Raw genomic sequence first — 104655 nt, 5'->3', positions numbered from 1 at the left:
TCCGAGCTCTCTGCCGACCACTCTGACTCATGGGAACGAACACTGAGACCCGAAGAGTGCGGGATGATGAGGAATCAGGAGACATCTGATGTCCCTCCCCGCGGTGGGGCACACGTGAGAGAACGCTCGGCGACTTGACCTGGTCCTCAGGAAGAGCCGGCGTGGGGCACGCTGGCTGTGGAAAGCAAATCACATCCACAGTGCATCTGAGTATTTGTAAAATTTATTGACATGGTTGCCCACAAGGACTGCATTCAAAGAATCACATGAAACGCGTGTATGTGGAGAGAAAGTGTGTGGCACCGAGTGACTCACTGCTGCCCAAGTCCCAGAGCTCCTGCTGGAGGGGACAGAGGACGCTCTGCATCAGCTACAGGAACCTTATCCCAGCTCCAAACTGGACGCCATCACAGATCCTAAAAAAAAAAAGTTTTTTGTTTTTTTTTTGTTGTTTTTTTTAAGGCAGAAAATCAACACTGTGGTCCGCTCTGCTCACCCTGCCATTTGCACAATTCCAGAAACGTGCACGTCTCAGAAACAATGCCTGGGCGGCCCTGCCTCTCGGGAGGCCCAGGCTCTTCCTGCCAGCCTCTCGCCTCTTTTCCCCCCTCCTGGCTACCCGGCTTCACCAGAGGTCCCCAGGCACTGCCTCCTCTGCTGGTTTGAAAACCAGCCTTTGGAGGATGGAAAAGGGAACAAAACGGAGACACGAATCCCCCTCCCCTGCTCCCCCCTCTACTCCTCTCTGTTTCCTCCCCAGTCCTGACCCAACCGGCAACTAGACAAGAGAAGGACCTGGGAGAGAAATATTCATGAAAACAAAACTCCTGGGGCGGGAAGAAAAGCCTCGTGTTTATTTCTGAAGCTACCAGAGAAGAGGCCCCTTTTGCACAGCGCAGAGCAGAGAGGTGATCAGAGACGTGGCCGTGGAAGGGCCCCTGGCAAAACACAGGACACAGGGAGGACCAGGAGGGGGCGGGGAGGATGGCAGAACCCACAGCCCCGAAGGGTGTAACCTGACTGCCTCTTTAGAACCTGCTCCTTTCCCAGGAAAGGAAAGATGCAAAGAGGGCACGTGGGTTGCAACATCTGGTACCCGCTGACGCTGTGCAGGTTACATTCAGTGTGCTGCTCTTTCACCAGCTGACAGATCACTGAGCCCATTTTTTTTTTTTTTTTTTTTTTTATTTGAGCCCATTTTCAGATGAGCAAACGGGCTGGGCAGTGAGGAGATGGCTGCGGTCACGGCAGGAGCCTCAGAGCAGAACTCTGGACCCAAACGCAAGCGCGTCCGCAGGCCCCGCTGCAGGCCTTGCTGTTTCCATGACGTCCTGGTTCAAGCCCCGGCCGCACGCAGGGTGAGAATCACCGGCCGCAGCCCAGGAAGCTGTATTCCTGAGACTCCACAGTGATGCTGGTGCGCTGCCAGGCCGAGAACCGCTCCCCCTGCAGCCCGCACTGTGGAGGATGGACTCCCGTGCTGCCCACCTGCTGGCTGTGCTCAGGGGCAGAACCAGTACTGTACTCGGGACAGAGGGCCTAACCCCGGGACCTGAACACCAGGAAGCATGAGCTTCCAGGGAAAAAACGTTCCGAATCCCAACCAGCAGCTGATGGAGTGTTTGCGGAACACAGCAGTTTTGCAAGTTCTGGAGAGTTTCCAGAAAAACTGGACAATGAGAACAGCCCCCTCATTCAGAGGAAAGCTAACGTTTCTATTGTCACAACACTTGTGCCGTCACCCAATCTCAGAACTTACAGCACCTGAAAACTGGCAGAAAGTTTTTCTTTTTCAGCGTGGGAATGAAATATCTGATTAATTAAGGGACTCAAGAGAGAGACTCTTAACTGTTGTCCCTGACCTTCTGCAGGGTCAAGGGCGCTCACTAATCAACCATATCAGCAGAAGTCACCTGACCAGAAGGGACAGCTAGTCCCCGTGTGACCCTGGGTAAACCTCACCACCGTCCTTAAAAGGCAAAGATCCACAGTCAGAACCATGACTGTGCTTGGACAACTTCGTTCCGCTCAGATCTAAACGAGGTGTTTTTACCTTTTATATCATTAGGTCCTTAAAAGTGGTCCCTGCCTGCATTCGCTGTTTAGAAAAATGTCTGAAAATAGGCTTGATCAAAATCAAAGTAAGTCAAGCCCCGGGTTTACACGATTCAGAAACAAGCAGGCATTCCGATAAAGGCTCGTCCACTCCAACTGTAAACAGGTTAAACAACTTTACAAGCACAGGTTTATGTTCAGAGACCACATAAACGTGTCACAGGAAAAATACCCACCACAAACATCCAAAACAGTGTCGCAGATGCCAGGTGCACGGAGACAGCCTCACCAAACGCCCATCTTCCTGTTCTGTGTCCCCTGTGCCTATATGCTTACAATCCAGTAGGCGCCTCAGAAAAGGCCCCGAGTCTCGAGCCTCCCCCTCCCACCGGCAGTCTCAGGGTGGCCCAGCTGCGCCACTCCAGCACCACCCAGAGGCTCCCTGCCTGCACCCAGCCCGCCTCGGACTCAGCACCAAGGGCTCGTGATGAAGGCCACATCAGGGTCCCCCAGCGTCAGGCGCCCATCCTCCCCCAGCTGGCCCCCAGGAACGCCAGGCGCCGGTCTATCATGGGGAATTCAGCAGGGAGCAGGCCGACGAGGGCCAGAACTCAGGGACCCTGGCATGTGCCCTAAGGGAAAAGGCCAGAGAGGCTGGAAGGCAGAGACGGGTGGGGGACAAGAGTGACCGGAACTCAGGCCCCGCCTGCATCACGGGCCGCCCCGCGCCTCACTTCTGCTCCTGCGCAAGGGTAGACGCTGGCGCCCACAGGCGTTCCATGTGTGCACACCTTGGCTCCAGCTGCTCTGTAGCCTGGAGCTATCACCTCCCCCGGGAAGCCCTCCACGACTCCCTGCCTGGTCTTTCTCTGTTACTAACTGTGCTCTGCCCTCTCCGCCAGCTGCCTCAGTCACCAGCGCATTTCCAGGGACCACACTCGGTAAGACACAGAGCATTCGCCGTGGGAGCGCAGAGACAACGGTGTCGCACATCACCTCTGGTATAAAACTTGCCAAATATTTCAAAGCGGTTTCCATTTCTGTAAAGGTCTGAAACCCTAATTACAAAGCGACTGCACTCACTGGGCAGGGCACCTATGGATGACTGACACACACGTAACACCCCATCCTGCTAGCTGCTTAATTTTAGAAATGAAGATTAAACCCTGGCAAGATCACTCAAACGTCACGAAATTCCAATTTTGATGACAAAACTTCAAACAGAGCCATACGCTGAGTGACGGCGAGCCCCCCTACTCAGGGACACTGCACATGAGAAGCATCTGCTGCAACCACCATGACCCCAAAACAGAGCAGCCTGGGGGGCAGAGGAGCGTCCTTATGTTCCGGTCTTTAAATATCACCTGCACAGCATGCTTCCTCCTTTCAGAACCCACATTTGAAATGAATGGCTGACACATATTTTTCAAATTTAACCTGAAGAGAGAGAGCAGAGTGGAGTGGTGAACGTACCCACTCCACCCCCTGCAGAGATTCGGGAAGGCAAGTAGTCGAAGCCGGGCTCCCAAGAGCAGCACCCGGATTCCGGGAGCACAGCGACACCCAGTGGCCTCCGATGATGCTGCAGCCACAGGACGGCAGCGCCTTCCAGTCTGAAGGACCGGAGGGCCCAGAGCCAGCAGGGCTTGCCCAGGTCACACAGCCAGGGACGGACAGGGCAGGGGCTGGCCGTGCAGCCCACTCCAGACCCACAAGCACATTACAGTTTGAGAAGCGCAGGCCTAGATGGCTCTATCTGACCTCATCCCGGTGTTGGTGCAGGCTCATCTCCTGCACCTCTGCCGCTCCCTGCAAGGACTCAATTAGCACCTGGTTGTTACGCCAGGGAGCCCCACGCCCATGCCTGTGGTGGGAACAAGGTTTTGCAGAAAGCAACCCACAACATTAGCTTCATTTCCTGAAGCTACGATGTCATCTAATGCACAAAGCTTGCTCTAGGGAAGGTGCACAGTTCCCCACATTTCACTATCCCTGAAATCAGGCCACATCATCCCATCTACGGCATGTCTCAAACATAGCCAGCCAGGTGGCGCGCACAGTGCCACTGCGGATGGCGGGGGACACACACACGGTTTGCTTCCTTTGTGAACAGCTGGCCAGGGCGAGTGCACCAGTAGCAGCAACAACACGAGAAATAACCAGCTTTGCTGACAACACGCTGGGTACTGCTCTACGAGCTGCGTGTGTGTTAATTCATTCAGTCCTCAAACCTGCAAAGTAATCACTACCGTTAGCACCCATTCTACAGTTGTGAAAACGGAGACCCAGAGAGGTTAAGTAACTCACCCCGGGCCACACAGCCACGGGGCGGCCAGGCTGCGCTCTGAGCCTGTGCAGCTGGGCTCCAGTGCACACTCAGCCTGAGCAACTAGACCTTTCTCAGCTTTTGCTCTGTGCCAAGAACAGGCAAGGCGTGGAGGGGAATTAACAGTCGTCAGAGCAGCAGACCCGTAAGGGCACGGGGAGGAAGGGCTCCAACATCACAGGGCGGCACAGCGGCCCCGCGCCGAGCCAGCCTTCCAGGGAGAGTGGAGGAGGGCAGACTCTCCTGAAGTGATGGCCACAGAGGATCTGGATGACAGACACTGATGTGCACCTAAGAACAAAGCTTTGTTAAAAGCTTCCTAATGCGGCTTCCCTTCAAAACACCATCACCCACCACGCTGAAGCAGAAGACAGGGAGAGTAAGACTGGTACAGTACTTCCTTAAACGAGGACAAACTACAACTTCACGCTGGAAGCCCGGCTATGACTCAGCATCACAGCTGAATGTAGACAGAACACCGAGAAGAACAAAATACAGCCTAGAGTCCTGAAATGTACAGAAACACTAGGTGACCAGCAGAATGTCCGTGTCCCCCAATCCTCACAGGCTGAAGCACTAAACGCCCACCCCCCAGCCCTGCCATGTGACAGTATTTGGAGGTGGGGCCTTGAGGAGGTAACTAAGTCACCTTAGATGAGGCAACTTAATTAAGATGGGGTCCTTGGTGGAACTGGTGTCCTTGTAAGAAGAGACACCAGAGAGCCTGCTCTCTGCCCCCTTCAGGTGAGAGCCCAGTGAGGAGGCGCCGTCTGCAAGCCGGGAAGAGGGTCCTTGAGCTGGAACCGAACCTGCCGGCACCCCGGTCCTGGAATCTGCAGCCTCCAGACGGTGAGAGATACAAGTCTGCTGTTTAAGCCCCCAGTCCATGGTATTATTTACATACTATCATGACAATACTTCTGGACTTCTTGAAATTTCTACAATGCATACCCAATACTTTAAGAAACAGAATTAATTTCTGTAGCTGTAATCAGCCTTATACCATATTCATCCATGAATATTCAGCAGATCTTGTTCAGTAAAATGACCGGTGGAGAAGGGCCAGAAGGCAGGTCCTCTGCGGCCCGAGCAGAGCTGCGCCCACTCAGCCTCCAGGCTCCCGGCCTGCAAAGTCCCCACTGGCAACACCTCATTCTGCTCAGCGCAGGACCCAAAATGGCGGCCACCACCTCCAGCCAGGCCGCCAGAGGAGCTCCCTCTACCTGATGACAAGTGCAAACAGCATAAGGTGGGGGGATGGGAACACATCACACAGCCTTTCCTCCAAACTGTAATGGAGAACCCCATGGACAAAAATCCCTGTTTTCATTCTTTTGCTAACTATTCAATTTCTCCTGAAGTCTTGAATTGTAAAGGCCGCTGGTGAAGTGATTAACTATGTCCACAACAAAGTGACAAGACAGTGCCGTGTACCTGTGGAGAGAACCTCCCAGCACCTACCTGTCCCCGCCCTGCACGCCCATGGGGACGCAGTAGTTCAGCTCCAGCCGCGCGATGTTGCCCAGCCTGAGCACGATCCCGGCGCCGTAAGACCAGCGGATGCACTCAGCCAGCTTTCGAATGTGAGCTCTGGGGCCCTCCCCTGAAGAGAGAGAAGAGGAGGTGTGACCAATAGCACGTGGTCCCCCACACACGTTGTCCTTGGACAGCCCTGGCTCTCCCCCTCTGTGTGACCTCTGGTCATCTTTTAAGCCAGGCCTAGATACTTGAGGACAATGCATGAAGTGAGATTAGGCCCAAACTCAAGACAGGGCTGGGGACCGTACTTCCTCACCGTCCCAGAAGAACACAGGTCCTCTCAATTCTCTGGGCCTGGCACGTTCTGTTCCCTTTGCCTAGAATGGCATTTGCCCACCGCTGACCGCCCAGGAAGCCCTACTCCAAGCCTTGGTTTCCAGACACCTCCCCAAGCCGGGGACATCTGTGTGCCTCGCCCAGCCCTGAGCTCCTAGGGGAGAGACCAGGTCTCACTCAGCTCTGTGGCCGTAATGACTGGCACAGAGTCACTGCTCAAGAAATGTTTGCTAAACAGATAGGCTTCTCTTTGCAAGGCAGCATTCGATGATGATTCGTTATGCGTGTTCCAGCCATTCGACCAACAGCTTCACTCTGGGCACTGCATAAGGTGTTGCAGGTGTCTCAGGCAGGCACAGTGCCTACTCTTAGAGACGATGCAATCTAAATGCGACACAGACACCCACTTGTGTCCTGTGTTTTAAACATAAGGTCAGCTGTGCCGAATGGTTGCTAAATAGTCCAAGTTTTACCATAGTTGAGGTTGCAGAGGTTTCCTGCGTTGAGGAAGAAGTGAGTTCTGAAGAGCTCTCCGAAGCCGCCCTGGCCCGGTCGGAAAGGTAACGGGGTGTACAGGTGCAGGCCACCAGCCCAGTACGCTTCTCCGCCCAGGTAGTCTCCTAGTCAAGGAAGGAGTGCGGATCAAAACAAGGTCACAGGTTCAAAACCACGCTGACGTCCCACCACGTACACGAGCGAGGTGTGTGCTGTGAACACAACACACTCAGTGCCCGAGCTCTGTGACAAGCTGCCCTTATAACTCCTGACGTTGTCGGCCTTTCTTAAATAATCTTTCTTCTTCTCCTGATTTGCTTCAACTGGAGAAAAAAAAAAAAAAAGCTAATGTGTAATTTAGGAAAGAATGAAGCCAGTAATTTACCATATCTGTAAAATGCTTGGAATAAAACAAGTAAACTCATGGAAATCACTTTTTCCACAACTGCAGATGACCAGATCACTGTCACTCGGCAAATGAAATGCATTATTTTGCAAAAATTTCAAGACCACAATATAGAGAGACAATGAAGAAAATGTCTCTGCAGTTTCTGGAAGTGGCCGGACAAAGGTATGCAGTGTCTGCTCCCTGCTGCACAAGGACGCTGTCTCAGCTCAACATCTTCAGAGAAGAGGCTCGTTTTTAAAGGTTCATGACCACTTGGGTTTTTTTTTTTTTTTTTTGGTTACTTTTGCCAAAATTCAAGACTATCCACTGAGAGTATACATTTGCGTTATTTCTAAAAAAGTCCCTACCATTTCATTTTACTATAAAGAGCCACAACATTAAACAAACAACAAAAAACCCTGAAATGTTTATACTTTGTTACAAAATACTAGTTGTAAAGTGCCTTAGTCCCCTTTAATAAAAAATGACAGACCATGAAAAAGAAAAATATGGCTGTCTCCAAGATTAACCTCAAGGAATGAACTGCTTATTCACTTAAAGGCTCCGGCATCTCCTCAACCGCTATTAATACTGAAGTTCTAGAGGCAACAAAGAACGGACTGAAAAGCAGGAGGTCAGCTGGGTTTGCTTCTCGTTTCCCAGCAAGTGTTCCTCTCTTTTCTTAAATAACCTATTTTATTCTCATCATAAAAGTAATATACTCATTGTACAGAATGTGATAAATATATGGAAGTAGAAAAAAAGGAAATTCTCCTTTAATTTCTACCATTAAGAGATAACCAGCTAACACCTGGTGTTCTTTCATCCAGTGAATTATAATGAATAATTAAATAAGAAAACAAAATGTAAGTCATTTTATATTTATACATTGCAGTCCTGATATTTTTTTTTAGTTTACTATATTATAAGCACTTTCCTTTAATACTTTATATTCTTTGAAAATGTGATTTTGATGCCTGAATAATCACATATATGTAACATAATATAATGATCTACCCCTTGAATACCGTCATGTTGGTGTTGAATTTCTTGATAGTGGACATTAACCCGTGATGGACTTCCTTGCACACACAGGTATTTTAAACCATCTTGAAGTATAATATACACATAGAAAAGTATATACTTCCTAAGTGTACAGCACAGTGAATTTCCAGGCACAGAACACACCATATAATGAGCACCCAGACCAAGAAACAGACAAGTGCAGTCCCCAGGGAAGGCCCTGTTCTCCTTTCTAATCACTACCCACCACCCACGCCAAGTACAGCACTACCTGTCTACCTGTTCACCCAACAGTATAGGTCACTTTACCCAGTCTCTAAACTCTGCACAGATGGAATCATACAGTATGCATCCTCTGGATCTGGGTTTTTTTTTTTTTTTTTTTTGGCATGTTTCTGAGGCCTGTTCATGCCACCCAGCCAGTGGCTCTAACTTGCTCATCCTTATTGCTGTATAATATTCCACAGTGTGAAGACACCACTGTTTAGTTGCCTATTCTACTGTTGATGGGCATTTGGGCTTCCAGTTTTCAGTCTGGTTCTATCATCAACAGTCCTTGTATATATATATGTTTTAGGCTCTTGATAAATATTGTCAAATTTTTTCATGAAAAGTTACAGCAATTTACATTCTTGCTCATATAATCTTACCAATAGCCTTTTAATAGGTAATTAAATGAAATACCACTGTGTTTTAATTTTCAGGAAAATGGAAGACTCCAAAACTTTCATCTAGTCACTAAATAATACTTGTTATAGTGAAAAAGAAATTATGTTACTTTTCAAAAAAAAAGACACACTAATAAAGTACTCTAGGGGCTTCCCTGGTGGCACAGTGGTTGAGAGTCCGCCTGCCGATGCAGGGGACACGGGTTCGTGCCCCGGTCATGGAGGATCCCACATGCCATGGAGCGGCTGAGCCCGTGAGCCATGGCCGCTGAGCCTGCGCGTCCGGAGCCTGTGCTCCGCAACGGGAGAGGCCACAACAGTGAGAGGCCCGCGTACTGCAAAAAAAAATATATATATATATAATAATAATAATAACATAAAGTGGAAACAACAAAGATGTTAAAAAAAGTTAAGAAAATCAGGATAGAATATTTTATAATGTCATAACATGAATCTACTTAAATGATGTTTTTGTAGTTTTTAATAACACGTGGAGATCCTCTGATACAATGTCAAGTACTGGAGAGAGTTCCAGAAACCGGAATTCTCACACATTGCTGGACAGAGTATGATTGAGACAAGCTTTCTTGAGGCAATATAAAACCTTAAGGGTATTCAAGGATACTCAAAATCCTTTGAGGGCTTTCCTGGTGGCGCAGTGGTTGGGAGTCTGCCTGCCGATGCAGGGGACGCGGGTTCGTGCCCCGGTCCGGGAGGATCCCACATGCCGCAGAGCGGCTGGGCCCGTGGGCCATGGCCGCTGGGCCTGCGCGTCCGGAGCCTGTGCTCCGCAACGGGAGAGGCCACAGCAGTGAGAGGCCCGCATACTGAAAAAAGAAGAAAAAAAAAAAATCCTTTGACCTAGCAATTCTACACCTAGAACTTTATATTATAAAGTAAAACTTATAGATGAGCACAAAGATTCAGTTAGGTTATTCACTGATACACTGTTATATAAATGTAAGAAAGAAGAAAACAGACTAAGTGTCTAAAACTTGGGATTTGGTTTAAAAAGATCGCAGTAAGGCAAGAAGATGAAATATGTAGCCATTAAAAATGATAAGGCTTTTATCTTTCTGATTCATTGCTGGTGGGAATGCAAAATGTTAGCTATTTTGGAAGACAGCCTGGCAGTTTCTTACAAAGCTAAACATAGTTTTACCATACAATCCAGCAATTACACTCCTTGGTATTTACCCAAATGAGCTGAAACCTTATGTCCAGATAAAAAACTGCACATAGATGTTTATATCAGCTTTACTCATAATTGCAAAAAATTGGATGTCCTGCAAGTAAGATGTCCTTCAATAGGTGAATGGATAAACACCCTGTGGTACAGCCATACAATGGAATATTATTTGGTGATAAAAAGATATAAGCAATCAAGCTATAAAAAGACACGGAGGACTCAATCACTATATTGTACACCTGAAACTAATATAATATTGTAAATCAACTACACTTTAATTAAAAAATATATATATACATAAACAAAAATTTAAGAAGTACACTGACCAAAAAATAAAAAGACATGGAGGAAACTTAAGTGCATATTATTTAGTCAAAAAGGCCAGTCTGGGCTTCCCTGGTGGTGCAGTGGTTGAGAGCCCGCCTGCCGATGCAGGGGACACAGGTTTGTGCCCCGGTCCGGGAAGATCCCACATGCCGCGGAGCGGCTGGGCCCGTGAGCCATGGCCACTGGGCCTGCGCATCCGGAGCCCATGCTCCGCAATGGGAGAGGCCACAACAGTGAGAGGCCCGCTTACCGCAAAAAAAAAAAAAAAAAAAAAGGCCAGTCTGAAAAGGGTACATACTGTATGATTCCAAGAATATGACTTGAAAAGCAAACTATGGAGATAGTAAAGGTCAGTGGTTGCCAGTAACTGAGGGGGAGGAAGGGAGGCAGGAATGAATAGGTGGAGCCTGGTGAATTTTTAGGGTGGTGAAACCATTCTATGAAATACCGTAATAGTAGATACATGCTATTATGCAACTGTCAAAACCCACGAAACTTTACAACACAAAGAGTGAACCCCAACGTGAACTATGGAATTTAGTTAGTAGTAACACATCAGTGTTGGCTCATCGATTGTGACAAGTGTCCCACACGTACGCGAGATGTTAATAATAAAGGATGCTACGGGCACGTATGGTGAACTCTGTACTTTGTGTCCAATTTTTCTGCTAACCTAAAAGTGCTCTCAAAAATAAAGTCCACTACACAGGGAATACAGTCAATATTTTATGAATCACTATGTTGTACACCTGAAATTTATATAATATTATAAATTGACTATACCTCAATAAATAAACAAACAAGCTTAATGTAAACTTGTGGAAAATTTGGAAAGTGCAGAAATGCATTTTAAAAGGCTTATTAAAATTATTCATAATTCCCATCACCCAGATAAAACCATAATTAATGTTTAGCTGTATTTTCCCTAAGTCTTTTAAAAAAATGCATGTTTATTGTTTACTGTAATATTAAAGTTATTATATATATATATATTTAAAAAAACTTTAATAAAGTGCATTAGTTTAAAAAAATTATAGTTTGTCTGTAAGATGAAATAAGCCTCCATTCAAAATGATAACGTACTTATTCCTATAAAAATCTGTTCATATACTGTTACTGAGGGGTGGTAGGAGAAACAGGTTAGAACAGTTATGTAAACAACACACGTGTGCATGGATGTGCATGTTTAAACAACAAAATGCTCACATACGTCATCTCTGGTCAATGGGATCACAAGGGACTGTCGTGTATCTTCTGCTTAGCTATCTTTTCTCACTTTCTACAGTTTCCTCAACAAACACCTTTCTGTGCCTGCTGTGTGGTGGATGCTGTGTTAGGTACCAGTTCCACTGGTGAAATATGATTATCTATTATTGCGGTGATTTAAACAAATACATGCGCTCAAAAATGAGAAGTAACCATAATTTCGAGTTTTTCAAGTTGGTGTGCTGTGGGGAACGACAGACCTTCACTCTGTGGCCCAACGCTGTGCATGTTGAACCCTCGCACACTTGTGGGTCCCCCGAGGTAAAACCTGGAAGAGGATGCAGACGTCAGAGTAAAGCCGTTGGAGAAAGTCTCCATCGCACAACAAAAGTGCAAAAGGTGCACACTTGCTACTGGGTCGTCCACATCTCCACGTGGTGGAACATTTCAGGATTAGGAACACGCACAGGAGGATGGTAAATTTCCTAAAGACCCAAGCTTGTAATCTAACCTAAGACTATACATCTAAACAAACACATCAAACTTTTGGGGACACAGGTGAGATACAAGGCACAAATAAAGACACTTGGGTGGACTGTCTGTTATAAAGGAATTATCTGAAGCCTATGAGAATTCATCACGCAGCACCTTTTCAAAACAGCCTCCTACATGCTCACAATAATTAAGTTAATTAAGTTTTCAAAAAAAAGCAGGATACAAATTATATAATACTATGATCTGAATTTTACAAATAGAGGAAAATAATACTAGAAGGAAACAGACCAAAATAGAATTATTGTTATCTTAAATTTTTTTGTATTATTACAGTGATTTTTAATTAGAAAAAAAGTATATGTTAAAATTTTTTTTAATGAATTCCTTGTGTTCCTTAATGGACTGGGTTAACATACTCTTTTAAACTATATCTGAGTAAAATGAAAACAATGAATTAAAAAAATATTAAAGGGACTTCCCTGGTGGCGCAGTGGTTAAGAATCCGCCTGCCAATGCAGGGGACACGGGTTTGATCCCTGGTCCAGGAAGATCCCACATGCCACGGAGCAACTAAGCCCACGCGCCACAACTACTGAGCCTGCGCTCTAGAGCCCGCGTGCCACAGCTAATGAGCCCGCGAGCCACAACTACTGAGCCCACATGCCTAGAGCTCGTGTTCCGCAACAAGAGAAGCCACTGCAATGAGAAGCCCGTGCACCACAATAAAGAGTAGCCCCCGCTCGCCACAACTAGAGAAAAGTCCACGCACAGCAATGAAGACCCAACGCAGCCAAAAAAAAAATCAGAAATCCCATCTACTTGCTATAAAATCTAACAGCTTCTTAGAACTCGGTTTTAGATCACGGTAATTATTAATTTTTTTTATTAGTTTCTGCTTTATAACAAAGTGAATCAGTTATACATATACATCTGTTCCCACATCCCTTCCCTCTTGCGTCTCCCTCCTTCCCACCCTCCCTATCCCACCCCTCCAGGCGGTCACAAAGCACCGAGCTGATCTCCCTGTGCTATGCGGCCGCTTCCCACTATCTATCTACCTTACGTTTGGTACTGTATATATGTCCATGCCTCTCTTTCGCTTTGTCACAGCTTACCCTTCCCCCTCCCCATATCCTCAAGTCCATTCTCAAGTAGGTCTGTGTCTTTATTCCTGTTTTACCCCTAGGTTCTTCATGACATTTTTTTTTCTTAAATTCCATATATATGTATTAGCATACGGTATTTGTCTTTCTCTTTCTGACTTACTTCACTCTGTATGACAGACTCCAGGTCTATCCACCTCATTACAAATAGCTCAGTTTCGTTTCTTTTTATGGCTGAGTAATATTGCATTGTATATATGTGCCACATCTTCTTTATCCATTCATCCGATGATGAACACTTAGGTTGTTTCCATCTCCGGGCTATTGTGAATAGAGCTGCAATGAACATTTTGGTACATGTCTCTTTTTGAACTATGGTTTTCTCAGGGTACATGCCTAGTAGTGGGATTGCTGGGTCATATGGTAGTTCTATTTTTAGTTTTTTAAGGAACCTCCATACTGTTCTCCATAGTGGCTGTACCAATTCACATTCCCACCAGCAGTGCAAGAGTGTTCCCTTTTCTCCACACCCTCTCCAGCATTTATTGTTTCTAGATTTCTTGATGATGGCCATTCTGACTGGTGTGAGATGATATCTCATTGTGGTTTTGATTTGCATTTCTCTAATGATTAATGATGTTGAGCATTCTTTCATGTGTTTGTTGGCAGTCTGTATATCTTCTTTGGAGAAATGCCTATTTAAGTCTTCTGCCCATTTTTGGATTGGGTTGTTTGTTTTTTTGCTATTGAGCTGCATGAGCTGCTTATAAATTTTGGAGATTAATCCTTTGTCAGATCACGGTAATTATTAAATAATGAATTAAAATGACCAGAGAAGCTGTGTATGGTCTTTCCAACATGGCTGTCATGGAAGCCACACCAGCAGACGCCCCCAGCCTCTCACTGACCTGCGGTGCCACAAACGTCCCACGTCTCAGCACAAAGGGAACAGGGCACTGTTTTTCTCATTGTCCCGCTGGATAAAAGCCTTTATGAATTTATTCATTTGAACTTGAGTTTAAAAGTCTATAAATGTGTCTTTACTATCTGGGATTTCTAAGCAAAGCCTTTCTGAATACCTCATTAACATTAATTACAGAAACAAAGAGCAAGGTCCCTTTATTATTTTTTTAAATGATAAATCACACACATTCTTCTGAAAGAATTAAAATGATCCAGGAAACACAAAAAGCGACAAGGCTCTTCTCCTCCCTACTGTCCACCGTGTTCGAATCTCCAGAAGTGACTACTGTCACTGGTTTGGTGGTTGACTTCCAGACCCCTGGTGCTACCTGCAAACACACATGTGCACACAGAAGCTTTGCCCCTGATCAGAGAGCAAGCAACTCAACATACTTCCATGCAAATTTTAACTTAGGGACACCTATCTCATCCTTTTTAATGATTACACAGTCCCTTTAGAATGGTTGTGTTTGAATTTAATCATTTCCCTACGGGTAGTTTTAGAATATTTGCTGTTCTCAATAATGCCCCCGATGGACACCCTTGTACATGAATCTTTGTACTCTTATGAATGTTTTCCTGTACATTAGATTCACGGAGGTGAAACTGTTAAGTCTCAGAGTTTAGAAATTAAAATTTTTTCTACTCCCAAACTGCCATCCAAAAAGGCTGAACTAGGTTAAGCTAAAACAACAGTTTAACTAATGCAAGATTAAAGAAAGAGTTCCTTGACCCCAAGACAATTGTGAGTATTTCTACTAATAGCAACTAATAATAGCAACAAATACAACTTCATTCTCTGCTGGCAGGAGCAGAAGCTACTCCTAAAAAAGCAGGTTTTCGGAAAAGCAGGCTCCAGCAATATTCTTTGTGAGCCTTAAAAACATTCATATTTTTTTTGAGACAGTAATATCACATTGAGGAATCTGTCCTCAGAAAATAAAACGAACAAAAATTATTTACAAAGTTGTATTCTTCACAGTGCTACGTATATGCAAATAACAAAATATTAAAACGCTGCTTACGAAAAATTTCCCATGACTCGGTGAATGATTTACTCTATCATTTTTAAAAAGCAGGGAGGACACACAATTGTATGCAAAATACAGTATCTCAACACTTTAATACAGATGTGTACATGAATTTATATGGATACAAGCTCACACAAATACACACCCGCAAAAATACTGGCTAACAGGAAATACAGCTGACTCCTGAACAACGTGGGTTTGATCACATGGGCCCACCTACAGGTGGATACCCTGCAACAGCAGACGCTACAGCACTACACCGCCAGTGGCTGGCTGGCTCTGGCTGTGCAGGGAGCGTGGATACGGAGGGCCGACTACAAGTGTCACTGGGATTAGCCCTCAGGTTGTTCAAGAGTCGACCGTGGTCCCAAATGTTAATTCTGCTCATCAATGAGCAGGATTCTGTCACTTCCTTAAATGTTTCTCTGTTTTTATATTTCTGTAACATGTATGAACTGTATTCTTTCACACTCAAAGAGAATACAAAATTGTTAGTATAATAAAGTACCTCTCTGCCCCAAAAGCGAAAAATATTAAGTATGAGGTATACTGGATATTTTGAAATTAGCTTAAACATAAAAACTAAATTAAAATTTGAAATATTTGCTTTCCTAAATAGTTAAACTTCTCTAAAATATCTTCTAATAAACCAAGCAGAAAGATCCAAAGGAAACCATGTGCAAACCACCCATTCATTTATTATTACTTACCTATCAGCAATACTTGACGGTTTATCACCAATGGGTACCAACATTCCACCCCAGAGAGATGCTGAAAAAACCTGTTGAAATATAAACAAACAACCGTTTTCTTCCACTGTTTCTTTCCTTCCAACGAGCATTAGCAGACAGAAAACACCCTGAGATCTGGTCGTGCCCAGTGCCTGCAGCATGCAGAGCTCTGGGTCGGGGCACAGGGCTGCGGAAGGGGAACATCTGGCTCCTGCAGGGGAAGAGCGACAGCTCGAAGTGTTTTGTGGATACTTTTATAACCGGCAACTTCAAATTTCGAATAAAGACACACTATACATAAGCCCAAACCCTAAGCACGGCCTGGATTCCGTTCTGACACAGGGCAGCTCCCTCCTCTCCGAGAAGCCAAGCCCAGTGGGACAAGCCATGGCCTGAAGGGGGAGACCAGGGCCCTGGACAAGGGATTCTGCATCCACCCAGGCCTCTTTGGCTCGGCCTCAAAACCTAAGAGGACTGAGGGCACACGGCATCTCAGGAGAAGGAAGGTAGTGGGTGCAAGGCTGCTACATTTAAGAAATGCAAAGAGACATACGTCCAATCCAACCCTCGGGGACAGAGCCCTGCCTCTAACAGGTCAGGGGCAGTGACCTAACCCTAGGTCAGGGATCCAATCTTCACACCCACGTAATCCATGCACAGAACTGACCCAGGGATGCCTTAAACCACAGCGGGGCTCTCTGGGCTCCCAACCCCAGACCTCCGCTGTGGCCCCCACCTACCCACCTCTCCTGAGCATCCCCACGCCTCTGCCCACCTTGTCCTCTCTCAGACGAGCAAAGTCCCATGTCCTTCAAAGCTGCTCAGATGTCTCTTTTTTAGAAGCTTCCGTAGGAAGGATTACAGACGAAAGCCGGGACAGAGTGGGCAGAGCAGGCCAAACGAACACTCTATTCTGAGAAATTCAAGTCTTTGTTCAACAGCGCGACAGATGCTGCGGAACAAAGCGAGGCGCCAGAGCCCCGCGCGCTCTCGAGCAGCCCCCCTCGCGACGAGGAGCTCCCGGCGCTCCCGGCACTGCCCTCCTCCCTCGCCTAAGGGTCCCAACCTAAGGAGGGGCAACAAGGAGAACTGATCCCCCACCTGAGACAAGCCCACCGGGCCTCGTGTCTCACTGACCTCGGTGACCACGAGGGCCCGAGGCCCCCAGTCACCCCCAGCACCTAGACCTCTCCAGCTGCTCCCTCTAGCACCAGCCCCCCAAGTCTTCAGTGCCAGCAGGACCTCCGAACCGGCCCCCTCGTCCTCTCCTGCCCTCCCTCCCCTCCTCACCCAGCTGAAATTCCACGGTCGGTCACTAGGACTCACCGACTTGTCTTCAGCTCAGCTGGCAGCCCTGGGCCTGGTCAGCCCGCCCTGCCCCCTCAGCTGTGTCTGGGCGACCGGCTGTTGGGGAGACGCCACCGAGGGTGGAGGGCTCACCTTAAGTCGCTCTAAGTGCTACGGGCCTCATCAAAGACGCCTCCCCTGGCCCTCTAAGATAAGGCAGCACCCCCCTGGCGGCATTCTGTCCCTTAACTCTGCTGGATCGTTCTTCACGTCACCTGTGTGGTGAACCCCTGCCAAACTGTATATAAATCTATTTGCTTGTAGGTCTTCCTTCACTAGCATGTAAGAACAGGAACTGTGTTTTTTACTGAGGTATTAGTGCCCCGACACTGCCTGGGAGCCAGTATATGTGGGAAGGAGGGAGGGGTGGTGCTGCATGGATGGGGAGAGAGGAGGCTGAGAAAGAGAAACCAAGGCGTGGAAGGAGAAGCCGTCATTATGGAGTCAACAGTGGCTGACAGCGTGCCATGGGGGGAGCACAGAGGGGACCAGAAAGAGCTCGCTGAACTGAGCGAGAAGCCCCTGGCAGCCTCCAGAAGAGCAGTGGCAGGGGAAAGGCAGGAACCAAATCTGAAGTGCACTGAGTCCAGGACTGACCGGCAGCAGCGATAAATGATGCTAAAACGAGACGCACGTCCCACTTCATTAAAACTCACTCCTGGCCCCCAGGGTCTAAGGAGGCAGTGGGGATGTGGAGAGCTGTCCCTCAGTCGCCCGGGCGCTGGGAAACTGGAGAATAAGCATATGGCGTCTCCCAGCCTGGGGCTCCACTGCCTCACTCAGAATCCAGTCACTTACTCCTAAGGTCCTGAGGGAATCAGGAGGAACTAAACCAAACTGGGTAACACAGAAATTCCTGGAGGCACCCAGAGCCCTGACAACCTAGCAAAACGAGGTGAAGACACAGAATTTCTCTGGAAGTAACATCAGGAGGCAAAGAAAGCGGCAGCCCTGTCCTCCAGACACATTTGCTTGACGGCCCTGAGCTGGTAAGTGGGGAAGGGGCTCTTTTACGTAAAATGACTGACAGATGGGTTTTAAAGGGACTGCTCATCACTTCTCCCCAGGGTAGCTTCAAGTCTGGCTAAACTGAAAAGATCAAGCGCTTGACTTTCAAGCATCAGGTGTTCTGACTTCCTCTTTAGTGTTTTAGATATTCGGGAACTGAGATCTTCTAATAAGATTCCAAAAACAAGAGATAAAAACACAGGTGACAATATTCTGGCGAGATACTCACTGAATCAAGTATGAGTTGCTTATTCAATTGAAGCTCAAAATCTTCTTTTATGAAGCTCACATCCCCTCCGGTGTAGCCTGCCAGCTCCTGTGGGTGAGGGTCCTCAGGTCAAAGGGAGCCAACAGACCTGTTACAGAGGGTTCTAAACAGCGTCACCGCCCTTAAGTCTGCTGTTTTGTATGTTCAGAAAGGCAACACACCACTTCTGTCTCCTAGAAGCTACGTCCTAGTTGCTCTGGATGGTACCAGGGGCCTGACAGAGCTACACAGCCACCAAACACATTGAGTAACCGCAGAGAATGTCATTCCTTATGTGTGAGAGTAAAACACTGGCGACATCACATTTCATTACAGAGCTTGCTAAGGATGATATGGCTTGTTTGGCCTAATCAGTGTTTGCGGGGAAAAAAAGATCAGCCCACCTTTTACAATTTGGCACATTTCCTATGAAAATCTGATTTCTAGTTGCTCCTCTGACACTGAGATCAGGCAAACAGAGCGTCGGAGCCCCGCTTCTCCCCAAGGTCACCTGCCGGGCCCTGCCGGCATGTGAGTCACAACCCCTGCCTTGGGTGTTCTTCAAGGGTCACCAGGGAAATCACTCCCATCAAATCACAGCTTTCCTACTGGCCTAGTAAGTGACACCATCAAAGAGACCGGAACCTTATCCTGACTCTGCGCTCTGTGAAGGCAAAACCTGAGCTACAGGGAGCAAACCCAGGGCTGGGAACCCCGAGGGGGACGGACACCCTTGCAAGCCATTCTAGAAGGACTTTCACAATGAGAGGAAAATGTCAGTATTAAAAACGTGACTACCCTTGCATGATGCCCTATCCCACCACGGTCACGGAGCCTGCAGAGGTCACGGGGGAAGGAATACTACCTGGTTAACCTTCAGCAAAGCACCTCTTCTCGGTAAGATGGAAGGGTTCCGAGAGTCAATGACCATCGCGTGCTGAAAGAAATGAGGGGCGTCTGCACTTCAAACAGGCCTCTGACACAACACCAGACACTCACTGGGCACGAACTGTATGCCAGGCACTGTGCTAAGCGTTCCATAACTCTTCTGCCACTTAATCTTTACGGAAACCCCATGTTACATGTGAGGGACCTGGGAGAGTCGGGGAAACAAGTCACATCCACTGGGTGGGCCATTCCGACCCCATCGCCAGCCTTGTTCTCAGGGAGCTCGACACGCTGACCAGTCAACTCAGCCAGCTCCTGACTACAATGCCACGGTCAGCTCTTACGCACGCCACTGCCCGTTACCTCTGATGTTACTTAGAAAAAATGACATGAGGTTGTGTCCAGAAATTCAAAGTGACCAGGAGGCACCATTTTAGCCACCCAAACTGTGATGCTTCTCAATCCCTCCCGATGGAGGCAAAGGCTATTCTCCCAACTTAAGGCACGGGTGCATCAAAGTATCTACACATCTGCCCTTACCGAGAGAGATGACTTCAGCGAGTGCCCGCTCTCTTTTCGGACGGCAAAAGACACTGTCCTGGCAAGGCAGCCCAGCTCTCGCCACACGCCCTCCCACTTGACACTGTGGCTGGTCTTCCAAATGGGAAACTGCAGGCAAACATGGGAAACCGTCAGCCTTCTGTGCTGTGCGGACAGGGGGCCGTCCCAAATCAGGTCCTGGGATGAGGAATCACTAAGTGGATGGACTAAAAGCTAAGACACAATGTTTTTAATGATGGATGGGCGATAGGAAGAGACGAAGGGAAGCTGAGGCAGGAGGGAGGAGGGGAGAAAGCCGTGGCCGCAATCAAAGGGAAAAACGGCACGAGGGGTAGGGCTGTGCTCTGGGTGAGGACACAGGGTCGCTCGTCTGAAAGCTGCATACAGCTTTGTAACTGACTGCTTTCTTTTCCAGTCTAAGACCATCGGACACACACCCCGCCGGCTGTCTGCAGCCAGGAAGGGTGACCCAGATGACCCACATCAGCCCCTGTAGAAGAGCCAGGAGACAAGGTTACACTTGAGTGAAGAGCTTCCTCCCTGCGGCCAGAGAGGCCTGAGCCAAGTGAACGCTGGGGTCCGGGCAAGCGGGACCTGCCTCTTGGCCTGACCCTCTTCCCTCGAAGCCAAGCCGGCCTGTCTTAGATTTCCGTCTTAGAGAAATGCCCAGGTTGGTTTTGAACAGCGAAGGACGTAGTTTGGTGGCCTTGGGAAGGATAACAGTGATGCAACCATTACAAGGGAGCCAGGTCACGTCACAGTCCCCAGAGCGAGTCCCACGCTGGGCGTTCTCGTGGCACTCAGGCCCAGACAGCCCACGTGGCTTCCAGGGTGACAACGTGGGGCCACTACCTCAGCACGATTCCTTGTGAAGCTGCCACGAGGCACCAGGCCGGGCCCTGGGGAGGCAGATGGTGGGAGGGCAGGCCTTCCCAGCCACCTTTTCTGCACTGAGGGCCCCAAGATTCAGCTACTTTCCCAATGCCTGTGGGAGGGGGGAGAGCTGACCTAAAGCCTTCCTCCCTCCCTTATAAGGCGGCTCTTAACAGGAGAAACACTACTGCTCAGAGGAGACACATTTGTGTCTCTGGATTCCCGGCAGGACGAGGCAGGGCCCAGATGACGCCGCTGGGCTTACGTAGTGAGCACCTACTTGGTGCAGACCCCGAGGACACACATGAGGAGGATGCAGTCCTCTCCTCCGCAGCTTCTGCTCTCAACGGCAGGGCTGCAGCTGCAGGAGCTCCAGCCCTTGTGTCCCTTTGCCTGCCCTCCCTCGCGGCCTATTCCAACACTCTGACGTCCTGCATCTCTATCCCATGTGGACAAACAAGGTGTTTCTACTCTCCTGAGGATCTGCTCTTTCAAAAAGGCTTAAAAGAAAGAGATAAAAGGGGACTCGGGAGAGAAAGGTGGGGAAAAACCTCCCACCCTGCTGGTAGCCTCCGCGTCCTGCGGGAGGGCAGGGCTGGAGAGAAGAGTGTCTGCCAGGGTGTCAGCTGCCGCATCCCCAGCACTGGGCAGGAGGGTCTGAGGGCAACTCCCTGCACATGGAGAAGGGCGGCCACACCGAGGTGAGAATGGACGTGCGTCTCCATGCTGAGCTGCGCCCTCCTGGCTACCTCGGAGCACTCAGAGTTTTCATGACTTTGGGCTGCAAGGGTAAGAAGCATGAGTGGCTGATGCCTCTCGAGTGCCCACAGGGGGCTGAGCACACAGCAGGAGGCAAGCCTGGGCAGGGACTTGGGACTCTCAGACCACAGTCACGGGGCAGGGGTGACGAGGGGCGTGCTGAGACAGCTTCCTGGGCCCCATTCCTGGTGATGCTCACTCAGCAGGTCACTCGGGACCATGAATTTGCAGGTGAGCCCGAGGCTGCTGGTCTGAAGACTTGGGGAACTACTTTTATACGGGATTGTGTCTCAAGGTCTTTCCTTGTTAACTAAAGCCTAGAACAGGACGGGAGGAATGATGAGCTAGAAAGGAAGGAAAAAAAGAGCAGCGTTCATCGTAAAGCCAAAAAAGGGTCAAACGATAGTAATTCCATGCGTTGCATCCTGCTAGACGTCAACTAACTGTAAACCAATGATGAAAGCTTCCAGAAACCTGAAGTAACTTTCACTGGTTGTCAGGTTTCGATCTTAGCAGGTACAAGGATGGACAAACAGATGGTGTCCCAGGAAGTCAGGAGCAGGGAAGAAACCTGACCAGGTCAAAGGAGCTGCCACCATGGAGATTAGCCACTCTCTGGCCCTGGCACGTGCACTTGGCTAGTGAAGAGGTGCCCGGCCGGCAGGGCAGAGAACAGAGGGCGACCCCAACAGCAGTGCCTGAGGCTCCGAGCACCAGACCACACAGTGGCTGTGTGTGCCTGGCCCCGCTCACGCTTGCCGTCTTTGGGAATCAGTCAATCAACAGACTCTTTGGTCCCACTCAAGTGTCCGAAGGGAAGGACTGAAAAGCTACTTACACTGTACTCGGCTGATATTCCTCTGTCCGTCTCCCGGAGTGAGCTCCAAGGGAACTGTCCCGTAACTTTGTATAAGTTTACAGAGAAACTAGGAGACAATGGGACAGAGCTTTAAAAGCTGAAACAGTGATTATAACTTGTACACATTTAAATCAACAGATTTAAAAATAGACTTCAGGGGTTCATCTTCATGAGGAAATCTACGGGCTTGTTGTAACACTGTAGAAGGATAAGCTGATTCTGCAAAGTTTCTTTTCACAATCAAGCCACCTATTTTAACTTTTAAACAAGGCCACTGAACTCAGTGATCTGTTTGGCTTCCTACTTTCTTTCGAAGTTTCCAGGCTGTGGTTTGAAGAAGGACAGGCCATACGAAGTTTCTTTTGTTCCATAGGAAAACTGAAAAGTCACCTTTTCTGCACGGCCTAGAAGATTAGGGAGTTTGAGGCCAAGTACCTAGGAGGAAAAAAAAATAGCAGGGGTTTAAATAGAAGGAATGATAACGGTTTAGAAAGACTGTGTGAGCTAAGGGACTCACTCAAAAACAGAACAAAACTGTAGATACGGGTCTGCCTTTCATTTGTGATTGCTCTTCTGCCTTCAAGCTTGCCTCTGCTGAGTGCACACAACAGGTGAATTCAAGAAGGCTAAACCTGCTGACTGAAGCTCAGAGAAGTCAACTCTACGGGTTTGGAGTTTAGGGGAATTTCAATAGGAAACTCTTAATATGAACATGTGATATCCCCACATCATTCCCAAACAATCCACATTTACAACAAAGCATGTTATAATCAATTCTAAGATGAATGAGAACCACGGGACAGTTTACAAACAAAGGTTGAGGGGCGTGAAAGAGTTCCAGAACTACCACCAGTCATGTTTTCAAAGCTCCCAATTGAAAGTTCCACTGTTAGGAAGGGAAAAACCTGTATCTCACCATGCTGCCTTCATTGTTCCCGACCATGGTGTTGTAACTGCCCGTCAATCTCCTTAATTCAGTTACTTCAAAGGTAACGTCTAACCCGTTGGGAAGCGCATTGTCACCTAATAAGTGAAAAAGATGAAGACAGCTCGAGTACGCAGCTTTATGTTTGGTCCCACTGCTGTAAATGACAAAACGCTTGGGTTTAAAGCCCAAGAACATGCGCACACAAAATCCCATCACACCTCGACGCCAAAAACCTGGGTCTGGTTTCCGTGGTGGAAGATATCAAAAACGGACTTTGCTGCAAGGAATAAGCAGCAGCAGCGTTACTTAAACAAACGTTATTTACATTATTTGCCAGACGTACTTGTTCCCCTACTAGTGAGGTCCTTGAGAATACCTGGGGCCTCAATTCAGCTGACATTAAAACGTGGAATTCTTGTGACAAGAGGGGCCCTAGGAACCCTGGCGGAGAAGCAACAAGTCGACACAGATGGAGGAGGTGGATCTTTCTGTCCTTCCTCAAGCCGGGGGTGTGGTGCCTGAGCTCAGTGCAGCTACCCCTTAGCCGCTGTGGGCCCTGGGGGGCAGGGGAGCAGGGCTGAGCGCTGCAGGAGCCTGGGCGCCCCTCAGAAAGGCCGGAGCTGACCCTGCGACCCTGGCTGGACGCCAGCCACATCTGGGAGCTGTCAGACTCACAGACGCCCAGGCACTGGCTCCCAAACACTCAGATTCAGCTGGTCTAGGGTGGAGCCCTGGCACCACTTTTTTTTTTAATTAGCAGACTTTACTGTTTAGAGCGGGTTTGGGCTTATAGAAAAACTGAGCATAAAGTTCTCACCCCCTCACACACATCTCCCCTCTCATTCAGTCTGCAGTAGTGTGGTGCGTTTGTTACAACTGATGAACTAACAGTGAGACGTTACTATGAACTAAAGTGTGATCTGCACTAAGCTTCATTCTTGGCGTTGTACATTCTAGGTGTCTGACAAATGGATGGCGTCCATTCTTTTTTAAAAGCTCCTGGGTAATTCTAAAGGCAGCCAGGGCGGAGAACCACTGACAGAAGTGGACCAGCTGACCACATACACGTCACATTTGCGACAGACAGGAGAGCGCTGAAACTAAATGCCACCCACAAGACTTGCCACCAAGCAAGCCCTCCGGAGCAGCGGCAAGGGCCACTCTGTCATGCATTTGTTCAACCAGGGGCAAGTCGCTTAAACCTCTCTGAGCCTGTTTCCTTAGCTGAAAAATGTTTTTTTCTAAAAGAATAACCATGACACTTCACCAGGTTTTTGTAAGGCCCCGACTGGGTCGTGTGCAGAAACCCTCCCCGCGGAGCCCAGCACAGACACTTCTGTTATTACCACTGCGACTCCGAGGGGGCAGAGACAGCCGGCGGTCTCCCAGCACCCCTTCTCGCTGCGTACCAGTCCAGCAGGTCTCATGCTTCAGCACTCATCAGTCACCTGCAGGGCCCACCGTGCCAGACGGCTTCAGTGGGATGTGCCTTTCTGCCAGGTCCCCAGGAGGGCAGAGCTGCTGGCTGGGGGCGCACTTTGAGAACCACGGTTCTCATCGTAACTGAATCCTCACGTCTTGGCTGGGTCTGTGGCCACACAGACTTGACTTCCCAGCCTGCCCTATAGCTCCATGTGGCCGTGGGATGAGAGGGGAGAACCGTGTACAACCCCTGGGACAGGCACTCATGGAGAGTGGTGTGCCCTTTCACCCTTCCTTCCTTCTTCCTGAGGCTGGAACGGTGCTCAGCCATCGCAGGGACCAGGGGACCCTAGAGACGGTGAAGTGACAAGCGCCAGAAGAAAACCACACCAGCCCCAGGTCGTGACCTCAGGGAGCAGAGCTATGACGACACCAGCCCCAGATGGTGGTCTCCCATCTGTCATGCAAAGAGATCTCCTTTGCCTAAGCCACTGGTATTTGGTGTCTCTGTTAGTCACCGATGAATCTATAGTCCAGATAATAGAAATCCGTTTCATTCATATAGTATTTTATATTTTTGCAAGCACTTTCATATACTGTTTCATTTTTATCTGCTCAAAACTATCTTCCACTCAATCCTGAAGAGTTCACTTGTTCCTTGATTCATTCCAAATATGTATTTTTCAACAGACATCTAGACACTCAACTCAGAATGAAGCCCGCAGCCACATAGCAAGTCCTTCACGATCCAGTCTCCTGATCATTTTCCTGCCTTATCTTTCATCACTCTCCTTCCCCACATCTGCATTCTGGCTCTACGGAGCCCTGTGGTCCATCCAATGACCCTTTCTCTCTCTGGCCACTGGGCCTATTAAACACTCTCTCTCTCCCTGGAACATTCCTCATCAGTCCTGCTCCCCAAACGAACTCACACACATCTTTTAGGTCTGAGCTTATGTATCACCCCTTCCGGGAAATCTCTGATCCGTCTTTCCCTCCGCCCCACCAGGAGAGGCAAAGTTTCCTCCTCCAGCACCCCCCGCTTACAGCACGAATTATCAGCTGAACTGTCCTCACTTCTCTGTCTGCCCCCGACGCTCTCCCACTTGACCAGAAGCTCCTTCAGAAGGAGACTATGCCTTGTCTGCTACTGTCTCCCCCCGTGGCAGGGACTCATTAACGAAAGAATAAACACTGACCAAGTGGACAGAACTGCCCAATATCACACGGCAAACGAGCAAACGAACCAAAACCGAAAGTGAAATCCGACTCCTACCGCCCTCCTCTTTTTAACACACATTTGGTGGAGTCTGCTAAGAGCCCATCCAGACACCTGCTGGGGTGGGCTATCCAGAAAAGCCTGGCTCTCCCCTTCTCGGAAGGAGATCCTTCTCGGAGCCCTGGTACCATCCAGGGGCTCAGACAACAGCATCTTCAAAGTCACCCATCCTCCCTCGGCCTGACGTAAAGATCCAGTTACTTCCTTGAGGCCACAGGTGCTCTCTGCCTGGACACAAGGTGTCTGTGATCCTGGAGGACGGAGGGAATCAAAGAGAAACTGCACCATAATATGCACCTTGACATGTATCGATCAAGACATCCACCTGTCTAAATATTCCCAGACGAAGCAGTTTCTCACGGGCTTCGTGAGATTTCCTCATTACCTATAAGAGAGAAGAAAATAATAATAAAAATAGAGACTGTATTCCTCTAAGATACAGGACTGTAAATGGTGGCTGTAGCATTTAGGCCGGGGGCTCAGCATGTGGTATGAAGTATTGATCCCTGAGAAGAGAGCCCCACTAAGACCAGACAAGTGAGCCGCTACTTGAGTAAAAAGATTCCTTAGTAAAAAGTTACTTTAAGCTTAAAAAAAAAAAAAAATACAGTTTTTTAAAGTGGGAATGGCCGAACACTGCTGAAAGGTCAAGTAAAACGGGGACTGGAAGAAGGCAGCTGGACGTGGCCTCAGGAGGCTGCTGGCGACTCTGCCCAGGCAGGGAGATGTGGTGCCGAGGGCAGAAGGACAGAAGGAAGCCACGGAGGAGAAGACGACAGTGCAACCCAGGAAAGACGCCAATGGATAAACAGAGTAGAGGCCCGAGGAGACGGCGAGGGTGGGGAACTACCAAGAGCCCGCACGCCCGGTCGCTGAGGGCCCTCAAGGGGAAGCTCGCTGAGCGCTAACGGGGTGCGGGAAGGGTCGGCACCCACTGCCACCAACTCTACGGCAGCGCTGGGACAGCTGTGAGGAACACGGAGAGGGGCCAGCCGTGGACGGGAGGACAGACACCTCTTCTCCAGGATAAGGGCGAAGGCAAACGCACGTCAGTATGTGGGAGGCTTCTGGGAACTGAGGGGGCTCAGTCCCCTTCAGCATAGGCGGCAAGGTCATCCGCGGAGGCTGGGGCGGGGTACTCAGTGTGTGAGCACACAGAGCTTCATGGGATCTTCAGAAGGGAATGGACAAGAAGGCCAAGCAGAGGGAATACTTGCCTCGATAAGGTTTTTAGCCTTAAAAACATCTCCAATTTCACACATGATGATGTCATCTTTAGTCCTTCCAAGCCCATCAAAATGAACGTGCTGGACGACCACCTAGACGTGACAAGGGGACGCAGATTATTGAGTACCAGACAGGGCAAGAGATCAGGCATTGAGGCTAAAGACAAATGTCTGAAATTAGTTTCAAAGATTTTTTTTTTAATTTAATGAGCCACGCTTCTTAATTCCTCACCTTTTCAAAAAACTGGTCACTTGAACTGACTAGGTCTTTACTTCCTGTGAACGAGATCAACCAGGTCTCTGCAGCCAGGTGACCAAGGACCAGGTCAGTCTTAAACCCAGGCAGGGTACAGAGGTCCCCTACACATTCTTCCCCAAATGTTCCCCAAGCACTGGCCTCTGGATGACGCTGTGACCTGGTTTAGTAACGGCATGTATTTTGCCAGAGATCTTGTGTGCATTTCAATATAGCCTGATAAATGCTGGCTCAGAGCCCCTCACCTGTCTATAAATGCTCACTTCATTCATTCATTCAATAAAAATGCACTGATTACCTATGAACCAAGTATCATTCTGAACACTGAGAATATAGCAGCGAGCAAAACATAAAAATTCCTGCCTCTATGGAGATTATATTCTAAAGGGCAGAGAAATAGGCAACATATACGGTACAGTAGATGGTAGTGAGCAACAGAGACAAACCAAGCAGGGATAATGGGGAGTGGTAGGGAAACGTATGACTTACAGGTGATCAGAATACTATACTAAGATCTTAATCAAAGAATTAATGGGGGCTTCCCTGGTGGCGCAGTGGTTGAGAGTCTGCCTGATAATGCAGGGGACGCGGGTTCGAGCCCTGGTCTGGAGGATCCCACATGCCGCGGAGCAGCTAGGACCGTGAGCCACAAGTACTGAGCCTGCGCGTCTGGAGCCTATGCTCTGCAACAAGGGAGGCCGCGATAGTGAGAGGCCTGCGCACCGCGATGAAGAGTGGCCCCCGCTTGCCACAACTAGAGAAAGCCCTCACACAGAAACGAAGACCCAACACAGCAAAAATAAATAAATTAATAAACTCCTATCCCCAACATCTAAAAAAAAAAAAAAAAAAAGAATTAATGAAAAATGTGCTTACATTTCTCCCACTGTATTTAATTTCAAAGGCAACAAAGTTTAGAAAAACTTTTATTCAAAACCCAAGGTCTCTTTTCTGGGAGCAGGGAACAAAGAATAAACTTAAGCATAATTAGAGTTTCTCTTTGAAATACTTTTGGGTTTTTTTTTTTTGTAACATAAATTCAAAAATGTGTTTGTTTACACTGGCCACGTAAATAATCACCAAGGAAAAACTATTCCTCTAAAACCAGAAACTATTTCTCCAAGTGTCCAGTCTTTCTGAAATGTAGTTGGCTGCAAACTCTCCTTTGATAAAGGTGTCGACACAGGTTAATCCCTTTATGTTTCCCCAGCGGCTTGTGGAAGCGAGTGTTTCTAGTAACAACTCTATCCAGCCCTCAACAGGATACTCACATCTTTGTTCTCAAGAATCTCCTGTTTAGCTTCAGGTTCAACTTCAACAAATTCAGCTTCTTCTCCTAATCCTCCAAAATCAGGTCCACTGGCTGGAAGAGGCTCCAAACTCTGAAAGGGAGGGAGAAACCACAGATAAATGAACTTATATTAAAAAACAAAAGCTTGGGACTTCCCTGGTGGCACAGTGGTTAAGAATCTGCCTGCCAATGCAGGGGACACGGGTTCGAGCCCTGGTCTGGGAAGATCCCACATGCCGCGGAGCAACTAAGCCTGTGCGCCACCACTACTGAGCCTGCACTCTAGAGCCCGCGAGCCACAACTACTGAGCCCGTGTGCCACAACTACTGAAGCCTGCACTCTAGAGCCCGTGCTCCGCAACAAGAGAAGCCACCGCAATGAGAAGCCCGCGCACCGCAACCAAGAGTAGCCCCCGCTCGCCTCAACTAGAGAAATCCCGTGCGCAGCAATGAAGACCCAACACAGCCAAATAAAAAATAAATTAATTAATTAAAAAAAAAGCTTTTAGTTTTGTCTTTAGATGGTGCCCCAGAAAACTCAGGACCGCGGTCCCCTCTGGGGCTGAAGGCAGCAGGGTGGGGGGCACACGGGCAGCATAAGCGGCTGTCGACGCACAGGTGTTAGGCTGGCACTGAGCCCTCGCTGTCCAGAGTATTGTTAATTCATAAAGCAAAGACGAAAATTCATCAGCGAAAGGGTCAGGCACACACCTACAATGGCTGCACCATGAACCGAGGACTATACTGCACCTAGTTCTGTACACCTGAGGCCCATTTGAAGACCCAAAAAAAAAAAATTTTTTTTTTGCTTTCCCGTTATAGAAAGTATCCTAATTTTTAAAATCAAAACTGGATACATTCTAGGATAATTACATTAACCAGCCAAATTAGTAAAAAATATGTTTCTGGACTCTGATAATTCGTTTTGGTCCAGAAAGTCTCACACACTAAGGGGAACTGCATATGCTCATAAAACGGGCCAGCCAGAAAGCAGTCCCTTTCTTCAGTCTAAACTGACATTGTCTCAAAAGCATTCTAGCATCTTCTGAATAAGGATTCTATAATAATAATTATGGAGACATGATAATATAATAGTATGTATAATAATGAACACGTAACATTGTGTATTTATTACATATATACAGGGATTCCCAGACACTCGTGGAAATGGATTCAGAAGGTCTAGTGTGGCACCAGGTGATGGTATAAACAGGCAACTCTGGGGAAAACTATGGGAAGCAGTATCTGGCTGCTTCCTCACCCCACCAGTTCTCTACAGATAAGCACATCTGAAGGGCACAGGAGCGTCTGACATCTGCAGAATGTGGAGCAGTGGGGACTCCGGGCCCCTCTCACCTTCTCCCTGGAATGTTCACAGCCTCTTGTCAGCACATCCTCCATCATGCCACTGGTCCTCTGGAAAGGTAATGACCTGACAGCGCCATGTCCTCTCTCCCATCCTTGCCCTAAAAGACTCTGATAGTCCTCAAAGGTGCTCTCGGGGGCAAATGCAACTAGATTCCTTAGCAGGGCACATGAGGAACTCCACCATGCGGCCCCCACCTGCTACTCCAGATTAAATCCCCACCACCCCCGACCCTCACCTTTGTGTCTGTGCACACCTGGTTCTCTCAGCCCAGGTTAACTACCTGCCTCCCCGGAAAGAGCTGAAAGAACCACCTTCAGTGCCGTCTCCTCTGGGAGCTGCCCCTGGCTTCTTCAGGGAGAATCAGTCCCGCCTTCACAAGACACCTCTTGGAGAAAATTTATGACCTTTACAGGTACTGTTTTTTTCTTATTTTTATCTGCCCTGCTATATCAGAAATACTCAAATATTTACGGAATGGGTGAGTGAATGATTTTTTTCTTTTGTTCTCACATTTCATAAACATCTGAGCGCCTACTGTCCCCTAAAGAGCAGGGAACGTAGCCGTGAATAAGACAGAACCAGTCCTTCCCTCAGTGGCTGAAGTGGATTATTTACATAAATAAAAAGGGAAGATAACGCTGGGCAAAGAAACAATTTATTTCACATAATTATCCTCTCGTTTTTGTTGTGTAAATATTTTTAAAATGAGATCATTACTATATTTCTCAAAAATATGAACAAATTAAAATAGTAACTTTTTAATGCAACATTTCATGAATATGCTTTCTGTATTTAAGTTTATGTAGTGCAAAAAAGTATATTATAGATTCGTAGATTGTCTATGCAGAGCATATACTATGGTTAGGAATATACGCACATATTCATTTTTCTTAATCTGAATGCTTGACAAATAGACTTTGAGCATAAAGTCTATGCTAAAAAATTTCCATTATGGTTCCTAAAACCTCAAAAGCATGAAACACACCTCACCAAAGACATGCTAGACCCATTTGTATTCTTAAATCTGAAATTTAGTCTTTAATTCAAAAGGTGATGTCTTTACAATTTCACAACTGCACTAAAGCTCGATGTCCTAAATTAACTGTTTCACTACTAGAGATTCATTCATTCACCAAATATCCACCCACTATGTGATAAGCGCTTACAAGGTCCTCACCCTCACAGAATTTACATTCCAGTGTCTGGGTAAGCATTTAGTGAAATGAAATAAAATAAATATTTGGATCTAGCCTCTAACCTTTAAGCAGATCAGTCTACTAGTGAGTCGACAAATTTTATCAAACGCCACGTGCCAGGCACTAGGCAAGCCAGTGCTAACTGAAGAAACAGGACATGAAATAAATTTAATGAGTTATGAACAGCATCTTTAAAGTGATATAGACTAGAATCAGATAGAAAATACAAGAAAAAATAATAGGTATCAAGGCTAAATACTGTTTCCAAAAACTTTTGTTTCACATATGCATGAAGGTACTAGGTAGCAAATATGGGATGTTTTCTTACTGTGAGTCCTGACCAAAATTCAAACAACACTGGCTAGTGAAATGTAAAGGCCAAATTAAAGAACTGAAATTATTTCTTGTCAATACATTAATCAAAGGAGCAGCAGTTTTAGTGTCAAAGGAGCTTAATAAAAGCAGAGACTTTTTCCTGTATTCCTATACTCCTAGCACCTATAACAGTGCCAGGCACAGAGCTGACCATTGGTAAATATTAGCTGAACAAACGAATGAATGCTTACTCTGCCAAGATGCTACAAGGGATGCAAGGCAAGTAAGATGCAGCTCCTACCGTCATCTAGAAACTTAGACTTTAAAAGTATAAGTCAAAAATGCAGAGCTAAAACAGGGCACCAGAGTAGAAATGTCAAGGAGGTTGGCAACACATCCAAAATGAGGAAATGAGGAGAGATAAGGAGGTTTATGTAGGAAGTGACTTGAACTGAGTTCTACAAGATGGGACTATTTTGCCAGCTGAAGATGGGAGTGGGGGTGAGTGATGAGAGAGGGAGCTCCGTCCAAAGTGTGTCGGAAGAGGAACGGTGTTTCATTTGCAGGAAGTATCTGGAAATGGAAGTTAAGTCCATTCCCGCACACCAGGCTGAGAAGTCTGTGCTAAACTCTTTTGGGAAACTCCTGAAAACTTCGCAGCAGGGCAACTGAAACAATCCACGTTGTAGAAGAGAAGTTGTGTTGAGGGCTGGGACTCAGGAGGTCTGAGTTTTAGAACATTCTGAGACTCTATCGGTGTGACCTTGGACAAATAGTCACTCTCTGGGTCTCAGTTAAGATTACAATAAAAAGCAGTTGGGCAGCCTGGGTGCCGCGCTAAGCACCCAAGCAAGTGCTTTACGTGTATTGTGTCTTTCAATTCTCCTAACAGCTCGGTGAGTGAGTACTATCACTGCCTCCACTTTAAAAGGAGGAACTAAAGCTCAGCGAGGTTCTGTCTTTGCACGGTAACCAAGAGACACGAGGACTCCTAGCTGGGTCTGGGTTGGAAGACACTACTTCGTGCTCTAAGAGTCTAGCAAGACCCCAGGAGCGCCTGGGCGGGAGAGTTCGGAAAAGGTGACGGGTAAGGAACTAAGACGCCCGAAACCGCTGAAGATAGAAAGAACTTATTCCTCCGCTGTAGGACATCACGGAAAGCCCGAGAGTCCTTTCCGGGCCACTGCCTCGCTAAGTGACCTTGGGCAAGTCACGCCCCTCCTCTGAGTATCCGTTTTCTGCTCGGAAGCCTGCGGTACCCGCTGGCGGCATCTCTGCGGCCTCCTCCACCCGGCCCACGGCGGCCCAGCGCTGGGGCGCTACAGGCGGAGATCCCCGGCCCCGTTCCGCACCGGCCTCGGGGCCCCTACAGTCCCCTCACCAGGGAACCCCGGGCGCAGCCGCGAGGGCGTCCCCCGCGGCGCCCACCCAGAGGTCACGCAGCCCGTGGGTCGCTGGGCCTCTTACCCTGGCGTGCACTGTCCCCATGGCTCCTCTTCTGGCCGCCGCGTCCCAGAGCTGCCCTGGCCCGACGAAGGTTCGGCGGGTGAGGCAGAGGGCGAGTCCCCGGTGGCGGAGCTACCGGTTGGTGCAACACCCACAAGACCCCGGACGCGGCTGACTGGGGGCGGCCATCATGTCCCGCCTTCGCCCCGCCTCCTGGCTCACGGTTCCTCCGCTCATTGGTCCTTAAGAATCTATGACCCGGATGTTCCCGCCTACGTCGGGAAACTCTGCGACCTGGAGACCGCCAGAGCGCCGAGCGTTCTGCGGCTCCCGGGAAGCTACTGGCGCGTGGTGGGGGGTTTGCGTGAGGGTCCCGCTGGGAGTGCCGGAGCTGCCCTGGGTGAGACCAGACCAGCTGGTGGGCGCGCCGGGACTTCACTCACGTGTCTCCCTTTTTTTTTTTTTTTTTTTTTTTTTTTTTACGTGTCTCCCTTAACCCTCCTGGCACCTCGGCCCAATGGTGCAGTGCTTGTCCCCATGCTCTGGCCGAGGCTCGCCACACCCGGCTGCAACAGTGGCCTCACCCGGCGTCTGGAGCCGCACAAATCCGGATTAGCGCCCTGCTCCTCTCCTGATGGCCTCACGGAGCTTTCAAGTCACTGAACCCCCACAGGGTTCAGCCTCCTCATTGGCAAAATGAAGTGTGACGGTCTTATCTGCTTCGCAAGGATGGATTACAAGGCTCGCATGAGAGTGTTATTAACGCCTGGCACAAGGCAGGGCACTTAGTGAGCAGCGAATAAATGACCATTATTCTTTCAACTGCAGTAAATGTCCGTGCATGTCATCGGGGGTTCGCATGGGGGCCACGCACATCGGAGAACAGGACAGCCCTGGGGCTTCATTTGGGTGGTGGAAACAGCTTTCCCCCGCTCAGAAGACAATATATAATAAGTAATAGTCACGTGGCGATAAATGCGGTGAGAGAAACAAGTAAGAGACAAAATGAGAGAAGGATTTTCAGTATCATGTGCACGAATGTTTCCACCCCTTCCCAGAGACCCTGACACTTTTCTGTTTGAGTAGCAGCACCCACGTCCTCCAGAATCCCTGGGGTAAAAAGTCCACATTCCCCTTCTTGCCTCCCAGGCCCTTCTCCTTCCCACACTGCATCCCTTGCCAGTTGACCTATCCATCTGTCTTCCCAGCTGGGCTGTCAGTCCCCAGAGGTGGGGACCAGTCTGTCTGGTTCCCTCCACGAGCCGAGTGCTGGCGTGATGCAGGGACCTGGTGAATATTTGCTGAATTACTGCTCCCCTGCCGTAGGCTAGGGCAAACAGACACACACTGCTTATTAAAATTGCACATTCCTGGGCCTCAGCCCTGACCTACTGAACCAACCTCTGGAAAGCAGAACCTGGAGATCTGAATTTTTTTTTAAGTGTGCCAGGTAATTCTTTTGACAACTAGGTTTAAGAACCCCTCATTTTGGGCTTCCTTGGTGGCGCAGTGGTTGGGAGTCTGCCTGCTGATGCAGGGGACGTGGGTTCGGGCCCTGGTCTGGGAGGATCCCACATGCCGTGGAGTGGCTAAGCCTGTGAGCCACAGCTACTGAGCCTGTGCGTCTGGAGCCTGTGCTCCGCAACAGGAGAGGCCGCAACAGTGAGAGGCCAGCGCACCGCGATGAAGAGTGGCCCCCGCTCAACACAACTAGAGAAAGCCCTCGCACAGAAACAAAGACCCAACACAGCCAAAAATAAAATAAATAAATTTATTTAAAAAAAAGAACCCCTCATTTTAAAAAACTCTTTAGGGCTTCCCTGGTGGTGCAGTGGTTGAGAGTCCGCCTGCCAATGCAGGGGACGCGGGTTCGTGCCCCGGTCCAGGAAGAATCCACATGCCGCTGAGCCTGCGCGTCCGGAGCCTGTGCTCCACAACGGGAGAGTCTACAACAGTGAAAGGCCCGCGTACCGCAAAAAAAAAAAAAAAAAAAACTCTTTATGTCCATGTCTGACTTCATCACTAGTTTATAACGTCTTTGAAGACATGGGGCCGCTAACCTGCTTATAAGGAACTTGGCCAGAAATGGGTGGAAGAGGAGCTCAGCAGGAGGGGGAGGCAGAGGCGGCAGCAGGGCATCCGCGGGAGATGGGGGCAAGGATGTAGGGCCGTGATACAGGCAGGCAAGACGGCCTCGAACGTAAGGGGGAAAGGTGTGCAGGGCCAGGCCTGCGGGGAGAGACGTCTGGGCCTGGGCGTGTGTTCAAGAGGCTGCAAGCTGATGAAAGAACTGGGCTGTAAGTTAGCTGTTGACCCCAGGCAAGTCACACCCATTTTAAGGGTCACTTTTCTCCACTATAAAATAATGAGATTGCTAAGGACCCTGCCAGTTGTACAAAAGATTTTTTTTTTTAAATTGGCTTGTATTTCCCACTAGGAAGTAATAGGTCCTGGGCTTTTGCAGGCTTTTAAGTCATTTTGGATCATCACTTGCCAGGGAATCACAACCAGATTAGCTCCCGTTTAGTGGTTATGACGCTGGCTTTATGGACAGACCCGCTGGCTGGGGTTCAGCCGTGATTCTACCACTGCTAAGCTGTGTGGCTGTAAGCGGGGCCCCTACCTCTCTGGGTCAGTTTCCTCTTTTGTAAAGTGAGGGTAGTAATGGCATCCACCTCACAGGACCACTTTGAGGATTCAGTGAATTAATAGATGTAAAGCTGTGCCTGGCCCAGGGAGAGTGCCCCCCCACAAGGATTAGCTGTCCCTATACCCATGTGCCAGGCCAGGTGCCAAGTGCTTTTCATAAATGGTCTTATTTAACCATCACAGTAAGGTAGGCTTTTGTAGAAGATGAAACTTAGGGCCAGAGAGACTAAGTGACTTACCCTAAATCCAGGTGGGACCCAAACAAAGGAGAATGTGACATGGTCCCACCTCTGGCTCTTAACCACCTCTGAATGATGCCCACGTGTCCCAGGGTCTTGGGGGGATGGGGGGCGTGGGGGTGGAGTAGATGGTGGCTCAGAAGCCTCCCGACCCTGGATTCCCCTCTTCTGGCAATTTTTAAAGGGGGGGTGGGGTGGGTGGGGCATACATAACAGGCTGCAGCCACCAGGTGTCTGAGTGGGAGAAGCTCAAAACACTGCCCACTTGTTACCCAGCAAGACTCCGAGTGCCCAGGGCTCAATGCCCATAGGCCCGGCCAACCTGCCTCTGGCCACCAAAGTGGGGCTTCATGGGTCTCACTGACCCTCAGCTCAAACTCAAAAGGCTGTTTGAGGTGTGAAAACTTGGACAGAGATCTCTAAAGATAATCTATGAGACCAAACAAATTTTAAGCACAAGTCATAGAGGCTGGACACTTATTCAAAAATTCATTCTCCTGGTTCCCTGAAGCTCAGTTTTCTCATCTGTAAAATGGGGATAGTAGTTCTTAAAGCATAAAGTGAGGATTTAATGAAATAAAGCATGGGACCTGGCACACTGTAAACACTGAATAAACTAAATATTTCTTCCTGCATTTCCTTGTTATTCTCTTAAATAAGCCTCCTCTCAAAGATAAGCCATGACTTTGCCCTGCATATTACAACAAGAGTCCTGAGCCAAATATAACATTTGAGAGGCCTATTGTGTACAAGGGCCAGGGTGGCAGAGGACACGTCAGGAACACAAAAACACAGCTCTACCCTCTCTGACGGTCACAATGTACATTCACTTTTTTTTTGGCCTTGCTGCACAGCATGCGGGGTCTTAGTTCCAACACCCAGGGGCACACCCCATGCTGTGCCCCCTGCAGTGGAAGCTCGGAGTCCTAACCACTGGACTGCCAGGGAATTCCTTGTACATTAACATTTTAAACGCTCTCAGAAATCCTGCAGTACATACACTTGTTTTGCTTTCTTTAACTCAGTATTTCCTGGGTTATTCTGTCTTAAAGACTTTTTGGGTTTTGAGGTTTTCTGTGGCTTTCAGTGGCACTGTTCACCAGAATTTCTGCTGTTCCTCTTTTGGGCAAAAGGTAAACTTGCATTTCCATGCCCCCATCCATGTGACTTGCTTTGGTCCACTAGCTATAGGCAGAAGGGAGAGGTGTCACTCTGGATGGAGACCTTTAAGCACCGTGTTCCTCCCCCACCATCCACTCCGACCCTCGAGGGCCTGGGACAGGCTCAGCCTGGGTCAGCCAAGTTCGATAGGCATGTAGTCTGAGGAGTGAACCTTTTGGGAGTCTAGGAGTCTTTGCTAAACACAGCATAACCCCGTCTATCCTAACTGATAAAATCCCTAGCGCCATCTGCAAGGACACAACGTTCCAGAAAATTTGGTTTATGAAGTGCTGATCTGGTCCCATCACTCAGAGAAATGAAGATTAGTGACTACACTGGTTCCCTGGATAAAGTCAAACCCCAAATCTCAGAGGCCACGAAGAAGGGATGCTGGGTCTTCACAGATCGCCGCAGAGGTCACCCCTACTCTTAGTTTGGGGCACTCTGTGGTGTGGACTCCCTGGGGCTGCAGCCTTGGCCTCCTTATTCCTTTTCCAGAGGGTGGGCACCCTGAGTGAGGGGCTCGCCTCCATCCCCCATGTCCCCAGCGCCTGCTACCTGAGGAGTGAAGGTGAGCCGGTGAGAGGAAAGAGCATGGGCCTCTGGGCACTGGCATGAGGCAGAGGCCCGGGGTGAGCAGGCAGGTGCCGGAGGACCAGGCTCCGAGCTGCCGGGGGGCACCGAGGGAGGGATGCGCAGGAGGAAGGCGGCTTCTCCGTGTGGGGAAGTGGGGGTGACTTGACCGGGTTTGAGCCTAAGGATGGCTTGAGGCGGGGTGCAGGCCACGGGAGCCCGCCGGGAAGTCGTGGTAGCAGCCCAGGGCAGGGGCAGGCTGGAGGAGAGGGTGGGGGGACTCAGTGCCTCTCACTGCCGTGGCCTCTCCCACTGCGGAGCACAGGCTCCAGACACGCAGGCTCAGCGGCCATGGCTCACGGGCCAGCCGCTCCACGGCATGTGGGATCTTCCCGGACCGGGGCATGAACCCGCATCCCCCGCATCGGCAGGCGGACTCTCAACCACTGTGCCACCAGGGAAGCCCACATATTAATTTTTAACAGGACTGGGCTCATGCTTTGCACCAAGTTCTGCTGTTTACCAGATAGACCGTTGCTCCCTGGCATTAAAGAGACTGCACACTGATGATTCCCCAGGGCGTAAATGGACCATAAATAGAGGGAGGCTTTTATTTAACAAGGTGAGAGGAACTTGAGGATGTTTTGCATGCTGATGAGAAACCAGCCGTGCTGGAGAGGTGAGGGCCTTGGTCGGGGGTTGGTGAGAATGTGGGACGAGTGACTTCTGGGAGTACAAAGAGGAGGAGATGGGGTAGCACTTAAGGCACAGGTGGGAGAGCAGCCTTGGCTGTTTCTAAGAAAGTAATACACTTCCTTGTCTCACTGTCCAGTTTTTAAAAATTATAAAACACATGCTCATCATAAGAAGGTTGAATAATTACAAAAAGTAGCAAGAAAATAAGTCCCATGTAATCCCATCTTAACATATTTCTTTCCTTATAATGATCACAGAACTGGTGTATAGAATACTATCTACATGGAAATATCCTGGCTACTATAAAACACTGCTGAAGTGTGGTTGTATCTGCTTTGACCTACGCTGTGGTTCTGACGGAAAAGGCCACTGGGAACCCTGACAGCCGGACTCGGGGAAGGTATGAGGGCGCGTCACCAGGAGTCCAGGCGGGTGTCAGGCAGGCGTCACCTCCCCCACTCCAGGCCAGCTCAGCATAGGAGGCAGTGCTTTGTTCTGGGGCCCAGGTGGCCGGGGGAGCCCACCACTCACAGCCTTGCCTCACTCAGGGAGGGAGCGCTACCAGCACGGGAGCCCCTAGAAACTCGAGGAGCTCAGCTCTGCACCGCGTGACGACCCCGTGTTTTCACAAGCAGCCGCTGCCTTCTAGGTGCTCACGATCACATCAAAGCTCACACAGGCTTTGCCCCCAGAACCACACTCTCCTCTAAAGTGTACGTCCTCGCAGTGGAGTGCTGGGTTTGACCTTGCTCGTTCTTCAACTCCAGGACACATACACAGTGTGGGTGAGAGTTGCAACTTTTGGGGCCAACATTTAGGATTTTGAGCTTACCATTGTTTCTTTTCTTTTTGTTATACTCAAATGCATAAATAAGAAAAACAGACACACACATTTCACCTCGGGTCATATTGCACTGTGCTTGCCAACAAATTACCACCCTGGAGAGAAGGTGGGTGCCTGCCTCTTGCTCATCTCCATTAGGGCTCTGCAAGTGGAGAGGCCAGGTAAGGACCTGGGGGTGCCAGGGTGACCATCTTGTGCACTGGATTTTTTTTCTTTTTTTTTCTGGCCATGCCGCACGGCATGCAGGATCTTAATTCCCCAACCAGGGATCGAACCTGCACCCCCTGCAGTGGAAGCGTGGAGTCTTAACCACTGGACCGCCAGGGAAGTCCCTGAACTGGATTTTTTTTTAAAGGCTTCTTCTACTAATATCTCACTGATTCCCATAATACATAATTCAACAGGAAATACGAAGATTCCCTTATAATTAATATAAAACTATCAAATATTTAGAGTAGGTCAAAAAGATGTACCAGAATGTAAATAAGTTACCAGCTTTTAATGCCCCCCTAACCAGGGGTGTCCTCGGAGGATGGCACCTCCCTCGCCCCACAGTAACTGCTTCCTGTACGGAAAGATGGGACCGTACTCCTTTCTTCCTTCCAACCCCCAAGACTGCACAGAGGGCAGCCCAGCCCCCAGCCACAGGGTTCCCTCTACCCACCCCACACCCCCTCCAAACACCAGTCATTCTAGGACCCTCCACCAGGACAGCTGAGCGGGCAGCAAGTCCTCTTGCGGGTGGTCGGCCTCCTCCACGTGGCCACTACCGTCATTTCCCAGAGTAAACCGGATCCCTCCGCTCCCTACTTGAAACACTTCCGTGTCTGCTAATAGCAAAAACAACCATGGGCTCCTCTCCCGAGTGCCCACCACGTGGCCAGGACTGTGCTAGGGGCTCCCTGAAGCCTCGCAGAAACCTACTGAGGAGAGGAGGGTTACCCCCATGGAACAGGTGAGGAAGCCGGGGCCCACGATCTTCAGGATAAGATCCCATCCTGGTAACCGACACCAGGCCCTTCTTCCTCCGAGTTAGTTTTCAGAATTCAGAAAGCAGCAGCAGCATCCGGGCCACGTTAAAGACGCAGATTGCCGGGTTCCATCTGGAGAGACGGTGATTCAGCAAGTCTGAGGTCAGACGGGAATCTGCATTAACAGGCACCTCATCCCACCCTCCACCCCCCAACACACACACACTCTGAGGGGCCCTGCCTGGCGCTGCCTCTCTTTCCGTACTCCACCCCCTCCCTGTGCTACCAGCACCCAGAGCTACTTCCTTTAGGAAAACCAATGCTACCTGACCCTCCCTGACCTGCACCTGTCCCTCTGCCCTGCCCCAGCTCCATCGGCCGGCTCTCTCCCCCTCTGCTGTCAAAGTTAAGCCCAGTGGACGCGCTTCCCCGCCCCCTCCCTGGGCTTCACTGCTTCCTGTGCAGCTAAGTCTTGGTTATTAGCTTTCAGCAGGTGCTCTGAGACCTCTGATTTGCTCAGCTGCCTCCCCTAAGACAGGAACTCCTGCACCAGAGGGTAAGCTCCTTGCCACCTATCCGGGGCCCGACGACGTTTCTAGAATGGCACATGAGGCCTGAGCAGATGAGAGGGTGACTGTCGGACTCACAGCCCCACAGCCAAATCATCTGCGTGGAAGCGGGGAGTGCCGCGGTCCGCGCGCGCGGGTTGGAAGAAGAATTTCCAGACACGAAGTATCTTGTAATACAGTGAGTTTATTGAGAATAAACAGCAGAGTTAGTGAGGGGCGCTGCAAATACAGTGGGCCCACTTCCTGACAGACCAGGGGGAGCCGACCCCCTCTGTGGGCTAGTGGCCAACTTTTATAGCCTGAAGACAAAGAAAAATCCTGCCGGCAGGATGGCATTAGGTGATTGGTCAGGGTGCTTCGAGGTTGCTACATGGTGAATATTTTACCTACTATGGAGTCCGGTTTAGACTAGGAGAGCCCTAGTCTAGTCTAGACTATGGCTGTCCGGTTTAGATTAGGAGAGCCCATGGCAACAGTTGCTATGGGGGCTTGGTTAATTCCAGAATTTTTGTCCCGTGTCCTTGATGTAGGGCTCCACATTTCCCACTCTTTTTATATATGGGCCAAATCTTTGGCCCCTTAACACCCCGCTCATGACTGACTATCTGCCTATCCCCATCTCGGGCCATAGGAACCCAGGTCATTGGGGAAAGGGGCGATGACCGTTCCTAGCTTCTTCCTGCTGGACAGGGGCGTCGTGGGGCCCTGGGTCCCAATGCCCGCTCTCTGTCAGGGTGTATTTATGGAGGGAGATGAGAGCCCGTGGAATGATAAGGCAGCTTGTTCCGACGTAGTCGATGTGCCAGCTGGCTGGTACCCTTGTTGTTGCACGATCTGGAATTGAATCTTTTGAACCTGTCGGGAAATGAACTTAGATAATGCGTTAATAATGCAGGGGCCAAACAACAAGGGCTATCAGGATTAATGGTCCCAGCAAGGGCAATAGCCATGTCCATATCTGGATCCCCAGAGAGGAGAGGAGGCTGGAAAGCCAGCTGGGGCCCTGTCCTGCTCTCTCTTTTAAATCTTCTATTAATTTGATGTTTTCCTTTAGAATCTGGAGGTCTTCTTCAGCCTGGCCGGAGGTATTAATATAGAAGCAGCCTGTCTCATTTAGTAGGGCACAGACACTCCCACCTCAGCTGTTATAACATTAAGGGCCCTCCTATTTTGTAAAACCACCTTGGCCAGAGAGCCTAGGGCTGACTGCTGTTCCGCAGTGGCTGCTACCGTAGCCTTCCAAGGTTCCTGGACCTTGATGGTGAGGTGGCGAACGCTCCTCTCTAAGGGGTATGCCTGCAAACCAGGAGAGCCCTCTAAAGACACTATGCACTATTTCGGGGCAATCAAAAATTGGGTTATCATAAGCATGTCCCCCCCGCAATCAGCGGTTCGTTTTTTTTCTCTCCAGGACAGGTCTTAAGGCCTCCTGGAGGAAGGACCCAAGGTTGGGAATGTCTCCTAAGGAAGCTAAATCCTTTGCAGTCATAATGGTTGCCTTGGGACCATAGCAATAATTGTGCAGGAGCCCCTCCAAAGTGTGGGAAGATCCAGATTGACCCCGTTACCACACAGAAATGAAAATCCGGTGCCCCTCAAGGATACCCCCATTGTGGGTCCCCAGAGCCAGGCCCTGACCTTTTGGGAGTTTTCCTCTGGAAACAGACTGGGGTCCTACGGCCTGGGATTATACTGGGAAGGCCAAACTCCGAGGAAGTAATCATCTATACATAAAGGGGAGAATCTGGGCTCTGACTGATTATGAGTGTCACAGGGTCATTGGCATAACAAATTTCTGAATATTAGCTGAATTATATTTTGGAGGAGAGTCTTGTCGGGAGGTTAAACTAAGTAAGTGTCCGGTGGTCACACCGATCCCCACATATTTAGTTCCCAGGGCCGAGCTATTTATGGGGATATGTTCTTCATTAATATATTTCTTAGTTGCATTTTTCCTTGAATTTCCCCAACATAAAGTGAAATTACCTTCATGTACATCATATTCATCCTCCTCGGACTAGGGATCCCACTCCAGGCTAGTGTGATTAAAATTGAGGGTGTAGTTACAAAGAGAGTCATTTAGCCAGCCCCAAATGGGTCCCCATCCATCCAGGTTGGAGACAGTCCTTTAAATTATGTCTTTTCCAGTATGCATAATCCCCTGATTGTAGGTCGTGGGGCATCTGATCTTCATCCGAAAATAGATTACTGAGATAAGCTTTAGAAACGAACTTAAGAGTGTCCTTTAATAATTCAATTAAACTTTTTAGCAATATAACACGACAGCAAGGAACTAACTGGGAAGTGAGTCTTGGTAACACAGACCTTAATGAACAAAACTAGAATTTAATATTCAGTGAAATGTAATTTTTTTTTGCATTGTGAGGGAATTAACTCTGCAGCCAGGGGAGGCTTTATCCCATCAAATAAAAAAATGAGCTTTGTCAGGGAGCTGGAAAAAGCCAAGCAGCCGTCTTGGGTTTTCCACAGCCCTGACTGTTTGACTGACAGCTATTGTTAACCCATTTTAAATTCCCTGATTTAGGAGTAGACTGTCGTCATGTTTTAAGGACATCAGGATGGCAAAAGTCTGGCAATGAGGGGTTAATTTTTGTAGAAGCAGAATGAACTTTATCTATGCGTGCCATGATCTTCATAGATCATTGTGAAATAATATTTATTTACTTTACTAAAGTAACAAAAGATTTTAAAAGTAAATACAAATCACTTAAAGGCAAAGGAATTTACATAGTTTGTTATTAAAAGCATTCCAAGAAAACTTTGTTTTCTTAACAGAGAGAGAACCAAATTTCATCCTGGTCTCAATAAACTTTTTTATTTTTAAGTTTAATATCATATAGGCTTTTTGCTTGCAGCAATTTTCATAAGGAGTCTCAGACTGAACTTTTAAAAGCCCTCTCAGGGCTAGGAAAGTCACACCAAGGGCTTGTCACAGATTTCGCTTACCAGATCTAGGTGAATTCCTCCCTTTTCAAGGTTCCCAAAATACCTTGAGATTTCTGTACCTGTTGGTGAGGTTGCCTTCCTAATTTATCTGATAAAGCTGCTGGGAACCTAAGAGTTTCCCATCTCTGGAGTGAGCAGACAGAGGAAAAATGTAAATGTTTCAAGTTTGCTTACAAAGGTATAATTTACCAAATTACTGTAAGTCAGAATTAGTTTGAGGGGAAGGTTTTCCTTACACCTGGAAAACACAGATTCAAACCAGTAATTTTTCAGATAGAACCCATAAAATTATAACCGTATTTACCAGTTCATTCAGTCCTTTGTAATCCTTTTTGTTAACAGCTTTATGAAGCCATCAGGTTTTTCATTAGAATTCTTCAATTTCTTACCTAGTTATCATTATAGTCTGAAAGTCAGAAACTTGTATTTATCCAAAAGTCCTTTTTATAAATCTTCTTGAAGAGGAAGCATTTTTGCAAAGGCATTAGAGTGAAACTGTAAGTGTCTATAATGACAAAAGACTTAAGAAGGCGGGCTTCCCTGGTGGCTCAGTGGTTCAGAGTCCGCCTGCCGATGCAGAGGACATGGGTTCGTGCCCCGGTCCGGGAAGATCCCACATGCCGCGGAGCGGCTGGGCCCGTGAGCCATGGCCGCTGGGCCTGGGTGTCCGGAGCCTGTGCTCCGCAACGGGAGAGGCCACGGCGGTGAGAGGCCCGCGTACCGCAAAAAAAAAAAAAAAAAAAGACTTAAGAAGGCATGTTAAGAAGGCGCATTTAAAATCTGATTACAGTAAAATTAACAAAGTAACTTGGTTACTGTTATGACAGATGACAACACGTAAGGAAGCAATAGTTCTTTACTTAGCTAAGGTAACAATAAAAGATTTCAAAGGCAAATACAGATCACTTAAGAGGTAAAGAAATTTAAAATCTGTTATCAAAGGCAGTTCAACATTTTAAGAAAACTTGTCCTCTTAACAGAAAGAAAAGCCAAATTCAAGTTTTGCACCAGCTTACTTTTAAAATTCATTTACTTAATTAAATTTATTCTAAACTTAGTCAATCCTGACCACGCATAAAACTCAGGCTTCCCTGGTGGCGCAGTGGTTGGGAGTCCGCCTGCCGATGCAGGGGACACGGGTTCGTGTCCCGGTCCGGGAAGATCCCACATGCCGTGGAGCGGCTGGGCCCGTGAGCCATGGCTGCTGAGCCTGCGCGTCTGGAGCCTGTGCTCCGCAACGGGAGAGGCCACAGCAGTGAGAGGCCTGCGTACCGCAAAACAAAAACAAAAACAAAAAACTCTTTCCTCAGGGTCCACTTTTCACAAAACTTTTTATCACTTTCTGTATCCATCACTTTATTTTCCCATTCAGAAGTAGTCAACTCGGGCTTCCCTGGTGGCGCAGTGGTTGAGAGTCCGCCTGCCGATGCAGGGGACACGGGTTCGTGCCCCGGTCTGGGAAGATCCCACATGCCGCGGAGCGGCTGGGCCCGTGAGCCATGGCCGCTGGGCCTGTGCGTCCGGAGCCTGTGCTCCGCAGCGGGAGAGGCCACAGCAGTGAGAGGCCCACATAACGCAAAAAAAAAAAAAAGAAGTAGTCAACTCTAAATTAGACCTACTTCCTTTTTTCTTAATAAAATGTAATTCCATTCCTCACACCTTCTTTACTGAAAACATACATCCTACTTTCCTTAAGCAACCATGAACTGTCCTTCATAGCAGCACTCTGTAGATTGGTAAACATAAATCTAAGTAATGATTCCTTGAAAAATATGCTTCTTACAGAAAGTATCTCAGTGAGCACCACACATTTATTAGTAGTTCTAAACCTTTTGTTTCTCTGTAAAAGGAAGCCAGTGTTCAGTAATTAATGTTTCAGTATCTTATTTTATTTGGAAATGGACTAGTTATTTAATAAAATTCCATCCTTTAATTTAATTTAGCACAACTCTAAATGTTTTAAATTGTCAAATATCTGGAGAGATTATTCTTAAGTAGACATTCCTAAAACATAATTATTCCTAAAAAGTTCACTCAAAGCTCTTATCTCATTTGTATTTTCTTTTTTTTTAATTAATTAATTTTTATTTATTTATTTGGCTGCATTGGGTCTTCATTGCTGCACGTGGGCTTTCTCTAGTTGCGCCGAGCGGGGGCTACTCTTCATTGCAGTGCACGGGCTTCTCATTGCAGTGGCTTCTCTTGTTGCAGAGCACGGGCTCCAGGTGTGCGGGCTGCAGTAGTTGTGGCACGTGGGCTCCGTAGTTGTGGCTTGCAGGCTCTAGAGCACAGGCTCGGTAGTTGTGATGCACGGGCTTAGCTGCTCCGTGGCATGCGGCATCTTCCCGGACCAGGGCTCGAACCCGTGTCCCCTGCACTGGCAGGCTGATTCTTAACCACTGCACCACCAGGGAAGCCCTTTCTTGTATTTAGAATTATTTGATTTGTAAGCACTTACTTTTCTTTTAAGCCAATTAAATAGAGCTCATTTACAAATTAATCTCAGCAATGTTATCCAAGGACACAGACATATACCGAGACATACACATATATCCAGACAGTCAGAGATCTCATAGGTTCCACTTGAGGTTTAAAATGTCTCTTTGCCTCTTTTTGTTTTCTTGGCTTGAAGTTCTACTAATTAACCCAAGGCTGAAGTCTCAGGCAAAGTGGGCTGCGTTTGTAGCTCAAGGACATTGTAAGAGTTAACTTCAAGCTTTGTCCTAGGCATATTTTTGTTCTCTCAGGGTCAGAATTCTGAAAAAGGTATTTCAACAAGCTAGCTTCCTCTAATTGCATATGCATAAAGAACTGGTTTTGCAGTTTCAAAAAATTTTTATCTTAACCAATTTTCTCTGGACTCTAAAGAATATTGTGGCCATCCTGACTGAAGGAACGTAACTTGTTTTGAATTTGGGAAATGTCAGACACGGGAAAGGGAACATGGACTCTAATAGTGCCCATGTCTCCATTTGCCACTTCCCTTAAGGGAAGTATATTAGAATCCGTTTCCTGGCGTTGGGCAGTCCTGGATCTTGTGTGGGGAGGGGAGGGGGGCTTTCACCCTGATAAGGGGGTACCTACTGGGGAGCTGTGCTGAGGTGGGTGCAGGGGCTGAAGCAATGAGGGTTCATGGGGTGGGGGACAGGAGAGGTCGAGTGGAGGGTCGCCTAGGAGATCTGCTGGAGAGGGAGGCAGAGGGGGTCGGGGGGATAAGGCGGCAACAGAAAGACACATGCGGCATGAGTCCCTCGGGTCCAGATTCTGACTACGGGCCATAAAGGTCTGGACGTAAGGAACCTCTGAGTCCTTTCCTTGTTTCCGCCAAAAGAGATGAAGTTGGAGGATCGTTTTAGAATTTAGTGTGCCATTGACAGGCCATTGTTCTCGGTCCCCCAGTTTATACTGGGTCCAAGCCATGTTACGAAAGAAAATGAGCCTCTTCTTTTTGAGATTTTCAGGGTCAAATTTTCCCAGTTCCTGAGGATACAGCCGAGGGGTGAGTCCGAGGGAGGCTCCCGAGACGTCGCAAAACCCATTCTTAGCCTGTACGCCACAGAATGGGCATACTGAGAGTCACCGGCTGACAGAGAGGCGTCCCCTTTGTCCCAGTGATCTCTCCGTGCGACTAAGGCACAAAATGGGCCAACCGTCCCAACAATCGTGTCCGACCGTGAGAGGTGACCCCTGAGCGTGCGACTGAGGCACCATGCGACTCAGGCAGGGAAAGAAAGAAAAGAGAGAGAGGTTCCCGGGACCCACCAGGTGGCTCACCGCTTGGCGATGCCCTGAAACGTGGAAGGCACTCCGGGGACGGCTCAGAGGCAACGCCTAGGCTCCTGTAAGTCAATCCGGACCGAGAAAAAGGTGAAAGTAACAGAGAAGACAGGCTGAGGAATCGGCCTCGTAGTCCTGCCGGGCAGGTGGCGGCCAAGGGGAGGGGGCTCCGTGATTTGCTTGAACCAATACGTGCCTCAGGGTTCACGGAAGTTGTCTTGCTGGGGGCAGATGCTCTAACAGCCTGGTCTGTTCCGTGACCCCCTTATCCTTTCACGGAGTCTTCAAGCGGCAGGTGCCCTAATGGCTTTTAAATGCCTGACCCGTGCCCGCACGATAACAATCGGCCTAGTCCTCAGCCGGAAGGAAGACAGAGGGATCCTCACCCGTCTGGGCGGCAGTTACTGGGGCGAAGTGAGCCGTGGAGCCTTCGGAACACACCAGGGTGTGGCCCTGGCCAGAGTTCCTCCGTTGCTTCCACGGCAGCTTGCCTGTTCACAGAGAGTCTGTCTCAAGGAATGAGGAGAGGAGGTGGGGGAGGAGATCCCCCCAGGAGATATCCCCGTACAGGCCACCAAAATGTCGTGGTCCGCACGTGGGTTGGAAGAAGAATTTCCAGACACGAAGAAGTATCTTGGAAAAGAGTGAGTTTACTGAGAATAAAGCGCAGAGTTAGTGAGGGGCGCTGCGAATACAGCGGGCCCACTTCTTGACAGACCAGGCAGAGCCGACCCCCTTTGTGGGCTAGTGGCCAACTTTTATAGCCTGAAGACAAAGAAAATTCCTGCTGGCAGGATGGCATCAGGCGATTGGTCAGGGTGCTACAAGGTTGCTACATGGTGAATATTTTACCTACTGTGCAGTCGCGGGGCTGTCCGGTTTATATTAGGAGAGCCCATGGCAACAGTTGCTATGGCGGCTTGGTTAATTCAAGAGTTTTTGTCCTGTGTCCTTGATGTAGGGCTCCACAGGGAGCATATGCATCATCACTCGAGAACAAATCCGGGAGGTCGCCCACCACAGCCACTGGATGTCGCTGGGCATGTCTGGAAACCACGTCACCAGTCTGCAGGAATAAAACAGAGAGACACCCACGTCGTATGAGCAGGAAGACAAACCAAAACAAAAAGAACAAAACCAAACCCTAACCAAAGGCAGACATCTTACAACGATACCATCGTCCAGGTAAACTGCCAGGGTCACTTCTAACCCCGCTGTGATAAATTCCCAAAGACAAGCCAACCTAAAAGCCCAAAGGAAAATTAGGCCATTTTTTGATTTGGGAACGCTCAAGGGACTTACGTGGAAATAAAAGGAAAAGACCTTGGTTTTCCAGGATCCTCCTCCTCTGTGGCAACATGGCCACCGATGCAGAGCATCTTGCGGTTGAGAACCACCCCCTGCGCCCAGGTCTCCTGGGCTTGGCCACGTGCGAGCGCAGCAGACGGAGCCGCCCAGGGAGGCCTGACCACTGCCCTCCAGACTCCCTGCACCCAGGACATGAAAAGGACCCCACATCTCGGGCTTTGGGAAATGCCAGAGCAGCCCTCAACCCAGGGCAAGGCTGTGCGGGAACGGGTGGCTGATTTGGCAGGGTGGAGAAGGGCTCTGGGGAGGATGCCCAAACCTGGAGAACTGAGCTGGATTTTGAAGGACGGTTGGGACTTTAAAAGATGGACTGAGGGACATGTTGACTAACTCGCTAAAAAGAAAATAAACACCAAAGTAAATCAGAAGAAAACTGAGGGAAAACAAATGCCCAGGAATCCAGCAGGCATCCCAGCGTTGGCCTCAGATCCCTCCAACACACCAGGAATAAAATCCCAAAATAGAAGTGCAGACCTACAAGAAGTGACAAACCTGTAACAGCAACGAGAAAGGAGGAGGGGTGGGCAGGGGCTTGCCAACGAGGCACCTTTCCAGGGTGTTCCACGCTGGCCGTGAACTCCACCCCGATGTTTAAGGAGCCAGGCCCCAGGCCGAGGGCCTTCCACAGCTTCTCCCACTTAATCCTCTCCCCACTTCCATGAGGATGCCACAAAGCCACGTGACGCGCTCACCTCTGGACCACAGCAATCATAGACTCCACGGGCAGCGTGCAGGGCAGCACCATATAGGACATGACCTTAATTGGTAAGAAGTTGCACATCTTGCTTATGTACCCATCTTGGTTTCTAATTGCTTCCCTCAGGGCTGAAAAATACAATTCGGAGGTCTGTCTCTCACCAGTGTAAAAAAACCAAATCATCTTCCCCGGGGGACACTTGGAATTTCTGTGAAATGTACAAATCCTGGCAGCCCAAGAATCAGAAGCGTCCACAAATGAGATCAGGTGGGGAATGTGCCCAAGTAGCCCTTGGATCGACTACAGGGTATAGGGTCCCTTTTAAAGACTCTCTTTTAAACTGACTATTTTTGGAGGCATACACAAACTACTCAAAGTGACCCTGGCCCCAGTTTTATGAGCTCTTCTTTGCACCTGCAGCTGGATTCCATCTCTTCTGCCTGGAACCCCCTAGCCTTGTATTTCCCCTTTGCAATGACCTTGCGGATGCCTCAAATCACATGAATCTGAGCAGCTTCTGGTTAGTGCAACTCCTGGGGTGTTAGTGCCTCAGGGGCAAGAAACGGCATCCCATTCGTCTTTGATTTATTGTATTCTATTCTGGCCACATCCTGCGGTGTGTGGGATCTCAGTTCCCCAACCAGGGATTGAACCCTAACCCCCTGCATTGGAAGCTCGGAGTCTTAACCACTGGACCCCCAGGGAAATCCCTGTCCCGTTCATCTTTTTTTTTTTTTTTTTGTGGTACAACGGGCTTCTCACTGTTGTGGCCTCTCCCGTTGCGGAGCACAGGCTCCGGACGCGCAGGCTCAGCGGCCATGGCTCACGGGCCCAGCCGCTCCGCGGTATGTGGGATCTTCCCGGACCGGGGCACGAACCCGTGTCCCCTGCATCGGCAGGCGGACTCTCAACCACTGCGCCACCAGGGAAGCCCCCGTTCATCTTTGAATTTCCCCAAATGCCCAGCTGGAAGCTGGACGGTGCATTCATCTATCCATTAAAAAATCGATAACATGATAAAATAACCAGATTCAGTGAAGGTTCAAAACTGTGATTTTGCGGGGAGGGAGAAATTAGGAGGGGCTTCTCGAGAGAGAAAAGGCTTTGAGATGGGAGGACAGGCAGAGAACGGCATTCTCAAAGAACAGGCCACCCCGGGGGTCCCCCCAATATCCAGCGTGCCTGGACTTCAGGAGCAGAGAGCACAGCCAGTTAACACAAAACTCAGCTGGAGGGTGTTTTCCTCTGGCCAGGACCCCATGGGAAGGGAGGCTGGGCAAGGACCCAGGAGGATGGGAGGCCCGTGCTGGGCGGTGCGGGTCCCCACGGGCCTGCCCTGGTCGCTCCGCCCCATCTCCTCCCACGCGGCGGCATGACCTTCCTCTACGACACACAGGGAAGCCACCCTTTCTGCCTCATAAAGGGTCACAGAGAGTCTCTGCCGTCCCGCCCCCAGAGCCGGCACCTATGGTGAGCTTGGGCGACAGGGTCTCCAGGATGCTCTCGTCCGAGGGCAGGATGCTGAGGTGCGGCTGATCCAGCAGCTTGTCTTCCTCAGGCCTCGCCTCCCGGGCGGCCATGCCCGGGGAAGACTGCAGGCTCCCGTGCTCCCAGGGGGCCTCGAGGACTTCCGACTCTGCTGAGGATGCACTCAGGCACAGAGGGAGCCTGTCACAGATGTCTGAGAAGGGCACAGAAACAAACCCGTCAGGCAATTTCGGGCAGCGGGGTCAGTCCTCACCCACACACACCTGCCCACAAAATTAGAGGGAAGCCGCAGGCCTGTTATTAGTACAAGGCGGAGATGAACGAGGGCAGGCAGTCCTAGCAGGGAGAAAGGAGGGCGGGGCTTTGACGCCGGATGGATGTGACGAGGGCGCCTGGCTCCATCACTCACCAGCTGTGTGGGCTCTGGAGCCACGTGTGGATTCTTGATGTTCAAAGCTAAGGGTTATAACTAATTTATAGTAACGGAACCACTGGTTAAGCCAGCGGTCCAGGCCCTGCAGCAGCCATTCAACTGCTACCATTGTCATCATCTCTGCTTTTCAGCTGAGGAATCAGAAGCACAGAGAAGTTAAGAGATTTGTCCAAAGCCACACAGCCAATACGTGGCACAGCGAGAATCGAATCGAGATATGATGTCAAAGATGGCACCCTTCCATCACACGGCCTCGAAAGAAGCATTAGGTCAGGGGGTTTGTGCAGGCCCTGCCCTAGGTGCCGGGGCTCAGGAGCCGATACCAGTGGGTGGTTCCTGCTCGCACACTGGGTGGAGGCAGCGGGACAGGTAGTTTCGGATGCCCACGCCTGCCTCGGCTCACCTCTTGCTTCCAACCTCAGATTAAAAGACCAGGGGCTGGACCTCCCTGGTGGTGCAGTGGTTAAGAATCTGCCTGCCAAGGCAGGGGACACGGGTTCGAGCCCTGGTCTGGGAAGATCCCACATGCCGCGGAGCAACGAAGCCTGTGCGCCACAACTACTGAGCCTGAGCTCTGGAGTCCGTGAGCCACAACTACTGAGCAAGCGTGCTGCAACTACTGAAGCCTGGGCACCTAGAGCCCGTGTTCTGCAACAAGAGAAGCCACCGCAGTGAGAAGCCCGCGCACCGCAACAAAGCGTAGCCCCCGCTCGCCACAAGTAGAGAAAGCCCGCGTGCAGCAACGAAGACCCAACACAGCCAAAAATAAATGAATAAATAAATAAATTTAAAAAAAAAATAAAAGAGGATGCAAGAAGAAGAATTCACAAAAGACCAGGGGCTGCCCCTGGATGCCCACACCTTGCTCCCAAGTTACAGCTCCCAGTTATGCTCCCCTGGATCTTTCCGGCCTCTTTTAGACACATAGCTCACACCCTGGGACTTACTTTCCCTTAGGCATGTCTGTTCCCAGAGGACACCTGGCCCAGCCCCACACGTCCTCTGCAGGACCCTGAGGAGGCCAGCCTGGCCGAGGGAGGACCTCTCTTAGATCATTAAACCCAAACCCAGCACCGATGCTGCAAGCACCCAGCTGCATGCCAGTCTTTAGAATTACTAAGAATCACCTGGCGTCATTTAATCCAAATGTCTTTTGCTAGAGATGTGGAAACGGAGGCCCAGAGAGGGGAGGTGGCTTGCCCAAAGTCACCTCGTAACTTCCACAGGGTCCATCACTGTTATTTATTCCCAGGTTGCTCCCAAATTGCATCCCCAGTCCAGACTGCTTTCCAGAACCTCGGACTCTGACATCACTGTGCTCCTTGCACAACCACCCAAATATGCCCCCGGGGCACCGCACACGGGGCCTGAGCTTCCCTGCAGAACCCTCGCCCTCCTGAGGGCCCGAACACTGAGCAGAGCCCCTCTCCCCCAGTGCCAGCTGCAGAAGCCAGAGGCCAGGACTTCATCCCTAAGTCTTCCTCCTCCCGAATCTCTGGATGGTTGCCTCCAAGTCCTGTTCCCTCAGGCCCCTTCCACCTCCCTTGCTGCCGTGACCCCGGCCAAGCCCACGGCGGCCTCCTTGACCTCCTGGATGCTGCCCTCACCCTCTCTGCACTGCGGCCGGTGGGGGGGGCCTTCCAAAGCTCCCTCTGACCGCCCTCACTCCCACTTCGGCAGCCCTCCATGGCTCCCTATTGCTGTGGGATGCAGACCCTTTCACCACGTCCATGAGGCCCAACCTTGTCCCTCCACTTTTCATTTGCTGCCATTCCTGCCCCTCTCCTTTCTGTCCATCTCTCTGGGCGCCCCACCTCCGCCACGCCAGTTACACACGCCTTCTTTGCACCTCATGCTTATGTCCCCCATGCCTAGAATGCTCCTATTCACCCTCAAAGTGTCAACATGGATTCACATCCTCCTGAAGCCCTGCTTTCCCCTGCCTTGCAGATCCCCTGGCTCCCTGTGTGATCCTACAGCATCCTGTATCTTCCTGCCTCGGCACTGAGCACGCCGTCAGCCTTCTCTTTACACATCTGTCCCCAACCATGTTGCAGCGAAAGTAGAAATGAAGTTTTCCCTCTCCTGAGAACAAGGAAAATAAAGGGAACAATGAACAGGCTAGAGAAAGAGAAGAATCATAACCTGGCCTTGAAAGAGTTTATCACTCCTAGTTTTTGTTTTTTAACTGTTACTAATCTGTAGTTTCTATAACTAGATCTGTACTTCACAAAGCTAACCTATTACTCTGTAACATTACGTGAATTACATCCTGCACTCCCTTGTAGCAAATCACCCCTTGCAGCATTTGTATTTCAGAAAAAAGGTCACAGGCCGATAACCCAGAGACAAACTGACCCAATTACCGGGCTGCCTGACATGATGCCAGATGAGACTGTTTTGAAATAATGCAGGAAGAAGAAGAGTGCAAGACCTTCACTACTTTGATCCTTATCATAGACCCGGGACTGCGAGCCTCACATATACAATCTTCTCTGATTCCCAAAGGAGGGGGAGACAGTTCCTGAGGCACTAGCCTGCTGTGTCTTCCCTTCTGCCTGGCAGAAAAATAAAGCCATCTCTCTCTTCCTCCAAAATCTCTTGTCTCCGTATTTCCGTTCATCCTCGGTGCACAGAGAAGCTGAGATTTCGGCAAGAAAATGCGGGCCCGTCCGGGATCTGCTCGCGGGCAGGCAGCCCCGCAGGGCCCCTAGGCTTGATCGAAAGCTCGGAGATCTCTCTCCACACCAGCCTCCTTCGGGAAAGTGGAGGGCTGGAGGATTTCTCTGAGGCCAGATCACCAGGGACTCCCTGCCGCAGGGCTGTGCCCCGATCACACCCGGCCTGCCTTGCCTACTCGGCGCTGGAACTCTGAGGCTGCGGCGGAGAACGGGGGAGAGGCTGACCTAGCAGCAGCCAAGGCTCCTTTTGCCTTGAGGACACCTTCTCTTCTCTTGCCCACACCGGCCTGGACTTCCACTCCGAGAAAACACTGAATACTGGAGGATCAGAAAGAGGGCGCAACGCACCTGTCAGCACCTACGGTGAGCCTCCTGGAGTGCGCTCCCTGACCTTTGACTGTCCCCTTACAGGAACTTCGGTTCCAATCTGGGGATTTCCCTGCAAATGGAAATCCTGATGTGGAATTCTCCCTGCAAAGGGAGATTCTGATGTAAGGTGCCACTTTGGGGCAACGGTTCAGGTCGAGTGGGACTCAGAAGTCACGTCTGGGCGGGTCTCCGCCATATGTTTCTCCTTTTTCTTTTTGAGCATCCATTTGCTCTTTCCTTTTATGTTTTATGTTTTATGTGTGACTTCCAGCTGATGAGGTGAAGGTTTATGTTTTGATTTGAGCGTGCTAACACCTAACTTCTGTTACCAACTGCTCGAGCTAAAATGGGAAGCACTTCCTCCCTGGGAACCCTTAGGGAAAATTTTAAATGACTGGTGGACCTATAGCTATGATCCAATGACAAAGAAATGGGTCTCCTACGATTAGATCTTTATTGCCACAGGATGGGAAAAATGGACTGAGGTTCCCTTATGCTCAGGACTTTATGTCCCTTTTATTATAATCCCGCTCTAGGTGGCTCCATAATCAAAAGCCTGAGGAATCAGAAAAAAAAACAAACAAAAAACAATCCACTCTCTTGACATTCTAAATGATCCTCTTCTAACTTCTCCCAGCTCTCAGGTGCCGGGGGGGAACCAAGCTTTCCCCACTCCTGCAAGTTCCCTCACTTCTTCAGATTCTTCTGACCAAACTAAGACCCCACCTCCCCAGAGGGACAATCCCTGCTGGGACATTTTATCAGCCAGTCTGCCCCTGTTATCAGAGCCAATTTGAGCACTATCTGGTTTAAATTTTAGCTATGAAACCATGACCACAGAAAGAGAAAGATGATTTTTGACAGTATGGCCACAATATTCTTTAGACTCTGGAGAAAATTGGTTAAAATAAAACTTTTCTTGAAATTGCAAAACAAGTTCTTTTTGCATGTGCAATTAGAAAAAGCTAGCTTGTTAAAATACTTTTCTTCAAAATTCTGACCCTGAGAGAACAAAAATATGCCTAGGACAAAGCTTGAAGTTAACTCGTATCATGTCCTTGAGCTACAAACAAAGCCCACTTTGCCTGAGACTTCAGCCTTGGGTTAATTAGTAGAACTTCAGGCCAAGAAAAAAAAAAAGAGGCAAAGAGACATTTTAAATCTCAAGTGGAAATTATGAGATCTGTCTGTTATCTGTGTATGTCTCAGTATGTGTTTTTGTCTTTGCATAACATTGCTGAGGTTAATTTGTAAATGTGCTCTATTTAATTGGATTAAAAGAAAAGTAAGCGCTTACAAATCAAACAATTCTAAATACAAGAAAGGGCTTCCCTGGTGGTGCAGTGGTTAAGAATCCGCCTGCCAGTGCAGGGGACACAGGTTCAACCCCTGGTCCGGGAAGATCCCACATGCCGTGGAGCAACTAAGCCCAAGCACCCCAACTACTGAGTCTGCGCTCTAGAGCCTGCAAGCCACAACTACTGAAGCCTGCGTGCCTAGAGCCCGTGCTCCGCAACAAGAGAAGCCACCGCAATGAGAAGCCCATGCACCACAACGAAGAGTAGTCCCCGCTCGACCCAACTAGAGAAAGCCCACACACAGCAACGAAGACCCAACGCAGCCAAAAATAAATAAATAAATAGATAGATAAATACAAGAAAAATTGATTTCAGGTTTACGTGACCTGGGAAATATTCAATATCAAACTAACACCTGGTATTAATGTTTGTTTGTTTGATATTTGCCTTCAAAATCTTTCATTGTTACTTTGGCTAAGTGCACAAACTATTGTTTCACGGTGACTATGATCTTACCTGACTGAGTGTTCTAAACCCTTTTGATTTTTTGGATACAACTTCCCAAATCTCATATGCTCATTTATAGTGTTTTCTTGACTTCTTGGACCTTTGCATATGAATCAAATGTTTTTCTATCACAGGCACAATCCTATGCTAGTTTTAAAAATCAATCCAATTGTTGGGTTTGTGGCCAATTACCTATGTCTAGTACTTCTGGGTTACCTGAGTGGGTTTCTCCACTCCAAGGCTCTAATTGGTTGACTCTTAGGAAATTTATCTTAAAAGGAAAATTATTGTCATGTTCAAGGCCACTATTGATATGACTAGATGAGATTCCCCTCACCTGACCAATTAATAATACCTGCTCTGACCCTGACCATAAATATGAATTTTCCTCTATTACTCAAAGTTCAGTCAGAACAACAAGCAAAATTTCAGCCAACGAATAAAACCTCCCACAATTATGCGATGGATTTATGTAATTAACACCAGGCTATGGTAATTTAAGGTTAAAGGCTACTCTATGCTGGGAACAGTTAAATCATACTAAGGATAATCAGTCTAGTAACACTAGGAAACTGGGCTGAGTACCTTATGGACAATGCCAATAGACAATTTCCCTGAACAACAGGGATTGGTACAGAACAGACTAAGGCAGATCACCTGGGATATACTGGGCTGCACCTAATGGAAGTTCTTGGCTTAATTCTTACGTATGACTTTGTTAATACTGCCAGCTATGTTATTTGTATTTTGCCTATTTCAAAAAAAGTATTGTTTCTTACGTTACCAAATGTGTGACTGAGCCTCCGATAAAATGATGATATATATAGTTCCATATGAGATCAATGATTGCAATAGTCTAACTCTAGATATGAGAAGAAACAACAAGAGGGAATATTGTCCTGGACCATAAGAGACTAGGAAGACAGGTGGTCCAGAGACTTTTGGATACTAGTAAAGGTCTAGTCCAGTAATTGCACATGGAGTGGCCTATCAGCAAAATCTTCGCCAGACCTGGGAATGAGCGTTCCTAGCACCATGGGACAAAATGGTCATGAAATGCCCCAAACCATGGTTGAAATTATGACCATAAAGGGGCCCCGCTGACTGAAAACTGACACTTGCCATCTACTTCTACAAGGATTAAATCATGAGCTGTTGCTGTAGCTGGTGACCTTCAACACCCCCAGCAAGGAGCTCAGGGTGGAGATCTGAAATGAGGCCCTCGGTGCTCTGGGAAAAACTGACAGGACAGGCCTTCAGAGAGTTAAATACTTTCAGGAGAAGATTTTACAACCCCATTTCTTGAATCGTCTCATACCTAGAGAAACACTGACATCATGAACGGTGACACTATGGTGTGATTTTAGCCAAGTCCTTTTATTGCTAAGAACTTGAGTTCTCTGAGCTGTGTCAGATCTGGGATGCCACCAGCCATTCTCAAAACAACGTCTGCTGACGCTGGTAACTGCAACCTTACTTCTTAAAGGTGTCCTCTTGTAACTACTACACTTTTACACGATAAAACTGCTTTAGGTCATATGTTAACAAAAAGAGAAAACACACATGTAGTGACCAATAGCTCCTGTTATTTATATATTAATACCACATCAAAGGTTAAAACCTACTTTGATGAAACTAAATAACCAGCTACCTGGCTACAAGTCTCCCCGAAATGCCAGGCCTAGACTGGGTTTCAGGCTTATTGTGCTAAAAAGAAATGAGATCTATTTTGTCTATTAACGTTTAGGTCGTCACACCTCCAAATACTTCTAATGGGGTCTGTTACACCTACATCAATCACACTGGGCTAATAGGACATAAAATTATATATATGACCACAGCAAATGGCTCTATTCCTTTAAACAGGGTAACCCAAGCACTGACTCTGTCTACATCAGGATCAAAATTACTACCAAACACATGGCTCTTAATCTTGCTTGGGCCCCTGGCTACAATAATTCTTTTTTTTTAAAATTGATGGCAGATTATTATCTTTTAAAATTTATTTATTTTTGGCTGCATTGGGTCTTTGTTGCTGCGCGCGGGCTTTCTCTAGTTGTGGTGAGCAGGGGCTACTCTTCGTTGTGGTGCGCAGGCTTCTCATTGCAGTGGCTTCTCTTGTTGCGGAGCACAGGCTCTAGGTGCACGGGCTTCAGTAGTTGTGGCTCGTGGGCTCTAGAGGGATCTTCCCAGAGCAGGGCTCGAACCCGTGTCCCCTGCATTGGCAGGCAGATTCTTAACCCCTGAGACACCAGGGAAGCCCTACAATAATTCTTTTACTAATCTTTGGCTTCTTTTTTTAAACTACTTGTTAAATTCTGTCTCTTCCAGATTACAATAGGTTCACATCAAGATAATGATGATGCAAAGATTCCAGCCATTTCTCAGAACAGATCCTGCCAAAACAACATAAGTCATGCTGGGGCCCTTAATAAGACAGGGCAAGAGCTCCATGACCCCAACTAGGTAGGGTCTACGAGCCCCTTGCCAACCTGAAGAAGCTACAGAAGACAGACCGTCGTCCCTCATCCTCCCAATAAAGATTTCTTGGGGTTCACATCTCTCGGGGAATTTGAAATAGGAGATAGATGGGCCCCTGGGCCGAACAGCTGGTGTTTGTCAAGTGGAGCAAAACGGAAGTTTTTTCCTCAGCCAGACAAGAATACGCCTGTTTCCCTTCCTACATTGTTATGGAGGGAATGAACTAGCAGTGGGGAATTTGTTGCAGCACAGAAATGAAGTTTTCCCTCTCCTGAGAACAAGGAAAATAAAGGTAACAGTGAGCAGGCTAGAGAAGAAACATAACCTGGCTTGAAACAGTTAAATCACTCCTAGTTTGTTGTTTTTTCTTTTTTAACTGTTACTAATCTGTAGTTTCTGTAAATCTGTACTTCACAAAGCTAACCCATTACTCTGTAACATTACGTGAATTACGTCCTGTACTCCCTTGTAGCAAATCACCCCTTGCAGCATTTGCATTTCAGAAAAAAGGTCACAGGCCGATAACCCAGAGACAAACGAACCCAGTTACCGGGCTGCCTGACATGACGCCAGCTGTGGCTATTTTGAAATAAAGCAGGAAGAAGAAGAATGCAAGACCTTCACTACTTTGATCCTTATCATATACCCCGGACTGCGAGCCCCACATATAAAATCTTCTCCGATTCCCAAAGCAGGGGAGACACAGTTCTTGAGGCCCTAGGCTGCCGTGTCTTCCCTTCTGCCTGGCAGAAAAACAAAGCAATCTCTGTCTTCCTCCAAAATCTCTGTCTCCGTATTTCTGTTCAGCATTGGTGCACAGGGAAGCCGATATTTTGGCAACAACCACGAGACTAAGCTCCAGGAGGGCAGGGGCCACATCCGTCTGTCTGCTGTGGAGTGGTCAATTGCTTGGCACCTAGACGGTACGCAGTAAACATTTTCTGAGTAGATAAATACATGTATGTCCCGTGAACCACACCATCTCCTTGGTCTTGGACAAAGACTAATTCAGAGGATTAATGCATGAACCAACCGTTAGTATCGAAGAAAAATAGCCGCAAACATATTTGGTTCCACTCTAACATTTCCAGAACCCAAGTCCCCCAGCTTGGACAAGCCAGGATGAGTCAAAGGCAGGAACCTTCCCCAGAACACAGCTGGGCTAGTGGGCGTGGCCCACACCCGCCTCGAGGGAGCGGGAGCTATTCTGATTCCTGTCACCTGCAGCCCAGAAACTGTTTATCTTCCTTCTTTATCAAACTAAAGGTTCACAATTGTTCAAGCAGAAAAGAAAAACAAAGGAACTGCCTTCAGCACACAGATAGGTGACACTGCAGAGGGAGAGCTAGCCCTGGGGCTGTGACATCCAGGTTCAGGTCCCAGCTCTGCTCCCCAGTGAGTGGAGTGCGGACCTGGGCTGCCTCTCCAAGCCTCTGTTTCCCCATCTGTAAAATGGGGCAAATATTTCCTATCTCGCGGGACTAATGAGAGGGCCGAGCGAGACGGTGGGTGAAGGTGCTGAGCGCTGAGTGATGGAGCCAAGACTGTTGACCAAGACTATGAACAGAAAGCTTGTTAAAGGGGCACTTCAGTTGCCCTACCATACATACCATTCTCTTCCAAGAACCTAACCGTGTCTAAATATCCTTGAAAGCATAGCTCCTCAAGCACCTGTGAACAAATCAAGTAAATTAAGTCACTAAGCACCATTCCTTTCAACATCACCTGAAGACGGCAGACCCAAAGCCAAGAATCCTCCAAGCTCCAAGCCGCTGCCATGTGCCCAGCGCAGCTGCTGCGGGGTGGGACAGGGCTCTGCTTTCCTGCAGGACTCAGCTCGAATGACACCTCCTCCGTGCAGCCCTTGCTGGCACCCCAGCATGACGGGTGCTGGTTCCTCTGGTCTCCCTGGGTCCCTGGACGCGCCTCCACCCTAACAAATACCAGGGCCTGATCTACTTGTCGTGGGACAGTAAGAGCTGCCTCCTTTGCTCCTCGGTGTACAAACCACACGGGCAAACCAATCCTGCTGTCCAGCCTTCCCTCTCCCCGCAAGCACATGCTGTCGTATACGTTGCATGGCACGGCCTTCCTTCTCCCCAGAGAACTGGCACTGTGCAGATTCTACCCACTTTCTTACTATTTTAGGTGTCGCTACAACAACAATCAAAAAAAGATGAGGGGCTTCCCTGGTGGCGCAGTGGTTGAGAGTCCGCCTGCCGATGAAGGGGACGCGGGTTCGTGCCCTGGTCCGGGAGGATCCCACATGCCGCGGAGCGGCTGGGCCCGTGAGCCATGGCCACTGAGCCTGCGTGTCCGGAGCCTGTGCTCCGCAACGGGAGAGGCCACAGCAGTGAGAGGCACGTGTACCGCAAAAAAAAAAAAAAAAAAAAAAAGAAAAAGATTAAACTGGGAATTCCCCAGTGGTCTAGTGGATAGGACTCCAAGCTTTCACTGCCAAGGGCCCAGGTTCAATCTCTGAAGATTCCACAAGCCAAAAAAAAAAAAAAAAAAAAAAAAAAAATTAAACCACCAAATGCAGTGTAGTTCTTTTTTTTTTTTTTTGGCTGCACTGAGTCTTCATTGCTACACGCAGGCTTTCTCTAGTTGCGGCGAGCGGGGGCTACTCTTCATTGCGGTGCACGGGCTTCTCATTGCGGTGGCTTTTCTTGTTGCGGAGCACGGGCTCTAGGCACACCGGCTCCAGTAGTTGCAGCATGTGGGCTCAGTTGTTGTGGCTCATGGGCTCTAGAGCGCAGGCTCAGTAGATGTGGTGTGTGGGCTTAGTTGCTCAGCAGGCGGATTCTTAACCACTGTGCCACCAGGGAAGTCCTGCAGTGTAGTTCTTGACCACGGATGTAAATAAGAATCATTGGGATAATTTAAAAAAAAATCCTACTATCCAGGCTACCCATACTTAAGACATAGCCCCTGGAGGTGGGATCTGAACAGCAGCGCTGTTTAAATGCCCCCAGGCCCCCTCACCTTGAGATCCGCAGGGAATAGCACCCGGGTAAATAGGTAGATGTTCTCTGAGCAGAGGCGTAGACTGAGCTTGGTGAATTCCACGTGAAAAAAGTTCGTGGACTTGACTTTGGGGCAGATGTCACTCTCCCCATAGAAGGGGGAAATAGTGATGGTCGTTTTGGTATCAGAGAAGGGTATGATGTCACTCACTCCTCCATCTACGTATCGCTTTTAAGGGAGAAAAAAAAAAAAGGACATACTGTCAGAAGCTCTGGGCTGGGGTTTTCTGTGTGTTTCAGATTATGGCCAGAGGCTTCTCAGAGCCGCAGGCAGATACGGTGAGGGGCTTTGAATCACTCTTTCAGCAAATCCCTACTGAGCATTTCTGTGCCAGGCCAGGCTGTAGGCTGGCACTCAGGGTTGCCACATGCTGCTGTGTAGTTTGCACACTGCACAAAAAAGTGCCTGGCCAAGAGGCAGACAGAGGCTGGCGTCTGGCCCATGTTATGATGGCCAAGTCCCGAGCCCAGGTGGGCGCCCCTAGGCATACCCATGTAATTTGCTTAGACCAGGGGCACTGTGTGCACTGGGGACAGAGTGTGATGTAGACCTGGCCCTAAGGGAGACAGATGGTCATGGGTTCAATTCCAGAGGCCCCTTGCTACTTGAGGAATCTTGGACAAGACACTTAACTTGTAAGCCCGTCCACACCTGGGAAATGAGAAGCAGCACTGGAGACTTAAATGACGCGGTGAATCTGGGACTTGAGCTCTCTGAAAATGGCATCTTATCCCACAACAAATGTGCATTTGGGCTAAGTCCTGTGAGAATCAGTTTTCCTGTAGCCATATCCTTGAACAATAGTGCCCACAGTCAGGCTGGGGCAGGCAGGTTTTGGTACAATTTGGACTGAGTCTACACCTATGAAACCAACGTCTAGAATGATTCCCAAATCCACGACCATCACAGCCCAGCTGTTGGTGCCCACAGACGGGGGGGCCTTCAAATATCACAACTGGGAGAATTTCCCCTGCCAATCCTTCCAAAGGGAGAAACCTCAGGGCACACCTTGGCCTAAAACAAGTCCAAAAAAGAATCAGGCACGTTCAGCCACGGCTTAGCTATCAAGAGATTCTTGCCTTGAGTCCAAAAATGATTAGATGTGCACACACAGCAGTAGTTTCTAAATTGTTGCCACATGATTTCCATGGAAGATACAGGAAGGCATCAAAACCCTCACTGGCAGAAAGGGACACAGGACCAAATGTCGGGAATCTTTAGTTAAGACTGAGGAGGGAGGAAGCAGGTGACTATTTTTTAAATTATTATTTATTTTTTAAAATTAGTTTTTATTGGAGTATAATTGATTTACAATGTTGTGTTAGTTTCTGCTGTACAGCAAAGTCAATCAGTTATACATATACATATATCCACTCTTTTTTCACTCAAGGGATAAAGTCCAATGACTCCTCTGTCCTGTATAATTTTCCCTCCACCCTTAACTTTTCTACAGGAATGTTCTGAGTTTGCTCAGTGGAACCTCAACGTTTTGTTCTAATTTTCAGCAGGTTTCATCTGAGTACACTGAGGGGGATGACTGTGTGTGCACCACAGCTGGAGCAGTCTGGGGGAAATGAAAAGATAACAACAATGACAAAACCACCCATATTTACCGAATACTTACCTGTGCCAGGCTCTATGCTGCATCTTCACTGCATTATCGCATGTAATTCCCACAACAACACTACAACTGTGCACTATTATTAACCCTCATTATTATTAACCCTCACTTGCCAATTCAATCTCAGAGAGGTTAAGAAATGTGTCCAAAGTAGTCCAGCTAACGTGCGCTAGAGCAGACATGCGATTCTAGGTTTGTCTGCCAGGCTGGCGCTGTTAGAATTGCAGGTGATCACTTCATGGCTCCAGGCCTCAGTTTTCTCATCTGTAAATAGGGGCAACTATGTGTCTGTCCCAGGGATGCTCTGGGGCATGAGTGAGGCTACGTGTAACCTGCCTTTGCAACTTGCTTTGCAATGTGAGGACCGTGCTGCTCTTAAAGCGTGAACCAGGAGGGTTTCTAAAGTGCCTTCCTGCTGACACACTGGGATGTTGTGTCTTCTCTCCCACAGCTGTAACAACCTAAACTGTCTCCAGACATCGCCAGATGTTCCCGGGTGGGAGGACAGAATCATCTGATAACTGCTGCCCTAGAAGGAGGCTGCCAGGTGGTCCAGCACAGCCCAGCATCCAGTCCAGAGCCTGCAGGACAAACACCTCAACTTCTGTTTTTCCACCAGAGGCAGGGCTCAGGATTAGCCACGTGTGTTTACCTACTTGTTGAATGGAACCAAATCGCAGCCCTGTCGGCAGCTTCTGCCCGAAGCCACGGGCTGAAAAGGATACAGTCAGACCCAGAGAGGATTATAACCCTCAACCCCTAAGAATAAAGCCTTATTACTGGGTTTCCCTGGTGGTGTAGCAGTTAAGAATCCTCCTGCCAATGCAAGGGACACAGGTTCAAGCCCTGGTCCAGGAAGATCCCACATGCCGCAGAGCAACCAAGCCTGTGCACCACAACTACTGAGCCTGCTCTCTAGAGCCCACGAGCCACAACTACTGAGCCTGCGTGCCACAACTACTGAAGCCTGTGCTCCAAAACAAGAGAAGCCACCGCAATGAGAAGCCCGTGCACCGCAACGAAGAGTAGCCCCCACTTGCTGCAACTAAAGAAAGCCAGCATGCCCCAACGAGGACCCAATGCAGCCAAGAAAAAAAAATAACAAAACTTATTACCTTAAGTGAGTAACTGACTCTTAAGCATCTTATACCTTAATAGGCCACTGGGCACCTGTTTCAGTGCTCATGTGAAGATTAAGTGAATTGTGAAAATGACTATACTACCCAAAGCAATCTATAGATTCAAAGCAATCCCTATCAAGCTACCAATGGCATTTTTCACAGAACTAGAACAAAAAGTTTCACAATTTTTATGGAAACACAAAAGACCCTGAATAGCCAAAGCAATCTTGAGAAAGAAAAATGGAGCTGGAGGAATCAGGCTCCCAGACTTAAGACTCTACTACAAAGCTACAAAATATGGTACTGGCACAAAAACAGAAATACAGATCAAGGGAACAGGATAGAAGGCCCAAAGATAAACCCACACACATATGGTCACCTTATTTTTGATAAAGGAGGCAAGAATATACAATGGAGAAGAGACAGCCTCTTCAATAAGTGGTGCTGGGAAAACTGGACAGCTACATGTAGAAGAATGACATTAGGACACTCCCTACCACCATACACAGAAGTAAACTCAAAATGGATTAAAGACCTAAATGTAAGGCCAGACACTTAAAACTCTTAGAGGAAAATATAGGCAGAACATTCCATGACATAAATCACAGCAAGATCTTTTTTGACCCACTTCCTAGAGAAATGGAAATAAAAACAAAAATAAACAAATGGGACCTAATGAAACTTCAAAGCTTTTGCACAGCAAAGGAAACCATAAACAAGATGAAAAGACAACCCTCAGAATGGGAGAAAATATTTGCAAACGAAGCAACTGACAAAGGATTAATCTCCAAAATATACAAGCAGCTCATGCAGCTCAATATCAAAAAAACAAACAACCCAATCCAAAAATGGGCAGAAGACCTAAACAGACATTTCTCCAGAGAAGATATACAGACTGCCAACAAACACATAAAAGAATACTCAACATCATTAATCATTAGAGAAATGCAGATCAAAACCACAATGAGGTATCATCTCACACCGGTTAGAATGGCCATCATCAAAAAGTCTACAAACAACAAATGCTGGAGAGGGTGTGGAGAAAAGGGAACCCTCTTGCACTGTTGGTAGGAATGTAAATTGATACAGCCACTATGGAGGTTCCTTAAAAAACTACAAATAGAACTACCATATGACCCAGCAATCCCACTACTGGGCATATACCCTGAGAAAACCATAATTCAAAAAGAGTCATGTACCACAAGGTTCACTGCAGCACTATTTACAATAGCCAGGACATGGAAGCAACCTAAATGTCCATCGACAGATGAATGGATAAAGAAGATGTGATACATATATACAATGGAATATTACTCAGCCATAAAAAGAAATGAAATCGAGTTATTCGTAGTGAGGTGGATGGACCTAGAGTCTGTCATACAGAGTGAAGTAAATCAGAAAGAGAAAAATACTGTATGCTAACACATATATATGGAATCAAAAAAAAATGGTTCTAATGAACCTAGGGGCAGGACAGGAATGAAGATGGCAGATGTAGAGAATGGACTTGAGGACATGCGGAGGGGGAAAGGTAAGCTGGGACAAAGTGAGAGAGTGGCATGGACATATATACACTACCAAATGTAAAATAGGTAGCTAGTGGGAAGCAGCCGCATAGCACAGGGAGATCAGCTCCGTGCTTTGTGACCACCTAGAGGGGTGTGATAGGGAGGGTGGGAGGGAGATGCAAGAAGGAGGGGACATGGGATATATGTATACATATAGCTGATTCACTTTGTTATACAGCAGAAACTAACACAACACTGTAGAGCAATTAAACTCCAATAAAGATGTCAAAAAAAATTCCCAAAATAAAAAGAAAAAAAAGATTAAGTGAAGAGCTTACCTTACAGATAACCAGCTAATTATTCTACACGAAGTTGGTTTTGCTGCCCAGAGAGCCTGGAAGGGGGCAGCTATGGAATCTCTGTCTGAAGGCTGAGAGGCAAAAAGGCTCCACGTCTGGGGACAGGTCTCAGGGGCCCAGGGTACCTGAGCCCAGTGCCTCTTTTTTTTTTTTTTGGACACTTGGCTTAGCTGGATCTTAGTTCCCCGACCAGGGATCGAACCCGGACCCTTGGCAGTGAAAATGAGGCGTCCTAACCACTGGACCACCAGGGAATTCCCTCAAACACAGTTTAAAAGCGGACTTACCACGCCTCTGAAGGAAGGGGGGATCAAGCCACTGATGAGAGGCACGAAGGCGGAACAAAACAAGGCCTGTGAAGACAAAAGGGAGTGAAACCACAGCCCAGAGCAGGCTGCCTTTTGTTCCCCTGGGTCCTGATAAGCCTTCTCCAAGCGAGAAGAGCAACAAGCCTGAAAACACTCTTGGCACAGAGGAGGTGCTTTAATAAATGGTTGAATGAACATGAACCAACCTACACACTTATTATTTCAGGCCCAAGTATCAATTCTCTAACGACACCGTCTGCAGGCTGTAGCTTCTTGCCCCTGCTCCCCAGGAGGGTCACACTGGGCCATCAGAGACAGAACCAAGTGTTGGTGACTAGCTGATGGACAGGGAAGGGGCTAGATCAGGGCTTTGCAAACGCTGGCATTCATCAGAATCACCTGGAAAGCTTGGCGAACCACAGACTCGGGGCCCCACCCCTAAGGTTCTGATGCTGCAAGTTGGAGGCGGGGCCTGAGAGCCTGCAATTCTAACAAGCTCCCAGGTGATGCCGCTGCTGCTACTGCTGGTCCGGGGCCCACGCTTTGAGTCGCGCCACGCTAGCGAGCATTCAGCAGGATGTACCACTGATGCAGGGAGAGAAAGGGCTCACGTGGGAACGCACAGGTGCTGGCTGCCTAGAAAAAGCCTCCACAAACAAGGTGAAGTGGAAGATGGCACTGGCTGCTGAGAAGCTGCTGGTTATATGTGCCAGGCTGCGTGCTCGTAGGGACCTGTGTTAAGTGAAATGATATCCAAGCAATTCTCATAAAAGGCATCAGCCAAACTAAGTGGTATTTTCATATTACCAATGAGCTGCTCTGTGCTAGAGGCAAATAAGACATACTCCCACCCTTGTGGGACTTCACTGGAGGGGTCCTCGTTAAGGAACAGGCATCACTGGGAGGAGGGACACATGTGGGATGAGGTCCCTGGAGCAAGCAGTCATAAGCCAAGTCTTGAAGGATGGGGAGGGGTTATTTGAAACTGAAACTGTCCTGGAACACTCCAGTTTTGCATACGCTCTGGACCAGACCGCTGGATGCACTCAGAGCTGATATCGCCCTGGTACAGGAAGCTAACCAGCATCGTGGGCAACCAGGTTCTTTTGCATCTTAAGAAAAGAACGGGTCAGGTGGCTTACGACAGCCCTCTCTTTGTTGCTTCTGAAATGAAACGGTCTTTATGACTTGACAACACCCAGATAAGAAAACTGCTTACGTCCACGACTTCGTCTTTGGACCGGAAATCAGACACCAGCACATTTTCTCCATCGGCCACTCTGGTGAGCGAGATGACCATTTTGCCCGAGAGGAGCTGGTGGACGTTGTCGGGGAGGTACCTCTGGAGACCATCTCGGACGTGCCTGCTCAAACTGAAGGACGGGTGGAGGACGCCGATGTTCCGACTCCTGGCACTCCGGACAAGGTCCACGAAGGCCTGCAGTGTCTGCTCTGGGCGGAGAGAGACAAATATACAAAGGAATGTACCACCCTGGAGATGGCAATGCTTTGCAGCAGGACCAGAAACCTGGCAGCAGGGAAGCTGCTGACCTTTCCCTTTCTCTAGGCCTGGGCTGTCTGATCCAGCAGCCACGTGTGGCTCCCGGGCCTGAGATGTGGCTAGCCCAAACTGAGATGGGTAAAAGACACACTGGATCTCAAAGGCTTAGAACAACAACAAAATGTAAAATATCTCATGAATAATGTTTTATATTGATTAGATGTGAAAATGATAATATTTTGGCTGGACTGGGATAAATAAAATTAATTTCACTTATGTCTTTTACTTTTTCCATGCGGCTACTAGGAAATGTAAGCTATGCCTATTTCTGTTGGTTAGTGCTGCTCTAGGCCCTCCCTGGCCACAGGAACGAGCCTCCAGAGGCCCAGTGAGCCCTCTCCTCACCTCCATCCCTCCATCAAGGCCAGAAGCCAGGGACTCACAGCGTCGGAGCTTGAGCACGAATGGGCCTAACACTGAAGGGAGCAGAGAGCAAGCGCAGCCTTGGACCTGAGTTCAAATCCTGCCTCTACCTCTTACTAGCTGAGCAACAAAAATAAGCCACTTCACTGCCTCTCTGAGTGTCAGACTGCATGTTTTTAATGTGGGACCACACTCAACTACCTTTTGGAAATAGAGAAGATTAGATACACTACAATCTATAGGTGCTCAACCCAGATGAAGCACCTAATAAACAACTAGACTTAACTTTTAACCTCTAATGTCAGAAATACCAGACCATCCAGTGGGCACAGGGCACGTGCATGGTCCATCTGACCTCACTCACTGGCCTGGTCCCCTCTGGCTGGTCTGCACTGCCCTAGCAGGCAAGAGTACCTGTCCCAGCTCGAGCCCTAGTCATCTGTAAATCCTGGGATGCAGAAGACCGGACACACATCAGCAGGTCCTGACTCACTTCTGACCTCCACTCAGCTCTCCCTGCACATGTGGCCCCACTGAGCCCGGGCAGAAGGCACAAAATTGCACACAGCTGGCTGGTTCTGCCAATCTCTCCTGCCAAGTCAGCCTGGGTTTGGAGGTGCTCTCAGGAGCCACGCCCAAGTCACAGGCCCTGGGAAATGCTCCCTGGCGGTCCCCAAGTGAGACAGGCAGTTACAGCAGGAAAATGGGGCACCCAGAACCTCCGGAGTAGTTCTTGCCAGGACCTCCAGATCCACTTTCCAGGGACTTGGTGGTCCCAAGCCACCCCCTGCAGGACACAACCCCAGGCTGCGCCTGTCCTTGCCTGTTACAAATGCCCTCTACGCTGGAGTCAGGGCACTTCACGTGCTGGGGTCTGTGCATTTGAATCTGGTCCCAATTAAACATTTGACCATGTGGCTGTCTCCAGGTAACAACCCTGGGACACAAGGGCTGGCTTTGATCACTGCTCAAGCCCAAGGTGGCCAGTCTAATCCTCCTTGAGGTCACATTTCCTGCCCTTTGCTCCTCTCCCCCTCGATGGGGAAGGCGGCCGCGGTGGCCTCTCCTGATCCCCACCTCTCCATCAGCCCAGGGTCTGCTCCCTGGTCCTATCCAATGGCAGGGCTGTGCTTACTGGCAAGGGATTCCTGCTGGCAGTGTCTGACACAGCAGTCCCTGGGTAGAGTAAAGAGTAAACCGTTAAGGAAGCCGAGACAAACAGGGGCTAATGAAAAGGTGCATTATCTTCCTGTCTGGGGACCTTTGGATGCCAACAGCTCCATGTTGCCACTTGCTCCAGGCCCTGCTCCCTGGCTAGGATCCCAGGCCCAGGATGTCATACCCTAGTAATTTAGGCCGGCTGGCCACAAGCCCCAGTCCGCCCCTCTCACTGGTACCCACGAGTACAGAGATGCTTCATTAGGACAAGATTCAAATGCACAGGACCTCGTTTCCAGGGCACTGAGCAGGGGTGTGGTGGGGAGGAGAGGAGGGGATGTGGGATGTCCAGCCCCCAAGAAGGGTCTCAAACACCGGAAAAGGAGGAGACAACTTTCCTACCTCCCCTCACCGCCCTCTCCCCCGCTCCACAAAACACCTCTCCCCAACCCCCTTTCAATCCAAACCAGCAAGTTGCCCTCTACCTGAGAGGCACCCAGCCGCCCCCAGCGCTCCCACGAAAGCTGGGTGGAGATCAAAGGCGCCCGGGGCCAGGGGTCTCCAGTCCCTCTGGTCCCCAGAGAGAAGAAGGCAGCCACCCTGGGCCACAGTCCAAAGCCTCCTTCCTGGCCTGGCCGGAAGCAGGGCAAATCGGGCCTCCGACCTCCCGCCCCCCCCCCCCCACCAGGCGTCGCGCTCCCTCCTTCCTGTCGCTCCGAGACAACCTGGCTCTCAGTCCCAGGCTGGGTCGCGAGGGGGGGGGCGGTGCTATCTTCAAGCCCGGGCGCCAAAAGGGAGTCGGGGCGAGGAGGCGCTCCGGATTCCCACGCCCAAAAGAGCCACCCACCCGGCGCGCCCCCCTCCCAGGCCCGGCAACAGAGCTCCCCGGTGCGGGGCAAAAAGACGCACTGGAGGAAGCATCTGTCTGGGGAGACCCCGGGTGTACCCCGCAGTTTCCATCTCCAATCCCGGCTCCATCGCGCGCCCCCTCCCCGCGCGTTGCCCCGCGGCGGCCCGGACCTACCCAGCGGGACTCCAGAGAGGAAGAAGGCGCAGTGCAGCGCCCCGGACGAGGCCCCGAAGAACCTGCGCGCGTTGTGGAGGAGGTGCGGGGCGCGCTCGCTCAGGCAGCTGGTCACCCCGATGTGGTAGGCGCCCAGGAAGCCGCAGCCGGCGAAGGACAGGTTCCAGCCGTGCTCGAGGTCGTACATAGCGGCGGCGGGTCGGGCGTCCGGGGTGTGAGAGCGCCGCAGCTCCGCCCGGCACCCACTCTGGCTCTCTGACGGCCCGGGTGCACTCACCCCAGGCATTCCCGGCGTGACGTCACCCGGCCGGCCCCGCCCCCGCTCGGACCAAGCGAGGGAGCCGGTGGGCCGCCCAATGCTGGGGCAGCACGCGGGCGGCGGCGGAGGGCTGGGAGGGCCTGGACCCGGGCGGAGGAGAGGGGAGGACCCGTGCCCGCGTGAGGGTGGAGAGAGGTTTCCGACGCTCCAATGGCAGTGGGTGTCGTGGAGAGAAACAGCTCCTTTTCTGTTCCTTTTCATCCCTTAAACCAGGGAGAAACTAACAGTGGCCCACTTAGGTTGTTAGTATCTTTTTGACGCTTTATCATTTCCCTTTTTACGAATCAGCAAGCCTTCAGCAGACACCAGCATCTAAATAGAATTTCATGTCTGATTTCCTGCAGGTTTTTGTATGATGTCTTCAATTCATGGCAAGAGGTAGAGATTTTTCATTTAATGATGACACGAAGCTTCCCTTTCAAAGTTTCACTTCTAAGTAAAAACTGTGAATAACAGGTGCTTGGTGCTGGGAGGTGGGGTGGGCAGTGCAGGACCATGGGAGTTCTGGAGGCTCAGGCCTGGGTGATTCCTGGTGCCCTTAGGAAGTGTCTAGGATCCCCTCGACCTCTGTGTCCACACTGCACGGAGCATTTCCAGAGCAGCCCACACAGGGAGATTAGGCCTTTGCCCAGAGTTGCACAGCCAGCAACCCAGGTTACTGGGCCATCCTACCCCCTGTTTTGTGAACAGAGAAGCCCCCTCCCCTCTCCACCAAGGCCCACATGGAGTGCAGAGTGTGGGCTTTGGGATCAGGCCCCACCTCCCACCCCGTGTCCTCTGTAAAACGACGGGTGGAGATGCTGCCAGGATTCAAAATGTCACCTGTGAGGCCCCTGGACACAGGGGTTATGCATGACCCTCCCACCCACACAGCTTCCCAAGTCTGAGGCATCCCCTGCTTGGGCTGAACCTGTGCCTGGAGGTGTCAGGGGGCCCAGGATCAGGGCAGAGGCTGAGGCTGGGCTGCCTCAGGGACAGCAGACCCCCAGGGTGGGTCATTCTGTCTCCCACCTGTGGACCGGAATCCCAGGGCGTGGATGCTGCAGGCCCTAGTGACCACCTGGGCCAACAGCGACATCACACAGACACTTCATAGACTGAGGCCCAGAGCGAGGAAAGGACTGGTCCCTCTGTCTGTCCCTGACCGTGTTGGCTTTGCTGGGTGGGGGGAGGGGGGCAGCACTCACAGGCCAGTCTCAGCTGCCTGCCCTCCACACCCACCCTACACTCAGGGCTGGGACAGAAAGGAGATTTCTGGGTGGGAAAACTGAGCCTGTTGTCAGGGTCAGCTGGGGCCACAATCTCGCACCTCCTCCCCTTACCTGGGACCCCTTCATCCTGCACCTGCCAGCCCTCCTGCGTTGCATGACTACCCTTAGGACTAATGACAGGAAGGCTAGGCTCGGGGCAGGAATTAGAGGCTGTGCTTGCAGGCCCCAGATGAGTCATCCTGCCGCCAGCCACTGACATTTGTATTCCCTTCCTATCCACAGACACACATTCACGGCAGACCGCCTGGGAAATCTGTCCTCCCTGGCGTGACCCAGATGTAGGTAGGAAAGGAGCAGGGCTGAGGAGTGACCTCCTCTTCGTGGCTGCATGTTGACAGCAAGTGGACTCCCCCTTTGCCCAAACAAAGAGAAGAAAGTACTGGGCAGGGGTCCCATGTCCCAGTGCTCCCTCGGGGCAGGCTGTGGCTGGGTCTGTGAGCTTTGACATCAGACGGCTGAATGCAAATGCAGGCTTCTCCACTCATTAGCAGAGTTAGTTAGACCTTGCAGGCATCATTTACCTCTTAGCTTAGTTTCCTTATCTGGTCCATCGGGGAGAAAGTAACCCTGTGAGGGTAAGCTGTTTTTTTGCGGAGGCCATGCTGTACGGCATGCGGGATATCAGTTCCCCGACCAGGGATCGAACCCGCACCTCCTGCAATGGAAGCGCGGAGTCTTAACCACTGGACCACCAGGCAAGTCCCCAGGGTAAGCTGTTTTTACCCACCACGCTTCTGACCCCGATTATGTCAACAACTTTTCCAACACCACTTCTACGACTCTCAGAAACACCAGCTGGGTGTCCAACGTTCTGTTCAGTTCTGACACTTGCTACCCAGAGTTAGCACAGACCCCACGGGTGAAGGCCTCGGTCCCACAAGACTGGCCCCGCTTCAGATGCCAGGGGCAAATCGAGTCCCCGGGGTACCCACACTTCTGTCTGACTTGGCGCCAATGTTGGGGGACCCCACGACTCCCCCCTTATGATTTGCTAGAACAGCTCACAGGACTCAGAACTTTACTGGCAGCCAGAGCATTTAGGAATGAAGGGTCAAAGTTCCATCTGATAGCCTGGAGGCAATCAAGGTCGCAGGACACAGGGTGGCGTTACCCAGAAATAGCAAGTGTCCATTTTCTTGCGGCCCTTCATGTTCTAATTCATGGTACTTGTGATATAACAAGGGATGTTTTGGCAACAGCTGTACCTGAAGACCGAGGAATACTTTGCAATATTAAGCAGTTCATGTTGCTATTAAGCTGGTATATTCACAGGCCTGGCTGTAACGCATGAAACTTGATACTTTTTTACTTTGGCAGCTAGGTGGGTATGCGACAGTAGAATTGCAACTGATTTTATCTTGATACAAATATTTAATAAGGTTTTAACTTTCAGCCATATTAAATAATTGAGATTTAAAACTTTTAGATCATTTTCACATATATAGAGAGTGTCCAACTCGGTTCAGTTTGCCAGGGACTTTTCTGGTTTGGGCATTGAAAGTCCTACATCCTGGGAAAACTTTTGGTCCCAGACGAACTGGGACCGTGGGTCAACCCCACGACACTTGGAAATATCAGGGGTAGGTCTGCCTGGCCTGTAAGTCTTCAAGAGGATGGTCCTAGGATTATTCATCTTATTGAATAGGAAATGGCCAAACCCCTGGCCGGGAGACCAATGAGAAGGTGCAGAGCATGAGACCGGCTCGGAATATAAACAAACGCTCAGCACTCCTCGTTGTTTATGGGCTATTTGCAAACTCGCCTACTCGCTGAAGCGTATTTGTAACTCCAGATTAATACTCACAGCTCTTTTTTGGCCATTCATGGACATCTACAGAGCAGCCAAAAAATTGGAGTTGCCCCATAAGCGCATTCCCAGCTGCTGTCGAACAAGGCCACGGTGTCCCTTCTTGTTTCAGTCCCTGCTGTAAACAAGAGTCCTTCTTGTGGCTGGTTTATTTATTTATTTCACATTTTGGTGCTTTTTCGTGGTGACTTTGCTGTTTAAAATGGGCCCCCTCCCAAAATAAAGGGGGCTTCCCTGGTGGTGCAGTGGTTGGGAATCCGCCTGCCAATGCAGAGGACATGGGTTCGAGCCCTGGTCTGGGAGGATCCCACATGCCGCAGAGCAGCTGAGCCCGCATGCCACAACTGCTGAGGCCCGCATACCTAGGGCCTGTGCTGTGCGGCAGGAGAGGCCGCTGCTGTGAGAAGCCCGCACACCACCACGAAGAGTGGTCCCTGCTCACCGCAGCTAGAGAGAGCCCGCGTGCAGCAACGAAGACCCAACACAGCCAAAAAAAAAAAAAAAAAAGGGCCCCAAGCCTAGTGCTAAGAGCCATCTGGTGTTGCCAAGCTCAAGAGGCTGTGACAGCCTTACGGAGAAAATGCGTGTGTCGGGTGAGCTTCGTTTCGGCACGAGTAATAGTGCTGGTGGCCATGAGTTCAGTGTTAATGAATTATCAGTGTATATCACACAAGGTTTCTTTAAACAGAAGCACCCATCACATAAGGTTGTATGTTGATCACTTGATGAAAATGTTGTGACCGGAAGCTCGCAGGAACCCCACCTTGTATTTCCCCTAGGAGCAGCGATTTGGGATTCACTGATGAACTGGTGAATTTCTAGAACATAACGGGCTGTGAACAGGGAGGGGAGTGGGAGGTGCCGGGAACTCTGGGGTTTGTTTCCTTCATGGGACTGGATGTCCAGAGAGCCCACCCACCCACCCACCCCCACCCCACCCCACCCCACCCCCACCCCCTCTCTGGCTGTGCTGGCTCCACTCACCCCTCCCTACAGTGCAGGGCAGGATGACGAAAGGCCTCCTTCACCCGGTTACCAAATCCCAGTGCCTGAGGTTGAGACTGTGGGAGGCCGGATGCCTTGACCCTACCACCGTCCTGCCCTCAGTGGCCCTTCCACCCCCATACACCTGGCCTGCCATTTCCTAACCACACTACCAGCCCCCGGGGGCCCCTCACTTCACCCCTCAGCCCCGCCCCTCACCCAGCTTCCCAGCTCTGGCTCTAAGTCACTTTTTTTTTCAATCATGATAAAATATACAGAACATAAAATTTACCATTTTAACCGTTTTTGAGTGTATTTGGCTTTCTTCAGTACTAAGTTGGAAGCAGGGACAAAAATGAGGGAAGCTGTCAGTGAGTAATCAGGTCCTGGTCCTTTGAGGTCGATCATTATAGGGTTATTGTTTGGCTTTCTGGGCTGTTTCCTGGAGATAGTGGTCTGACTTCCTACGAGTCTAACTTACCCAGCAGGTGTCCCAGGCTGGCTACTGTACACGATAGATTGGTTTCCTGGGCTGGTTGCTGCAGGTTGTGGGTCAGATTTCTCTTTTTATATATGATCTGGCTATTGTCCATTCCTATATTCAGTCTCTGCGGGGAAGCAGACAGAAACTGTGCATGCGCAAGACATGGAAACAACCTAAATTCAGATGAATGGATAAAGAAGATGTGGTACATATATGCGATGGAATATTACTGAGCCATAAAAAAAGAATGAAATAATGCCATTGGCAGCAACATGGATGGACCTAGAGATGATCATACTAAGTGAAGTAAAACAGAGAAAGACAAATGTCATATGATATCACTTATATGTGGAATCTAAAATAAGACACAAATGAACTTACTACGAAATAGAAACAGACTCACAGACATGGAAAACAAACTCATGGTTACCAAAGGGGAAAGGGGGCAGGGGGATGATAAACTCAGAGTTTGGGATTAGCAGATACACACTACTATATAAAAAACAGATAAACAACAAGGTCCTACTGTATAGCACAGGGAACTATATTCAATATCCTGTGATAAACCATAATGGAAAAGAATATGAAAAAGAATATATACATATGTATAACTAAATCACTTGGCTGTACAGCAGAAATTAAGACAACATTGTAAATCAACTATATGTCAATAAAATAAATTTAAAAAAAAAGAAAAGAAACAGTGATTACAATAAATAAACTACTCAGTGTCAGGGGAAGTCGTTTACTGGGGTGACCAGAGAAAACTTGGAATGTCAGTGCCCTAAAAACATGGGGGTTAAGAGGGATGAGCCTTATGAAATTGAGAGGGAGGGAGGGAGCCAGAAGGAGACACAACTGAGCTAGATTACCAAGATCAGCAAATTCAAGTCTTGGGCAAGGCTCCTTGAGGCTGGAAGATAGAGAAGGGGACAGGGGAGGGAGTTGCTGGGAGTAGGGCTGTGTGGGTCGACCAGGGGCCTGGGAGGGCCCAGTATGGAGTCTAGATCTGATTCTCGTGGCAGTAGGAAGCCCTCAAGGGCTTAGGCAGGGGAGGGACACAGTCTTATTTACAAATTGGGAAGATCTGCCTGGAGTCCAAACCTCAGTGGACAGGATTCATTAGGCTTGTAAACTTGGATGGGAAAGAGGTATTAATGCATGTTCATTTGCAGAACCTCTACCTGAAATGTGGGATTTCCTTCAGACACAGATATGGGAAACAAACTATAGTAATACTCTTACAAGTACGTGTGACTTTGTTCCCAATAGAAATCACAGATCTTTCTACATCGTATTATGGTTGTAAATTTCAAGATAATATTTATGCTTGTTACTTTGAAATTATGGTGTCTGAAAAGACCCCCTGTTAGATCTTTTTTAAAAAATAAGTATTAATTAATTAATTAATTAATTATTTTTGGCCGCACCACACCGCTTGCTGGATCTTAGTTCCCCAACCAGGGATTGAACCTGTGCCCCATACAATGGAAGTACGGAGTCCTAACTACTGGACTGCCAGGGAATTCCCTAGATCTTATTTAATGCATGAACAAAGAAGCACATCGATTATGCTATCACAATTAAAATGTACTTTTATAATTGTAGTTGAAAATAAGTGGTGTCCTTTGTGATTCTATGAATTTTATTTCACATGTTTAAAAACATTCTTCTAAGAAGGGGCCATTGGCTCCAGGAGAAGCAGGTTGGGGGCGGCTTGCAGAGAAGGGGCTCCGAGGGGAGGAGGAACTGGGGGTGGGCAGGTCGCTTAGGGGCCCTGCAGGCACCCAGGAGAGGGGGGCAGCTCGGACTAGTGGGGTAGAGATGGCAATGGAGAGAAGTGGACGCAGTTGAGGAGTCTGGAGGTATAGAGAAAAGTGGACTTACTGGTGGATTGGAGATGAGTGTGAAGGGAAAGAGGGGACAGGGAAGGATTTGGAAAGACAACTGGGGATCCTGCCTTGGCCACGTTGAGCTGGAGAGGCTGCTGGACCAGCAAGTGAGATGTCAAGTCGACAGTTGGATGTGCAGGTCTGGAGGTCAGGGCAGAAGCCAGAGCACACGATTTGAGGGTTGCTGGGGTAGAGGTGATATTTAAAGTCACGAGACTAGAGGAGAACGTCCAGGATGGGTAAACGGAGAAATAGGGAAGACAGAGCCTGCAGTGGTCCCACGTGGAGGTCTGGGAGGAAGGAGAGAGCAGGTGTCCTAGACACCTTGAGACGAACAATGAGAGCAGGTAACTGCCCACCGGCTTCGGCAACGCAGACAAGACCATCTCGAAGGTGGCCGTGGGGCTCGGGGTGTCGGGGAGGGACAAAAATCTCAGGGGGGATGGGTGGGGGAAAGCATGGGGACTGCCAGGGGCGTCAGCTCTCTGAAGAAGGTGGAGGGAGAGGTGGGAGTCAGTCGAGGGAGGGCCTTTTAGAAGAGGCTGCTTTTAAAGTGTGTTTGCGTGCAGCAGGTGTGGGTCAAGGAGAGAGGCGCGGATGGTATGGAAGATGAAGGGGAGGTAGCTGGAGCCAGTGCTTAGAGAAGAGGACCCGGTGGGAGGAGGAGGGTGCTGAGGGAGCAACTGCCTTTGGACGCGCTGGGAAGCCATCAACGACTGTGATGGGGACAGGCGCCATGGGGACGGGCATGAGTGTTGTCAGCAGGGAAGGGATTGCGTGCTTTCTGGAAGGAAACGGGTCACTGATGAGAGTGGGGAGGAGGGTGTGGGTTATAAGGACGGTGCATAGAGGTGAAGAGAAATGGAGACGGTGCAGAGCTGTCTGGAGATGCTGAGCCACTGAGACCCGTGCTCCTTCATTGAATGGGAGCCCGTAGGTTCGCTTAGATTAGATTTAGCAGCCAAATCTAAGCCCAGACCTAAGCCTGTAAACGCCTCGGGGTGAAGAGACGGAAGCCCGAGGACAGCCAATCACACGCAGCCCACGGGGCTTCCCATGTAAGGCCATGGCTCAGACTACAGCCCACGGAGCACTGTCCTTGTTGGCTTGGCTTGGCTTCCCAAGTCTTCTCTACGAGGTCCCGCCCCAGTTCCTGTGGGTGGGGTGCTCCTAACCACTCCCCGTTTGGCACTCCCCCAATGGAATTGGTTTTTGCTAAAAAAAACTCAACATTTTTATTTTTATTGCTTTATTTTTGGAGGTGCTGCATGGCATGTGGGGTCTTAGTTCCCTGACCAGGGATTGAACCAGTGCCCCCTGCGTGGAAGCGTGGAGTCTTAACCACTGGACTGCCAGGGAAGTCCTGAAAACTCAACAGATTTAATATGCTTCAGTTTATCTTTGAACGAGCGGACCAGAAGAATGTAAGCTGAGGAAGGAGGACATAAGGGACTGAAAGGAACTGTGGGTTCGTGGCAAAGCTTTAGGGTCAGTGTCTGGGGGGTCCATGGGGCTGGAGCATCGCTGGAGCTGGGGAGCAGCTTGCAGAGGAAAGGGTGAGGGTCCTGGGATGAGAGGATTGTAATGGGGTCCTGGCGTGGAGCAGTTCGTGGTGGTGACGCGGTGAGTGTGTGGCACGGGCATGGGGTGGAGGGCAAAGGCATCGGAGGAGCCCACGGAGACTGAGACAGTGGAATGTGGACGTGCAGTGTCCAGGAATGGAGACCGGAGCGGGGTGGAGAGGAAGCAGCGAGCCAGGATACGAGGCCAGCAGGGGCTGTTGACGGTGACAGGGACAGGTCAGGATGGGGAAGTAGGCCTGGGAGTGAAATAGGTTTGACGGAGGGTGGAGAGACAGCCTGGAGGCAGAGGTGAGGAACAAGGGGCTGCCTCTTGGTGAGATGCAGCATCTCCGGGGCGCAACAGCAGAGCGGAGGCTGCGGATGGGGCGGGGGGGCGCTGCTAATGACCATGGGGAGGGGGCCAGCATGGGAAGGGACTCAGCAGGGATGCAGGGCCTGCCAGGAGAGGGGCAAGGTTTGGCTGCAGTTTTCTAGCTGCCAAAGAGAGCAAAGTGGAGGGAGACCCTGACTCAGAGCTTGGTTTCGGAGGGAGGACCCCAGGTCACCTGCTAAGTGGCAGGGCCTGAGACACTTGGATCAGGGTTTGTCAAAATCAGGGGTGAGTTCCAGAGACCTAATTCTCCTTCTTTTAACAGAGGCCGTGGTTCAGAGGCTCAGAGCCCGGAGACCCTTCAAAGGATGACTGACCTGCCCCCGGTTCTCCCCACACCTCAGTGCTCTCTGCACAGCGTTGCCTAGCGCTCTGCTTTTATATATATATGTATGTATATATATATGTGTATATATATACATATATATATACACACACATATATATATGTATATATATACATATATATATACATATATATATATATTTTTTTTTTTTTTGGCTGCGCTGGGTCTTCATTGCTGCGTGCAGGCTTTCTCTAGTTGCGGCGAGCGGGGGCTACTCTTCGTTGCGGTGCGCGGGCTTCTCACTGCGGTGGTTTCTCTTGTTGTGGAGCATGGGCTCTAGGCACACAGGCTTCAATAATTGTGGCACGTGGACTCAGTAGTTGTGGCTCGCGGGCTCTAGAGCGCAGGCTCAGTAGTTGTGGCGCACGGGCTTAGTTGCTCCACAGCATGTGGGATCTTCCCGGATCAGGGCTCGAACCCGTGTCGCCTGCATTGGCAGGTGGATTCTTAGCCACTGCGCCACCAGGGAAGTCCTGTGCTCTACTTTTTAAAGCACATCTGGCCCTCTGGGGCACCCCCAGCTCTTCTGGTGGGGGTAGGGGTGGTGTGGCACGAAACGGCCATTGGGGGAAGGCCCACACCACGCACTGCTGACTGTCCACTGTGAGGCCACTTGTCCTTAGAAGATCCAACCAAGCACAGGCTGGCACGGTTTTGAAACAAGGACTTCGCACCGAAAATCTATAAGTGTTACATGTTTAACTGACAGCTGTCCTTCCGAGAGGTGCCTGCAGGGTGAGGCACAGTAAGAATCAACTGGCAGCGTCCCCATCTTTTTCCCAAGGAGGAGGAACCGATTGCTGTTTCATATGTCAGGGGCTTTGGGGAGGGCGTGACTGTCACCTTGGGGAGAGGTGTAGGTTTGGAGCAGTGAGGGGTGGGGCATGTGAAGGCACCAGCCAGCCTCCCGTCCCTCCCCCATCACTTACCGTCCTCTCTAGTATTTAGAAGCCAATGCCTGAGCCACGGAATCACCCCCTCTTTGGCAATCAAGTGCAAACCTAGGTTTGCGACAGCTCTGACTTTTTCCACACATTGGAGCGGGTGTTGCCGTGACCCTGGCTCCACTGGATTCTGTCATGCCTGTGGACCTCCCTCCCAGTAGCCTCTGAGGCCTTATCCTGGCAGAGGGGCTTCCGAGATGAGTGAGGGGAGATGAGAGAGACCCAAAGGTCCAGCCCAGGTAGGGCTGGCCTCGGGATGCAGGAAGGCTGCCGAGGTCCAGTCTGTACACGGTGGAGGGAACTTGGAGCACTTCAAACACTGCCCCGGGCTGTGAGCTGGTCTCGCTGCATCTTTACCCCCTACCTGTGCTTTCCGGGCTGAGCTGCAGCCACTCTTTGTCCTCTCTCGGGGGTCTTTTCCCCAGCCCTCCTCCACTCCCCTCACCAAGCCAGGGGGCCAGGCAGAGCCCAGTTTGACTGCTGATTACTGTGACCTGGGCAGGTCACACACTCTTGCTGAGCCTCAGTTTCTGCCTCTGTAAAATAGGTGTGTACTCAGCACACGGCCCCTGGGGGCTCAGTGTTCAGCTCAGCACAAAGTGCAGAGGCCCAAGTCTCCCTGAATGTGGAATTTGGTGGGAAAATGATGGTGTCTGAACACTCTGCATCTTATTAGGTATCTAAGATTTGTGTTAGAGGAGAAACACCACCCCATCGCTGCACCCCAATCCCCTGACCAGTGAACCCCTGCTTGTTCCTCTCAGGAGCTAGTGCAGGACATTCAGGTGGGAAGGGGGAACACCTTCAATTCAACCCTTCTGGAAATTTCCCTCTTCAGAAGAGTGCTCCATCTACACACCTGTTATGGAGAGAGATGTCCAGAAACCAGGACGCCTTCACCAGCCTTCTTTACACATACGCAGAGGAGGCGAAGGTAGTTTTGTTCCCACCCATGTGAGTGTGTTTTTGGGGTGAGGCCCTGATGACTCGCCGCAGACGGGTTCTGAGCTGACTCTGGTGACAGGTCTCGGGGTCCCTGATGCTGTGGCCCCAGTGTGTGAGTCTGTGTGGAGGGCCCGGGGCTTGTTTGCTTGCTTTCCCTATTTTTATTTATTTATTTTTTGGCTGCACCGAGTGGCATGTGGGATCTTAGTTCCCTGACCAGGGATCGAACCTGTGCCCCCTGCAATGGAAGTGTGGAGTCCTAACCACTGGACCGCCGGGGAAGTCCCAGGTGCTTGCTTTAAACTTTTAAAGTGTCTGTGACCCCAAGAGGGTGAAGACCCACCCACTGTCCAGGTCTGTGCCTCGAGGCTGACATGAAGCAAAGCTCTGCAATGGGCGGGAGCAGAGAGAGGCCCAGGCGGGCCCAACCTCATCCCAGCACCTTCTCCAGGGGCTTCTGGAAGCCCCTCTGATGCCCCCCTCAGGCAGAATCAGAGGCAACTTGGGTTTTGCCATGTGACTCCGGGCCAGCCCCTTGCCCGCTCAGGGCCATAGCCCCACCCCATCAGGACATTTGCAACTGGGCATGGGGGGCGGGCCTCACTGCATCCCGCTTGGGAGCAGCAGTGCCCAGGATCAGGTGTAGAGGGAGCCTCCACAGGCCCCAAATGTCGTTCGGGGTGGAGAGCCCAGAGCCGGAAATTGTGAAGGAGGGAGGGAGGGGCCTCAGCAGGACAGACCCCCGCTCCACCCCTGTGCCGTCTGGGCCAGCAAGCACCCTGACACCCAGACAGGGTGATGTCCACAGGGGCAGGGTCCAGTCAGCCCTCGGGGGTACATGGGGGCTGATCAGGACCCAGGCCTCCTCACAGAGGCCCCCCACCTCGCCCCAGACCTACTGTGGTTTGCACATGGCATAGGGGTCATAAGTACCAGCTCTGTGACCTGGGGCAGGGCTGAGAAATGGGGCTGAGGCCCCCTTCCTGGGAGGGTCACTGAGATGAATGAAAGTCCACCTGGAGTGCCTGGAACAGTGTCCAGCAGGGAGTAGATGCTCAAGAAATGGTAACTGATGGTGTGACGGTTATTGTTACTGCTGCTATTTTTTTTCAGCATTGCACAGAATCATTTTGTTTATTTATTTTTTATTATCCTTTTAACATTTTTTAATTAATTTTTTTGGAGTATAGTTGCTTTACAATGCTGTGTTAGTTTCTGCTGTAGAGCAAAGTGAGCCAGTTACACGTATACCTATATCCCGTCTTTTTTGGATTTCCTTCCCATTGAGGTCACCACAGAGCATTCAGTAGAGTTCTCTGGGCTATACAGTAGGTTCTCACTAGTTATCCGTTTTATACATAGTAGTGTATATAGGTCAATCCCATTGTTTTTACTATTAATATTGTGTTTGCCAGGAAATTTGCTGGGGATGCAGAAATGAATGCTTCGTGGTTCCTGCTCTCTGGAAGCTTATGGGCTAGTGGCCAAGACACATACATGTATAATCAAGGATAGGAAGTCCTATAACAGGGCAATAGTGATTTTAATAACAACAGCAACAATAATAATAGTAGCTAGTATTAATGCTATTGAGAGCATGCTATGTAATGGTCCCTATGCTAGGAGCTGTACCTGGATTTTGCTTAATGCTTGCAATAACTCTATGAGGTAAGTAATATTGTTACCCCCTTTTACACATGAGGAAACCGAGGCTCAGAGGTGGAGTGACTGACCCAGCGCCCACAGCCAGCAAGAGGCAGAGCCAGAGCTTGAACCCAGGCAGTCAGATTCCTTCTTCACCGAGGGAAAGGCCACCTCAGTTGGGGAGGAGGAAAGGAGGTCAGGGAGGGCTTCTCAGAGAAGGTGACATTTTCTTGGATTTACACATGCACATCTTAGTTACCCCACCTCCCCCCTGGAGACAGGTACACAGGTGGGCTGGTCCACATCTCTGTCCCCAGTGCCCAGAGCAGGCCCTGGGGCAGGCCAAGGGGACTCGGTGACTCTGATGAAGGAACGCGTGAGGAGCCTCAGCCTCACCTCGGGACCTCGGGCCTCGTTGCCAGCCTGTCTTGCTCACCAGGACAGCCCGTCGCCAGCCTCGCAGCAGGAGCATCGGGTCCCAGCCCCAAGGCAGGGCCGGTCCCCCAGGGACCAGGGAGAGGGCGGCCCCGCCAGCAGTGTGCTGTGAGGACAGGACCGCGCTGGGAGGGGGTGATCTCTCTGCTGGACGGCTTCCCTGGGGTCTGACAGGAAGGAGCCAGAAATGCGTGTTTAACTACCCTGTATACAATAGATAGCTAGTGGGAACCTGCGGTACAGCACAGAGAGCTCAGCTCCGTGCTCTGTGACGACCTAGAGGGGTGGGATGGGGATGGGTGGGAGGGAGGTCCAAGAGGGAGGGGATATGTGTATACAGAGAGCTGATTCACTTTGTTGTACAGCAGAAACTAACACAACATCGTAAAGCAAAAAAAAAAAAAAAAAAAGCGCGTTTACAACAGGGTGGGGTCCACATCCAGCTCCCACCCCAGCTGCCTCGGATTCTCACAGCCTTGGTCAAGCCCACCTTCCACAGACTCTCAGATCAGCCCTGCCCCATCACTCCCTCGCCCCCCTGGCCACCGTTATCACTGGCCCCTTCCTCTCACCGTGAATGCCTGTGCATGCTGGCCCCCAGTCCTCTTCCTCAGTGTGACTGCAGGGCTCACCTTGGTGCTGGCCACCAGCCCGCCAGGTGACGGGGGGCTGGGCCCAGGTGGGGGTGGTGCGGAGATGTCAGAACCCACGTGTGTGTTGGGGTGGAGGGCGCACAGGGACCACAAGGTTTGGGGAAAGGGCCCCAAGTGCTTCTGATGCAGCCCCCGCCCGCCCCAGCTCGAAATCCAATTTAAAAAATTGGAACAGTGTACGGTGCGCTGAAAAGACTGGAATGTGTGTTTCCACAATGTGCGTTGGCACACAGACACAGAATTTTACTTTGAAAAACCCCTCGTATCTATTTAAAGTGACCTGGAGGCATTTTCAATGACAGCAACAGGTTCCCCTTGAAGAAACTTGGAGGAGAGCTACAGAGGAAAGAGGAGGCAAAGCCAGCCTTGAGAACACACACCCCACTTTGAAAACATCGGAGAAGGATCCCCGCCAACGGCAAGCCCAGAGTAACTCTGAATGGTGGTCGCTGTGATGACGGATCTTGAAAGAAGGAAGGTCTTCACAGACCGGCCTTCAGAAGGGGCACAGCTGAGCAGGAGCAGCTGGCCTGCTTTCTGGAAGAGAAGGCAGCTGACTCGCAACAGAAGCCCTGGGCTGACCCAGCTGGCAGGGCACAGATGTGAAGGATGAGGTCATCTGAGACACCAGCACATGAGTAGCTGCCCCAGGGAGCATAAGGAGCCTCAGGGAACACGAGACCCCCTGGGCTGGAGTTTCTGGCAAGAATCTGTCTCCAGAAACAGCCCTGAGATGGGGCGGGCCTGCCCTGTTACCCAGAGAGGCCGGAGGGAGAGGGAGAGAAGCTGCAGGCATGGCCACCTCCTCTGTGCCTGAGATTCATAAACACTCAGGAGGACTGAGTAGGGCATATGGCTACCTGGGTCCCTCGGGGAAGGCGGGACCAGGCTGGGATGGGCGCCAGCATCTGGGTGACCTCAGGGCCCAGTGGTCATCACACAAGAATTCACCAGATTAGTTTACTTCTTAAAAGCAGGAGTAAAAGCCAGGGACCGTAGGAAACCAACTCAAAGGATTCTTTTTTTAAAAAATTAATTTATTTTATTTTATTTATTTATTTTTGCCTGCATTGGGTCTTGGTTGCCGTGTGCGGGCTTTCTCTAGTTGTGGAGAGCGGGGGCTACTCTTCATTGCGGTGCGCGGGCTTCTCATTGCGGTGGTTTTTCTTGTTGTGGAGCACGGGATCTAGAGTGCAGGCTCAGTAGTTGTGGCTCATGGGCTCTAGAGCGCAGGCTCAGTACTTGTGGTGCACGGGCTTAGTTGCTCCGCGGCATGTGGGATCTTCCCGGACCAGGGCTCGATCCCATGTCCCCTGCATTGACAGGCAGATTCTTAACCATTGCACCACCAGGGAAGCCCATCGAAGGATTCTTGACCTCTGCCAAGGAAGACCACAAGAGATAAAGGTTGTTCCCCAAATAATTCACTGGGAAAATGGGGGAGGGCGGGGCAGACCGGCTGGCGGGGCTCTGACAACAGTAGACACTGGAGAGAGGATGGCTGGACTGGGGAGCAAAGAGGCGGGATCACGATTGAGAAGGGAGGGTTGGTGGGACGTGGTGACCAGCCTCCGGTGCTCTGTGGATGTGCTCCTGTGCAAGACTGGCCTCCGGGTGCCTATCTCTGGGAGACCTTGGACAGCCACCCCAAGGTTTGCAAAATCCAGTTCCTGAAGCACAAAATACACAGAAACTCAGCCCGACACCCAGGCCTCCTGCTGTCCCGCCCCTCCTCCTGCCCACATGGGCTACACTGGGTTCTCATCCTTCCCTACTCCTCCCTGCCCCAGTGCCTTTGCTCATACTCTTCCCTCTGTGCCTGTCCTCTTTTCCCTACCTGATGAATCCTTGCTCAACCTCCTGATGAATCCTTGCTCAATCTCCAAGGCCCAGCTCAAACATTGCTCTTCCTCTGAATCCCTGGACATGTCTCCATGGAACGGCCGGCCCCTGAACTCCACCCTTCTTAACCCACACTGGCCATCCCAACCCGTCCCAGCCCGTCATCCCTGCTTGTGTGTCTTCCTCCATGGATGATGGGCTCCCTGGGGGCAGCCACCCACTCACTCCTCTCGGAGACACCAGGGGTCTAGGAAGCAGTACGTGCCAGGAGATGTCAATTTCTTTCTTTCTTGGGTTCTAGACCTGCACTGTCCGATGTGATCACCACCAGCCACTTGTGCTACTGAGCACTTAAAACATGGCTTGCTGAAAATTTAATATCCTAATTGAGATGTGTTTTAAAAGCAAAAGGTTTAGAAGGCTTAGGGAAAAAAAGAATAAAATCTCTTATTAATTCTTGTTTATATTTATTGCAAGTTGAAGTGATAATATTTTAGATATATTGAGTTAAATAAAATACATTATTAAAAGTAATCTTACCTCTTTCTTTTTACTTTTTTTTTTAACATCTTTATTGGAGTAAAATTACTTTACAATGGTGTGTTAGTTTCTGTTTTATAACAAAGTGGCATTTAAAAGTGGCAGAGCTCCTTCCTGGACCTACGGGTACTTTTTCCCTACGAGTGGGGCTCTGTTTGAGACAGACAGGGCTGAGCCTCGACACTCCTCTGCCATCTCAGGCTGGTTCTGGTGGTGAACATCAAAGGGAAAAGGGAACCACCATGTATTGATCTACAGGGAACCAGGAATCTCTGGCTAGGCCTTGTTATCCTATTTCTCAGGGGATGGAACTGAGGCCAGAGAGGAGGGTCTGGAGCAAGAGCCCCCAGCCAGGGAGTCTCAGAGACAGAAAGTGAATGAGGCTGCAGGGAAGAAGGCAGCTGAAGCAGATCTGTTCCACCTGAGGTCCTGGGACCCTCTCTGCCCAGTGCTGGGCAGGGACCCTCAGGGTCCTTGAGCCCTGCTAAGGGGTCTCTTGGGAAGCAGAGGCTGCCCTGAGATCACTTCCTGTTGAAGATGAGTCTCTGGCCTGTGACCACCAGCTCGAGGGGCAGGTCCAGGCCTTCCCCATCCCACCCTGACCTGTGTGTTGGCAGGTAGTGGCCGACAACTGCAGACAAGGCCACCTGGATGCCCTGAGGTTCCTGGAGAGATGCGGTAGGTGGCAGCCTCCACGGTAGCTGGGGATCGCCCCCCACGTGAGTGCCCAGTGGATCCCGTTTTTCAGCTGCTTGAGTTTTTAGCGACCTCGACTCACTCATTCTCTTCCTCAGCGTCTGCTCTGTGTTTGGCCTGAGCTGGGGACACAGAGAAGAATCACACACGTGTCCTACTCTCAAGCTGCCCACCACCTGGTGCGAGGGAGACAGATCCAGAGAGAGCATTTCCCCAGGGTGATGGAGGGATGCTCAGGGCCGTGGGAGCCCAGCGGGGGCACCTAACCCAGCCCAATGGGTTGGGTGGGCAAGGAGGGCTTCCTGGAGGTGGTGATGTATAAGCTGGGTTTTAACTAGTCATATATAGAGAGATTGAGGGTGGAAAGGAAGAGGGCACTCTAGGCAGAGGGAAGAAGGGCAAGAGCAAAGGAACAGAGCTTGGTACCTTGAGGGCACATACCTCAGTGGGACCGCAGGAGAGCGTGTGTGTGTGTGTGTGTGTGTGTGTGTGTGTGTGTGTGTGCGCGTGTCACTCACAGTGTGTGAGTGACAGAGCACTGGGTGGGCCAGAGAGGTTTTCTTAGCTGGAGAGCTTGGATGTCATCCCACAGGGCAATGCTCTTCAAAGTGGTAGAACTGAGATTTGAACTCAGGCCATCTGGCTCCAGAACCCTTGCCCTGACCCCTACTCTACAGCCCCAAACACACAGCAGCTGGAAGCATTTGCTGAGCACATAATATGTGCCCAGACCTGGGCTTGAGCTTTACATATTTATCACATTTAATTCCAGACCTGGGCTTGAGCTTTATCTATTTATCACATCTAATTCTCGGAACAAGCGTATGCAGCAGGTCTTAATTTTCCCCTTTCCCAGGGAGGGAAAGCAAGCATGGAGCTGTTAGGTCACAGAGCTATAGCAGGTGGTGACCACAGGATCTGAACCTTGGGCTGAGTCTTCAGGGCCTGGGGTCTGTTAACCACTAGCAAGTGCATAGGAATCAGGGGGCAGAGCAGGGCCGGGGAGCACAGGACGAAGTCATTCAGGACAAGCCCCGGGTCCATCCATCCTGTGGCAAACGGGTCCCCAGAGCTGGGGAGGTCACTGTCACCGGGAGGCTCCAGATGTGCTGACCTGTTGTATCCCTCCTCTCCCCGACCCAGGACTCACCACGGAGCCAGTGCTGTGGACGTCGGTATCTAAGGAGCCCCCAGCCCCAACTGATGGGACCCGGGATGCTGACTGTGACAGAGGCCAGAAGGCGGGCCTGTCTCTCAACTGGGCAGCGCCCAATGTGCTGGTCAGGAATGTGCTCGATGTTGAGCAACTCTCCCCGGAGCTGGAGGCTGCTACTGCCCCTCCCGTCCTATACTTGCTCACCTACCAGCTGCCCTGCACGCAGGGTCCTGGGGCCAGGGACCCTGCCCTGAAGGTGCTCGTGGTCTGAAAGAGGACAGGACTCATTTATCGACAATCTACTAAGTGCTAGGCGTGGTGCTGGGGCTCCTTTCATGTTGCCCCCTTCACTCCTCACCACAACTGGGGGCCTGTTTTTCTTAGCCCATTTCACTGATGAGGAAACTGAAGCTCAGAGAGGGGAAGGGGCTCACCAAGGTCTCAGAGCCTGCGACTGGGGGATTCGAACACATGTCTGTGTCTGAGAAAGCCAGGTCTTTGCCCACTGCCCAGGGAAGGGCAAGAGGTGCTGAGGGACAGAGGAGAGGCACACACAGAAGGTTCTGGACTCTCCAGATGGAGATGGACTCATGTCATCCCCCCCAATAATTCTCTGAGGATGGTACTGAATTGTCGCCATTGGACAGTTGAGGAAACCATAGCAGAGAGAGCTTAAGTGACTTGCCCAAGGCCACACAGCTAACAAACCATTTAGTTAGCTCCCCTGCTCGGTGACCTACACGTTACAATTGCCGCAACAGGAAAGGATAGGCACATGTAATGGGAGTGCGAGTTTGAGTGGCATCTAAGTGAGACTTGAAAGGAGGAGGTGGCCAAGCAAAAGAGAGGGAAGATGAGCATCCAGGTAGCGGGCACAGCAGGTGCAAATGTCCTGGGTTTGATGGGGGAGAGTTGGAGGCCCCTGTGGCTGAGGGAGGGGTGGGGTAGCAGAGATGAGCCTGGGGAGGCTGGGAGGGTGGGGCAGGCGGCCTTGAAAGCTGCAGGAGGCGAGAGAGATGGAGAGCCCCCGGGGTGGGGGGCGACCCCTCCTTTTCAGAGTTCGCTACGGCTCTGAACTCTGGGTCTAGTGTTTGCTGTACTTAGCCAGGAGGGGACAGGCTGACACGGTGGGAGGCTGGGTGGAGAGATGATGGTGGTCGAGGCCAGAGCAGGGACAAGGGGGTGGGCAAGGGGACGAGGAGGGCACCTCCTTCTGCGCAGGAGACCACACAGGGCACGCAGAAGGGGGCCTGGATCTGCGCTGAGCCCCTGAGGTCCAAGCTTGGGGCTCTGGGACTCTGGCAGTGTCTCTGCAGCCACATGGGGGCACCAGAGAGGCTTTCAGATGGGGCACTAGACCGACACCGCAGGCCCCGCCCTTAGCCCTTACACACATCCCTTGATCCTCACCTTCCCCAGGGAGGTAGGTCCTGCCCGTGTCCCCATTTTTCAGAGGAGGTGACCTAGGCTCAGGAACAGGAAGGGACCCGTCCTAGGCCACATGGCATGTAACGGGGTGCCGGGTCCTGGGACTGTTGTTCGTGAACCCCGAGTCGAGGCTGGTGGTGTGTGCGTGGCTGAGCCATGGTCTGGAGGCCGGGATTCGGGCTCTGGCTCTGCCCCGGCCAGGGTGCTGGGCCCTTCCACTCTGGTCCGTTAAGGGGCTGGGGCTCGGGAAGTGGTCACGTGGTCACAGCTGCTGTTATTAATACCGCTGATGTGTTGCTGTTAGCCAGGGAAGTATGGAGGGACACTTGTCTCACCCTGGGGGCCACAGCAGACTTTCCAGAGGGGCGGGAGAGATGGAAGCAGCGTGGGGAGCCCGACAGGCCTTGGGTCCATCCTGGCTCTGCCACTTCCCGGCAATGGGCTTGGGTGAGTCACTTCTCTCTGAGCTTCAGTCTGCTCATCTGCGAAAGGGGCGCACTGTCATTTCAAGAATAACGAGGGAGCCTGGTAGGGGTTCCATAAATGCAGCTGCTTCCTCTGCAGACCAGCTGAGGGTGAGGTGTCCTCCATGGCCTGTGCGAGGTAGAGAGGGGCTCGGGCTATCTTCCCTAAGGGTGACCTTGAGGGGGTGGCTGGGGGGAAGGGTGGGCCACCACGGCCTCTCTTGTAGCGCTGAAGAAAGCCTGTCTGAGGGACCCCCGCACCTGGGCTTCCTTCTGCCAGGCGGGCCCTGGGTGGGCGCTAACGTACCTGCTGCTGCCTTGCGCACTGCCCTTTGAGTATGTCTACTTCCGGAGCAGAAGGTGAGGCCTGGCCAGGGGTCCTGGGAAGGGCCTGGCTCGTTGAGACCAGTGCCCGTGGCAGGAAGGGTGGCCAGAACACTGCGGGGGCAGAGCCCGGCTGGTGTCCCTACACCGCCTGCTGTTGGCTGCATGACCCCGAGGAGTCTTGTGGTCTCTTCTGCAAGATGGGACTGATGGGGAGGCGGGGTAGCAGCTGTGACCCATCAATCCATTGGAAACAGGGCTGCCCGTCAGTGCCTGGCCCCTCCTGCCTCTAGGATCTTTGGTCCACTGTTGCACCTGTCAGAGCCTCAGAGAAAATGTGATGTTTCCGAGGATAACTCTAGGGGCTGGTCTGCCTCAGATTAACTGTGTGACCCGGGCCAGGTATCTTGACCTCTCTGGGCCTCAGATTCCTTTTCTACAAAACGAGGCCTTTCCAGGGCAGATTGGCTGTGGTTAGGCCCTCAGTAACTCTTCTAACTCTGCTGGTTAATGTATCACTCTGCATTGTTTGTTCATTCATTCCATCAGTAGCTATTGAGGGTCTACCAAGGGCCAAGTCTGGGCTGGGGGCTGGGAGGCAGCACTGACTCAGACCCAGTCCCTGGCCTTGTGGAGCTCACAGCCCACCGATCATCACACATTCACCTGTGCAATCCAGCTGAGCCTAGGGATACCTAGAGAGGTCTACCCTGGCTGTGGATTCCTAGGAGAGGTCTACACTGGCTGTGAACTGGGACAGTTCACAAGAGGGACTGTCTGGTCAGGAAAGGTTACCTAGAGGAGATATCTTTTGAGCTATCATCTGAAGGATGAGTAGGAGTCCTCTAGGCAAAGAAGGAAGGGAAAAGTGTTCCAGGCGGATGAAAGAGCTTGTGCAAAGGTCCTGGGGCAGAAGGCAGAAGGGAGTAAGGCTCATCTGAGGAACAGAAAGGGGGGCTGCTGTGGCTGGGGCCAAAATGTGGAGTGCGTACAAGGTGGGGCTGAGGAGGCTGGCAAGGGTTGGACAGACAGGAGTCTGTAGCCAGGTGAGGGGTGTGGTCTTTATCCTGATGGTTGCATGAAGGCAGTGAAGGGTTTGGGCAGGAAAGTGTCATGGAGAGATCTGTATTTTTAAAACTTCTCTATTCCCTACAAGAAGGTCTATGACAGTGAGCCACAAGTCTCTGTCCTGCTCCATGCTGAGTTAATGACTAGGTCATCCCTGCTGTCTAAATTGCTGGTGACCCAAAGCTGGGAGACAGCTTTCTGCTGACATGAATTTTTCTTATGCTGAGCTTCTAGACTGAAACCACAGGTTGAAATCAAAAAGGATAAATTCAAGTGCTAGCCTTTGCATTAAAAAAAAATCCATTTATGAGTATTGATGGGGAGGCCTGCCCAGACCGCAGGGAAATTCATATTTGGTATTTTCTGTAACCTACAATCTCAATGTGTAGGCTGCAATAATAGATGCAGAAGGTCCAGAATAAATGAGGGGACAGTCCACTGTCACACTACACCCTGTGGACTGACTGTCTGCCCAGTTTGAGGCTCTGGTTTAGAGGCCCCTTGAAGGGCAGTACATTGGGAGGGGAGGCCCTGCAGTGTCCAGTAAGCCTGAGACGGTGCCTGGCCAGGTATCCCCTCAGCCACAGTTGGATGATGCTGCCCTCTGCTGGTCCTGAGTGGCCACAGCAGCCATGGGAGGGCGCTGAGCGAGAGAGGACCAAGGTCAGATGTGTGTCTAGGAAGTCGCTGGCTGCCGAGAGGGTAGTGGATGAAGGGGCGTGGAGGTTGGAGGGCAGGGGCTGGTCTGGGGAGGAGAGAGAGGAAGGGACAGAAACACGGAGGAGGTGAGGTAATGGTCCTCACTTGGCTGTGAGAAACTGAGGCCCAGAGAGGTTCCCTGACCCACCGAGGTCACACAGCTGATGAACAGGGGAGCGGGCTGCATCCCAAGCCAACCTGACCCCAAAGCCCCACCCTTTCCACCCCTGGGCTTCCCACTTGTGCCCTGTGGAGTTGAATACCCAAAGGGCCCAGCGGCCTCCACCAAGTTCAGAGTCCATCGGGGATCAGTCCCCACCCCCTCAGGCCTCTGCAGGTGCCTGTGTGTCCAACCTGCTCTGTGGTGGAGCCAATACCGCTGGTGCTTCATACCCACCCTTCCCCTTCCTTTAGCCCCGGCGCCTCGTTGCAGGGCCCCCCTGGCTCTGCTCTGGACCAGAGGGGAGGGTGGGGTGGGGAGGGTGGGCTTGGCGGGGCTGCACGCTTGCGCTTGGCCGGGTGGCGAAGCTGTTGCCGCCTCTCCCTCCAGGGTGGTGGTGTGGCTGCCCGACATGCCGGCCGACCTGCGGTGGGTGCGGGGCTTCCTGAGGAACTTGGTCCTCAAAGTCTATTCCAGGACGAAGGACCAGCTCCTCGGGCCGGTCAGGTGAGACGGGCAGACTGGGGCAGGGCAGGAGTGGCTGAGCTGGGAAGGGAAGGCACCAGCTGTTTCCCCGGACCCTGGACAGGCAGTCACACCATCCGTTTCCCTGTCCATCCATCCGCGCAGCCCCCAGCACATGTGTTTGGTCCCTGCTGTGGGCCAGACCTGTGATGGACTAGATGCAGCAGCTGACCCATCGCATCGGTCAGTCTGGGGGGAGTCACTCTGCCTGCTTCACAGAGACGGGCTGAGCTCACGGAGGACGAGTGGATCTCCCTGGTCTGCCAGGTCCCCACCGGTCCTTCTGCCATCTTTCCAGACATCTCCATGGGCCCTGTGTGGGGTCTGGGGTGGGGCTGCCCGCCTCTCCCTGACCTGCCCTCCCTTCTGGCTGGAGATCACGGCAGTCCTCCCACACCCAGTGGAAATCAGTGCAGCGCTCCCAGGGAGTGGCACCCTGGAACCTTCCTGCAGTCTCCGCTCAGCCAGAAAAAGGGCTTATTGCAGGGTCTGGGAGAAGAGAGATCCAGGCTTCACCCAACCCCAAGCTCTGAAAACCACATTCGCTGACTTCTTCTTCCTCTGCAGCCTACTGGTCACCAGCCCCCTCCAGCCTGAGGCTGCTCCTCCCAAGGAGCCCAGACCTGCCCATCAGGCCTGAGGGGACCAAGTTGGACCAGCCCAGTGACTGGCCTCTCCTGAATTCCATCGTGGCCCTGGTCCTGTGCCTACATCTGCCCTCAGTCCTTGAGTCCTGACCCATCTCCCCGAGCTCAGAGCCTGGCCCCTAGCCCAGGGTGGGCACTGGAATTGTCAGCCACATGGAGGACCGAGAGGACAGAGACTCTTGTCCCAGGCCTTGTGGGCAGGTGGCCTCCAAGGGCTGGAAGAGGGCCCCCGAATCCTTCTGTAGCCCCCGCTCCTGGGGCCCCGGGTACTTCTTTTCTGGGCAAGGTGCAGCCTCTTAGTCCACCCCGGGTCGCCAGGTGCCCAAGTCACCCTGCGTCTGTCTCATCAGTGGCAGAAAGGAAGGCGGGAGCTGAGACACACATCTTGGTTCTGGAATTTCCATATGGGGGGACTGGGGGCAGAATCTCCTGAGAAGAGGGCTTTGGGTGCCATTGTAGAGCTGCTTGCAGGGCACTGCAAGATGGAAAAATGCCACATGCTCATATCAGATTGGGGAGCAAGTTGAAATGATGGGGTGGGGTGTGCCTCCCCTCTCACATCCTTTCTCTGTCCTGCACCAGCCCTCGGGGGTGACCCATGGTCTACGTCACTCTAGAAACCTTGACCTCTGACTTCCTCTGGGTCCATCGGCAGGGAACCCCTGACTGGAGACGAGAGGGTGGGAGGAGAGAGAGGGATTAAAATCTTTTCGGAATCCCAGCTGCATGTGCTTCTTCTGGGGTTCCAAAGGCCCCTGGATGCCACCACACAGCGCTCCCCGCCCCTTGTTCCTCAGGGAGGGTTAGCGGGGAGCAGTGCCTCCAGCCCCGCCGCCCCCTCCCCCTCTCGGGCACAGAGGATGCTGGGGCACCACACTGCCTCGGGCCTCTCCTAGGAGTGGCTGCTGTTCCTGTCCTCAGAGCAGAGCCCACACTACGCCCCTGGCCAGGCCCTGTAGGGACACTCAGCCCGAGGAGGGGTGGGGAGGGCGGAGAAAGGGAGGCGGGTGTGAGAGAAAAAGGAGCAAAGGGGTAAATATGTGAGCAAAAGACATATTCATGCATGCATTTGACTTACACTTAATGAGTTATAGGCTCTGGGGACACAGCTGTAAACAAAACTTGCATTCTGGTGTGGGTGCAAGAACAGATGCTAAACCGCAAATGGGAAAAATGGGAAAATAAGATCATCCCGAGGAGTGGCAGTGCTGTGAGGAGACAGGAGGCTGAGAATGACGGTGGGGAGGTTTTCAGGAGGAGCAACATGGGACCAGGTGGTCTGGGAAGGCTTCTCGGAGGAGGTGGTATTTGAGGTAAGACCTGAGATGAGAAGTGAGAGCTGAGGAAGAGCTTTGCGAGCAGAGGGAACAGCGAGGGCCAAGAGGGAATAGCAAGGGCCAAGGCCCTGGGCTGAGAATGAAGTTGGTCTGTTCAAGAAACTGAGCAGCCAGTGTGGCTGGACCATGAGAGTGACGGGGTGCACTGTGGGTGGGGCATGGAGGGCACCGTCGCCGTGATAAAGGGGTTTCGATTGGGCATTCATTGGAGGGTCGGGAGCAGAGAAGCAAAAAGGTGAGTGAAGAGTGAGTGGCATCCAGGAGGGCTTGGGGATGGGGGTGGAGGTGAAAGGGAGAGAGGAGAGGGATGGGAGAGTGAGGACCTGCAGGAGGGTCTCCAGCTCCCAACCCATCTCCATGAGCCGAGGGGCCTGAGCTGGCCTTTTCCCCATCCTGCTGTCAGCTGCGTGGGGGCAGGCACAGATACTAACCCCCGCAGCAGGAAGGGGGCTGTCCTCCCTTGAGTCAGGTAATCTCCAGGCCCTGGTGGTCCTCTCTGACCAGAGCTGGGATGCTCTGTCCCCACTCCCACGTTCTGGGCTTGGAATTTCCTCTGCCAGTGGAGAGGGAGGCCTGGCCACGTGGGTCTCCAGATTAAGGATTTAGAGACTCAGGAGGCCTCTGAGAACATTCTTGCTCCCTTGTCCTTTGTCCCCAACAAGGACACAGGCCTCTATTCCCATGGGCATCAGGCCTCCCCTCATGACCCCCTCTCTCGTCAGTTCTTTGGGGCTTGCCCTGGGGCCACCTTTGTCCCCATTGCTTTGTTTTGTGTCTTAGATGGGGAGAGAGAATCCCACCTTCCTCGCCATCATCCTCCTTCACTCAGCTGCATGTTGTTAAATGTTCCTGGCTTACTTGTAATACTCTGAGAACTATTCTTTGGTCTTTATTATTTGTGGCTCATGTGTCAAGGTCATCTATTCTCAGCTTGATAACTGCAGAGACTTTTCACAAGCATCGCTCATGGTACTTCACAGTCCATAAGTACTTTCCTGCTTTCTCTTTTATTTAGCTCTTAGACGCTGTCTCATGTGGCTTTCCCCCATTGATCCCAGCTCTGCACTCTGAGCCCATGGACCCCGCCTGCTCCCTCTGCCTGGGGGCAGCCTGGCAGGAATGGAAAGGTGGTGACCTGGTCCCTCTGAGGCTGCACTTCCCCATGGAGAACAGCCCATGCCTTACGACCACTCTTCAGGGACATCCCCAACCCAGGCAGGCTGCTCAGTAAGCTCCAGCCCCTTGTTTGTCCAAGTCCCTCTAGACACATGGGGTCTAGCACTGCCCTCCATATGATAGGAGCAGCACCGGGCCTGAATTGCCTTTCACCTCCCACCTCCTGGTCACTGCACCCTATTAATGTGGTCTCGGAAAGAATGAGCTTGGTTTGAGCAACCCCTGTGGCTTTCACTGAGCCACCATCCACCCACAGTGCCTTGCTCTTCCTTTAGCCTAAAGATGGTTCAGCTGACAAAGCAGACAGCCCAGGAGCTGATCCTGGTCAGAGCTCCCTGATTTGTTACCTTTACGGACTCCTGACACAGCCCTGAGGTATGACAGAACAGAGGACGGATCCTGGGCTCTGAATTCAGGTCGACTCAGGTTGGAGTCCCATCTCTGCAACTTCGCACTGAAGTGACCTAGGGAAATCCCCTTACCTGTCAGAGCCTCAGTTTCCCCCTGTATAAAATGGACACAACAGCACATACCTCATGGAATATTTACTTGAGAAAATTAAACGCTCCTTGCAGAGTACGTCATATGATAGGGATTGCTGCTCAGAGAGGGAGAGCAGGGAGTGACAGTGCATTAGCTACCCGTCTGCTCTGTGTTAGACATCAGACCAGGAGGACCTCTGGGCCCCCTTGGGGCCTCATACTGACCCTGGGTGGGGGACAGTCCAGACAAAAGTCAGGGGAGCTGAGATGGGGCCAGGACCTTTATGATGTCAGAGCCCTCCTGGACCCTACACCATGGTGTCCCATCATGTGTGCTAAAGTCACGGGGCCACCACCCTCCTCTTTCTTCTGGGGTCCCAGCCAAGGACCTCTCAGGGCCCTGGGGCCTGGTAGAGCCGTGTGGCTCCATTCTTGAGCCACGTTTCTACGCTGACTGCAAGCCCCCTGCCCTGGCTTTCTGAATGCCAATTGTCTACTGTGTGTGTCCTGATGCCTGAGGCAGATCTCTGCCCCGAGGAGCTCACATGCCTCTATTGCTATGTCTGTGGAGGTAATAGGGAATCTAACCCTCACACGTGCACACCACTTACAGTTTTCAAAGCCAATCATCTCAGTTAATTCTCACAGAAACTCTGGGAGGTAAGCATTATTCTCCCCCATTTTATGGGTGACAAAACCGAGGCACAGAGAGGTTATGTGCATTGGTAAGTGGTAGAGCTGGAAATGTCCAAGTGTGTGCTCCAGACAGCAGAAAGATCCCTGGAGCATCACAGCTTCATTGTGCACCTGCTCTACGATGCTGGGCAAGTTCTTTCCTCGATCAGTTCCTCATTTCTTTGTCTTTAAAATCACTAGTTGGCTTCTAAGGGGCCTCCAGCTCTGCTCTGAGCCCATAACATAGACAGTTAATACCACTGTGGTCAGAGGAAGGAGAGATGATTCCAGGAGGGGATTAGCCACAGAGGAATAGGTTTCTGAACTGAGTCTGCACGGAAGCCTAGAATTTAGATTGGCAGAAAGCCATTCCAGGAGTGGGGACTGCAGATGCAGAGGCAGGTTGGGGGTAGCAAGTTAAACAGATGAGGAATCTGAGGCTCAAGAGTTGTGATGTGCCTTGTCCCACGTGCCACAGCAAGTCAGTAGTAGAGCTAGAGTTCTAGCCCAGGTCAGGCTGTGGTTCCATCCCGTCTGCACACTAGAATGCTGGGTAGAAATATTGATGCTCAGGTTTCTTCTGCAGAAATTCTGATCTTGAACTAGACCTGTCTGGGCAGGAATGTGGTTGGAGCTTGTAGTCCCTGGGCACTAGTGTCCTCAGGGGCCATCCTGTGGGTATGACCACCTGCCTGAGCCAGTACCCCGTGACTCAGACTTCCTTAATGTCACCTGTGGCAAGCAGGCTGGTATGTGCCAGTCTGTGTCTGGGGTCACGTGATGCTCGTGGGTGACCTCTGCCTCAGCACTAAATCCTGGCTACGTTAGGCATCCACAGATACCTCAAACCCTCTGAGCTTAGCATCCCACCCATAAATCTGAGAATGTACACTAACTGGATATTTGGTGATGTTAAGGAATAATCATTGCTTTTTAGTTGTGCTAATGTATTGGGAATGTGTTTTCAGAGTTCTTATCTTTTAGAGATCTGTGTCAAAATGTTTGTGGAAGAAGTGATATAATACGTGAGTTGCTTCAAAGTAATCTGAGTGGGGAGGGGTGGGTGAGAGCTGATGAGACCTGAGTTGGTAACAGTTGACAGTGGGTGATGGGTACACATTGATATAGAAGCTCATCATGATATACTCTTTAATTTTGTAATTGTTTGACATTTCCTTAATAAAGGAGAATGTAACCTTAAAGATTTGATAGTACATACAAATAGGAAAATATGCATCAAGATAGAACATAAAACAAAGCACACCCAGGGCCCCTGGGTGTTGTGGCTACCCAGAGTGCCAGATTGGGAGGGCGTTAGGATCTGGTGAGCTGTGCGCTTTCAGCACTGCGGACAGCGACCGGCGCCGGCTTCCCTGCCTCTTTGCAGCCTTAGGGATCTCAGAGGGCAGAGAACTTCCAGATTCATATTACTTAGGAAGAGTCTCTGCAGGACAAAAGACTATCCAGCCTCTTAAATACCCCCAGGTAAGGGACGTTCACTACCCACGGGGAAGACCAGGCCTTGGTGGACGGTTTTGGCTCATAAGAAGCTGTTTCCTGCTATTTAAGGATGCCTTTGTCAAAAATGAATCAATTGTATATACGTGTGTCTACTTCTGGGCTCTCCATCCTTCCATTTATTTATGTCTATGCTTATGCCAATCACACACTGTCTTGATTTATAGTTTTAAGGTAAATAGCTTTATAGTAAGTCTTGAAATCAGGTAGTGTGGTAGTGTGAGCCTTCCAACTTTGCTATTCTTTTTCAAAACAGTTTTGACTATTCTAATTATTTTGCTTTTCCATATAGAGTTTAGAACCAGCTTGTTAATTTCTACAAAAAATCCCATTGGGACTTTGCTTGGAGTTGCATAGACTCTATGCATGAATTTTGAGAGGAACACGCATCTTAACAATGTTGAGCCTTCCAATCGATCAACAGGGTATATGTCTCCATTTCTTTAGGTTTTCTTTAATTTATCTCATCAATGTTTCACAGCTTTTGTTATACAAATCTTGCACGTTTTCTTAGATTTATTCCCAAGCACTTAACGTTTTTTGATGCTATTGCAAATGGTATTTTTAAATTTTCGATTTTCAATTGTTTGTTGCTAGTATGTAAAAATAGATGATTTTTGTTTGTTGGCCTTGTGTCTTATGAGCTTGCTAAACTCATTTATTCACTCTAGTAGATTTTTTTGTAGAGTTCTCAGGGTTTTCTACATTAACAGAGGTTTTTCTTTAGATTTCTATTCTGAAAAAATTAAACCCAAAGAAAAGGTACAAGAAGTAATACAACTGTGGTAGGCAGAATAAAGCCTCCCCCCACCAAAATATGTCCATGTCCCAATGCCCAGAACCTATGAATATGCTATATGTCAAAGGGAATTAAGGTTGCAGTTGGAATTAAGGTTGCTAATCAGCTGAGCTTAAAATAGATTATCCTGGATTATTTATTGGGTAGACCTAATATAATTATAAAGGACCTTAAAAGTGGAAGAGGTAGGTAGAAGGAGAGTCAGTATCAGAGTAATATGATGTGAGAAAGACTAAACCCGGCATTTATGGCCTTGAAGATGGAGGAAGGGATTGGCCACGAGCCAAGGAAGTGGGTGGCTTCTAGCGGCTGGAAAAGGCAAGAAACTGGCTTCATCCCTAGAGCCTCCAGAAAGGAATGGCGCTTTGCTGACACCTTGATTTTAGCATAGTGACATGTGCATTAGACATATGACCTATATAGAACTGTAAGGTAATAAATTCGTGTTGTTTTAAGCCACTCAGTTTGTGGTAATTCGTTACAGCAGTAATAGAAAACTAATACAACAATGAAATTATACCATCACCTACATTCACCAACTGTGGCATGTGCCACATTTTCCTTCTCTCTCAATGTATATATACACATGCACTCACATACTGTCATAATTGTTTTTTTTTTTTTTTTGGCAGAACCGTTTGAAAATAATTTGCAGACATAATTATACACTCCCAAATACTTCAGCATGTAACCCCCAAGAAAAAGAACATTCTTTTACATACCCACAGTACAGTTTTAAAACTCATGAAATTTAAAATTAATACAATATTACCAGCTAATATAGAGTCCACATTCATATGCTGCAAATTGTCCCAGGAACGTCCTTGTCAATTATCTTTAGTCTCCTTTTATCTAGAACAGTTCTCTCAACTTTTTTTTTTTTGTCTTTCATGACATTGACATTTTTGAAGAGTACTGGTCAGTTGTTTTACAGACTGTCCTTTGGCTTAGGTCTTGTATTTTGTCCTCATTATTAGATTCAGGATATGAATTTTTGGTGGGAAAACCACATAAGTGATTCTGTGTCCTTCTCAGTACATCATATCAGGAAGCACAGGTGTCAGTTTGCCATGCAAACTAGTGATGTTAATTTTGATCATTTGGTTAAGATGGTGTCTGCCAGATTTCTTCTCTATAAAGTTATCCTTTTTCCTTTGTTATTGATAAGTAACATGTGGGTAGATTGGAAAGATACATTTTCCCCGACGATTCTTCACCCATTGATGGTTTTCGCTTCACATGATATACTTATCTGATTCATTACTATTATTATGGCTGCAAAATGGTGATTTGATAACTCCATCATTCCTTCTATATTTCTTAGTTGCCATTTTACTGGAAAGAAGACCTTTTTCTTTTTTCCTCATTCATTCATTTGTTTTTCTTAGTTTCAGTATGGAAGTTCTTTTTTTCCCACTGTTCCTTTCCTAATTCATTTTAACGTATACCCATTAAAAATATTTTTGTTTAGCTTAAATACATATATGCATACACAGAGTAAATTGTTATTTAGGTACAAAGTACATACACAAATCTTGTGTACGCCTCAATAATTTTTTTACATGTACAACTATATAGGACATAATTTGCAGGTCCCAGTGCAAGATTAAAATGTAGGGCCATTAATGTAATGGCATTAAAACATGCCATTAGAATTACTAAAATATAAAACTTTTTGCTTTCTTCCACAATCTCTCAGCCTGTCATGGTGTTTTAAATTTTCTATTTAATGCCACTCTCTCCAAAACTGGGGTATTCACGGGGTATCTGCAGACCTTCACAGGAACTTGGGGGACCCAGCCCATGACTTCCAGAGCAGCCCATTGGCTGCCCATGTCCTCCTGTCAGCTGTGGGGCTGACGCATCTTGCCCTGGCTGGGAGCGAAGACCTCAAGCCAGGCATCACCCCTTCCCACTGGCCTGATGTACCAAGGGAATTGCAACATCCCCACCAGAGAAATGGATACCTGAGTTGATGGTGGGAGAGAGGCTCATCTTTGTTGATTCATCCACCAAATGTACTGGGGTGCCACCAGTTTAGGACAGAGAAGGCAGGGATGGTTTCTATCATGCCCCGCTCTGAGATGCCATGGGGTGTCAACATCAGACCTGACCCTCTTGGCGCTGGCCCCAAGTCCCCATGGCCACAGGGTTGGGATGCTAGAGAACAGAGGAGTGGGCAGTCAAGACCTTGGAAGGTGGCAGGAGGTGGGACCTCCCATGAGCCAAGGCTCCAAGCCCTCAGCACATGCCTCATTGTCCATCAGACTTCACTTATAAAGCACAAGTTCCAAGATAAAATTATTAAGAATTTTAAGATGCAGACCACACACAGAGCATTAAACCCCAAGTGCAGGGCACTTCTGACTCCCCTGGTTGCATGACCATGAAGCACCCTGTGTCTGCATCTGTATCTATATCCACATCTATATTCATCTATACTTATGCCTATATCACCTTGTGGCCATCACTGAGAGCAAGATATAATGTTTCCAATACTCTGGAGGGTACTCTTGTGTCTATTCCCAGTCAACCCCCTCCCGCTGCCCCAAATTAAACCCTTTTCTGACCTCTGACCGTAGATTAGTTTTGTTTGTCCTTGAATTGTATATGAATGGAATCATATAACATATTGCCTTTTGTGTTTGGCTTCTTTTGCTCATCATTTTGACTGTGAAATTCACCTGTGTTGTTGCATATACCAGTAATTCTTTTTTAAAATCACTGTGTAGTAAGAATTCCATTGTATGAATATATCACAATTTATCCAGCCTAATGTTGATGGACATTTGAATTGTTTCCAATTCTTGTCTAACATGTGCAAAGTGCTCCTAATTTGATCTTTCAAACTAGCTCCTGTGTTCTTTTGACCTATTCCCAACATTTTTAACAGTTTCTTCTTATTTTCTTTTGCCCCAAAAGATATTTTAGGCTCATCTTGTACTTTCTTTGCCCAGCTGTGGAATTAGTCTTTTCTCCAAGAAACCCTGGTTCCTTTTGGTGGGAAGTATTTAGAAACCAAGATTTGGACACTGACTGTGCCTAGTATTGCTGGAATACAGAACCTAAAGGCCTTTTCAGCAAAGATAAGAAATAGATAGTTTTTCAAATAATAAATTCATGTCAATACCTTAGACCCCAAAATCTAAAAAGAGCAAAAGGGTTCTTCCTTGCTCTTCCATAGTGAAACCTCATCTGAAACATCAGCTTATTCATTCCCTCAATTCCTCTAGCCTTTGACTACCTGTCTCTGTGCCATTACCTAATTGTTCTTAACAATGTCTTGGTGCTTGGAATCTTCTCTTTCATTTTTGTAAAGACATCCTCGGGACTTCCCTGGCGGTCCAGTGGTTAGGGCTCTGCGCTTCCACTGCAGGGTGCATGGGTGAGTTAATGCTCTCCTTGTTCTCTCCATCCACCGTGTACATGTGGCCCACGCCTCTCAGCCCACGTGTGTGGCTCCCTTGCCTGACTGCAAGTGTCTCAGTCCAGGAGAAGAAGGAGAGAGAGCAAGTAGGTCCTGTCCACCTGCTCTGCTCTGGATTCTTGCTGGTGTCGTTTTCTCTGTCCTCTCAACTACAGTACCTAGAGGTAGAGATTATTGTTCCCTTTTCAAAGCCAGGGACACTGAACCTCAGAGAATTAGACCAGGACATTATCATTTTCATCTTTGTGTTCCCCTAGGCATACAGTAGGTGCTTAATACAGGCATACCTCAGAGATATTGCAGGAATGGTTCCAGACCACTGCAATGAGGTGAATACTGCAATAAAGCCAGTCACACGAATTATGTTTACACTGTACTGTAGTCTATTAAATGTGCAATAGCATAATTTTTAATAAAAAAAGAATGTACATGACTTAATTAACAAATACTTTATTGCTAAAGATTGCTAACCATCATTGACAATGCAGGGTTGTCACAAACGTTCAATTTGTAAAAAACAGAACATCTGCAAAACACAGTAAAATTAGGTATGCCTGCGTCTGTTTCTTGAGTGAATGGATGAGGTGTTGTACTAAAGCCTCTATAGAATCCTGTTGTTCTCAAAATGTGGTCTGCATAAGAAGTACTTTTTAAATGCAGATTTGCGGGGCACTATCCCAAGAGCCTTGGATATCCCGAGGTCTGCAGCTTGGCCCTGGGAATCTGCAATTAACAGCCCCCTTTCTGCCCTCAGCGTATTGTGAAGCATGTTATTCACAGCTCCCATTACGATCTGAAATTATCTCGGTTGTTCACAAATGTAAACTCCAAGAGGGCTAGGCTTTTGCCAGTCTCACTGGTCGGGAACCTCGACCAGAGTCTGGTACAGATCGGATGTTCCCTAAATATTTGTTGAATAAATGAATTAATCTTTAAGGTCACTTCTAGCTGGAATGTTTCTGTGTTGAACGCTCGCTGAATGACGGAGTCACTAGGTTGGTGAATGTACGCGTGATGGAGGTGATGCGGACGGAGGGCTGGGAGGAGGACGGCGGACAGAGGTCTTGGTCGGCCCTCGGGGCGGGTGGGTGGCTGCTGCCGGGTGTGGGGCG

The 104655-nt window shown here is 49.9% G+C and overlaps 3 protein-coding genes across 3 annotated transcripts; 1 reads left to right on the top strand and 2 right to left on the bottom strand.

The window, feature by feature from the left end:
• Positions 1 to 205: 205 nt before the first annotated feature.
• On the bottom strand, positions 206 to 33127 carry SAMM50 (SAMM50 sorting and assembly machinery component; the record flags this gene model as incomplete). The annotated part of the gene is made up of 15 exons (XM_079714140.1): positions 206 to 416; positions 5843 to 5984; positions 6670 to 6816; positions 11753 to 11820; positions 15795 to 15865; positions 18400 to 18486; positions 19283 to 19354; positions 19846 to 19974; positions 22337 to 22424; positions 22662 to 22792; positions 23274 to 23380; positions 26284 to 26371; positions 27204 to 27305; positions 28740 to 28850; positions 33107 to 33127. 15 exons carry the CDS (start codon positions 33125 to 33127, stop codon positions 371 to 373), a joined length of 1410 nt encoding a protein of 469 aa, XP_079570266.1. The 3' UTR covers positions 206 to 370.
• A 15328-nt stretch (positions 33128 to 48455) lies between these two features.
• PNPLA3 (patatin like domain 3, 1-acylglycerol-3-phosphate O-acyltransferase) lies at positions 48456 to 71090 on the bottom strand (the record flags this gene model as incomplete). Its single annotated transcript, XM_079715809.1, has 8 exons — positions 48456 to 48597; positions 49592 to 49724; positions 51062 to 51277; positions 60464 to 60524; positions 61839 to 62048; positions 66777 to 66842; positions 68017 to 68249; positions 70904 to 71090. 8 exons carry the CDS (start codon positions 71088 to 71090, stop codon positions 48456 to 48458), a joined length of 1248 nt encoding a protein of 415 aa, XP_079571935.1.
• Positions 71091 to 86077: 14987 nt separating this feature from the next.
• PNPLA5 (patatin like domain 5, triacylglycerol lipase) lies at positions 86078 to 94122 on the top strand (the record flags this gene model as incomplete). The annotated part of the gene is made up of 6 exons (XM_079714913.1): positions 86078 to 86194; positions 87580 to 87640; positions 88802 to 88987; positions 90934 to 91066; positions 93348 to 93464; positions 94050 to 94122. The coding sequence occupies 6 exons, from the start codon at positions 86078 to 86080 to the stop codon at positions 94120 to 94122; spliced, it is 687 nt and encodes a 228-aa protein (XP_079571039.1).
• Between the last annotated feature and the right edge of the window lie 10533 nt (positions 94123 to 104655).

Source organism: Hyperoodon ampullatus, assembly GCF_949752795.1.
Source record: "Hyperoodon ampullatus genome assembly, chromosome: 11".
NCBI lineage: Eukaryota > Metazoa > Chordata > Mammalia > Artiodactyla > Ziphiidae > Hyperoodon > Hyperoodon ampullatus.
This window is presented reverse-complemented; position numbering and strand designations above follow the sequence as displayed.